Source organism: Delphinus delphis, chromosome 11, assembly GCF_949987515.2.
Source record: "Delphinus delphis chromosome 11, mDelDel1.2, whole genome shotgun sequence".
Classification (NCBI taxonomy): domain Eukaryota; kingdom Metazoa; phylum Chordata; class Mammalia; order Artiodactyla; family Delphinidae; genus Delphinus; species Delphinus delphis.
In genome coordinates this window covers 53229312-53373490 of record NC_082693.1, presented here as the reverse complement: position 1 = coordinate 53373490, position 144179 = coordinate 53229312, and the positions used below count along the sequence as shown (strand labels likewise).

The window sequence follows — 144179 nt, the reverse complement described above, 5'->3', positions numbered from 1 at the left end:
TTCCCCATCATGTAATTATTCAGTGTTTTTTTAAAAAGCTCTGTAGATTCTATAGAAAGATGATCCCAGAAAAAATAACTTGTAACTATGTGTGGTGATTGATGTTAACTAGACTTATTGTGGTGATCACTTCATAATATATACAGATATTGAATCATTATGTTGCACACCTGAAACAAGTGAAAAATGTCATTATATCTCAATTAAAAAGAAAATACTCCAATAAAATGGACAACCTGGAAGAAATGGACAAATTCTTAGAAATGCACAACCTGCCAAGACTGAACCAGGAAGAAATAGAAAATATGAACAGACCAATCACAAGCACTGAAATTGAAAATGTGATTAAAAATCTTCCAACAAACAAAAGCCCAGGACCAGATGGCTTCACAGGTGAATTCTATCAAACATTTAGAGAAGAGCTAACACATATCCTTCTCAAACTCTTCCAAAATATAGCAGAACACTCCCAAACTCATTCTACGAGGCCACCATCACTCTGATACTGAAACCAGACAAGGATGTCACAAAGAAAGCAAACTACAGGTCAATATCACTGATGAACATAGATGCAAAAATCCTCAACAAAATACTAGCAAACAGAATCCAACAGCACATTAAACGGCTCATACACCACAATCAAGTGGGGTTTATTCCAGGAATGCAAGGATTCTTCAATATACGCAAATCAATCAACGTGATACACCATATTAACAAATTGAAGGAGAAAAACCACATGATCATCTCAATAGATACAGAGAAAGCTTTCAACAAAATTCAATACCCATTTATGATAAAAACCCTGCAGAAAGTAGGCATAGAGCGAACTATCCTCAACATAATATAGACCATATATGACAAACCCACAGCCAACATTATCGTCAATGGTGAAAAACTGAAAGCATTTCCACTAAGATCAGGAAGAAGACAAGGTTGCCCACTCTCACCACTCTTATTCAACATAGTTTTGGAATTTTTAGCCACAGCAATCAGAGAAGAAAAGGAAATAAAAGGAATCCAAATCAGAAAAGAAGAAGTAAAGCTGTCACTGTTTGCAGATGACATGATACTATACATAGAGAATCCTAAAGATGCTACCAGAAAACTACTAGAGCTAATCAATGAATTTGGTAAAGTAGCAGGATACAAAATTAATGCACAGAAATCTCTGGCATTCCTATACACTAGTGATGAAAAATCTGAAAGTGAAATCAAGAAAACACTCCCATTTACCACTGCAACAAAAAGAATAAAATATCTAGGAATAAACCTACCTAAGGAGACAAAAGACCTGTATGCAGAAAATTATAAGACACTGATGAAAGAAATTAAAGATGATACAAATAGATGGAGAGATATACCATGTTCTTGGATTGGAAGAATCAACATTGTGAAAATGACTCTACTACCCAAAGCAATCTACAGATTCAATGTAATCCCTATCAAACTACCAGTGGCATTTTTCACAGAACTAGAACAAAAAATTTCACAATTTGTAGGGAAACACAAAAAAACCCCGAATAGCCAAAGCAATCTTGAGAACGAAAAACGGAGCTGGAGGAATCAGGCTCCCTGACTTCAGACTATACTACAAAGCTACAGTAATCAAGACAGTATGGTTCTGGCACAGAAACAGAAATATAGATCAATGGAACAGGATAGAAAGCCCAGAGATAAACTCATGCACATATGGTCACCTTATCTTTGATAAAGGAGGCAGGAATGTACAGTGGAGAAAGGACAGCCTCTTCAATAAGTGGTGCTGGGAAAACTGGACAGGTAGATGTAAAAGTATGAGATTAGAACACTCCCTAACACCATACACAAAAATAAGCTCAAAATGGATCAAAGACCTAAATGTAAGGCCAGAAACTATCAAACTCTTAGAGGAAAATATAGGCAGAACACTCTATGACATAAATCACAGCAAGACCCTTTTTGACCCACCTCCTAGAGAAATAGTAATAAAAACAAAAATAAACAAATGGGACCTAATGAAACTTCAAAGCTTTTGCACAGCAAAGGAAACCTTAAACAAGACCAAAAGACAACCCTCAGAATGGGAGAAAGTATTTGCAAATGAAGCAACTGACAAAGGATTAATCTCCAAAATTTATAAGCAGCTCATGCAGCTCAATAACAAAAAACAAACAACCCAATCCAAAAATGGGCAGAAGACCTAAACAGACATTTCTCCAAAGAAGATATACAGATTTCCAACAAACACATGAAAGAATGCTCAACGTCATTAATCATTAGATAAATGCAAATCAAAACTACAATGAGATATCATCTCACACCAGTCAGAATGGCCATCATCAAAAAATCTAGAAACAATAAATGCTGGAGAGAGTGTGGAGAAAAGAGAACACTCTTGCACTGCTGGTGGGAATGTGAATTGATACAGCCACTATGGAGAACAGTACTGAGGTTCCTTAAAAAGCTACAAATAGAACTACCATATGACCCAGCAATCCCACTACCGGGCATATACCCTGAGAAAAGCAAAATTCAAAAAGAGTCATGTACCAAAATGTTCATTGCAGCTCTATTTACAATAGCCAGGAGATGGAGACAACCTAAGTGTCCATCATCGGATGAATGGATAAAGAAGATGTGACACATATATACAATGGAATATTACTCAGCCATAAAAAGAAACGAAATTGAGTTATTTGTAGTAAGGTGGATGGACCTAGAGTCTGTCAAACAGAGTGAAGTAAGTCAGAAAGAGAAAGACAAATACCGTATGCTAACACATATATATGGAATATAAGAAAAAAAATGTCATGAAGAACCTAGGGGTAAGACAGAAATAAAGACACAGACCTACTAGAGAATGGACTTGAGGATATGGGGAGGGGGAAGCGTAAGCTGTGACAAAATGAGAGAGTAGCATGGACATATATACACTACCAAACGTAAAATAGATAGCTAGTGGGAAGCAGCCGCATAGCACAGGGAGATCAGCTCGGTGCTTTGTGACCACCTGGATGGGTGGGATAGGGAGGGTGGGAGGGAGGGAGACGCAAGAGGGAGGAGATATGGGGATATATGTATATGTATAGCTGATTCACTTTGTTATAAAGCAGAAACTAACACACCATTGTAAAGCAATTACACTCCAATAAAGATGTAAAAGAAAAAAAAAGAAAGAAAACAAAGCAAAAAAACAAAAAAAAGAAAGAAAATACTGACAGTACCATATATTTGCAAGGACATGGAGCAACTGGAACTCTCATACACTGCTGGTGGGAGTTGAAATTGGAATAATGGAAAACTATTTACTATGGAAAACTATTTGATAGTATATTTAATATAAATAGATATACATGCATGTTATACCAAGCAAAAAAAAGATGATCCCATTATGCCACAATATTAGCTCTCTTCTAGTACACAAACCAAATAAAAACTCAGAAATGTGGTATGTAGAAGTTCAAGGCTCATGGAGGACATGTAGAACTGGATTTGAATTCCAGCTCTGCCACTCCCACACTAGCGGCTATCCTTTCCTGGGTTTAGGTTCATCACCTGCACAATGGGTTGACGAGGAGATCAAGTGAAATAATGTAGGTAAAACTCATGTCACATGATAGGTGCTCATTAAATGCCAACATCGCCTTAATCAATATCCAGCCCATGATGGTGGTTTAATAAATATTCATTCAATTTATTGAAAATGGGACTCCCAAAGAAATTTTTACTGATTCTGCAAATGAGAAATATCCTTTCTGGAAGTCGAGGTTGAATCAGTGACAGACTGAGTTCTGGGCAAAATTTCCAGTAAGTCTTCCTAGCTATTCCACGCTGCTTGCATGTATCGTGGTACTCTTTCCCCCACTCCACAGAGGCTCCAGAAACGCTGTCCTTCATTGGTGTGCATTATAATCTCCAAGAAGCCTTAGATTCACTGGAAAGCAATCTAGTTAAATCAATTCTTATTTGTCAATGGTTACCATTTAACCTATCCAGAGACAGTTGTATTTTTTTGAAAAAGTCCAGGGTGATGGGAATTCCCTGGCAGTCCAGTGGTTAGGACTCTGTGCTTCTACTGCTGGAGGCCTAGGTTCATTCCCTGGTTGGGGAACTGAGATCCTGCAAGCTACATGGTGCCGCCAAAAGTAAACAGAAGAAATCCTTTTGTGTGGGAGAGGCATCTAGAGTCCAGGACAGACTTAGGACCCACACTCCTTAAATTATGACATTTAAGCTGCTCGAGGAGTCCTTATTTGCACAATGGACAAAGTGGTCACTCAGTGTGGCTTCCTTTGTGGGGAAAACACTTTTACACTTGGGAACCATTTCTTCTGGATACCCCCTTGGCTATGCTTTTTACTCCCTCAGTACCATCACTCTGACTCTAAGAAACATCAGTCAGAAATGCCAAAATTAAAGTTTTATCTTGCAGAAAAATCTAAATAACTTCAATAGCTTTTTTGGACCTAAGGTGGGAATTTGTAATAGAAGAATATTTTTTAGGTAAGAAATGACTGAATTATAAGCTGCAAAAGTAATTTAACTTCCAGAAACTAGGAATTGTTTACATCCTGATCATAGACACTTATAGATGATGGGAGAATAGGCCCAGAATGTTGAAATCCAGGAATAATACTTGAATTTTACTTTTGACCATCTTTTTCAACCTGCCCTACCTCAGTTATTTTATCAAAAACGTTAATAAGTAATAAAGCCAGCCAGTTTTACGGATACTAGAACATAATACACTCTTCCAAAGGCATTATTATGGCTCTAACACTGGTGGAGATTTTAAAGAGGAAAGATCTTAAAGTGTCAATAGAGAAAGGAGGAAATCCAATGGCCTAAATAATCTATTAAAATGAATGAGTTTTGAATAATCAATCACAATTTTTCCCTAAAATAAAATCTTCTACCTTGGCTTTTATGCTGCACAAGACAGTATTTTCACATCAGTGCTGTAGGAAGTTCTATTACCATTTATAAGACTATTGCTTCCTTTTGTTTCTCCTATCTGTAATGATTTTTTCTCATAATTCTTAGAGCTCAAAGCAGAAAATAAAATGATGGAAAAGTTTTCCCATTAAGTACCAGAAAACCTTCACTCAGACTCATCTTCCCTTTAGATGAAGTTAGGTGAGATATCAGGGGAAAGAAAAAAACATTTGTTGGACTCCAGCAATTCTTCTTGAAATATCACTCCCAGAAAATAAGCCCTAACTCCTCTGAAGCACAGTAAGAATTTTTTCTCAAAGCCTCTTCACACCCTACCTCAGTTAGGGCCTCATGGATACCCTCTGGGAAAAAGTGTGCTGGAATAAGAATTGCCAACATCGGGGTGGGGATGGTGGTGTGCTGAATTGGGTGATTGGGACCCGCAGTATAAAAAAATAAACAAAACAACTAATACTAAACTTTCATTGGGTTATTTGTATGGAAATATGTTAATATAAATGTTTCAGACGTTACATGAAATTTCTAAAAATCTCATATAATGTTATAAGTCATAATTCTAGTTATTTAAAATGTGTATCTCAGAAATAACTAAAAAAAAAATCCAGTAAAACACTATTTTCATAAATTGTGTGATAATTATATATATCCCAAAACTGTATTTCATGTAGTAGCCTTATAATCACAGTAAGAAATAATTTAAAATAATTTTAATTTCCTATTTGTTTCAGAAAAATGTGGTAGGTGATCAATAGAAGTCTTTGAAGCATAAAAATTATATTAAGCAGAAAATCTGTGAATAAAGTAAAATTGAAAACTAACTTTAAGGAGAAAAATAGAATGATGTCTAACTTCCTGTAAGAAGAGCTTGTTCATGTATTTTCTAAATAGATGATGATGGTTGACTCACCCTGGTATTTAGATTCCATTAGGTACTACTGTGATGTAACTATTTTGTTTTAAAATATCATTTTTTTATGTACACTGGAAAATTTTTGCTTTGTATCTTTTCCAATTTGATTAAAAGCTTTAGATGGCCATCTAAAAAAAAAAAAAAGAATTGCCAACATCTCAGCACCTCCAGAAATCCTGCTGCCAGACACCCTAGGTGGTTTAAAAGGCAAGAATAGCCTTGATCCCCCCAAGAATATGAATAAACACAGCTGGTCCTCTTTCACACCTGAGATAAGGGAGATAAGCCCAAGTCCTCAGCTGCCTGGGTTGGAGTAGCACCTCAGGCCGTGGGCCACCACGGACTAAGCAAGCTGAGGCCCAGCTGCAAGACCACACCCGCTCAGCCACTGTTCTCTGTGTTTCCACTGGCTGCTACCACCACCCTTGACTTAACAATTAGGTCAGACCTTGCATTGGCTCTCCCTTCTTTTTATTGAACTCCTTTATTCCTCCAATATCTCCATTTTCTTTGCCTTGCTACTTGCCCACCCAGGGCTTTAGAGGAATACTGAGTAGTTGGGTTAGACATCTTGTGAAACCCTAAGAGAGGTGGTGGCTCCTTGCCTTGGTTAATCTCAGGGTTACCTCACTTTCCCCCCTTTTTAAAACTCTTCTAATACCTCTCCAACCAGTGTCCTTAATAAATACCCCTTACTACCTGTCATGGGTTCTGGTCTCTTGACTGGGCCATGACCGATGCAAATACACCTCAATAATGGTTATCTGCATGCTCTCCAAGTTTTTGCTGGTGTTTGAAGAATAGATGGTTTTATATGATCCTCCACAATGTCCTCTGAGGTCCCTTGCATCCCTTCTGGCCTTAAGGGGCATTGAGGTGACATCTACTACTACAGTCTGTGATTCCAACCATTTGCCTTCAGTTGACAGGTCCTCAAATTCTGCACTTATTTCTTCTGCTGCCAAGCCTCTGCCTCTGATTCTCTGGCCTCTGAGCAGATCCAAGTCCCTTCATAAGGGCACACAGGGGCTCTGGAATCTCCTGCCAGCTGTGGTTCCCCATGGCCTCAGGACTCTCTCTCTCCTTCTCTCCCTCTCTCCCTCTCTCCACCCCATCACACCCATTCCTCTTTATTACACTTGCTTTATTTTGGATACGGTGCCAATTGTTGTTGTGTTTTTTTTTGAAAAATAGTTGATTTACAATGTTGTGTTAGTTTCTGGTGTAGAGCAAAGTGATTCAATTACATATTATATATATTCTTTTTCAGACTCTTTTCCATTATGGTTTATTACAAGATATTGAATATAGTTCCCTGTGCTATACAGTGGGACCTTGGTGGTTATCTATTTTACATATAGTAGTGTGTATCTATTAATCGCAAGCTCCTAATTTATCCCTCCCCTCTCCTTTCCTCTTTGGTAACCATAAGTTTGTTTTCTATGCCTGTGAGTCTATTTCTGTTTTGTAAATAAGTTCATTTATATCATTTCTTAGATTCCACATATAAGTGATATCATATTATATTTGTCTTTCTCTGACTTACTTCACTTAGTTTGATAATCTCTAGGTCCATCCATGTTGCTGCAAATGGCATTATTTCATTCTTTTTTATGGCTGAGTAATATTCCATTGTGTATATATACCACATACCACATCTTTATCCATTCATCTGTTGATGGACATTTAAGTTGCTTCCATGTCTTGGCTATTGTAAATAGTGTTGCTATGAATATTGGGGTGCATGTATCTTTTCGAATTAGAGTTTCCTCCAGATATGTGCCCAGGAGTGGGATTGCTGCATTGTACGGTAGCTCTATTTTTAGTTTTTTAAGGCGCCTCCATACTGTTTTCCAAAGCGGCTGCATATTGTGCCGATTTAACTACAGGATGTCTAGAAGCCTGCAGCCTTCTTTAGGCTATGCTCATGGAAGTGGATCGCTCATTTCACCATGTTCCCTCAGGCTTACACAGATGTTTCTATAGCTCAAGCCTCATCGTGGTTCACCCCTAAGAGAGTAGGATAAAGCAAGGACACTGGCCTCTCATTCTCCCCCCTCTCACTCTCCCTCCCTCCCATCTATCCACCTCCTCTTCAAATCAGAAAATTTTTCTTTTACTTCTTCGTCCTATTTGACAGGGACTTGCCCCCAGATTATTTCCTCCTCCCACAAAATGTTATTTATACTCATTCTCCTGGGAGTCATACTGACAGAAAGGTAGCAGGAAAACATGATTTCGAGTTGGGAGAAAGAAGAATGAAAAGTAATTCATTTCTATTTTAATATATTACTCCTACTACATGCTCCCTCTAGTACAAGTATGTGCCCCTCAAAGGACATTTATTCTCATCTCAGTCTATTCTATTTCTAAGAAAGTGAGAGCCTGACCTCTGTCCTTCATACATCCTCTAGGCCTGTGCTGTCCAACATGGCAGCCTCTACCACATGTGGCTGTTGAACATGTGAAATTTGGCTTCTCCACATTAAGATGTGCTGTAAGTGTATCAAATTACGTACCAAATCTTAAAGACTGAGTATTAACAAATAATGCAATATATTGCATTAATAATTTTTATGTTGCTTATATGTTGAAGTAACAGTTTGTAGGTATTGGGATAAGTAAAATATATTATTAAGGTTAATTTCACCGCTTTCTTTTTACTTTTTAATGTGACTATTAGAAAATTTTAAATTACATGTGTGCACACACCATATTTCTGTTAGCCAGATACCAGTCTCTTGAAACCCAGGACAGTTGCTGGTCATTGACTGTTGTACCCATGGCTGATATCCAGTGCATTGGCACCAACATGGCTGTACCACCTGTTTATAGATGCTGTTGGTTTGGGGCAGTGCTGCCATCACAGGTGGTTAAATATTTTTCATATCACCTGATTGTATGGCCATTGGCTAGCACAGTGCCAGCACATAGCATTGGATGGATGGATGGATGGATGGATGAATGAAAACTCAGATGACAATTTCTTCAGTCTCTAAAATTACCCTGCAACTCCAACATGATCGATGATTATATAAATCCATCACACTAACCAGACTTCCAATCTTTGCCCTGTGATTGAGAAGCCTAGGCTAGAGTGTGTGTCACATTAATGTCAAAGCACAAACAATAAAAAAGCCTCCCCCCATATCACTTGGGAGGGAGATTTAATTCCTGCTTTCAAACATGGTATCAGATGAGTGGCAAGACATGCAAACATAATCAGCGTGTGTCTTCCTGATTCCACTCCCAGCCTGAGCTGCAGTGACAGGGCTGAACAGCTGCTGTTCCATGGCATGATTGGAAAGTCCCAGCAGAACCTTCTACTCCTAAAACAGCTCCCTTTCTTTTCTTCCTCAGAGAGCTCTTCCCTGCTGACTCCCTGTTAGGGGTTGAATTGTGTGCCCCGAAAATTCATATGTTGAAGTCCTAACCCCTGGAACCTCAGAATGTGTCCTTATTTGACAATGGGGTTGTTGTAGATGTAATGAAGTTAACATGAAGTCATACTGGAGTAGGATGGGCCCCTAATCCAATATGACTGGTGTCCTTATAGAAAGGGAAATTTGGACATAGACAAGCACATAGGAAGAACACCAAGTGAAGAGAGATCAGGGTGATGCTTCTACAAGCCAAGGAATGCCAAAGACTGTCAGCAAACCACCAGAAGCTATGAGGGAGGCCTGGAACATATCTCCCTCACAGACCCCAGAGGGAACCAGCCCTGCCAACACCTTGATCTCAGACTTCTAGCCTCCAGAAGTGTGAGACAATAATTTTTTGTCATCTAAGCTACCCAGTCTGTGATAATTTGTTAGAGCAGCCCTAAAAAATTAACACCTTCCCTCAGTCTAAATCAGAGTCCCGGTTCTTTTTCATACCACTTCTTTCATGGTACTTATTAAATCTGTATATTTTTATTCCCATGTGTCTGTTTGGGTAATGTTCATGTCCCATTTTTCTCCAAGCTCAATGAGCTGTTTTGTCCACCACTGTATACCCAACATCCAGAAATGAAGAGTTACTCCATAAACATGTTTTAATGACTACATGGGCTGTCCTTCCATTGGAACCAGAAATGCAGCTCTTACAGGACCACACACATGACTCCTTAGGAAGAAAAGTCGGGATGCCTGAGGACACATGCTAACAGGTTGTCTCAGCAGCCCCCCTTAACCAAGGTAAAATGTGACGTTTACCATGACCTCTTCAGCACAGGCTAGTCTCAGATTAGTGGGATGGTGTCTGGCAGGGATCAGGAGCCTGAGATAAGTTCTAGAAATAGAGCCCCTGCCCTGGAGACAGCAGGCTAGAGGAAGCATCATAGCATGCATGCATTTTTGAAGAGGCTGAGGGGGGATGTTGCCCTAGGACCACAGCAACAAGTAAGCAAAGGCCACCAAGCCCTTGGCAGTGGGAGGGGAGCCAACTAAAGAGAGACAAGCTGCAATGATCACATTAAATAGATTCACCAGTTAGCCTTATTCCCATTTTACAGGACAAAACTGAAGTTGAGGGAGTTTAATAATTTGCCCAAGGTCACAAAGTTAATGAGTGATAAGCCAGCATTTAAAACCAGGGATTTGCTGTTAGTATACTTTCCCAGCAACCAGGTCTTGCATACAGCTGGCCTGGATGACTTTCTTTCAGTGCTGTGATCATGACAAGCTGAAAAATTCATGTATTTTAGAAAGCATTATTTACCAATTTTTGTTTTCTTGTCTGTCTCCATCTACTAGACAGTACACATCTTGAGAGAGCAGGACCGTCTGTCTCCTTTATATCTGCATACCCAAACTTAATTAGGTTTTGCATTCCTATTACCTAACACAGGGCGCAGCATCCAATAGGAACTCAAAAATGTTTGCATATGAATTAAATAAGCACTTGTTGATCACCTACACGTACTTTTTTATTGAAATATAGTTGACGTGCAAAATTATGTTAGTTTCAGGTGTACTACATAGGGATCTGACATTTGCATACATTATGAAATGATCACCATGGTAAGTCACCCATCCCTATATGAAATTATTACAATATTATTGCCCATGTTCCATATGCTGTGTATTATATCCCTGTGACTTATTATGTAACTCAATCCCCTTCACCTATTTCCAGCCCCACCCTAACTCCCTTCTGGCTACCACCCTTTGCTCTCTGTATCTATGAGTCTTGTTTCATTTTGTTATTTGTTTGCTTTGTTTCTTAGATTCCATGTGTGAGATCATGCGGTGTTTGTCTCTCTCTGTCCTTTTCTTTTTTTTTTTTTACAGCTGAGTAATAGCCCATTGTATGTATATATACCATATCTTCTTTATCCATTTATCTATCAATGGACACTTAGGTTTCTTTAATATCTTGGTTATTGTAAATAATGCTGCAATGAACATTGGGGTGCATATATCTTTCTGAATTAGTGTTTTCATATTCTTTGGGTAAATACCCAGAAGTGAAATTGCTGGATCATATGGCAGTTCTATTTTTAATTTTTTGAGGAAACTCCATACTGTTTTGCATAGTGACTGCACCAATTTACAATCCCGCCAACAGTACATGAGGGTTCTCTTTTCTGCACATCCTCACCAACACTTGTTATTCCTTGCTTTTTTGATAATAGGCATTTTAACAGGTGTGAGGTGGTAGTTCACTGTGGTTTTGATTTTTCGCTGATGATTAGTGATGTTGAGCATCTTTTCATGTGTCTGTGGGCCATGTGTATGTCTTTGGAAAACTGCCAAGGAAATGGAAAATTTTTTAATAAAATGGAAAAAAAATTTTAATCAGGTTTTTTTTGGTTTTGATGTTGAATCATATGAGTTCTTAGTATATTTTGAGTATCAACACTTATTGGATATATTGTTTGCAAATATCTTCCCCCATTCAATAGCACGCCTTTTCATTTTGTTGATAGTTTCCTTCACTGTGCAAAAGCTTTGTAGTTTGATATAGTTCCATTTGTTTATTTTTGCTTTTGGTTCCCTTGCCTGAGGAGACAGATCCAAAATACATTGCTAGACTGATGTCAAAAAGTATACTACCTATGTTTTCTTCTAGGAGTTTTATAGTTTCAGATCTTACATTCAAATCTTTGATCCATTTGAGTTTATTTTTTTGTATGGTGTGAGAAAGTAGTCCAGTTTGATTCTTTTACATGTAGCTGTCCAGTTTTTCCAACACCATTTATTTGTTTATTTTAATAAATTTATTTTATTTATTTATTTATTTTTGGCTGCATTTGGTCTTCATTGCTGTGCATGGGCTTTCTCTAGTTGCTGCAAGCGGGGGCTACTCTTCATTGTGGTGCACAGGCTTCTCATTGAGGTGGCTTCTCTTGTTGAAGAGTGCAGGATCTAGGTGCATGGGCTTCAGTAGTTGTGGCACATGGGCTCAGTAGTTGTGGCTTGCAGGCTTTGTTGCTCTGCAGCATGTGGGATCTTTCTGGACCAGGGCTTGAACCCATGTACCCTGTATTGGCAGGCAATTCTTAAGCACTGCACCACCAGGGAAGTCCCCAGCACCATTTATCGAAGAGGCTGGCTTTCAACATGGTATTTTTTTGCCTCCTGTGTCATAGATTAATTGACCATATGAGCATGGGTTTATTTCTGGGCTCTCTGTTCTGTTCCATTGATCTATGTGTTTGTTTTTGTGACAGCATCATACCGTTTTGATTTCTGTAGCTTTGCAGTACAGTCTGAAATCAGGGAGTGTGATACTTCTAGTTTTGTTCTTCTTTCTCAAGATGGATCTTGCTATTAGGGCTCTTTTTGTGTTTTCACACAAAGTTTAGAATTATGTCTTCTAGTTCTGTGAAAAATGCCATTGGTATTTTGATAAGGATTACACTGAATATGTAGGTTGCCCTGAGTAGTATGGTCATTTTTAACAGTATTAACTCTTCCATTCCCTGAGCAATGTATACCTTCCCATCTGTTTGTGTCATCTTCAGTGTCTTTCATCAGTGTCTTATAGTTTTCAGAGTACAAGTCATTTACCTCTTTGGTTAGATTTATTCCTAGGTATTTTATTCTTTTTGATGCAATTGTTAATGGGATTGTTTTCTTAATTTTACTTTATGATAGTTCATTGTTAGTATGTGAAAATGCAACACAATTTCTGTATGTTAAATTGGTATCATTACTGGAACATTACTGAATTCATTTGTTAGTTCTAATATTTTTGGTAGCATCTTTGGGTTTTTCTACTGTTGACTTTTAAAAAATGCACAATGTGAGAGTTGCCCCAAAGTTTTATTTGGGGCAAAGTGTGGACTGCAGCCTGGGAGACAGCGTTTCAGATAGCTCTGAGAAAACTGCTCTGAGGAAGCGAGGGGAGGAGCCGGGATATACAGGAGTTTTGCAACAAAGGGCAGGTAGTCAGGAAAGTCAAAAGATTATTGTTAATTAAAGAAAACCAGATATCTCAAGTTAAGGAAGTTAGTGCTTTTCTATGGATGGGAAGATGCAAGAGTCTGGGCTCACTGAAATCATTCCTTTGATATGCACCTCAGCTATCTGGGACCAGTATCCTGTGTTTTCACATCTTGAGTTTCCTCAGGGCTCACCGGCTCTTGTTGGAGGGCTGCAATTGTTGATGACTGCGACATCTTTGTTTACTGATAGGGCAGGAAATATTCCATTTATAAATATTCCATTCCAATTTATAAATATTCCATTCATCACTATGTATAATATGTCAACTGGAAACAGTGACGGTTTTACTTCTTCATTTCCTATTTGAATTCCTTTTATTTATTTATTTTTTCTTGTCTGATTGGTGTGTCTAGGACTTACAGTACTATGGTGAATAAAAGCAGTGAGTGGGGCATCCTTGTCTTATCCTTGATCTCTGATCTTAGAGGAAGTGCTTTCAACTTTTCACCATTGAGTATGATGTTGGCTGTGGGCTTGTCACATATGGCCTTTATTATTTTGAAGTATGTTCCCTCTATATCCACTTTGCTGAGAATTTTTAACATAACTGTTGAATTTTTTCAAAAGCCTTTTCTATATCTCTTGAGATCGTCATATAATTTTTACTCTTCAGTTTGTTAATGTGGTATATCACATTGATTGATTTGTGGATACTGACCCATCCTTGCATCCCTGGGATAAATCCCACATGATCATGGTATATGACCCTTTTAATGTATTGTTGAATTCTGTTTGCTATTATTTTGTTGAGGATTTTTTCATATATGTTCACTAGTGATTTTGGCCTGTAATTTTCTACTACTTTTACTGTATGTTTGCCTTTACCAGTGACATTTTTTCCTTTTATAATTTTCATATTTCTAGTTGTGACTTTTTCTTCTCTGCTTAGAGAAGTTTCTTTAGCATTTCTCATAAAGCTGGTTTGGTGGTGCTGAACTCTTTTAGTTTTTTCTTGTCTATAAAACTCTTTATCTTTTCTTCAAATATGAATGATAGCTTTGCTGAGCAGAGTATTCTTGGTTGTAGGTATTTTCCTTTCATCACTTTGAATATATCATGCCTCTCCCTTCTGGCCTGCAAAGTTTCTGCTGAGAAGTCAGTTGATAGTCTTATGGGAGTTCCTATAACTAGTTGCTTTTCTCTTTCTGCTTTTAAGATTCTCTCTGTATCTTTAATTTTTCCATTTTAATTATAATGTTTCTTGGTATGAACCTCTTTGGGTTGATCCTGTTTAGGACTCTCTTTGCTTCCTGGACCTGGATGTCTGTTTCTTTCCCCAGGTTAGGGAAGTTTTCAGCTATTATTTCTTCAGCTAAGTTTTCTGCCCCTTTTATCCTTCTGGGCCCTCTGTAATGCAAATATTTTTTGCTTGATGTTGTCCCATAGGTCCCTTAAGTTACCTTAAATTTTTAAAATTCCTTTTTCTTTTTGCTCCTCTGTTTGGGTGAGTTTCACTGCCCTGTCTTCCCAGTCATTGATTTGTTCTTCTACTCCATCCAGTCTGCTGTTGAGCCCTTCTACTGTATTTTTCAATTTCGTTATTGTATTCTTCAGCTCTGTTTGGTTTCTCTTTATATTTTCTTACTCTTTGTTAAAATTCTCACTGTGTTCATCCATTCTTCTCCTGAATTTGGTGAGCATCTTTATGATGATTACCTTGAACTCTTTATTGGGTAGATTGCTTATCTATTTTGAGGTTAACCTCAAAAAAGGAATATGTTCCTTCATTTGGCCTGATTCTCTGTGTTTATGTCTATTTGTTAGTTAGATCAGTTATGTTTCCTGCTCTTGGCCTTATGTAGGAGACGTCCTATGGGGCCCAGCAGCATGCTCCCTTGGTCACCAGAGCTGTATGCTCTAAGAGTACCCCCTATGTGGGCTCTTCTGTTGTGACAGGGCTGGCTACTGTGAGCATACTGTCAGGGAAGGCTGGTCCTCAGCCAAGTTGGCTAAGAGGTCATGACTCATGCAGTAACTGCAGGCCCACTGGAAGGTGGGGTAGGCTTCCCAAGTGGCTGTCTATATGGCCTGGAAGGGTATGGGGCTGGTGCCATCACACAAATGGGTGGGGCCAGGTCCCCAAGTAGCTGTCTATGCAGTTTGGGCAGGGTGTGCAGCTCAGGGCTGGTCCCAGCTCACTCTTGGTTGGGGCCAGGTCCTCAGTGCTTATAGGCTAGAGGGAGGGTTCCAAACTGGTGCTGCCAGTGCCAGTGTTATAGTGGTAGAGTAAGCTCTCCCAAATAGTTGATGCCAGTGTCTCCATCCCTAGAGGCGGTCCCAGTTGCTTCCTGCCTCTCTGGAAGGCTCTCCAAGATCAGCAAGTGGGTCTGACCCAGACTTCTTTCAAACTACTGCCTCCGTGCTGGGACTCAGAGCATAAGAGATTTTGCACATACCCTTTAAGAGCAGAGTCTCTGTTTCCTATAGTCCTTCAGATCTCCCAAAGATGAGCCCTACTGGTTTTCAAAGCCAAATGTTTTGGGGGCTCATCTGCCTGATGCAAGACCCCCAGGTGGGGTGCCCAATATGGGGCTCAGACCCTTGCTCCTTGGGGAGAATCTCTATGGTCATGATATTCCTCCCATTTATGGATCACCAACCCAGGGGTGTGGATCCTGACTATATCACATCTCCACCCCTTCTACCTGTCTTGTTGCAGTTCCTTCTTTATGTCTTTAGTTGTAGAAAATCTTTTCTGCTTGTCTTTAGTTTGTTCTCATAAATAGTTTCTCTGTAAGTAGTTGTAATTTTGGTGTGCCCATGGGTATTTTAAAAGAAATCAATATTAAAAATTTCATCAGTGTAAAAGTTTCGGTGAAAGAACATCTACAAAAGCACTGGCCTGGAGTTAAGCATTTCTCTTTTCCACTTTTCAATTGTGGAGTACTGGAGTATAGTTATATTGTTTGTGAATAAAAAAGCATTCAGTGCCACCCTATGGAAATTTCCCATTCTGGGCTGCCAAGCTGCCCTTCTCTAGATATGCATTCCCTCTCTTCTTCTAGCTCCTTATGCACAACTCTCCATTGAGTTCCCTTTTGCATACCAATTCTAATTTTGTTTGGAATCGTTTTTGCTAAATCAAGAACTTTTTATTGTAGCAAAATCTCCAAGGTAATCAAACAATGGATATTTTCAAATTAGATTACTGTGAAAGGTAGCTAATTTTAGACAGGCAGCTATTGGTGACAACTTAGGGATAACATCTTCTTTCTCCTTATAAGGATACCAGAAGTCAGCTGGTAGATAGACAAGCAGAATATGAAAATTTTCCATTATCCAACCAAGGTCATGTGAAATTGTTCCTTGGCAAACATCTTTTTGTTTCCTTTACTTGCCCTCAAATGGGGGAAGGAGGACTGCCAAATACCAACTTGAAGAACACTACCCAAAATGCTAAACATAAAGAGTGAGGAATACCAGGGAGTATTGTAAAAATTTGTTTCTAATACAGCCTGTTGTATCTTCATATTTCTATGCTGCCATTTCACTGCTGCCATATTGGTTTACTACAAAAGCAATCATTCTAGGTTCAAAAGCCCCACTCACAACAGAGCTAGTAAAACCCAGCACCTTTCAACTGGAGGCCATCCTATTTGTTTTCTCCACTCAAAAACACAAACTCTGAAAATGAGAAGATGTGGAAAAAGAAGTGAGCACCTGAGCTGAAAGTATTTCTGTCCTCTCTTTACATATGACATTGAAATTAAATATTGCAGTGAAATGGCTCACACACGACTCAAACCCTGAATAGTAATCCACACTGGTCATAGGCCAGACGATGGAAGACCTCAAGGGGCAAAACTCTTGCAGATTGTAATTTGATATTTATGGTGTTCTGTCGCCATCTCCTGGAAGAAAAGACCAAGAACACAAAAAGGGGTGCTAGGATTTCAGGTTTTAATGGAGATAATTTTCTTTAATTCTCAAGAAAGGTAAAGGCTCTGCAGTCATTGAAGATACATACTTGCATCCCCTTCCAAATGAATTAACGTAATGTTAAGGAACCGAGAAAGCTCAAAGGTAAATGTTCAGAACTCTAGTGTCAGTTACTTGAGAACAAGAGATAACATCAAACCAACGACTAATGAGCCTTCAGACTTGTCAGTCCCCAGAGAAGATCTGAATTCTCATTAGTAAAGAGACATGAGATCCAATTTTGCAAGAGTCAGTAGTACTGCAGGAACACAGAGAGACACTAAATGAATAATTTCCACACTCAGCTTTGAAAGTCATCATCCTTATTGCTTCTTAAGTCTTAGAATTTGACAAAAGAATTCTAAGGGTTTTAAAACATTATTAACGAGATTAAGCATTTTTTCCAGATTAACTCTTATTCCCCAGGCTAGCTTGTGTTGGAGTTATTTACACATATGGCACAAACACAACCAAATGAATTGGCATGATTGACTTTCTCTACACTGGGTCCCATCAGTATTTATTTCTCAAGGTTTGGTTTACATAACAACAAAGGATCATTGTGCAACATTTAAAAATATTATTTTAAAACACTTTTATTTTGATCATTATGTCTTCTCCATCAATATCCTCATGCAATGAGTGAAAAAAAAAAAAAAAACCCACAACACTTTAACATAGAAAGTATTTTAGTCCAACCACTTCACAGTCCCAAATCACAAGCTATATTCAAAGTGAGGGCAAAATCCTAAGGTCAACTCCCACTAATCATCATGAAGGACAATTTAAACCATCTGTTCTTTCTAAACATTTGGCCCCCATCCTGCCCCACTGTCCTGACTTTGCGGGAACTTTACAGCTTATACAACGTACCAGTGTCCTGAAGTAACCAGAGATTGCTGATTTCCTTTCTGAATACTGATTATGCTTATTCATAAAACACAGAAAATGGAACACAGATTTAGTATTTTAGAGCTGGAAGAGACTTTTTTTAAGTGATACCTGGTGGCCTATTTTGGAAGATGTCAGGTTTGAACTAAGCACTGAAATATGTCAGGCTTTTTTTTTTTTCTTCTTAATTCAGCTTCTCTTGAGGGCCTCTCCTGTAAAAAACACTGTGAGGAACATAGATATAACTTAGATATAACTTAGATAACTTAGTTATATCTAAGTTAGATATAACTTAGATATAACTTAGATATAACAGATATAACTTCTATTTCCAAAAAGCTGACTATGTTGTCTGCTTCTATGTTCCCAAGCTACCCATAAACTGAAAGGAAACTGAAAGGAAAAGTACCATGGTTCAATAGAAAAGTTGATGTCTTACAAAGAAGCGTCATCCTACCCTGCAGCTCCGCCTCTTTACAATGTATCTCATGTAACATGATACTTACTAGGGTTACTTGATAGAGTTAATCACCACATGGCAATTCTTTCCAAAACTGATGGCTAAGAGGAGAAATAACACTTGTTACTGCCAAACATCTTTGGGCAGGAACTCTGCCCACACAACATCAACAATCAAATTACAGCATCCCAACCTCCCAGTGAATCTACATTTGGGGTCAGAAGTCCAGTCTTCATAAATATCCAGAAATTGGAAATGCTTCATGGCCCACAACCAAATCTTGGGATCTTTTAAGTCCATCCTTTCCTCCCCTTCATTCCTCTTCCTCCCTCACTGTTGGAGTCTTTGTTGCTTTGATGCTCAAGCAGTTTGGGATACCTTCGTGTTTATCTTTCTGCTATTTTTCCAGCTGAACACTTGTATAGTTTGTGTTCAATGACAAATCCATAGAGCTCCAACACTTGATCAAGATATACAAGGTTTTGATTCTATCAGTTCAGCAGTTATCTTTCAATGTCCTGCGATCTCTCATCAAAATGAGATAGCCATGCTCTAACTTGTAAGATGATACCAAATGAAACTGAGAGGCTGGTCACCTTCATAAAATTCTTTTCAAAATTTCAAAAATACGTCTCAACTGCCACTGATCTTTTCCCTGTAGATTTTACCAGTCTCTAATGAGTTGATTTTAGGCAATTTCTCATCTCCCACTCTCCCACCACAAACTCAACTTTCAGAATGCAGAACTACTTGTAAGTTTCCCTAAATGCGCCAAGCTCCCTCGAGCGACCAGCCTTCATATATGCTTCTATTCCATATGCCTTCCCTTTGACAGTCTGGATAATACCTACTTATCCTTTAAACTTCAGCCTAGGAGTTGCCTTCTCTTATCTCCTCCAGGCAGTCTGGATTCCCTGACAATTCTGTGTTCCTCAAAGACCCTGTTTATACCTCCATCACAGCATCATCACATGTTAGTAAAATTATTTCCCCCTATACATTCATTCTGGGAAGTGATTAAGAGTTTGACACTGTACCCAGCACTCAGGGTTGAGTCTAACACATAGCAAGCACTCCACAAATGTTTGCCAGATGGATGGCCATTCCTGATGGTTGAGACACTAAGGAAGGGGCTGATTTCCAGTAGCACACAGCACTGCAGACAGACAGGAGAGTGGCTTCCTGGCCAGTTCAGACAGGCAGAAAGACATGAACACTTCCTTTCTTCCCTCCCCCTCTTGTCATCTGTCTCGTGTTCTAAACAGCTCCATTTCCCATTAGCCAAAATTTCAGATCCATCAAGAATAAACCTTTAGGTGAGCTGGGTACAAAAGTGGTCTAGGCTGCTGACATGTGGCTTGCGGTCAGTGCTTCACTCATGGTAAAAAAAATACCTCTCTAGTAAGGCGGCTACAAGAATTAAAAGGGTCATTTTGGTAAGCTTCAGCAAACACCTTGTTCTCCGAAACTGATATAGAAAGAAGAGAGAAGAGAAAAAACAAACAAACACTGGAACCTACCAAAACAAGATACCCTACATCCAAAGACAAAGGAGAAGCCACAGTGAGATGGCAGAAGGGGTACAATCACAATAAAATCAAATCCCATACCCACTGGGTGGGCAACCCACATACTGGAAAACAATTATACCACAGAAGTTCTCCCACTGGAGAGAAAGTTCTGAGCCCCACGTCAGGCTTCCTAGCCTGGGGGTCCAGCAATGGGAGGAAGAGTCCCCAGAGAGTCTGGCTTTGAGGGCCAGTGGGGTTTGATTGCAGGACTTCCAGAGGACTGGGGAAAACAGAAACTCCACTCTTGGAGGGCACACTCCACTCTTGTATGCACCAGGACCCAGAGGAAAAAAAGCAGTGAACCCATAAGCAAATGGGCCAGACCTAGATGCTAGTATTGGACGGTCTCCTGCAGAGGCAGGGGGCAGCTGTGGCTCACTAAAGGGACAAAGATACTAGCAGCAGCCATTCTGGGAAGTACTCATTGGTGTGAGCCCCCCCAGAGGCCACCATTAACCCCCAAACAGCCAGTTGGCTCCAGTGTTGGGTCACCTCAGGCCAAACAACCAACAGAGAGAGAACACAGCCCCACTCATCAGCAGACAAGCAGATTAAAGTTTTACTGAGAATGGTCCTACCTAACAGAAGGACAACACCCAGCTCTACCCAGCACCAGTCCCTCCCATCAGGAAGCTTGCACAAGGCCTCTTAGATGGCCTCATCCACCATCTGCCAGCAGAAGCAAGAAGAACTACAACCCTGCAGCCTACAGAATGAAAACCACAATCACAGAAAGTTAGACAAAATGAAATGGCAGAAGATTATGTCCCAGATGAAGGAACAAGATAAAACCCCAGAAAAACAACTAAGCGAAGTAGAGATAGGCAACCTTCCAGAAAAATAATTCAGAATAATGATAGTGAAGATGATCCAGGACCTCAGAAAAGGTATGGAAGCAAAGATCAAGAAGATGCAAGAAATGTTTAACAAACACCTGGAAGAACTAAAGAACAAACAAACAGAGAAGAATGATATAATAACGGAAATGAAAAATACACTAGAAGGAATCAATAGCAGAATAACTGAGGCAGAAGAATGGATAAGTGACCTGGGAGACAGAATGCTGGAAATCACTGCTGCAGAACAGAATAAAGAAAAAAAGAATGAAAAGAAATGAACACAGTCTAAGAGACCTCTGAGACAACATTAAATGCACTAACATTCACATTATAGGGGTCCCAGAAGGAGAAGAGAGAGAGAAAGGACCCTAGAAAATATGTGAAGAGATTATAGTCAAAAACGTCCCTAACATGGGAAAAGAAATAGCCACCTAAGTCCAGGAAGTGCAGAGAGTCCCAGGCAGGATAAACCCACGGAGAAACATGCCAAGACACATAGTAATGAAATTGGCAAAAATTAAAGACAAATAAAAATTATTCAAAGCAACATGGGAAAAATGACAAATAAAATACAAGAGAACTCCTATAAGGTTATCAGCTAATTTCTCAACAGAAACTCTGCAGGCCAGAAGAGAGTGGCACGATATACTTAAAGTGATGAAAGGGAGGAACCCACAACCAAGAATACTCTACCCAGCAAGGCTGTCATTCAGATTTGATGAAGGAATCAAAAGCTTTACAGGCAAGCAAAAGCTAAGAGAATTCAGCACCACCAGACCAGCTTTGCAACAAATGCGAAAGGAACTCCTCTGGGCAGGAAAGAGACCCACAACTTAAAACAATCTTGTACGTAAATAGAGTGCTATATCAAAACCTCATGGGAACAGCAAACCCAAAAACTACAATAGATACAAACACAAAAAAGAAAAAGTAACGAAAACACAACACTAAAGATTTTCATCAAACCACAAGAGAAGAGAACAAAAGAGGAAAGGAAGAAAAAAGACCTACAAAAACAAACCCAAAACAATTAGGAAAATGGCAATAGGAACATACATATCGATAATTACCTTAAATGTAAGTGGGTTAAATGCTCCAACCAAAAGACACAGACTGTCTGAATGGATACAAAAACAAGACCCCCATATACACTGTCTACAAGAGATCCACTTCAGACCTAGCAACACATACAGACTGAAGGTGAGGAGATGGAGGAAGGTATTCCATGCAAGTGGAAATCAAAAGAAAGCTGGAGTAGCAGTATTCATATCAGACAAAATAGACTTTAAAATAAAGACTGTTGTGAGAGACAAAGAAGGACACTACATAATGATCAAGGGATCAATCCAAGAAGAAGATATAACAACTGTAAATATATATGCACCCAACATAGGAGCACCTCAATATATAAGGCAAATACTAACAGCCATAAAAGGAGAAATTGACAGTAATACAATAATAGTGGGGACTTCAACACCCCACTTTTATCAATGAACAGATCATTCAGACAGAAAATCAATAAGGAAACACAGGCCTTAAATGACATTAGACCAGATGGACTGAATTGATATTTATAGAGCATTCCATCCAAAAGCAGCAGAATACACATTCTCTCAAGTGCACATGGAACATTCTCCAGGATTGACCACATGCTGGGCCACAAAGTGAGCCTTGGTAAACTTAAGAAAATTGAAATCATATCAAGCATCTTTTCCAACCACAATGCTAGGAGATTAGAAATAAACTACAAGACAAAAACAAACATGTAAAAAACACAAACACATGGAGGCTAAACAATATGCTACTGAACAACCAGTGGATCACTGAAGAAATCAAAGAGGAAATCAAAAAATACCTAGAGACAAATAAGAATGAAAGCACAGCAATCCAAAACCTATGGCATGCAGCAGAAGCAGTTCTAAGAGGGAAGTTTATAGCAATAAAATCTTACCTCAGGAAACAAGAAAAATCTCAAAATACCTAACCTTACACCTAAAGCAACTAGAGAAAGAAGAACAAACAAAATCTAAAGTTAGTAGAAGGAAAGAAATCATAAAGATCAGAGCAGAAATAAATGAAATAGAGACAAAGAAAACAATAGCAAAGATCAATGGAACTAAAAGCTGGTTCTTTGAAAACACAAACAAAATTGATAAAACTTTAGACAGATTCATCAAGAAAAAAAGGGAGAGGACTCAAATCAATAAAATTAGAAATGGAAAAGGAGAAGTTACAACTGACACCACAGAAATACAAAGGATCATAAGAGACTACTACAAGCAACTGTGTGACAATAACATGGACAACCTGGAAGAAATGGACAAATTCTAAGAAAGGTACAATCTCCCAAGACTGACCCCGGAAGAAATAGAAAATATGAACAGACCAATTACAAACACTGAAATTGAAACTGTGATTAAAATAATCCCAAGAAACAAAAGTCCAGGACCTGATGGGTTCACAGGCAAATTCTATCAAACATTTAGAGAAGAGCTAACACCTATCCTTGTGAAACTGTTCCAAAAAATTGCAGAGGAAGGAAAACTCCCAAACTCATTCTATAAGGCCACCATCACCCTGATACCCAAACCAGACAAATATACAACAAAAAAAGAAAATTACAGGCCAATATCACTAATGAACATAGACACAAAAATCCTCAACAAAATACTAGCAATCCAAATCCAACAATACATTAGAAGGATCATACACCATGATCAATTGGGATTTATCCCAGGGATGCAAACATTTTTCAATATTCACAAATCAATCAGTGTGATACACCGCATCAACAAGTTGAAAAATTAAAACCATATGATCATCCCAATAGATGCAGAAAAAGCTTTTGACAAAATTCAGCACCCATTTATGATAAAAACTCTCCAGAAAGTGGGCATAGAGGGAACATACCTCAACATAATAAAGGCCATATATGACAAACCTACAGCTAAAGTCATATTCAATGGTGAAAAGAGGAAAGCATTTCCTCTAAGATCAGGAACAAGACAAGGATGTCCACTCTCACCACTTTTTATTCAACATAGTTTTGGAAGTCCTAGCTATGACAATCAGAGAAGAAAAAGAAATAAAAGGAATCCAAATTGGAAAAGAAGAAGTTAAATTGTCACTGTTTGCAGATGACATGATACTATACATAGAAAATTCTAAAGATGCTACCAGAAAACTACTAGAGCTCATCAATGAATTTGGTAAAGTTGCAGGTTACATAATTAATACACAGAAATCTGTTGCATTTCTATACACTAACAACGAACGATCAGAAAGAGAAATTAAAGAAACAATCCCATTTACCATAACATCAAAAAGAATAAAATACCTAGGAATAAATCTACCTAAGGAGACAAAATACCTGTATGCAGAAAACTATAAAACACTGATGAAAGAAATCAAAGACAACACAAACAAATGGAAAGATATACCATGTTCTTGGATTGGAAGAATCAATATTGTCAAAATGACTATAGTACCCAAGACAATCTACAGATTCAGTACAATCCCTATCAAATTAACAAGGGCATTTTTCACAGAACTAGAACAAAAAAATCTTAAAATTGGTATGGAGACACAAAAGACCCCAAATAGCTAAAGCAATCTTGAGAAAGGAAAACAGAGCTGGAGGAGTCAGGCTCCCTGACTTCAGACTCTAGTACAAAGCTATAGTCATCAGAACAGTATGGTACTGGCACAAAAATAGAAATATAGATCAATGGAACAGGATAGGAAGCCCAGAAATAAACTCACACATCTATGGTCAATTAATCTACAACAAAGGAGCCAAAAATATACAATGGTGGGGTGGATATACAGTATCTTCAATAAATGGTGCTGGGAAAACTGGACAGCTACTTGTAAAAAAATGAAGTTAGAACATTCTTTAACACCATACAAAAAAACAAGCTCAAAATGGATTAAAGACCTAAATGTGAGACTGGACACTATAAAACTCTGAGAGGAAAACATAAGCAGAACACTCTCTGACATAAGTCGCAGCAATATCTTTTTCTATCTGTCTCCCAGAGTAATGGAAATAAAAACAAAAATAAACAAATGGGACCTCATTAAACTCAAAAGCTTTTGCACAGGAAAGGAAACCATAAACAAAATGAAAAGACAACCCACAGATTGGGAGAAAATATTTGCAAATAATGTGACCAACAAGGGATTAGTATCCAAAATTTGCTAACAGCCAATGTGGCTTAATATCATCAAAATAAACAACCCAATCAAAAAATAGGCAGAATACCTAAATAGACATTTCTCCAAAGAAGTCATACATATGGCCAAGAGACACATGAAAAGATGTTAAACATTGCTAATTATTAGAGAAATGCAAATCAAAACTACAATGAGATATCACTTCACACCGGTCAAAATGGCTATTGTCAAAAAATCCACAAGCAATAAATGCTGGAGAGGGTGTGGAGAGAAGGGAACCCTCATGCATTGTTGGTGGGAGCGTAAATTGGTACAGCCTCTATGGAAAACAGTATGGAGGTTCCTTAAAAAACTAAAAGTAGAGCTACTATATGATCCTACAATCCCACTCCTGGGCATAAATCTGGACAAAAATATGGTCTGAAAGGATACATGCATCCCAATGTTCATTGCAGCACTATTTACGATAACCAAGGCATGGAAACCACCTAAATGTCTAACAGAGGAATGGAGAAAGAAGATGTGGTACATATATACAATGGAATATTACTCAGCCATTAAAAAGAATGAAATAATGCCATTTGCAGCAACATGGATGGACCTAGAGATTGTCATACTGAGGGAAGTAAGTCAGACAGAGAAAGAGAAATATTGTATGATATCACTTATATGCGGAATCTAAAAGAAATGATACAAATGAACTTATTTACAAAACAGAAACAGAGTCACAGACTTAGAGAATGAACTTATGGTTACCGGGGGGGAGGGTGGTGGGGAAGGGATAGCCAGGGAGTTTGGGATTGATGTGTACACACTGCTATATTTAAAATGGATAACCAACAAGGACCTACTACACTGCACAGGGAACTCTGTTCAATATTATGTAACAACCTAAGTGGGAAAAGAATTTGAAAAAGAATAGATACATGTATATATGAAAAAATAAAATAAAATAGAAATTTTAAATAAAAATAAATAAACCTTTAATTGAAGCAGGTTACAACTCCTCAGCTTTCCCAGGCCTCCCTGGAGAACTCTATGAAGTCCAGCAACAAATGCGCCACCTGGACCCACATGACCAGTCTCCCCAAACATGTGGTCATGTAGCACTGTGCCAGGCGAACAATTGACACTTGGGTATTGTATGGGTCTGAATTTTTCAGTCATGGCCTCAGCATGGCTGTCAGAACTTGCCCTTTTCTCCAAATTCAACTTAAAAACCTTTAGTAAGCCTTTGTTATTTTTTCTCCTGAAGTCATCTTTGTTATAAAGGGAGTTCTGTTTGTTTCCAGGCTAGCAATTAATCAATCACTTGATATTTTAAATTTCTCGCTGATTCTATGAAGGCGCCATTATTTTGTCCAAGGAAAAAGAATACTCAGGCCGATCCCTTAACTTCTGAAGACCATGTAACAGAGAGCAACTCCATCTTCTAAATAAGGTGCTTTGGTATCAATGTCAGAAAGAATATTGGGCTGGTTAGAATAAGGACTTGATATATAGTTTCCAATATTACTTATGGTCTCAATATTCTATATTAGGAAGTATCCGCTTACTCCTTTGACCAATTTTGATGATCTGCAGAGACATGACATATATAAAGATCAGAAGGTGTACATGTATCGTACTTTAAAATGTTAATTTCTGTCTATTCATCACTAACACTTGGTTCAAATATCCCCTCTTTCAGAAAAGTCTTTTTTAAGTCCCCAACTAATTATTTTACTTTGTAGTCTCTTAATATTACACTTTTGCTGTATTATATAATTACTGAGTAATATTTTAATATCAAACTATATATTTTTTCATTTCCTCTCGTCCCCACCACTGCTCCCAATCTCACATGCCAACACTCAAGCAGCAGCTGGAGTTTTCTGTATGTACTGCCCTTAGTCGTAAAAACCATGCCTTCCAATTATAAAGGCCAGGAAATTGAGGAAGAATGGCTTTGTGTTTTGGTTTTCTGGAGGAGGGGAGTTGATTTTTTGGTCTTTTTTTTTTTTAGTTCTAAGAAACTGAGCCTTAAATATCACAAGCTGAATCCTGGCAGACCTAGGGCACAGACTTTACAGTAAACCCTACAGTGTGACGATAGGAGTTGCTATCTTGCTCTCCAAATAAAATAAGAGTTGACTAAAGAGTAGAAAAGGGAGAATCAGAGAGGCTGAGACAGCATAAATAAGCTGGAAGATCCCTGAGAATGGGTCTGGCCCTCGAGGTCACAGATCTGGGAGTCCTGGGAGCACAGGGGCAGCTAGACTATAGAACCTGCAATAGTGACCCCAGGAAAGCTGGAGGGGATCCCAGAGTAGAAGGGACAGTGCCCAGCTTCTCCGAGTATTGTCCAGAAATGTACCAATCTTACGGAGAGATTCACATTTAATCTGCAGCAATATATAGAGAAGATGTGTAGGCTGTTGGCCTGAGGGAAGTACCACAAAGTCTCATTCTCTGCATTCCCAAGCTTCCCGAGAAGTGTGCAGAGTGGCTGAGAACCAGCCAGCAGCTGCTGAGAGCCTGTGCAGAGTGAAGGGAGTGGTTGTGATGACCCGTTGCCTCAGCGGGATCACTGTTAAGGGAAGGAATGGCTGTTAAGAGCTGAAGTCCAAGGGCCAGGCAGAGAGTGCCACACTTCTATGAGTGCCACAGAAGGGACTGACTTCCAATGCCGGCAGGATGTATGATCCCTGCCATAATCTCTTCAGTCTGCTATAACAAAATGCCATAGACTAGGCAGCTTATAAACAACAGAAATTTATTGCTCACAGTTCTGGAGGTTGGGAAGTCCAAGGTCAAGGCTCCAGCAGATTTGGTGTCTGGTGAGAACTCACTTCCTGATGGATGGCTGTCTTCTCGCTATGTCCTTATGTGGCAGAATGGGTGAGAGAGCTTTCTGGGATCTCTTTTATAAGGAGACTAATCCCATTCCATGAGTGCTCCATCCTTATGACCTAATCGCTTCCCAAAGACCCCACCTCCTAACACCATGCATTGGAGATTAGGTTTCAACATATGATTTTTGTGGAGACACAAACACTCAATATATTGCAGGCCCCTAGGTACGTGGGCCCCCTGAGCTACCTCTGAGGAAATGGGTAGAGAATTCTGAATGAGACGGATACTTAAACCTGAACAGACTAAGTTACTTTGAATTGGAAGGACTGAGTTTACCATTACCCAGTGGACATGAAGGCTTACAAGCTGCATTAATTTTTTGTTTGTTTTGTTTTGTTTTTTGTTGCTTTCGGCCATGCTGCGGGGCATGTGGGATCTTAGTTCCCCAACCAGGGATCGAACCCATGCCCCCTGCAATGGAAACACGGAGTCCTGACCACTGGACCACCAGGGAAGTGCCTAAGCTACATTAATTTTAATGAAAGAAATTTATACTTTTTCAAGAACATATTTAAAAGTATATTTATAATTTTCTAAGTCCTTATTCTATAAAAATGAAAACCTAATGCATTAACATCATTTATTCATTCAAATAAAAATCGAATGTTTATTCCAAGCGCTACGCTGAAAGCTGGAGATACAAAGATAAATAAGCTGTCTGTAAGAAAGTTATGGTTTAGTGCAGGAGACCCTACGGTCACATGTGATAAGTACTATTGGAAAGATATATGTATTTGTTTTCTGAGGCTGCTGTAACAAATTACCATAAACTTTGTGACTTAAAACTACAGGAATTTATTCTCTCACAGCTCTGGAGACCAGAAGTCCAAAATCAAAATCGTAGTAAAAACAATATGTGTTAAATTAAGAAATCCATGGAGCACTCACATGTAATTCACATATAATATGTAAATCTGTCCAAAATACACTTCCATAATCTGCCAATGAAAATAGAGTGACTTTTACATACGCTATATAACTACAGTCATACCTCAGAGCTATTGTGGGTTCGGTTCCAGACCACTGCAATAAAGTGAATATCGCAGTAAGGCAGTCACACAAATTTTTTTATTTCCTTGTGAATATAAAAGTTATATTTACACTATACTGTAGCCTCTTAAGTGTGCAATAGCATTATATTTTAAAAAAACAATGTACATACCTTAATTTAAAAATACTTTATTGCTGAAAAATGCTAACCATCACCTGAGCCTTCAGTGAGTCATAATCTTTTTGCAATAGTAACATCGAAGACTACTGATCAGAGATCACCCTGACAAATATATTAATAATGAAAATGTTTGAAATATTGTGAAATCACCAAAATGTGACACAGAGACATAAAGTGAGCAAATGCTCTTAGAAAAATGGTGATGACACAGAGTTGCCACAAACCTTCAACTTGTAAAATATGCAGTATCTGCAAAGCACAATAAAGTGAAGCACAGTAGATGAGCTCTGCCTGTTTACGTAATTAAAAAACTGAACTAGAAAACTGTTGTGATGAAGCTGGTGTTGAATAAAAATAGTATTTCAGCGTGGCACTGTTTCTCTGTTTGCTGCTTGTTATCAGTTGAATTTTTTAAATGCTCTTCTCTTTACATAAGTCACTTTTTAAATCAACTTGAGCAGCCGACAATGGTATTAGATGTTTTTGTAAACAAATTCTCTACATTTTGGTGGCATTTTACTCTAAAATATTAGAATCAAGGCATTTGACAAATGGAGGGCCAAAAAAACTTCAGCTTGTGAAACGCTTTAGGGAATTCAAGTTTTTTAAAACAAACTCTATACACAGAGCAGCAATGATATGTGTCCCTACAAAAGCAAGGAAGTTAACAAATGTAGCAATAAGAATTTAAATGGTATACAGGATTTAATTTTAAAAGTCCATAATTGCAATTTGGAAAATCTCAATTTGGGGAAGATTTTTAATGGGGTCCCTACTTTTAATTGGATAAACTGGCATTCTGTTTCAGAATAGAATGGAATAGAGTTGAGAAGCCTACACTTTTGCAACATTTAAATTTGGTAAAACATTTCAAATAAAGACAACCTTTTTGACAAGTTTTGTCTTATAAAAATTCATGTCAAAAAAAGATACTCTAGGATTGGAGCAAAAATATCTGGGCCAAAATTTTTACTCATTTTAATATATAAAAAAAAGAATTAAGGACATCCTCCCTTTAGCAGAATTTGCTCAGACCTTACTACGTACTTCAACTCTGCAGAGAGAATAAATATATTCTCATTAAAAATAGGGTCTTCAGAGAAAAGTCAATTAAAGGTGTCAAAACTCTCCAATTTACACATCAGAAAATCCAATTTTGAATATAATAAGCAATTTTATTAAAAAATTTAGGACCATATTGGGAAAAATGCATTATTTATTCAAAGAAAAAGAAGGAGCGAGAGAGGAGGAGAAACAAAATGTCATAGAGTTAAGAACGGAGCCAAATAAGAAACTACAGTGGGCTCTCAATATCCAAGAGTTGTGTATCTGTGGATTCAACAAACTGAAATTTCAAAATTTTGAGCCAATGGTTCATTGAATCTACAGATGCAAAACCCATGGATAAGGAGGGCAGCCAGTACTATCACCATTCATCGGACTTGACTATCCCTGGATTTTGGTATCCACGGGGCCTCCTGGAACCAATCCCCCCGTGGATACCGAGGGAACAACTGTAATTAAAGTATAGTAATATGGTTCAAGAATAATTATCATGCTCATATTTTTTTAACATTCAGATAATCAATATATTTGCTTTAATATTTTTAGACTTTTAAAGTTTATTTTATTGAAGTATAGTTATTTACAATGTTGTGTTAATTTCTGCTGTACAGCAAAGTGATTCAGTTCTAAATATATATATATATACATTCTTTTTATATTCTTTTCCATTATGGTTTATCATAAGATATTGAATATAGTTCCCTGTGCTATACAGTAGGGCCTTGTTGTTTATCCGTTAGGGAGACTTTTAAAAACAATTTTTAATGGAATTGTTTTATGTCCAAAAATAACATAAACCAGTTTGTTCATTAACAAGTATATATTTAAAATTCATATGATTTTAGTTATTTTTAACAAGTCTTACTTCAAAAATAGTTTGGTTGATTAACTAGATTCTCATCTAAGTTCAGCCAAAGTGCAGACTGTGTGGCAACATACGAGGGTGGAACAGGGGCCTTTAAGGCCACACTGAGGGGTACTGATTCCATCCAGAGGGTTCAGAGGATGGGACAGCGTGTACGAGGAGAGAGGTGGGTGCAGCCAGGCAGGCAGGCTGTCGGGTTCCCACCCCCACTCCATCCAGAGCAGCTCAGCTTGTATCTGTCTTACCTATTGGTTTTCCATGTAAGCTCTAATTTGAAGGAATGGTTCTCTGGCTAAAAATAAGCTTGAAAACACTGCTGTAGGCAATGGAGTGTCAGGGATGAATTTTAAGCAGTGGAGTAACACGATCAGGTTTACGTTTTTAAAAGTCACTCTGGCAACGGAGAGGGAGGATGGACGCTTATGAAAAGTCAACACTGGGATTTATGCTAAATCCACATTTCCAATTGTGTATTTTTCATAAGTGTCCATTCTCCCTCTTACAAATGACTAGAAAATCATGTTTCCAAAGCCCCTCCTGTGAGGATCTGCACAATGAGTTATGATTATAATTCCATGAAAAGGTCTGTTCCTTTTACTTTCTTTTTTTGGAAAGAGGTCAAAGTAACTGTATTTTTAATAATATTTTGAAATGGTAAAACAATTTTACATTACAGTCCAAGGGTGGTAAGGTGAGGACGAGGGGCCATGGAACAGTCCAACAAATAAAAAGGGAAACTGAGAAACACATGGCGAAAAGTTCTGTTTCTTTCGACAACCTAATATGATTTAAATTACAAATCAACAAGAACTACATTACATAATTTTTTTTTTGATCTAGCTGCCTGGATGCTTAGAACTAAATTAAATGTTTGACTGTAGCAACTGATTCTAGCTACTTGCAGAACAAAATTTTCCTCTGCTTTATTTCCTTATTTTGTTTTGCTTTTTTCTAAATTGCTATTTCGAGTACCATTTGGAGGTACTGGATCTAAATCATAAATAATAACTGTAATGACTGCTAACATTATACAGGCCCACAATGTTCTAGAATCTTTATATATATTAACTCATTTAATCCTTGCTGAAACTGAATATGGAACTCTCTGGCTTTGGAATTAGTGAACTTATTTATAAAACATTGGTAACATCAAAGGACATCTGTCTCCTTTTGTCACTGGTGTAAGCTTACTCATCATTTCTGTGCTTAAAATCCATCAAAGCATTGAAATAGCCAATTTCAAAAAATAATTCTAATGCACTAAAAATCAAATCATTAGAAATCACCTCTCTGAGCCTCAACTCTCTCTTACATAAAACGAGTCTAAAAATAATGATACATAACAAGCTTGTAGGCAGTTCTAATGCAAAAATTCATGTAAAATCATGTAGAACGTTTTGATATGGTAAACAAATGTTAGTTATTGTTATTCTGAAAAAGAGACAAGGAGGAGTTCTTTGTTATCATCTTACACCTCTCGTGCATTCCACTGGCAAGTCACTCTTCACAATAAGGCCAGAATTTGACCACTTCTCAGCACCTCTGCCCTGGTGCAGGTCACCATCATCTCTCACTAGGACCATTGCCACAGCTTCCCAGTGGGTCTCCCACCTCACATTTTTTCCTCCTCCACACAGCAGGCAGAGTGACTCTTTTACAATACAATGCAGCTCATACCACTTCCCTGCTCCAAACCCTCTGAGGTAGGCAGAATACTGACCTTGCAAAAATATCTGTGAATATGTTCCCTCATGAATATGTTCCCTTACAGGGCCAAAGGGTCTTTGCAGATGTGATTAAGTAAAGGATCTTGAGGTGGAGGAAGATTATTCCTGATTTCCCAGATGTAATCACAAGGGTCCTTATAAGAAGGAGGCAGCAGTCAGAGATGTGACAACAGAAGGAGAGGTTGGAGGGGTGCCGTTGCTGGAAGGGGGCAATAAGCCAAGGAATGTGGGCAGCCTCTAGAAGGTGGAAAATTCAAGGAACGGACTCTCCCCTAAGGTCCCCAGAAGGAAAGCAGCCCTGCTCGCCATCACTTTGATTTTAGCCCCATGTTACAGATTGAATTGGGTCTCCCCGTCAAAATATTTTGGAGTTCTAACCCCCAGTACTCCAGAATGTGCCCTATTTAGACAAAGGGTCCTTACAGAGGTAATCAACTTAAACTGAGGTCATTAGGACAGGTCCTATTCCAGTATGACTTGTATGTCTATAAAAAGGAGAAATTCGGACACAGACGTGCACGCAAGGAGAACACCAGGTAAAGAAGAAGGCAGATATCAGGGTGGTGCTTCTACAAACCGAGGAATGCCAAAGATTGCCAGCAAACCACCAGAAGCTAGGGGAGAGGCTTGGAACAATTCTTCCTCGCAGCACTCAGAAGAAACAAGCCTGCTGACACCTTGATCTCAGACTTTTAGCCTCCAGAAGTGTAAGACAATACACTTCTATTGTTTAAGGCACCTCGTTGCGGTACTTTGTTTTGGCAGCCCCAGCGAGCTAGTTGACCCCGTAAGACCCACTTGGGATGTCTGACATCTAGAACTGTAAAATAATTAATTTGTATTGCTCTAATCCACTAAGTTTGTGGTAATGTGTCATAGCAGCAATAGGGAACTAATACATTCTCCAAAGTCTCCCCATCAGAAGTCCTAAAATCTGAAGTCCTCGCCATAGCTTAGCATCTTCCAACCTGACACTTCCTCTCTGACTTAATCTCCCACTATTCTTCCCTCGTTTCTTCTGTCCCACCCCCACTGGTTTCCTTGCTGTTCTTTGAACACCCTTGCTCACTCACCCCAGGGCCTTTGCATTTGCTGCTTCCTCTGACTGAAATGCTCTTTCTCCTCCCATGCCCTTACTTCTTTCAGGTCCCTGATCTTAAATCACCTTATCAGAGAAGCCTTCCCTCAATATCCTATGTAAAATAGCACTATCTCCCCTCTCTGCTTTATTTTTCTTTGCACTTATCACCCTTTACACTTGCTAATTTGTGATCATCATCTCCTCTTGCCCCCATTAAAACAGAAGCACCTTGAGGGCAGGGAGTTGTTTGGTTCATTCCTGTGTCCCCACTACCTATAGGGGCCAGGCAAATAGGAAACACTCAAGACATCTTTCTTGACTGAATTCAAAATTTCTGCTATATTCTGCCTCTAAATTTATTTCCACTCAAACTATTTTCAGTATCTTTGTCTTGGAGCATATAAACAATGAAACCATAGGCTCTGGGTTCATAAATCCAATATCCCATGTGACCCTCATCAAAAAAAAATGGGAAGGAGATGAGCTCACCAGGAAGGCAGCGGCACAGATTTCCTGCAGAACTTCAAAACCTTTCAAACCAGAGAGTCAAAAGCACAAGGTACACTGCTCCTGACCAGAGAAACCAGTCAAAATGTTATGACAGCTCTGGACTTCAATTAATCTCAAAAGGCTAGCTGGGCAATTTAGCCTGGGTTTGGAACCAGATATTAAAATATTTTTAATGCAGTAATAAAATGGACTAGGCTTTAGTTGTTTATAAGGAACTCAAAACTAATCCTAGTTTTCAAAATCTCTTCCATTTCCAACTTTAAACTTTAATAGGATGTGACTATGGGTGACAACATAGGCAGCCTCACAACAGAAGTTATGACGTGGGAAAACAGGCTAGAGAGTGCAGTTCGAAATGAAACTGTTTCTCAGTCCCTTGCTCTGATGATTATTCCCTTCAACTTAGAAGTCAGATCGTGCTCCATACCTGAATACAGGTAAGGCTATAAGGGCTTTCACTTTCACCTTTGTTTAAACCATCCAATCATTATCCTTTGTTTATTTGTATCACCCTGCCCATAGGCTTAGGACTTGTAAAGCCAAAGGTATGCAAAGGAAAGAATGATTGTGTCCATTCTTAAACAAGCTTAAACAAAGTGTCTTCAGCTAATTATCACTGCTGGACATACACTAATGTGATAAATAGTATAGAATAAATTCAACTCACATCTTGGAAGATGCTTCTAGACTCTTCAAATCCCCAAATCTGTAATTGCCATTGTCAGAGGAGGAATACTTAAATGCCCTTCCTAGATACTCTTAAGAGAGGAGGAAGGGTAATCCGATGAGTCAGAATCCAAGATACTCAGTGGGACATGTTTATTAACAGGTGTTAACTATCCACCTGCCCTGTACTAATCCTTAGCCCCTGTTCACTCTCTACAGCAGGAATCATTGAGTCAGGGCTGCCCCTGGAACCCAGCAGCCTCGTTCCTTCCCATCACACACCCCAACCTGTTGGTCACTGATGAAAGTTCCTCCACCAGGAGGCCAAGCACAAGTGGTAAAAGATTCCAGACTTTGGATGTACGTTTGAAGGCAGCTAGGCAGTTCCATTTAGGCCTCAAACTGAAGCCAAGAGCTCCCTCCATTCATAGATAGTCCCCCCTCTCCCCAGTCAGGAAATGATCTTTTGTTTCCCATCGGCTATTTGTCCTTATGTGTATCTCCCTCAGACTTTTCTGGGTCCCTCCTGCCAAATACTATTAAAACTCTGTCTTTTACTTCATTAATCATATAATTTCACCCTACAGTATAAAAGCAAACATATAAACTCTGAAACAATCCCTTATGAGCGTCAGAGCACACATTACCCGTGGCTGAGAACCACTTGGCCGTCAGCTGGGTACCCTTACCAATTACCCACTCTCCACATTTAAATGATATGAAACTACATTACGACAAAATCACGTGAACCTGCAGCACTGCTTGCGAGCAGTCAAAACTGCATATGGTTGTCCCTCAGTCTGTAGATTGGTTCTCCAATCCCCGAGGATACCATACCAAAGTCCAGGGATGCTCGAGTCCCTTACAGTCAGCCCTCCTATCCATGGGTTAAGCATCCTCAGACACAGAGGGCCGACTGTATGTCAACATGAGATGCTTAGGGTCCAGTGTTTTATTTTCAGTGATGTGACGTTCTGTAAATTCCTGCAGGCAGTATAACTTAGTCGTTAAATACACAGGCTGAGCAGTTAGGCAGCCTGGGATAGAATTCTGGATTGGCCATTCACAAGGTATGTGACCTTGAACAAATTTCTTAGGACTTTATTTCCTCAACTTTAAGAGGGGAATAATAACACAATTGACCCTTGAAAAACCCGCAGTAGGGGGCAGGGTGGTTAGGGGCGCTGACCCTTGTCCTAGTGGAAAGTCCACGTGCACTGTCCCTCCAAATTTGAGGTTCCTCCATATCTGTGGATTCAACCAGCTGCAGGCCATATAGTACTCTAGTATTTACCATTGAAAAAAATCTGCGTATAAGTGGCCTCCTGCCGGTCAAACCCATGTTATTCAAGATCAGGTACTTACCTGATCGGGTTTTTGTGAAGATTAAATAAAAAGCATTTTGCACAATGCTTGCATGTAGCATGCACTCAGCAAACGTTAGGAATGATTGATATTGTTGTTGCTGTTATTATTTCATTACCAAATGAATTAGTCTCAGCAAATACAGAAAGGATAAAGACTTGATAATGGTCTTTAAATTATTATCGTAATTTAGAAACATGTAAAAGGAAAGCAACCTAATAGTTTCACGTGCAGATATAGCATAGATGCTAAATAAAACAACCAACCCATCATCAGGGCTGTGCCCTACCAGACCCCACATCATATCCAAGTCTCAGAGAAAAAAAAGAAAAAAAAATTAAAATCCATTTAACTCAGTGCAAAAGAACACAAAGCATGGCCAACCTATTAGTTTTCTATTGCTGCACAATGAATTAACAAAAATTTAGTGGCTTAGCACAACACAGATTATTACATCACAGTTTTTATGGGTTAGGTGTCCAGGTACAGGTGAGTAGGGTACTCCCCTCAGGGTCTCACCAGCCTGAAACATCAGCCATGACTGCAGTCTCCTCTGAGGCCTGGGTCCCTCGACAAGCTCACCAGTTGGTGGTACAATCGGTTCCTTGTGATTGTAGTACTAAGTACCCATTTTTCTTGCTGACTGTTGGGTGGGAATTGCGCTCAGTTATCTGTCCAAAAGTGGTGAGGTAACTGTTTTGGGGAAGATAATGGGAAGGAAAGTGGGGGAAAAAGTGGCCTAAAAAAGCTCAATCCACATCTTCCCTAATAAGAAATTGGTGAAGAACTGGATAATCAGGCGGTTGCAGTTTAAGTGCATTAATGAGAAATCTGGAAGTAAATATTAAAAGAAAGAGAGAAGAGTACAGAAAGTTATTGCCCCTGAAGATTCAGATGCTGCCAAGGGTTGACATTTTTATTATAAGCTTTAAGTACTCTTTGCCTTTTTAAAACTATGTACATATTACTTTAATAAAAAATATAAATGATTTTTAAATATCTGAGACAAAAAGAGAAAACAGAATATGAGAGCACCGCCTCAGGTGCAAATATAGAGAAATCCACCTCTTGCATTGTATTATATTTGAGCATCTCAAAGAAAATTATAGCAGGGAAAGATGGGGTCTCCTTTTATTGCTAAAGTAATAGACATGTTATTATGTGTTCACCTGCCATGTGCCAGGCATCATGAATATGAAGATGAATGAGAAGCTGGCTTTGTCCTCAAAAGAACTTACAGTATAACTGGAGAAGTAAACACACAGAACTGCAGTTAATAGGCATAAAATTTTATATATTTGTTTAACTCCTAAGATATTCTCCTTACTTTTTTTTTTCCTGTTTATCATATAAAGCTGCTTAATTCTTTGCTATCTCAAACAGAATCCTCTGACATCTAATCTCTCTGTCCTTTCTTTTTTAAAAAGATTTTAATTGAGGTATAGTTGATGTACAATAGTATATAAGTTTCAGGTGTACAACATAGTGGTTTCTCCTCTTTTTAGGCCTAGTTTTGACTAGTTTTTATAGGGTAGTCTACACTTCCTATTTCCATTTTTGCTTTTATCACATTTACCTTTTACACCCATAACTAAAACTATTCACTGTATCACCAAAGCTCTGAGTGCTTTTCAGTCCCCTATTCTTTTTTTTTTTTTTTTTTGATAGTTCTGCCACCATTTGAAAAAGTCGAACAGTTATCTGTTCTTGAAACTCACTTCCCTTGTGGCTTCAATGTCCAAAGCTTTTGAAAGGTTTGCCTTTGAAATCTCTAGCCACTAAATCTTCTTCCACCAGTTCATGAAATGCTGGGTTTCCAACTCACTCTGTACCCCTCTCCGGTATCTCCATTGCAAGGCCACAACTTCAAATAACTCCATGGTGACATCTAATATTTTCTCTCCTAGTCCCTGCAAACACATCAAGTACAGTGTGTGTTTACTTATAAAGTCTGCTCCTCTTTGAATTATGGTTTTCTCAGGGTGTATGCCCAGTAGTGGGATTGTTGGGTCATATGGTAGTTCTATTTTTAATTTTTTAAGGAACCTCCATACTGTTCTCCATAGTGGCTGTACCAATTCACATTCCCACCAACAGTGCAAGCGTGTTCCCTTTTCTCCACACCCTCTCCAGCATTTATTGTTTCTAGATTTTTTGAGGATGGCCATTCTGAGTAGTGTGAGATGATATCTCATTGTAGTTTTGATTTGCGTTTCTCTAATGATTAGTGATGTTGAGCATTTTTTCATGTGTTTGTTGGCAATCTGTATATCTTCTTTGGAGAAATGTCTATTTAGGTCTTCTGCCCATTTTTGGATTGGGCTGTTTGTTTTTTTAATATTAAGCTGCATGAGCTGCTTGTAAATTTTGGAGATTAATCCTTTGTCAGTTGCTTAATTTGCAAATATTTTCCCCCATTCTGAGGGTTGTCTTTTGGTCTTGTTTATGGTTTCCTTGGCTGTGCAAAAGCTTTGAAGTTTCATTAGGTCCCATTTGTTTAGTTTTGTTTTTATTTCCATTTCTCTAGGAGGTGGGTCCAAAAGGATCTTGCTGTGATTTATGTCATAGAGTGTTCTGCCTACGTTATCCTCTAAGAGTTTTATAGTGTCTGGCGTTACATTTAGGTCTTTAATCCATTTTGAGTGTATGGAGTTAAGGAGTGTTCTAATTTCATACTTTTACATGTATCTGTCCAGTTTTCCCAGCACCACTTATTGAAGAGGCTGTCCTTTCTCCACTTTATATTCTTGCCTCCTTTATCAAAGATAAGGTGACCATATGTGCATGAGTTTATCTCTGGGCTTTCTATCCTGTTCCATTGATCTATATTTCTGTTTTTGTGCTAGTACCATATTGTCTTGATTACCGTAGCTTTGTAGTATAGTCTGAAGTCAGGCAGCCTGATTCCTCCAGCTCCAATTTTCGTTCACAATATTGCTTTGGCTATTCGGGGTCTTTTGTGTTTCCATACAAATTGTGAAACTTTTTGTTCTAGTTCTGTGAAAAATGCCAGTGGTAGTTTGATAGGGATTGCATTGAATCTGTAGATTGCTTTGGGTAGTAGAGTCATTTTCACAATGTTGATTCTTCCAATCCAAGAACATGGTATATCTCTCCATCTATTTGTATCATCTTTAATTTCTTTCATCAGTGTCTTATAATTTTCTGCATACAGGTCTTTTGTCTCCTTAGGTAGATTTATTCCTAGATATTTTATTCTTTTTGTTGCAATGGTAAATGGGAGTGTTTTCTTGATTTCACTTTCAGATTTTTCATCAATTGTGTATAGGAATGCCAGAGATTTCTGTGCATTAATTTTGTATCCTGCTACTTTGCCAAATTCATTGATTAGCTCTAGTAGTTTTCTGGTAGCATCTTTAGGATTCTCTATGTGTAGTATCATGTCATCTGCAAACAGTGACAACTTTACTTCTTCTTTTCCAATTTGGATTCCTTTTATTTCTTTTTCTTCTCTGATTGCTGTGGCTAAAAATTCCAAAACTATGTTGAATAATTCAAAAAGAGTCATGTATGAAAATGTTCATTGCAGTTCTATTTACAATAGCCAGGACATGGAAGCAACCTAAATGCCCATCAACAGATTAATGGATAAAGAAGATGTGGCACATATATACAATGGAGTATTACTCAGCCATAAAGAGAAACGAAATTGAGTTATTTGTAGTGAGATGGATGGACCTAGAGTCTGTCATACAGAGTGAAGCAAGTCAGAAAGAGAAAAACAAATACCGTATGCTAACACATATATATGGAATCTAAGAAGAAAAAAAAAAGGTCATGAAGAACCTAGGGGCAAGACGGGAATAAAGACACAGACCTACTAGAGAATGGACTTGAGGATATGGGGAGGGGGAAGGGTAAGCTGTGACAAAGTGAGAGAGTGGCATGGACATATATACACTACCAAATGTAAAATAAATAGCTAGTGGGAAGCAGCCGCATAGCACAGGGAGATCAGCTCGGTGCTTTGTGACCACCTAGGTGGTTGGGATAGGGAGGGTGGGAGGGAAGGAGATGCAAGAGGGAAGAGGCATGGGAACATATGTATATGTATAACTGATTCACTTTGTTATAAGGCAGAAACTAACACACCATTGTAAAGCAATTACACTCCAATAAAGATGTTAAAAAAAAAGTCTGCTCCTCCCCCTGCATTCTCCTCCAAGATACTACCGTCCCTCTATTCATTCCTGCTGAAAACCTGAGGATCAACCTCTAAAACAATTCTCACCCAATTTAAACTGGTGCAGCCACTATGGAGAACAGTATGGGAGTTCCTCATAAAACTAAAAATAGAATTACCATACGATCCGGCAATCCCACTGCTGGGTATGTATCTGGACAAAACTATAATTCAAAAAGATACACACATCCCTATGTTCATAGCAGCACTATTTACAATAGCCAAGACATGGAAACAATCTAAATGTCCATCGACAGATGAATGGATTAAGAAGATGTGGCATATATATACAGGGGAATATTACTCAGCCATAAGAAAGAATGAAATAGTGTCATTTGCAGCAACATGGATGGACCTAGAGATTACCATACTAAGTGAAATAAGTCAGAAAGAGCAAGACAAATACCATATAAAATCACTTATATGTAGAATCTAAAATATGACACAAATGAACTTATCTATGAAACAGAAACAGACTCACAGACATAGAGAACAGACTTGTAGTTGCCAAGGGGGTGGGGAGGGATGGACTGGGAGTTTGGGATTAGCAGATGCAAACTATTATACATCGAATGAATAAACAACAAGGTTCTACAGCATAGCACAGGGAACTATATTTAATATCGTGTGATAAACCATAATGGAAAAGGATGTATGTATATGTATAAATGAATCACTTTGCTGTACAGCAGAAATTAACACAACAAATTAAATCAACTATACTTCAATAAAATAAATTTAAAAATAAAAGAATTCTCACCTATTTCTCTATAGGGCACTAAGTTCCATAAGGTCCACCTCCTAAATATTTCTCACATATCTCCTTCCATCTCCATCCCTACTAACATAACTCTAGTTCAGGGCCGTATCTTTTTGTTTTTTAAGACTTTTTTAGATCAGTTTTGAGTTCATTGCAAAAGTGACAGGAAGGTATAGAGATTCCCCATATATACCCTGCCCCCAACACATGCAGAGCCTCCCATATTATCAACATCCACCAGTGTGATACATTTGTCTCAACTGATGAACCTACATTGACCATCATAATCACCCTAAGTTCATAGGTCACATTAGAGTTCACTCTTAGTGTTGTACATGCTATGAGTTTGGACAAATATATAATGACACGTATTCAACATTATGGTATCATAAAGAGTATTTTCACTGCCCTAAAAATCCTCTGTGCTCTGTCTATTCATCATTCCCCCACGACCCCTAGCAAACACTCATCTTTCTCCTGTCCAAATAATTTTGCCTTTCCCAGAATATCATAAAGTTGGAATCATACAGTTTATAGACTTTTCAGATTGACTCCTTTAACTTAGTAATATGCATTTAAGTTTCCTTTATGTCCCTTCATGGTTTGATAGCTCAGTCCTTTTTAGCACTGAATAATATTTCACTGTCTGGATGTTCCACAGTTTACTTATCCATTCACTGACTTAAGGACATCTTGGTTGCTTACAAATTTTGGTAATTATGAATAAAGTTGCTATAAGCATCCATGCGCAGGTTTTTGTGTGGACATAAGTTTTCAACATCTTCGGGTAAATACCAAAGAGCATGATTGCTAGATTGCATGGTAAGGTATGTTTAGTTTTTTAAGAAACCACCAAACTGTCTTCCAAAGTGGCTGTACCTTTTCCTCTGGAACCACAGACTCAAATATCCAAATTTCCACCATGTGAGCACCCAGCCTTGGTGACACCAGAGGAATCCTCATACACAGGGAATGTAAAAATGTATAATTTTTGGAGGTTAATTTGGCCATACTACCAAATCTAAAATTGTGCATAGTACTTGAACCTAACTTTCCACTTTTAAGTATCTTTTCTATAAAATATTCCATTAACATGAGACAACTAAAGTAATCAAACTGGGGGTGGGGGAGGGATAAATTAGGAGTTTAGGATTAGCACATACACATATATATCTATATATAAAATAGATAAACAACAAGGTCCTACTGTATAGTACAGGGAACTATATTCAATATCCTGTAATAAACCATAATGGAAAAGAATATGAAAAAGAATATATATATATATATATTTAACTGAATCACAATGCTGTACACCAGAAACTAACACAACATTGTAAATCAACTCTACTTCAATTAAAAAAAATAATCAGCTCAGTGTTTGTGACCACCTAGAGGGGTGGGATAGGGAGGGTGGGAGGGAGGGAGATGCAAGAGGGAAGAGGTATGGGAACATATGTATGTGTATAACTGATTCACTTTGTTATAAAGCAGAAACTAACACACCATTGTAAAGGAATTACACTCCAATATAGATGTTAAATAAATAAATAAATAAAAACAAAACAAAACAAAGTGGCGGTACCATTTTGTATTCCCACCAGCAGTGAATGAGAGTTCCTGTTGCTCCACATCCTCACCCGCATTTGGTGTTGTCAGTGTTCCGGATTTTGGCCATTCTAATAGATAGTAGTGGTATCTCATCATTGCTTTAATTTGCATTTCCCTGATGACATTTGATGTGGGGCATCTTTTTATGTGCAACTTTACTTACCATTTGTAGATCTTCTTTGGTCAGATGCCTGTTAGGTCTTTGCCAGTTTTTAAAATCACATTGTTTAATTTTGCAGGGTATAAATTCTAGGTCAGTGGTTTTCTCAATACTTAAATTATTTCACTCCACTCTCTTTTTGTTTGCAGGGTTTTTGAGCAGAAGTCAGATATAATTCTTATGTTTGTTCTTCTATATGTAAGATATTTTTTTCCTCTGGCATTCTTCAGGATTTTTTCTTTATCTTTGCTTTCTTTAGTTTGAAAATGATATGCCTAGATCCAGTGTTTTGTTTGTTTGTTTGTCTGAGGGGAGGGGAAAGGAGGGAGCATTTATCCTGCTTGATGTTTTCTGAGCTTCCTGGAGCTGTAACTTGGTGCCTCACATTAATTTGGGGAAATTCTTGGTTATTACTATTTCAAATATTTGTCCTGTTCCTTTCTCTCTTTCTTCTCCTTCTGCTCCCATTATGCCTATGTTACATTTTTTGTAGTTGTCCCACAGTCCTTGGATATTCTCCTCGGTTCTTTTCAGTCTTTGTTCTCTTAGCTTTTCAGTTTTGGAGGTTTCTGTGATCTATCCTCAAGCTCAGAGATTCTTTCCTCAGCTGTGTCCACTCTACTAATAAGCCCATCAGAGGCATTCTTCATTTCTGTTACAATGTTTTTGATCTCTAACATTTGTTTTGGGTTCTTTCTTAGTATTTCCATCTCTCTGCTTTCATTGACCCTCTGTTCTTGCATGCTGTCTACTTATCCATTAAGAGCTCCTAGCATATTAATCACAGCTGTTTTAAATTCTCTGATAATTCTAAGACCCATGCCATGTCTGGTTCTGAGGCTTGCTCTGTCTTAAAATTGTGTGTTTTGCCTTTTGATATGCCTTGTCACTTTTTTCTTCCTAGCTGGACATGATGGACCAGGAATATTGAACTGCTATAAATAGGCCTTTAGTAATGTGGTTGTGAGGTGAGGTGAAGTGGAGGGGGGGGAGCGTTCTACAGTCCTATGATTAGATCTCAGCCTTTTAGTGAGCCTATGTTTCTACGACTTCACACGCGTTTCTCAGTGTTTTCTCCCCCTCAGGTGGGACAGGATGGATAGAGTGGGCTGAAGTCAGGTATTTTTCTTCTCCCACCTGAAAGGCTAGAGACAGCTGGAGCTGAGTAGATCCCTTCCCCCAGGTCAGTTAGTCTCTGATAATAATACCCAGCAGATTAGGCTTTAGTTAATTAGTTTCCCCTGAGAACAGGCCTTATTAAGAAGAACAGAAGGCTCTGCCGTATTTCAAAATGGCTCCTTTCCCCCTCGCCTTGCTGGAAGCAGTAGGAGATTCTTCTCAAACATCTACTGTGAGAACCTGGTGGAGCTCCACAAAAGTGGGAGTCACCTCTGGGTTCTCCTGGAGATTTTAATTCTCAGGCTTGTCCACGCCGAGTCTCTGGCAATTCGTCAGTTACAGTTCCGGCTTTCCTCCCCGAGCGCTGGTTCCTGCAGGTGGTTTCCACTCGTCTCTGCTCCGGTAAGCCGTGACTCCCTGTATTCGCCTGTCACTACAGTCCTAGGGGCAGTGGCTTGCCCAGTGTCCTCACCTCTCTTACAGATCCCAGAAAAATTGTTGATTCTTCAGTCTGTTTAGCTTTTTACTTCCGGCCCTTGTCAATTTTCATTTAGTCCCTTTCCCCCATTTTGTCTCTTTCCTATGCTGCCTTGCGCATCCTGTAATTCAGCTTTCTCTTTTATTCCTCCATTGCCCCCGCATATGCTATTTTCATTTTACATCACTTTCGTTATCCACCTGAAAAATATTGTTGTATAAGTTAAGATTCTATTGATTACAAGCGGGAGAAAAGACCACTCAAGCTGGCTTACGTGTATAAAGAGCATGCGTTGGCTTATGGAGCTGAATTTCCAGGGTAAACTGGCTTCAGGAATAACTGGATTCATGGCTCCAAACCTGTCATTGGGACTCTGTTTTTCTCCGTCTCTCTGCTTATCTCTGCTTTTTGACATGTGTTGACTTAATTTTCAGTGTCATTGCACTGCCAAGTGGCTGTGATAATTCCAACCTCATATTTTTTTTTAAGAAGATGTTGGGGGTAGGAGTTAATTAGTTAATTAATTTTTGCTGTGTTGGGTCTTCGTTTCTGTGTGAGGGCTTTCTCTAGTTGTGGCAAGCGGGGGCCACTCTTCATCGCGGTAACCTCATATTCTTGAGGTTCAAGTCCAGCTAGGATGAGAGAATATCTCTTTCCAGGCCTCTAAGCAGTTCTGATTGACTTAAGTCACATGGCCACCCCTGACCCAGTTGCTGTGCCCAGAGAAACAGAAGGCATTTATTGGCTTAGATCTTGGTTACAACACTATTTGTCACCCATGGTCCTATCCCATTATTCTCCCAGACCACAAGGACCAAGAATGGCAGAGGGATGGATCCCCTGATGAAAACCAGGGACTATTACCCTAAGTAAGGCAAATGGCTACTGGATGACTAAAACACGTTTATCCACTATATTATTTTTTTAAGATTCAGTTTAAGCATCCTCACGAGACAGATCTTTGAGGTCAGGGGCCATATCTTTTTTATTTTAGTACCTTAATGCCTTAAACATATTGAGCACTCAATAGCATGTATTGGATGAAGAACACGCCTATAGGAAAACAGCAGAGGCAGCAACTAACTGCTTGGGGAAGTTGGGGGAGGTTTGTAGGAGGAGTAAGCTCTTCAGATAGTTCTGGCAATGAGTGTGAGCGCACCAGGAGCGGGGTAAATAGCAGGAAGGGCATCTGAAAGAAGTAATAGCCTATGAAAACACATAGGCCAGCATGGAACGTTTAAGCCTAAATCATCTAGATTAGGAGAAGCAGGAGATAATTAGCAGGAGATGGAACAGGACAAGGAGATTGCGGGCAGCTTGTTAAAGGCAAACAAACAAATAAATAAATAATGTAAACCTAAAGATTTGTATGTACCTCTAGGCAACAGAGAATCACTGCATGATTTTGAATGAGGGGTTCATATAATTGAGTATCTTACTTTAAAAGACAACACTGATTTCTTTCCTCTTCCAATCTATCCTCCCCACTGCTGTAAGTGTCAAGAAACCAATTAGGAGACTGATACCTAATCGGTTCAGAGAATATAAGGGAAATCAAGAAGTATTTCTAGGGCTTCCCTGGTGGCGCAGTGGTTGCGAGTCCTCCTGCCGATGCAGGGGACGCGGGTTCGTGCCCCAGTTTGGGAGGGTCCCGCGTGCCGCGGAGCGGCTGAGCCCGTGAGCCGTGGTCGCTGTGCCTGCGCGTCTGGAGCCTGTGCTCCGCAGCGGGAGAGGCAGCAGCGGTGAGAGGCCCGCAAAAAAAAAAAAAAAAAAAGTATTTCTAGGAAGTAAAATTAAGAACTGTTAGTGATCACATGCACTTAGAGATGGACACATGAGAGAATGTAGGAGAGTATCAGATTGTCTGACAAGGTAGATGGCAGTACCAGCAGCAAGGATAAGGAAGGCATTCTGAAATACGCCTCTTTTTCCTTCTTTTTGCTTTGCTTTTTCAAGTCAAGGAAACATTTAACACCTCCTATGTGCAACGTGGTTATGTAAGATCTCCCCCAAATTGATAACTATCTTGCCAAGGCTCCAAGGATAAATATGGAACGAGGTTTCTAGAAACCTGTAAAGAAGGGTTCTGGCATAAATTCACCTGTATAGAGGTATAATTTTCCCCAGGAGAGCACAATTGGAAATAGGAAGTTTGAGAAATCTAACCATAAGACCAAGTCATTGCAATGGAGGAGATGACAGCAGCCAGGATGAGTTATAATCCTGCATTAGCTGACAATAACTGACTTTTGTTCGAGTATTGTATTGTAGGATTCTCATCTGACAGGGCACTCTGGGTGCTCTATTGATGGGAGGGATTTTATTTTGCTTTTATTGAGGCATAGTTGATTTACAATTTATTCATTTCAGATGTACAATGTGGTGATTCAATGTTTTTATATTACACTCCATTTAAAGTTATAAAATACTGACTGTATTCCCCGTGTTGTACAATATATCCTTGTAGCTTATTTATTTTATACAAAGTAGTTTCTACCTCTTATTCCCCGCCCCCTATCTTACCCCTACCCTTTCCCTCCCTGCACTGGCAGCCACTAGGTTGTTCTCTGTATCTGTGAGTCTGTTTCTGCTTTGTTATATTCACTCACTTATTTTACTTTTTATCCTTTTTCTTTCTTTTTCTTTTCTTTTTTTTTTTTTTTTTTGCCACACCACACTGCTTGTGGTATCTTAGTTCCCCAACCAGGGATTGAACCCAGGCCACAGCAGTGAAAACACCAAGTCCTAACCACTGGACCACCAGGGAACTCCCTGTTTTACTTTTTAGATTCCACATACAAGTGATAACATACAGTATTTGTCTTACTCTATCTGACTCATTTCACTTAGCATAATGCCCTCCAGGTCCATCCATGTTGCTGCAAATAGTAAAATTTCATTCTTTTCTATGGCTGAGTAGTATTCCATTGTATGTATGTGTATATACACATATATATGTGTGTGTATATAAGTATATAATACCACATCTTTCTCCATTCATCTGTTGATGGACACTTAGGTTTCTTCCATATCTTGGCTATTGTAAACAATGCTGCTATGAATGTTGGGGTGCATGTATCTTTTCAATTAATGTTTTCATTTTTTTCAGATATATTGTATATCCAGGGGTGGAATTGCAGGATCATATGGTAGTTCTATTTTTACTTTTTTGAGGAACCTCCATACCATTTCTACAGTGGCTGAACTAATTTACATTCCCACCAACTGTGTATAAGGGTTCCCTTTTCTCCACATCCTCACCAACATTTGTTCTTTTTGTTCTTTTTGACAATAGCCATTCTGACAGGTGTGAGGTGATATCTCATTGTAGTTTTGATTTGCATTTCTCTGATTAGGGGTGTTGAGCATCTTTTCATGTGCCTCATGGCCATCTGTATACCTTATTTGGATAAATGTCCATTCAGGTCTTCTGCCCCTTTCTTTGACCGAGTTGTTTGTTTTTTTTGATATTGAGTTGTATAGGTTGTTTATATATTTTGAATATTAACCCCTTATCAGTCCTATCATTTGCAGATATTTTCTCCCATTCAGTAGGTTGTCTTTTCTTGATGGTTTCTTTTGCTGTGCAAATCAAATTTTTAAAAGTTTAATTAGGTCCCATTTGTTTGTTTTTGCTTTTATTTCCTTTGTCTTAGGAGACAGATTCAAAAAAATATTACTACAATTTGTGTCCAAAAGTGTTCTGCCTATGTTTTCTTCTAGGAGTTTTATGGTTTCTGGTTTTACATTTAGGTCTTTAATCCATTTTGAGTTTATTTTTGTATACGGTGTGAAAAAATGTTCTAATTTCATTTGCTTACATGTAGCTATTCAGTTTTCCCAGCACTACTGAAGAGACTTTCTCCCCATTGTATATTATTGCCTACTTTATCATAGATTAATTGGCCATAAGTGTGTGGATTTAGTTCCGGGCTCCCCATTCTGTCCATTGACCAATGTGTCTGTTTTTGTGCCAGTACCATACTGTTTTTTACTGTAAAAAATATAATATAGTCTGAAGTCGGGGAGTGTGATTCCTCCAGCTCTGTTCTTCTTTCTCAAGGTTGTTTTGGCTATTTGGGGTCTCTTGTGTTTCCATACAAATTTTAAAATTACTTTTTTTAGTTCTGTGAAAAATGCCATTGGTATACTGATAGGAATTGCATTGAATCTGTACATTGCTCTGGGTAGTATGGTCACTTTAACAATATTAGTTCTTCAATTCATGAACATGGTATATCTTTCCATCTGTGTCGTCTTCAATTTCTTTCATCAGTGTCTTATAGTTGTCCAAGTACAGATGTTTTACCTCCTTAGTTAGATTTATTCCTAGGTATTTTATTCTTTTTGATGCAGTTGTAAATGGGATTGTTTCCTTAATTTTTCTTTCTGATAATTCATTGTTAGGGTATAGAAATGCAACAGATTTCTGTATATTAACTTTGTATCCTGCAACTTCACGGAAATCATTGATGAGCTCTAGTTTTTTAGTGTCATCTTTAGGGTTTTCTATGTACAGTATCATGTCATCTACAAACACTGAGAGTTTTACTTCCTCCTTCCTCATCATACTACTGAGTACAGTAAGTCCCCTACATACGAATGAGTTCCATTCCAAGAGCGTGTTTGTAAGTCCAACAAAGTTAGCCTAGGTACCCAACTAACACAATTGGCTGTATAGTACTGTACTGTAATAGGTTTAAAATATTACTTTTCACACAAATAATACATAAAAAAAGAACACAAAATATAAAGAAAACATTTTTAAGCTTACATTATAGTACCTTGAAAAGTATGGTAGTACAGTACAACAGCAGGCATACAGGGGCCAGTAGCAGTACTAGCTACATCACCACTGCTTTTATGCTTGCTTCTGGACATCCTGAGCTTGAAATAAAGATACTGTACTCTATACAGTACTGTACAGTAAGGTACACAAAAGCATAACCACTTGTAGAGGATGCACTCACGTGACAATGTACACCAGACGTGAACTAACTTACGTGATTGGACATGTGAACACAGGTTTGCATCTTTGAAAGTTTGCAACCTGAAGGTTTGTATGTAGGGGACTTACTGTATGATGTTAGCTGTGGGTTTATCATATATGGCCTTTATTATACCCACTTTGTGGAGAGTTTTTATCATAAAATGATACTGAATTTTGTCAAAAATTTTTCTTCATCTATTGAGATCATCATATGATTTTTATTACTTAAGTGTTAATGTGGTATATCATATTGATTTGCAGATATTGAAACTTTGTATTTCTGTGGTGTCAGTTGTAAATTTTCATTTCTAATTTTATTGATGTGGGCCTTCTTTTTTTTCTTGATTAGTCTAGCTAAAGGTTTATCACTTCTGTTTTATCTTTTCAAAGAACTACCTCTTAGTTTCATCTTTTCTATTTTTTTTAGTCTCTATTTCATTTATGTTTGTTCTGATCTTTATGATTTCTTTCCTTCTACTAACTTTGGGTTTTATTTGTTCTTTCTCTAGTTTCTTTAGGTATAAGGCTAGATTGTTTATTTGAGATTTTTTTTTTTTTTTTTGGTTTCTGAGTTAGGTTTGTATCGTTATAAACTTCCCTCTTAGAACTGCTTTTGCTGCCTCCCATAGATTTTGGATGGCCATGTTTTTGTTTTCATTTGTCTCTAGGTACTTTTTAAATTTCCTTTTTAATTTCTTCAGTGATCCATTGGTTGTTTAGTAACATATTCTTTAGCCTTCACATGTTTGTGGTTTTTGCATGTTTTTTCCTTATACTTGATTTCTAGTCTCATAGCATTGTGGCTGGAAAAGATACTTGATATGATTTCAGTTTTCTTAAATTTACTGAGACTTGTTTTGTGGCCTCCTATGTGACCTGTCCTGGAGAATGTTCCTTGTGCTCTTTTTTTTTAAAGTTGAAGTATAGTTGATTTACAATGTTATGTTAATTTTAGGTGTACACCAAAGTGATTCAGTTATACATATATATGTATTCTTTTTCACATTCTTTTCCATTGTAGTTCATTAAAACGCATTGAATATAGTTGTAATTCCCTGTACTATACAGTAGGACCTTGTTGTTTATCCATTTTATATATAATAGTTTGCATCTGCTAACCCCAAACTCCTAATTTATCCCTTCCCCCACCCTTTTTCCCTTTGGTAACCATAAGTTTGTTTTCTGCGTCTGAATTTGTTTGTTTTGTAAATAAGTTCCTTTGTATCATTTTTTTAGATTCAGCATATAAGCGGTATCATATAATGTTTGTCTTTCTGTCTGATTTACTTCACTTAGTATGATAATCTCCAGGTTCATCCATGTTGCTGCAAATGGCATTCTTTCATTTTTGTTTTTTACAGCTGAGTAGTATTCCACTGTGTGTATATTGATTCCTTCTAGTGTATTTTTCATTTCATGTATTGTATTCTTCATCTCTGTTTGGTTCTTCTTTATATTTCTAACTCTTCGTTGAAAACTTCAACTTCTCACTCTGTACATCCATTCTGCTCCTGAATTCTTTGATCATCTTTACAATCATTACCTTGAACTCTGTATTGGGTAGATTGCCTATCTCCACTTCACTTAGTTCTTCTGGGGTTTTATCTTGTTCCTTCGTTTGGAACATGTTCCTCTGTCACCTAAATTTGCCTCATTTACTGCTTTTAGTTCTACATCTGGTAGGTTGGTTATATTCCCCAACCTTAGAGAAGTGGCCTTTTGTAGGAGATATCCTGTGTGTCCCAGTAGTGCACTCCCCTCTGGTCACCAGAGCTGTATGCTCTACAGGGGCCCCCTCTGTGGGTTGCATGGGTCCTTCTGTTGTTGTGGGCAGACTATGGTGCACCATCTGGAAGGCATGGCTGGCCCCCAGTTCAGTTGGTTGCCAGGCCCTGCCTTGTGCCAAGGCTGCCAATTACTGGTTGGCAGGCCTAGGTCACAAGGCAGTTGGCTGCAGACTGGTGGGTCCTGGGACTAGTTCTGGTTCTCTAGTGGGCAGAGCTGGGTTCTGGGGTGGGTCATTGCATGGCCAGGGTTCTCCAATCTAGTGCCAGCCTAGTGGTGGGTGTGGCTGGTTCCTGGTTTTGGTGTGTCCCAAAGCTGGTGCTGATGAGTGGGACTGTATTCCAGGGTCGTTGGCTGAGGAGTCCAAGGTATCTCAGAGCTGGTATTTGCCTGCTGGTGGGTAGGGCAGGCCTGGGGTGGGCGTGTTTTCTGGGTCCTGACAATGCAGGATGCAGGATTGCAATGGTCCTGGGGCTGATGTCCAACCCCTGGGGGTGAAGCCAGATCTTGGGGCTAGTGCCAGCCTACTCACAGGCAGAGCCAGGTCCTAGGGGGGGTCTCTGGCTGCAGGTCCCATGGGTCCCAGAGCTGGTGTCAAACTGCTTGTGGGTGGGGCTAGTTCCTGACACACCTGGTTGAAGGGCCCATGGTGTCTCAGAGCTGGTGTTGACCTGCTGTGGGTGGGCTGGGTCCTGCCAGGGTAGCTGCAGGGTTGCATTTGTCCTGGGGCTGATATCCATCTGAGGGTGGGTAGGACCAGGACCCAGAGTGTCCTGGGGCTGGTGCCTGTTCACTGGGGGGTGAGGCTGGTCCCAAGGCTAGAGATGGCTTGCTGGTGGGCAGAGTCATGGCCCAGGGGGTTCTGGGGCTGGTGCCTGCCCATGAGTTGGTAGAGCTGGGTCCTAGCATCTCTGGCTGCAGGGCCCTGGGGTTCCCAGGTCTAGTGCCTGCACACTGGTTTGTGAGACCAGGTCCTGGGCCTTCTGGTGGACAGGGCTATATCCAGGCATGCCTGAGGGCTTAGGGGGTCTTAAGACAACCTGCCTCTGGTGGGTAAGGCCATGTTCCACCCAGTTAGTTGCTTGGTCTGAGGCATTCTAGTACTGGTGTCTACAGGCTAGTGGGCAGGGACCGGGCTGGGTCCCAAGGCTTATAAGAGGACTCCAAAATGGCAGCACCAGTATCCACGTGGTAGAACTAGCTCCCCAAATGGCTGCCACCAGTGTCTGTGTCCCCAGGGTAAGCTCCAATTGCTCCTGCCTTTCTGGAAGAATCTTCAAGATCAGTAGGTAGGTCTGACCCAGGCTCTTATCAAATTACTGCTTCTGTCCTGGGTCCTAGATCATGTGAGATTTCGTGTGTGCCCTATAAGAGTGGAGTCTATTTCCCACAGCTCTCTAGATCTCCCAAGATTAAGCCCTGCTGGCCTTCAAAGCCAAATGTTCTGGGGGCTCCTCTTCCTGGGGCCAGACCCCCAGACTGGGGAGCTTGATGTGGGGCTCAGACTCCTCGGTTCTTGGGGAGAACCTCTGCGATTATAATTATCCTCCTGTTTGTGGATCACCCAGCCAGGGGTATGGGTCTTGACTATATGGTGACTCAGCCCCTTCTACCCATCTCATTGTGGTTCCTTCTTTATATCTTTGTAGAAGATCTTTTCTGGTAGTCTGGTCTTTCTCATCAGTAGCTGCTGTGCAAACAGTGGCAATTTTGGTGAGCCTGTGAGAGGAGGTGAGCTCAGGGTCTTTCTACTCTGCCATCTTGACCAACTGCTGATGGGAGGGATTTTAAAACACTTTTATTGGAAGGATTATCTTCCTCTTTGGAGTTGATGGAAACCAATCCCCTGTATATACGTGGGAATCACACTCCTGGTAGAACACTATTAAATGTTATCCTGGCATCAAGATTTGCCTTTTCAAGCAATTTACACCTAATAGCATCCTGTTATTCAGGAGTTATTCATGATAATACCCAATGTTAGTGGGAGTGGAGGGAAATGGATACTCTCCATATTACAGGTTCAAGTGCAAATTTGTTGAGCCTTTGTGGCCATTTTGACCATATGTGTTAGGAAGCCTTCATATGTACATACGCTTTTCTCTAGCAATTCCACTTTCAGGGACTGTGCAAATGCGCAAAGATTTATTACATGCACATCCAAGGGTATTTATCATAAAGGAATACTGGAAATAACCTAAATATCCAACAATAAAAACATGTAGATTATTTTCAGTGTAGTAGACTTCACTCAGATAACCAATTTCAATAAAGATATTACAGTGAAAATAGAGATGTATATGTGTTAATGACAAGGAATTTTTGACATTTTAGGAAACATACGACACATTAAGAACAGAGGTACTGGGCTTCCCTGGTGGCACAGTGGTTGAGCGTCCGCCTGCTGATGCAGGGGACACGGGTTCGTGCCCTGGTCTGGGAGGATCCCACATGCCATGGAGCGGCTGGGCCTGTGAGCCATGGCCGCTGGGCCTGCGCGTTCGAAGCCTGTGCTCCGCAGCGGGAGAGGCCACAGCAGTGAGAGGCCCGCATACCGCAAAAAAAAAAAAAAGAACAGAGGTACAGTCAAGTGCTATTTTCTTGAATAAAAAGTGAAGTAGAATACTGATTGGAAATATCAGTTACCCACCCCTGTGACCATCTCCCACTCAGTCTAAAATGCTGGGCCATCAATACACAAGAAGTTTTAGAAATAGACTAAGAAAGAAACCACCCCCCCAAATAAATTTAAAAAGACAAGAAAATGTTCTAAGCTCAAATAGGAAGGTTTTAGGAATGAGAAAGTGAAGATTTGGAAATGGATATGAGGTGGCCAAAGCAGCTTTTTTCCTGTCCCTTCAAGAAAAGCCTTCGGGCTGAAAGGAAGAAGAGAGGATTCAAGAAAGATGGAACGCGGATTCCACTGCCAGCTGCCCATCCTCCGTGGGCTGAATACTGCAGGGAGACTCTGTCTTACATCGGGGGATCTGAGAGTAGGGTGATGGGGCCCATCTTCCCATCTGAATTTTGGCAGTCCTCGGTGTCGCAGTTCTGCCCCACAAAGGCAAAGGAAGGACCATTTGCCACAAGAGGGAAAAAACCTCCTCCCACGTTTCCCTCATTACAAGAACACTCTGGGTGGCACTCAAGGACTGATGTGAGAGTATCGTTGTCAAGCCCCAGGAGAGAGGAGGGAAAGAATTAGTGGGTCTGCCCAGGGTCTTGCCCCCAGGATGAAGGAGCACTAAGCAGAGAGGTGTGGGGTGAGTGCACAGCTGGAACTTCTCAGATTTCTCATGGAAGATGGAGAAAGGGGCCAAGGGAAGGCATATCTGCCTCTTATAAAGCCAAAGAGGCCCAGAGGGCACAATCCACTCTGCTCACTTCCTCCTGGCAGGAACTCATCCACAGCCACACCTGGATGAAGACAGGACTGAAATGTAGTACATGGCAACTGCTTCCCAATGTCACTTCCACAATGTCGAAGGAGGAGCACAAATGTTTGGTCTCTGCTACAGGATTAGCTCTGGTCCCTTTGAAAAGCTTCCAAGATTTAGAAAGTATAAAATTTTCTAGAAACAATGAAAGTGATTTAGTGGGTAAAATATCAAAATCTCCCTTATTCATAAGAAAGCAATAATAGCAAACGAATACCAGGTTTTTTTTTGTAGGGTAACACAGTCATCTTTATTCTTTGCACTGAAATGAAGACAAATATTTGAAATTGATACATGGATCATAAAACTGAAGATACAGTCTTTGCTTATGAATTTGGTCTCTACAAGCCAAATTTAGAAGCATTTTGATCTATAGTCGGTATCATTGTGTGGTCGCTGGTGGTATAAACTATTAAACCATTTTGACCCAGTAATTTTATGGAAGTTTATTCTAACAGCAAAACCTGAAACATGCACATTATAAGCATAACTAGATAGAGTGATGACAGATTTTTTCATGTATACAAGAGTAAACTGAAACAATATAATTAACCAAACTAAGAGAATCAGTAAGTAAACAGTGGGACATCCATTCCATGATCTACTAAAATTAAATTAAAAAATAGGTTTTAATGAATGGGAAAATTATTACTATATAATGGTAAATGTAAAAAGTACAGTTTAAAATTGTTTACACTGTTGACAATTGTATAAGAAACCTATTCATAGAAAATTCTGGACAGATTCACCACAATAACTTATTTTAAGGGATCAAATTAAAATTATTTTTTTGTTTGTATTTTTAAAATTTCAGTGACATTAGTATATTTAGAATAAAAACATTATTTTAGACTACACTTGCCTCAAACCATTAAATAAAAGCTTCTGAGCATTGTGATAATGAAGCTGGTTTGTTATATTAAAACATTTAATAGTGTTATCAAATAGAAACAATGAACTTTCACAGCAACTTTTTTAAACTAAGGTATAGTTCATTTACAATATTAGTTTCAGGTGTACAACATAGTGATTCAACATTTTTATAGATTACACTCCATTTAAAGTTATTATAAAGTATTGGCTACATTCCCTGTGCTGTACAGTGTATTCTTATAGCTTATTTTATGCATAGTAGTTTGTGCTTCTTAATCCCCTACCCCTGTCTTGCCCATCCCCGCTTCTCTCTCCCCACTGGCAACCACTCGTTTGTTCTCTGTATCTGTGAGTCTGTTTCTGCTTTGTTATATTCATTCATTTGTTTTATTTCTTAGATTCCACATGTAAGTGATAACATAATGTATTTGCCTTTCTCTGTCTGACCTATTTCACTAAGCATAATGCCCTCCAGGTTAATGCGTGTTGTTGCAAATGGCAAGATTTTGCTCTTTTTTATGGTTGAGTAGTATTCTATCGTGTGTGTGTGTATATGTATGTGTTATTTATACCACATCTTTCTCCATGCCTCTGTTCATGGACACTTAGGTTGTTTCCATACCTTGGCTATTGTAAATAATGCTGCTATGAACATTGGGGTGCATGTATGTTTTTGAATTAGTGTTTTTGTTTCTTCGAATATATACCCAGGGGTGGAATTGCTGGGTCGTATGGTAGTTCTATTTTTAGTTTTTTGATGAACCTCCTTACTGTTTTCCACAATGGCTGTACCAACTTACATTCTCACCTACAGTGTACAAGGGTTCCCTTTTTTCCACATCATTTGTTATTTGTGCTCTTTTTGATGATAGTCATTCTGACAGGTGTGAGGTGATATCTCACTGTGGTTTTAACTTGCATTTCTCTGATTAGTGATGTTCAGTATCTTTTTAAGTGCCTGATGGCCATCTGTATGTCTTCTTTGGAAAAATGTCTGTTCAGTTTTCTGCCTTTTTTAAAAAAATAAATTTATTTATTTTGTTTGGGGTTTTTTTTGGCCGTGTTGGGTCTTCGTTGCTGTGCATGGGCTTTCTCTAGTTGAGGCAAGCAAGGGCTACTCTTTGTTGCGGTGCACGGGCTTATCACTGTCGTGGCTTCTCTTGTTGCAGAACACGGGCTCTAGAGCGCAGGCTCAGTAGTTGTGGCACACAGGCTTAGTTGCTCTGCAGCACGTGGGATCTTCCCTGGCCAGGGATCGAAATCGTGTCCCCCGCACTGGCAGGTGGATTCTTAACCACTGCACCACCAGGAAAGCCCTTCTGCCCATTTTTTAATTGGGTTGTTTGTTTTGGTTTTGGTTTTGGCTTTCTTTTTTGATATATAGTTGTATGAGCTGTTTATATATTTTGAATATTAATCCTTATCAGTCATTTGCAGATATTTTCTCCCATTCAGTAGGTTCTTTTTGTTTTGTTGACAGTTTCTTTTGTGCAAAAGCTTTAAGTCTAATTAGGTCCCATTTGTTTATTTTTGCTTTAATTTCCTTTGCCTTAGGAGACCCCAAAAATTATTGCTACGATTTGTGTCAAAGAGTGTTCTGCCTATGTTTTTTTCTAGGAGTCTTATGGTTTCTGGTCTTACATTGGTCTTTAACCCATTTTGAGTTTATTTTTGTATATGGGGTGAGAAAACGTTCTAATTTCATTCTTTTACATGTAGATGTTTATGGCAACTTCTAATCAAAAGTTGATAAATAATTTTCAAATGTCATTTAAATGGTTTAATGAAATAAATAACATAGGATATCATCCTCCTCGGCATACTTTCGTTTCAGTTAGATATTTTTAGCCCTACTTATCTTATGGAACTATAGAATTTTAAATATAAGCAACATTGTAAGTCATTTCTTTTCCTATAAGTATTTTAAAGCCTAATATTAAATATACATTTTCAGGGCTTCCCTGGTGGCACAGTGGTTAAGAATCTGCCTGCCAATGCAGGGGACAAGGGTTCGAGCCCTGGTCCGGGAAGATCCCACATGCCACGGAGCAACTAAGCCCGTGCACCACAACTACTGAGCCTGCACTCTAGAGCCCACGAGCCACAAGTATTGAGCCCATGTGCCACAACTAGAGAAAGCCCACTCGCAGCAACAAAGACCCAATGCAGCCCAAAATAAATAAATGTATAAAATATGCATATATATATTTATACATTTTCACTATCATTTCCTTAAAGGAGAAATTAACCTCAATAAGCAAAAACTTATTGTTAAATATCTCTAAAATAATTTTAAGAAGTCTGTAAGCATTCTGAAATAGCCTTAAGATTTTCCAGGTTTTGAAACATTATACCAATATCATATAATTATCATGTTCTAGAATTCCTTTAATCTAGAAAAATACTTCATTTTAACTTTTAAATATCACATAATAAACAATATTCTTTTTCCATTTTTCATTACTATGTTAAACATATGAATTCCAAGAGTTTAATATCTCATTGGGTGGCATAAACTATTTCTGATGTTTATTTCTAGAGACGACTCCTTTCTATCCCCATTAATCACTTCAGTTCCTCCATAGTTAATTAGAATTGTTTAGTTATTCTCATATCCCTACACCTAAAGCTGTTATTGCAGTCACCAAAATAAACTGCTGACAAACCAGTCCATTTTGCCACACCCGATTCAAAGTAGCCCCATCAAAAACATAAATCTCTGGGTTTTCAAAAATAATAATATGCAAAACAGGCATAGCTGACTTTTTACTGCATGTATTAACTCAACCCTGACTATAGGAGACTTTTATTTTCCTTCAGTCTCTATTGTCTGGATACTTTTTACAGTATGTGTCATTACCGTTATAAAGTATATATTATATTTTAGGTCTGTTAAAGCTGAGTTAGCCTCCAAGGATGTCACGGTTCTTTCCCATAACACAGTTTTAAAAGAGTTTGTGAATCTTAACTATAAAGCAGGTTTATAGCTTAGAGAAACAAGGCATCTCTTAGAAATCTGAGGATTGCCTGTGCCATCCAGACTTGAGAATAAGGGATCATATTGTGCTCCAGAGGTCCAGCCCCCAACTTCTCACCCTCAGGGTGTAAGAAGTTCAACAGTAATATAATCATGACTCCTAGAACCTAGAATCCAGCATCATGATTTTCAGATTATAAACAGAATGTTTCATTAAGCAGTGACGCATTAGTAAAAATGCACACTAGTTAGTTTAAAAGAGAACTAAGGTAATTTGCAAAAAGTTCAAGATAAAAGAATGTGCAGACAGTTTGCCTAGAATGGTGGATGACAGTGCAGTAACCACCTGGTTATACAGCTCGCCTGAAGGATAGCTCCCTGCTGAGGCAGAGTAGACCATTTGAGCACTGGGGGGCAGATGGACCATAGTAAGGAAGGAGTTTAAATAGTAACAGGGAAATCACAGAGACCATCTGACCCATACTGATCCTGATTCAAACCCTAGAGATGGTAGCTGACGAGGAGTTAAGGCTAAATATCTTGTACTTATCATGGGAACATTTTAATGTGGTCAAAACAAACCAAAAAGGAAAGAAAAGAACATCTCATTTACAAATTACAAAAAAAAAAAAAAAACAGTTCACCCATTTCTCCCACTCCCCAACCTCTGGCAACCACAAATCTGTTTTCTATATCTACGTGCCTGGTTTATTTTATCTTGTTCTGTTTTATTTTATTTTATATATCAGAGATAATATACAGCATTTGTCTTTCTCTCTCTGACTTATTGCACTTAGCATAATGCTCTTGAGGTCCATCCATGGTGTTACAAATGGCAAGATTTCATTCTTCTTATTTATGTACGTATGTATGTATGTATGTGTGTATGTATGTATGTTTGGCTGCATTAGGTCTTCATTGCTGCACGGGCTTTCTCTAGTTGCAGCGAGCAGGGGCTACTCTTCGTTGCGGTGCGCGGGCTTCTCATTGCAGTGCCTTCTCTTGTTGCAGAGCATGGGCTCTAGGCGTGAAGGCTTCAGTAGTTGTGGCATGTGGGCTCAGTAGTTGTGGCACACGGGCTTAGTTGCTCCGCAGCATATGGGATCTTCCCAGACCAGGACTTAAACCTGTGTCCCCTGCATTGGCAGGCAGATTCTTAACCACTGTGCTACCAGGGAAGTCCTTCATTCTTTTTAATGGCAGAATAATATTTCTCTCTGTGTGTGTATTTGTGTGTATATTTCATCCATCAGTGGACACTTAAGTTGTTCCATATCTTGACTGTTATAAATAATGCTGCATTCAACATGGGGGTACATATATTTTGTTTAGTGTTTTCATTTTCTTCTGAGAAATACCCAGAAATAGTATTGCTGGATCACATGGTAGTTCTATTTTTAATTTTTTGAGGAACCTCCATACTGCTTTCCATAGTGGCTGTACCAATTTACATTCCCACCAACAGTGCAGAGGGATTCCGTTTTCTCCACATCCTTGTCAACACTTATTTCTTATCTTTTTGATAATAGCCATTCTAACAGGTGTGAGGTGATATCTCATTGTGGTTTTGATTTGAATTTCCCTGATGATTAGTGACATTGAGCATCTCTTCATGTGCCTGTTGGCCATCTGTATGTCTTCTATGGAAAAATGTCTATTCACATCTTGTGCCTTTTATTTTTTTATTATTTTTTAAATTTTTGGCTGCGTTGGGCCTTCATTGCTGAACGCGGGCTTTTCTCTGGTTGTGGCGAGCAGGGGCTACTCTTCGCTGTGGTGCGCAGGTTTCTCATTGCAGAGGCTTCTCTTGTTGCAGAGCATGGGCTCTAGGCACACGGGCTTCAGTAGTTGTGGCTCACAGGCTCTAGAGTGCAGCCTCAGCAGTTGTGGCACACAGGCTTAGTTGCTCCGCGGCATGTGGGATCTTCCTAGACCAGGGCTTGAACCCGTCTCCTGCATTGGCAGGCAGATTCTTAACGTCTGCACCAGCAGGGAAGCCCTCTTCTGCCTATTTTTAATCAGATTTTTTTTTTACTGTTGATTTATATGAGTTCTTTATACATTTTGGATATTAACCCCTTGTTATATATGATTTGCAAATATTTTCTCCCATTCTGTGGGTTACTTTCTCATTTTGTTGATGGATTCTTGGCTGTGCAGAAGCCTTTTAATTTGATGTGGTACCACTTGTTCGTTTTTTGTTTTCTTTTGTTGCCTTTCCTTTGCTTTTTTAGGTTCAAAAAATCATCACAAAGACCTATGTCAAGGAGCTTACTGCCTATGGTTTTTTTTTTTTTTTTTTTTTGGCTGCATTGGATCTTTGCTGTTGTGCACAGGCTTTCTCTAGTTGCGGTGAGCGGGGGCTACTCTTCGTTGCTGTGCACAGGCTTCTCATTGCAGTGCCTTCTCTTGTTGCGGAGCACAGTAGAAGGCATGTGGGCTTCAGTAGTTGCAGCACATGGGCTCTCTAGAGCACAGGCTCAGTAGTTGTGCGCCCGGGCTTAGTTTCTCTGCAGCATGTGGGATCTTCCTGGAACAGGGCTTGAACCTGTGTTCCCTGCATTGGCAGGCAGATTCTTAACCACTGCACCACCAGGAAGTCCGCTGCCTATGTTTTGTTCTAGGAGTTTTATGGTTTCAGGTCTTGCATTCACGTCTTTAATCCATTTTGAGTTAATTTTTGTGTATGGTGTAAAATAGTGGTCCAGTTTCATTCTTTTGCATGTGGTTGTCTAATTTTCCCAGCATCATTTGTTGAAGAGACTGTCTTTTCTCCGTTATATATTCTTGGCTACTTTGTCAAATATTAATTGATATATATGTGTGGGTTTATTTCTGGGTTCTCTATTCTGTTTCAAGATCTATGTGCCTGTTTTTATGTCAGTACCTCACAGTTTTAAATGTTATAGGTTTGTAATATAGTTTGAAATCAGGGGGCGTAATGCCTCCAGTTTTATTCTTCTTTCTCAAGATTGTTTTGGCTATTCAGAATTTTGGCTATGGTTCCAGACAAATTTTAGGATTATTTGTTCCATTTATGTGAAAAATACCATTGGAATTTTGATAAGGATTACATTGAATCTATAGTTTGCTTTGGATATGATGGACATTTTAACAATATTAATTCTTCCAATCCATGAGCATAAAATATCTTCCCATTTATTTGTGTCTTCCTCAATTTCTTTCCTTAATGTCTTGTACTTTTCGATATATACAGGTCTTTCACCTCCTTGGTTAAATTCATTCCTAGGTATTTTATTGTTTTCGATGCAACTGTAAATGATATTGTTTTCTTAATTTGTCTTCCTGATAGTTTGTTATTAGTATATAAAAATGTAACTTATTTAAGTGTTGATTTTTATATTCTGCAATTTTATTGAATATGTTTATTCTAACAGTTTTTTGGTGGAGTCTTTATGGTTTCTACATATAATATCGTGTCATCTGCAAATAGTGCAGTTTTACTTTTTCCTTTCCAATTTGGATGCCTTTTATTTTTTGTGCCTAATTGCTCTGGCTAGGAATTCTAATACTGTGTTGAGTAGAAGTGGAGAGAGTGAGCATCCTTGTCTTGTTCCTGATCTTAGAGGAAAAGCTTTCAGCTTTTTGTTGCTGAATATGATGTTAGCTATGGGCTTGTTATATATGGCCTTTATTATGTTGAGGTACATTCCCTCTACACCCGTTTTGTTGAGAGTTTTTATCATAAATGGATGTTGAATTTTGTTAAATACGTTTTCTGCATCTATTGAGATGATCATCTGACTTTTATCTTTCATTTTGTTAATGTGGCATATCACATGGACTGATTTGCTGATGTAGAACCATTGTTATATCCCTGGGATAAATCTCAGTTGATCATGGTGTATGATCCTTTTAATGTACTGTCAAATTTGGTTTGCTAATATTTTGCTGAGAGTTTTTAAATCTATGTTCATCAGGAATATTGGCCTGTAATTTTCTTTCCTTGAGGCATCCTTGTCTGGTTTTGGATCCAGGGTAATTCTGGCCTCATAAAATGAGGTTGGAAGAGTTCCCTCTTCTTTTTTTGGTGGGGGGGAAGAGTTTGAGAAGAATTTGTATTAATTCTTTGAATGTTTTGTAGAATTTACCAGGGAAGCTATCTGGTCCTGGACTTGTGTTTACTGGTAGGTTTTTGATTGCTGATTCAGTCTCCTTACTATCAGTTGATTCAGATTTCCTATTTCATCATGATTTAGTCTTTAGACATTGTATGTTTCTGGGAATTTATTTCTCCTGGGTTGTCCAATTTATTGGCATATAATTGTTCATAGTAGTCTCTTATGGTTCTTTGTATTTCTGTGGTATCCATTGTTAACATCTCTTTCAATTCTGATTTTGAGTTCTTTTTTTCTTGGTTAGTCTAGCTAAAGGTTTGTCGGTTCTGTTTTTCTGTTTTCAAAGAAACAGCTCTTAGTTTCACTGAGCCTTTCTATTGTCTTTTTAGTCTCTATGTCATTTATTTCCACTCTAAGCTTTATTTCCTTCCTTCTACTAACTTTGGGCTTCATTGTTCTTCTTTTTCTAGTTTCTTGAGGTGTAAAACTATGTTGTTTGAGACTTGTTTCTTGAGGTAGACATTTATTGCTATGAACTTCCCTCTTAGAACTGCTTTTGCTGTATCCCATAAATTTTGGTATGTTTTAGTTCCATTTTCATTTGCCTTAAAGTATTTTTTAAATTTCTTATTTCTTCCTTGACCCATTGGTTGTTCAAGAGCATGTAGTTTAATCTCTACTTATTTGTTAATTTTTTAGTTTCCTTTGTGTAATTTCTACTTTCATACCATTGTGGTTGAAAAAGATGTCTGATATTATTTCAATATTCTTAAATTTATTTAGACTTTTTGTGGCTTAACATATAATCTATCTTGGAAAATATTCCATGTGCACTTGAGAAAAATGCGTATTCTGCTGCTTTGGGGTGGGATTTTCTATGTATGGCAAGAAAATACATACAAAGAAACCTGGTCTAACCTGGTCACTTGGTCTAATATGTCATTTCAGGCTGATGTTTCCTTATGATTTTATAGCTCGATGATCTATCCATTGATATAAATGGAATATTAAAGTTCCCTACCATTATTGTCTTTTTCTCTCTTTAGGTCTGTTAATATTTGCTTCATATATTTAGGTGCTCCTAGGTTGGGTGCATAAATATTCCAAATTTTATATCCTCTTGCTGGATTGACACTTTATCATTATGTAATGCCCTTCTTTGTCTCTTATTAGAGTCTTTGTTTTAAAGTCTATTTTGTCTGATAATTATAGCTACCTCAGCTTTGTTTTGGTTTCCGTTTGCATGGAACACCTTTTTCTATTCACTTTCAGTCTGTGCATGTTGTTAAATCTGAAGTGAATCTACTGGACGCAGCATGTAGACAGGTTTTTAAAAAATCTTTTGCGTATCTGCCATAGGTTTTTGCTTTGTGATTACATGAGGCTTACATATAACCTGTATTTAAAACAGTCTATTTTAAGTTTGAATGCATTCTAAAGCTCTACATTTTTATTCCCCCTCCACATTTTGTTTTCAATGTTACATTTTACATTATTTTATCTTGTGTATTCCTTATCTGACTTTGTAATTATAGTTATTTTACTACTTTTGTCTTTTAACCTTCCTGCTAGCTTTATATATTTATTTACCTTTATCAGTGAAATTTATACTGTCATATGTTTGCTTGTTACTAATTAGTGCTCTTCAGCTTAAAGTCCCTTTAACATTTATGATAAGGTTGGTTTAGTGGTGATGAATTCCTTTGCCCTTACTTGTCTGAAAAACTCTCTCCTTCACTTCTGAATTATAACTTTGTGGGATAGAGTATTCTTGCTTAGAAGGATTTTTTTTTCTTTAAGCACTTTGAGTATATCATGTCAATCCCTTATGGCCTACAAAGTTTCTGGTGAAAAATCTGCTCATTGTTATGAGGGGTCCCTTGTATGTAACAAGTAGTTTTTCCCTTGCAGTTTAATATTTTCTCCTTGTCTTTAACTCTTGACATTTTAATTATAATGTGTCTTGATGTGAGTTTCTTTGGGTTCATCTTGTTTGGAACTCTCTGGGCTTCCTGGATCTAGATGTCTCTTTCCTTCTCCAGGTCAGGGAAGCTTTCAGCATTATTTTTTCAAATAAGTTTTCTGTCCTTTTCTCTCTTCTCATTCTGGGGCCGTTATAATATGAATATTAGTCCATTTAATGTTGTCCCATAAGTTCCTTAAGCTATCTTCACTTTTTCATTCTTTTTTCCTTTTGCTACTCTGATTAGGTAAATTCCAATGCCCTGGTTTCAAATTGACTAATCCTTTCCTCTGCTTCAGCTAGCCTGTATTGGACCCCTCTAGCATATTTTTCAGTTCAGTTATTGTATTCTTCAGCTCTGTGACTTCTCTTTGATACTTATTTTCTGTCTTTTGCTGAATTTCTCACTGTGTTCATCCATTTTTCTCCCATGTTCAGTGAGCATATTTATGACCATTCTTTAAACTCTTTATCAGGTAAATTAGTTATCTCTGTTATCATAAGGGTTCCCCCCCACCCAGGTTTTATCTTGTTATTTCATTTAGAACATATTCCTCTATGTCCTCATTTTTCTTGAGTCTCTGTGTTGCTTTCTATGTATTAGATGAAACAGCCATCTCTCCCAATCTCGAAGGAGTGGTCATATGTATTAGTTGAACTTATTCAACCTCACCTTAGCTCTTGGTTGTCTCTAGAACCTTTGTGATTGTCCAAGCAGTCTATTTTATTTTTAGTCACTGCCACTTGTGGATGTGCTAAAAGGGTAGGGCTCTCAGTCAGCACCTAGATTCAGGCTGACTGGAAGCCAGACACTCAGGCAGCAGCTTTTAAAGTATGCAAATAAATACAGTCCTGTGAGACCACAAGTGTAAGGCCTCCTGGCCACAAGACCAGGCAATCTGGAAGTGTGCCCTGGGCTACAGTCGCCTAAATTGGGGCCCCAGGTGAGTAGATAAGCTTCTTTCTGAGAGATACAGGTGAGCTGTAGCAAGGCAGAGGGAGAGTGCAAAGATGGCATCCCCCCCACTACGTTCCCTGAGAGCACCTCTGTAGACCTCTAGATGTCTGTCAAACCTGAAGTCTGCCCCTCAGGTCAAAAGTCTAGGACAAGCCAATAGACGCCTTTCACAGAAAGCCTAGGGGTGTGTTTCAGTCTGCCATCTGTGCAGTGCTCTGACAAGCACTGTCTCTCTGCTTGTACAGTCCACATGAGACCCAGGAATACAAACCCCCTTGCCCACCAGATCCAGCTGTTCAAAGGGTGGCTCCTGGGCGGCAGCCACACGAACCAGGCCCCTGCCATAAAAACCAGGGCATCAGACACGTGTGAGAACTCCCCTCCAAGAGATGCTTGTGCTCTGGAGCCGGGCAGAGGGAGAGTACGAAGATAGCGTCACCTTCCAAAGTCTCAGGAAAGCTTTACAGTCAGCCCTTTGATTTGTGTTTAATTAGAAGCCTGCCCCTCGGGCCGCAGTCATGATGATTAGCTTATCGGCCTCCTTCACAGAAAGACTGAACCCCTGGATCCTTTGCTTCATGCTGTGCTGTGAGGATGGTAGCTTTTGAAGAATTCTCTTTGTTACCGTCCCATGGGACCTACGAGCATAAGCCCTGCTGGCCACCAGAGCCGGGCCATGCAGAGGTGTCCCAGGGCAGCAGCTGCAAAAATGAGGGCACCAGATAAGGGTCTAAGCTGAATTTTGGGAGCTGAAGCAAGACCAAGGTAAAGCACAAAGATTTGGTCTACCAGCCCCTGTTCCCTGAGAGCACCTCTTTGGCCTCTAGAAGTGTCAGCCCAGAAGCCTGCCCCTTGGGCCTCTTAGAAAGACAGGGTGTTTTTCAGTCTGCAGAGTGCCCTGGGGATGGTAGTTTTCCAAGAACTGTCTCTTCGATTGTCACAGTCTCATGGGACTCAGGAATGCAAGCCCCACCCTGACCTCCAGAGCCAGGTGATCAGGGGCATTCTCTGGGTTCCAGCCACAAAAACTGGGGCACCAGACATGTGTGAAGGCTCCCTTCTGGGAGATACTGGTGCCGTGGAGCAGGCCAGAGGGAGAAGGCGAGGGTGGCACCCACTGAGGAAAAAGAAAAAAAAAGGCACCTGCCAGGGCCTCTGTCCCTGGAAAAGTATCCCTGCAGGCCCCTGCCCCTCTGGTGGTTGCTTTAAGATTAGCTAATGATTCTCTTTCACATCAAGTTTAGGCACTTTCAAACAGCTGCTTTTTCGCTGGGCCCCGGGGCGAGTGATTCTGTTCACGACAGCCCTGTGTCTCTCGTGAAGCCCCTTTGGTTTTCAAAGCCAGGTGTTTTGGGGGCTTGTCTCAGGTGCAAGTCTTTAAAAGTTGGGGTGCCTGATGTGGGGTGGCCCAGGGAAGAGCTCCAGGTTTGAGTTCCCTCCGCACTGTAGGTCACCATACCAGGGTTAGGGTTGACAGCTCGACTACGTCTCAGCCTCTCCTACCCACCTCAACATGACTCTTTTCTCATTTGCCCATGTGAAGGAGCTGCTCTGCTAGTTTTCAGGTCTTTTTCAGAGGAAATCGTTCCACAGATAGCTGTAGACTTGGCTGTCAGTGGGAGGAGCTAAGTCCATGATCTTCTTGTGTTGTCATCTTGGACTGCCCTCCTGTACCGCTTCTAATTCATGTCATTCATTACCTTTTGTTTTGTTTTTTGAAAACTTCCAAGACATGGTATATAATAATGCTGGCAGTCTAGCATCTGGCTTTAAATCAAATTAGCTTAATGTTTCACCATTTAGGATACTATTTATTGGTTTTTGATAACCCTTCTTCATAGTTTTACTATTTTAGTTTACTAAGTTTATGCTGATAGTTTCTAACATTGAGTCATCCTAGCATTCTCAAAATATAGGGTAAAAAGTTTCTCTCAATGTACATTTCATAACATCCCTCTCTCCCCTCTAGAAAAAGCCAAATTAATCATCGAGAATAACATAAGAAAAATCTGAGTGGACTATTAAGCTCCTATAGTCAGTCATTCATGAATTAATATATTTTTCCAGATATATTTGAGTGCTTACTATGTACCATCCTCTTTATTGTGTGTATGTGTGTGTGTGTTAACCTTCTTAATTCTTTGAGGCTGGTACATATAACTGTATTTTACAGATGAGAGAACAGATCTAAAGTTATTAACAATTTGCCCAAAGTCCCACAACTGAGAAGTGGTAGGATTGAACCCAGGTTTAGAGCCTGAACTCTTAACAACCATATTATAATGTTTCTCATTAAAGCATTAGAGAAGATCAAAAAATAACAGAAGCTTCAAGATGGCAGACAAATTTAGTGTGCTATTTATTCAGTCTCCAAATTTTACTGAAATGACAGTAAACATCTATTAATGGAAATAAATCCAAAATAATATAGAGAGCAGAAGGGAAGGCCCACGTAGTTCAAAAATTCTGACAAATTCCTAGAAGACAAGAAGCAGGAGGCATTAGAGAAGTCACAAACCAGAAAAGCAGGGATGCTTTTAGTCCAGCCAAGCCACAGAAAGGACTCCAACCTGTGAGACATTAGGTACAGAGAGGGACAGGGTTGCTGGCAGTACTCAGTTTTCCTTAAAGGGCTGTCTGTGAACAGTTGGACCAGTCAGCTCTTCCCACCTACCCTCCCCCACTCAGCAATATCTGTACCATGTTAACAGAGAGGTGCTTTTTAAAGAAATTGGACTATATTACATGCATGAAAAGGGGACAGGCTTTAAAGATGGGAGTTGGCCCCTAGATTATGTCCTCCTTGTCACCTGGCATCATGGGAGGCTTTTGAAATCCTTGACTCAGCTTACAAAGTAGCAGCCAGCTACATAAAGGGAAGAAAAAGCAAGATATTCCAGATACAAGGTATAACCTGAGCAAAGGTGTAAAGGTTAGGAGCAGCATGGTGGCTGAGGGAAATATTTCACTCTCGCCTGAGGATAACGGTCAGTCTTAGGTGTGACAGATGCTGAGGCTAGAGGAGCAAACAGTAGCCAGATCTAGAGCTTGTACTTGCCCTATAAGGCAAAAAGGAGCGATTGAAGGATGTAGTGCAAGAATATGAAATGGTCAAGACCATCGTTTTGGCAGTTGAGAGGACCTGGGAATGCATGCTCTCTGGGTATCCTAAGGCAGCGGGTCCCAAAGTGTGGTCTGGGAAGGCATCAGGACCTGGGAACGTTAAAAACAAAAAAACAAAAAAACAAAAAAGCGATTATTGGGCCCTGCACACGCATTTGAAAACAACTCTTCTAAGGTAGAATACCTCTTATCTCAAGACATTTCACCTCTTCCAAGAACCTTTCCTGCCCCACCAATGTAGAATGGGTCATATACTCCACTGGCACCTACTCTGTCTCCTGAATACACTTCTCATACAGTAGAGCTCTATGGTGCTTCCTATGTCAGGTCTCTCCTGGTAACCAGCACACTTCTTTATGTCAGGTATGGCCTCTCACCTGGCTCTGCAGGTCTGGCAGGACCTAGCAAAGGACTTAATAAATTAGCTTCCTGGATGAATGAACCTAAATGCTAGTTAGAAGGCATTTGTAGTAGTCCAATCAGTAGGCAAGGAAATGAGGTCTTGAACCAGAAGAGTACTGGAGATGGACATGAGAAATATTTAGGAAATAAAATGGGCAGAATGTTAACAAGAGCTAACAATTATGTAGCACAAACTATGTACCAGGCAGTTTTAAGTGCTTTACAAGTGTTCCTATTTAATCCTCACAATTATCCTGAGGTAGCTACTATGTTTATCCCCATGTTTTAGATGAAGAAACTGAGGCTAAGTAATTTACCCAAGTCAAACAGCTAATATTGAGCCGAGATTCAAACCCAGACGATGTCTGGCAGCAGACGTGTCTATGTTGTTATTTACACTTTCCGCCTCCAAATTTGTGTTAAGATTTCCAGCTTGAGTGACTGGGTAAATGGGGGGCCATCAGCAAAGACATAGAGACAGGGAAAAGCCAGGGGAAGATGCTGAGTTCAGCTCTAGCTATGCTGTGTTTGGGATGTATTTATGGTGTGTCCAGCAAGTGGTTTGATATAATAGTCTGAAATACACGACTGAGCTGGGTATACAGATATAGAAATCAACATGTAAACCATGAGAAATGGATGAGATGATCCAGGAAGGATTATAAATGAGAAGACATGTGAACTGAAGGCCCTGGTGAACAATATTTAAGGGAAACTAAGATGCAGTGGTCTCACAGGTATAATGAAAGCCCTAGACGGTAACATCCCAGAAGCCAAGGGAACAGGTAGTCTCATGGAGGGAGTGATCAGCACTATTGATATCAATGAGTTCAAGTAAGAGAAAGACTGAAGGCCATTTTGGCATAAAGGACTTCACTGAAATTGGTTTGCTACGACCACCTACAGAGGGATGAAAGCCAGATTAGAACATGTTAAGAAGTGAAAAGAAGGCAAGAAATTGGGAAAGCATATCTAATTCTCTACAGAGAGATGACATCTTGTGGAAGATGCAATAAAAAAATTTTTTTTTTGTCTTTTTAGACAAGGCTTCAGTGTATTTCTGAGGGTCCAGCAGATGGAACTAGGGAAAGTGGTATTGAGGATAAAGGGAAGAGATGGAGGACCAATTTAACCGAAACCTGGGAGAGGCTAGTGGAAGCTGGGCTCTGGGAGAAAGGTTGGACTTGAGCAAAGAACAACCAACTCAGCCTCTGAGGATGGGAATGGATATGAGATTCTTAGGTGGAGAGACAAGAATAATGGCCTTTATTGACAAAATTATGTTAATGGTAGGTAGTCCATTGAGTATGGAGGCAGGGTTAAGCGTAACACTTAAAGGAAGATTTAGGGAGTGGGAGAGGGGGCATCCCTAGATGCAGTAAAAGGACAAGTAATTTTATGAATAAATCATTTACAAAAACCAGGATATCCAGATTAGATAATGACAGAAGGCTAAAAGAAACTGAGAGAAAATGGTGGGAAAAATCGATCACAGGACTCTGTGAGGTCAAAAATCAGTTTACAGCAAGTGAGGGCAGAGCTTGATGTTATAGTTAGAGTAGGATACTAGAATTTCAAACAGCTCTGGATGAAAATATCTTGGCTTGTAGCCTTCAGAGTTGTTGGTCGAAATAGAAGAGATAAAGATTGATAAAAGCAAGAATTATAGGGTTGGAATATTGAGTGATACCTACATAAGTACATTTCAGAAAACATCAAAATTGCTGGCACTTTTAGGAGACTGCTGTTTTTGTCTGGAAAAATACAGCTGAACTCTGGGTGGGGGGAAATGCCTGAGGTAGATGGGCCACTTCCCATGGCCCTGGGTGCCACAGCTTAAAAAGTCGCTAACAATTTGATTGCTACTGTGGAAGGTGTGAGGATGGTTGTAGGAGGGCATGGAAGAAAGAAGAGATGAAAGGAGAGGAGGCAGACAGTGAGTGGAGAAGGAGCTTAGGAGAAACTCAGTGGCAGGGTGGTTGAAAAGAACTTGTAAGAATCGGTGGGAACGTCTAATTTTGAGTTGTTTGCAGTGGGGTGTGCAATGTGACCTAACTCTTCTGCCCACATTTCGCCTCTTAAAAAAGGACCACTCCACAGCTCAACAGAGCTGACTGTTCTTACCAATGCCTGGTGAATGAGTGTTCAGCTGTTAGGTATGACCGTAAGACTTCTTGGTCACCAAAATGTGATCAGCAGTGGTGTGTGTCATTGTCAAGCGAAAGCACTGTGTGACAGATGTGACTCACTTCTCACTTTCCCTCTGCCACAGTAACTGACCACATTCCCAGTGGCAGCTTCGTTATCCAGGGTCCCAGTGAGGTGGGAAGCAGACCCCCATGCTATCCACCATAGCTATGCAGGATAATGTATTCTAAACCACCTGTTTGGGGGACTGTATGTATTGCAGCCTAACTGTCCATATTTCCAACATCCAATCAGTTGTTGTCCTGTCAGTTTTATCTCGAACACCCTGACTTCCCCTCCAAATCTACACTGGTTCAGCACAACATTCCCTTTCACATATATTATTCCATTAACATCCTAACTCACCAAGTGTCTTTCCTTCCTTCCAGTCCATTCTCTATACGGCAGCTAATCTTTCAAAATTACAAATCTGATCACATGACTGGCTTTTAAGTATTTCTAGGCTTGCCATCATCCCTGAAATTAAATCCAAAACGTTTACAAGGCCCTCTATAATCTGCCCTTCCTAGCTTCTTACTGTTCTCCCTCATATTCCAGACTACAGCCATCTCCAGCTTCTGAATACAGCAGGACCTCTTGTCTCTATGCTGTTGCTAATTCTATTCCCACTACATGGAGTACACGGCACCCTTGGCTTAGGCTTGTCCCGATCCCCAGACCAGGAATCTGTGCCACAGATCATACAGAGCCCTAACGGCATTTCCCCTGTTGAAACACTACTTAACAGTAACTATGTAGTGTTTCCCCCATACTGTCCCCAGGGTTAAGCACATAGTACTAAAGAGTAGAGAGGCACCAAAGGAAGGAGGGAGAAAGGTAATTAGCTTTGCCTTCGATCCGTTTACAAGGATGGAGGCGTGGCAGTAAGTTTTACGTAAAGCTTGACAGGTAGAGCACGGCGAGCAGGGGCTACAGCAATGCAGATCAGCAGTGGGGCCTCTCTTACACACATGGTCATCTGACAGTGCTTGACTCTGCTTCAGAGGGCAACTGATGCTGAAACAAATTTCAAAAGTCTTTTAAATGCAGGTTTTAAAGATTAGATTTTCCAAGGTTTCCAAACTCAGCATTCTGAACTTACTAAAACTGCTGACCAATCAGCCTCATTTAATACTTCAAAAAACATCATGTAAAAGGAAATTAACTTTTATTTTTGTTTATGCCAATTCTGCTAAGTGGGACTAAAATGGTTCAGAAGGTTGAAAGATGACTCATTCAATGGTCTTATTTCAAAGAGTAAGCAATTTGATTTGTGATAAGTTTTCCTGCCACTTGCCTACCACCATTCAGTCTTTAAAATCTCATGGGTGGTTATCAAGATTCATAAGAAGGATTTTCTTGTCTCTAAACATCAACTAATCCTAGAAAAATAGCAAAAATCTGCTAGAGTCACCTTTACTTTTACAATTTACTTTCAAAGCTCAAATATATAGTTTTGAAATAATACCTAATACCCCCCATCACTGTTTGGCATGTCTTTAAATATTACAGCTAAACAGGAAATTACCTGTACTGAAAGCAAGTCTTTAGTTCAAGAAAGTAGTGAACAAACTGTTCTCTTGAAGAGAATGTAAATGAGTAATTTTGAAAATCCACTTATTCTTTTTCAAGAATTCAAGTAAAATGTACTAGTTGCCTTTTTATACAGTACCCCAATTGCAAAGCACTCACATTGCCTCATATTCCCCTGCGTAGTAGAAGCCCCCTTTATACTCATATTTCTTTAAGTAAGAGAAAGCATTTTATAGCCAGAAAAAAAAAAAGTATGTTAAGGGATTTAATACATACCATCCATTTAAATCAGAGGAGGTAATATATAGAATAGAAACCTATTTTCACTAAATCATGATAGTTCTAATTAACTGGTGGAAGAAAATAGGTTAAAAACAGTACTTAAATTTAGTTAGGAAGATGAAGAACTGACACTAAGAATGTCTGAAAACTTCTGCATGTATAGAATCTCAGTTGGTTTTACCTACTAACAAGAAACAAAAGCTCTCTAGAGTAGTGGTTCTTAACTGGGGCAATTTTGCACTCTCTCCCTCTTCCCCTACTCCACTGGGGACATTTGGCAATATCTGGAGACAATTTTGGTTGTCACAACTGGGGGTGGTGATGGTACTACTGGTATCTAAGTGGGTAGAGGCGAGGGATGTTGTTATCTTACAATGCACAGGGCAGCTGCCATGACACAGAATTACTCAGTCCAAAATGTCATAGTGCTAGGTTGAGAAATCCTGATCTAAAAAGAACATGCATTTTTCTACTTAAGTATCAAGTCTGGAGGAAAGCATGGGTTTTATTTCTAGAACAAGAAACTAGGTGTTTATTTCCAGACCTTTTAGGAAAGCCTAATTTAGTTCATGGATGGTAAGGATTCCAAGTAAAGTACACATTTGGTGTCTTAAAAATACTACATTAGGATTACAGTAAAATACCACCACACACATTTAGCTGCTCTTACCTAAGTAAGCAGTTGGGTTTATATTAAAAGTGAAATGTCTATGAAACAAGTAAAATAGTTTTTCAAAGTAACAGGATTATTACGGGCTACTAAATCATGAGGTTATCGTGGTTATCATACATTAACCAGTTCTAAAATACAATTCTTCAGATTTTTCTTGTGAGAGAGCATTCTAGAATAAAATCACTCTGTGCATCAGCCATTATTTACTGATAATGGCTAAATACACTAATTCCAATACATCCTAATCTAGAAAGAATTTCAGTTCACAGATAGCTTTTTCTCATCTAAGACTTAAGTGAAACAATTCAATTTGCCAAAATCACTGACAATCACTTAACATCAGAACTAAAGTACAAAGCGGTCAGGGTATTAAGACTCCCTCTACTAAAAAAAAGCATACTGACACATTAACATTACAGAGTCTAACAAAGTAAAATTATCTGCAATACTCCCCTTAGTTTTAATTGAAGTTGGTTTTTATGAAAAGTGCTAACTTTCAAAGTTGTTACAAAGAGCCAAAAACATGTTGCTGGTAACTCTTGTCCTAAATTACAGTGTAGGTGTTCACAAAGTCCTATTTTTCTAGTATTAATAGGAAAATAAGCAACTTACTGTATTGTAAAGGGAAAATATGTAATTTCATTGTACATGTTTCTTAAGAAAATGGCCACATCTGGTGAGATTTTGGCAGCTTGCCACGTAATACTTCCAATGTGTTGCATTTTGCAGCCAAAGGCATCAGAGGAGTTTTACTTAATTAACTGGAAAAAAATCAGCTAAAACCAGAATATCCTTTTCCCAAACAGTAAAATGAACTGTTGTCGTTATTGTCCATTTTCCATTTCACAGAGAATTAATTAAGATTTCAAAAACAGATGTGAATCTGGGGTGGCAGTAGTTTGAAAATTGGGATTCAATATTTAAGATAGAGCTAGAATCAACATTTACTGAAATTTTTAAGCTCTTTAATATCAAAATATTTACTAAGCATAATATATCTAGAGATTGGCAGTTAATTTTAACAACTGAAATTTTTGGTAAAATTTTTGATTTGGGCAGGAAATGTTATTTCAACTTCTAAAAAATTGTCAAGTATTTGACATGTGGCTAAACACACCTTACAAGGTTTATTAGTTAACCAGTTAACTGAATTTTTCAGTGACTGAGGATTTTGTATATTTCATCATTTTAAACTTCAATCATGCCTATATAATCATATTCATATATCTGAGACTGAGCTAGATATAAAGATATCCCTTAAAACTGGTTAAATGAGATATGCCCATATGTTATTTCTTTACCATTTACCCAACAAAAGTGTAAAAAAACAAAAAACAAAAAAACATGATTTGGTTACTTATGGTTACATAAAAATTATATAAATATTCAAACATTTGTTGAAGTCTCCATACTCCAATATTTTAAGAATTCTAATTCCCAGGGGTTAAGCAGATTTAGATATCATTAATGAATACATGACCACATTTAAAAAATCATTCAGTGCTAATGATTTAAAATTTTTAGTTTAGTCTTTGCCATAGCAAATTTCCTTTCTGCCTTAGTTTCATAAAATAACCTAACCTAAAAACACAACCCCATACTGAGCTTTCTTTAAAAAGAAATTGGGGGGCTTCCCTGGTGGCGCAGTGGTTGAGAGTCCGCCTGCCGATGCAGGGGACACGGGTTTGTGCCCTGGTCCAGAAGGATCCCACATGCCGCGGAGCGGCCGAGCCCGTGGGCCATGGCCGCTGGGCCTGCTCGTCTGGAGCCTGTGCTCCGCGACGGGAGAGGCCACAGCAGTGAGAGGCCCGCGTACCACAAAAAAATAAAAAATAATTAAAAAAATAAAATAAAAAGAAATTGGGTAGATCTTAACAATTTAAACGTTCTCAAGAAAATCAGAGAGCAGCTGTTCTCTTACTATTGTAGATCTCCTGAGGAACCTACATATGCAGAATTGCTAAGCAGAACTTCCTAATATTTAAAAGACCAGTAAGCAGTATGAGTGGCAGATTATGACTGAACGCCACACCTTGCAACTTCCATTCCAGTATCAGGACATTACCACTAGAAGTATGAAGTTAATTAGTATGACTCAGCATTTAAAATCTGAGTATTCTACTTTTACTAATTTTGTTATATATGTGAGTATATATATATAATATATATTATATATATATAAACACTAAAACCATATCTACTACTAGAAAAGAGCAGAATCTTTCGTTAGAAGATAGAATTTCAGCTATATTAGAAAAGTTAGCCATTTTGCAAGACTCAAAAAAACAAAAAAAAAACTGTAAGCATTTTAGAAGTTAAAGAATGGAGAAATCCAATACATGAAAAGTATATGGATTTAACTTCAGACACTTAACTAAGACATTCACACAACATATGCATGTCAGTCTCCTATATGGTCCTAGAGCCTGCAGTATTGTAATTTATTGTGAAACCATGTAACCAAATACTTAAATATATCCACAACATCTATATCACGGTAATGCATAGTACATAATATACCAACAGCTCAAAATAAATTTCTATTACAGTTTTATGCAAATTATGGTATGATTATCACCTGCCACATTCTGAAATGGCACCAACTTCATGTAATGGTCCATGTCCTAATCAAAATCCTTACTGGTAATGATGTCTTATGCATTATCATCTGAATATCTCAAGTCAAGCTGTTAATCTAATAACCACAGTATGTTACCAATTAAAATCACCGCATATTTGGATGTTAAAGCAGGTTAAGTAATACAGCAGGAAAAATACTTCTAATTCACAGTTTCAAAAATAAAGGGTGCAGTTTTCAAATATCTGAATGCTTAAAATTGGTCACTCAATTTAACAACTGCCTCCTTCAATACATGTAAACTATGTTTGCACAGCATTAGGAGATGTCTTTTATTTCAGAAATTAGTTCTTACTGTTACAGGAGCACCACAAATTTGAAGGAAGAGGCTACAGTGTGAAATGAGCTCACTGAAGGATATGTTAAATAAAATCTTAACTACAATATAAGGTACTGTTTCCCCCAAGCACAGACCCTTTAATCAGGAAAAGTAGTCAACGCTTACCGAATACAATATGTAAATTAGCTCTCCAAGAAAGGGGGAAAATCTAACTCAACTAAAAGAAAATACTATTATTAGCTAACAAACCTGTGATAGCCAGCTTCAGAATTTTCCTAAAAGTAAAATTCAAAAGCATATAGTTATTTGACTCTTTCGATAAGGAATGTAGAGATACAAAGGAAATGAAAGAAAAATCTGGCTTTAAGAATTTCTAAGTGGAAACACACGCACACAAATGGGTAACTGAGAAAAACTGAGTACTTAAATATTCAAATTTTAAATGTATACGAAATTTATAATAGAAAAAGAAGTGGCGAATTGTTATCATGACCTGATTTGCTGAAAACATCTGCAAATTCACACTGGCATTAAGAAAACCAAAGTTTCAAAAATTTACTCCTCTCTCTTTCTCTCCAGATATGTTTTCTGTGCAAAAATAAATATCTGAAAATTGCACTAATACAATAATACTTATTTTTACTTTTGTATTATGAATAATCTGCACATGCTGCTTTACAGACAATACATATTTGTAAACTTGCTCATGCAAAATTAGTGTGCGCAACAGGGATACTGTTAATCCCCATACCTAAAAAAATGATATCATCTCTTTTAAACTGCCAACCCCTCCGAAATGTAACAAATCTTACACAGATATTCTTGTCTGCCACAGCTAAAAATCAATTTGTGTTGCTGAAACAAAAAGTTATACAAGAAAAAGAAACATGGTTTTTGTCTTGCAGAATTTTTGATTTTTAAATAAGAGAAAATTTATAAAAGAAAGAAAATTCATGGTCACAAAATTTTAACATTTTAATCCTAAACATTACAGGGTAAATAGATACTGGACCCTATCTCCATCAATCCTAACTTTTAGATGTCATTTTAAATGTTGCCCTAACCACTAAAACATTAGTGGTTTTACAACCTCTGGATTATGGAAATACGTATTTCTGAAATAAATGCTACAAAAACAACAATGGAAGAAAGTCAAACTGTCTCCACGAAGGAAAAAAAAAAAGTGGAACATTTTGAAGCTTTACTTCTCTTTCCATGTCTTATGATTAACCTGTCAATTCAGTGCATCATATGGTCAATGTAATGGTCCCCAGGTTGAACCAACATCTAACTAGTGTCCATTGATTCCAAGTTAGTGGATGATGAATCTTTTTGGATACTTTCAAAGATGGCTGCCAGCTCAGGGTTAGAACTGATCTGTGACTGGAATTCACTCATCAGTGGACTCTTCTCTGCTTCTGGAATGGTTAGCAGTGCTGCTACTGCTCTCATGGCAGATCGCTTTAGTTCATCTTGCTTTTCAAACTCCTGCTTTACTGAGTTTGCTTTTACCTGTAACAGTGAGTAAATTTATATTACATGCTATAAAAGGCAGTTCTTATACAAACAAAATTTAAGCACATATAAATAAAGCAAAGCTACTCTTTCATAGATCCAAAAGGCACATTATTCTTCAAGCAGAGTTGCTCTGAAACTTCTTTTTAGTAGTAGCTATGTATCTCCTTTTAAGGGAATATTCTATACAAGGCCCATTATAAAAACCAAGAGTGGGATCTGCTTATTAGCAAGTCCTACTTTGTCCTCTATCAAGCTACCTTGTTTATTCATTATTCTTCAAACATGTCATGTACTGACATCTCTGTGCCTTAATTCATATAATTATTTTTGTATGAAAAGTCCTGTTTCACCTTCTGGACCTAAAACAATCCTGACTTCTCAAGGTGCATTTTAAACGCTGTCACGTGCATATGAAGCCTTCTGTGACCCCCACCCCCTCCTCCACCAGAATTAAACATTTCCTCCTCTTTTGTGGCCCTATCACACTTTAACCCATATCAGTACTTTAAAAATATGTGTCAGATTGTTATAACAAGCTTTTAAGAATAGCATTTAACAGTGCTAAGCTTTCTAAAACATCCACATTTGAAGGAAGTGAGGAATAGGAATAATAAGTTAACTTTTGAAACAAACTGCTACATAAGGGTGCTAGCATAGTTAAATTTGGAAAACCACAGTATAGAATCAACTAGGGATCCTGAACATACTAAGTCTGGCCTAAATCAATGACATCAACATTACCTTAGTTGTACATGTAGCACGTAATGGCTCAACAAGTCGGTCCAACCTCTGCAGTACTGCACTTGGACAAAGGGTAGAGAGTCTCACCAACATTAAAAATGTTAGCATCTATTATGAATAAAAGAGACAAAATTTAGATTTTGCATTATTTTCTAAAGACAAATCCCAAATTCTGACAAAGCTTTTGAAAGGAAAATGACTAACCTGTACCATTAAGTTTCATTTTAATGTAATCTGCCATTGGAATCACACAGAATTGCCTCAAATCTTGTCTAAGGAATTTTACCTACGAGTACTAGAGTTACCTTATCTATCATGATCGATGGTCACGATCCTAAAAGAGTGGTTCTCAATCCTGACCACACATTACAGCTGGGGAGCTTAACAAATATACCTATTTTTACTTCAGTCATCGGGATAGGGCCACAGACTCAGTATTTTTTAAAAAGCTCATGTGCACCAGATGGAACAATCAGTGAATAAGAAAATAATTGAACCAGAAGAAAAGCTTTATAAGAAGTTTCTACTGTCTTTGCAAATTTCACTAAAAAACAGAACAAAAAGCCTGCTTATTCAGATTAATCCATATAAAGTCCAGTAACCCATAATCTTTTCTCTTAGACCATAAACTGTAGAAATAAAAGGATCCTATTCTTTCAGGGCTCTTTTCACTGAGTTCCGGAGGGGTCAGGTTATTCCATATTACATTATGGAAACGTGAAAGCTGGAGTTCTGATAGTATGGATGAGTTACTGCTCAACTACCACTTTTGCCCTGCTTGACCAAAGGTCCTGACTAGAAGAAAAAGATTTTTCAAATCACCCTTTTATAGTTCACATTTTAAACGGACTTAAGCAAACAGGAAAACAAAAAGCAGTTATGAGCAAAGTTCATGCTCTAAACCTAAGTAGCATGAAGTATAATTTCTCTATGGTTGCTTCTACAGATTGCTTTGTGTATCTGAAAACAGTTCTTCCTCTTATCCTTTAACAAACCTCTTGATATTGACTTCCTCTTCCAATGAAAAGGTTTCTGGATTTTTCCTGTATGTCAACTGATGTCACATTGCATCGCTATTTTGCATATTAGTTTATAACACACTAAAATCATGACAAGCAAACCAATCTTTCTCACTTAATAACGAGTAGATTACAAAGGTGAAAGTCACTAGCAAAGTCTTCTTCTAAAACATTCTATAAACAGGCACAAACATCTTACCTTAATATCATAATGGTCCTTCAAACCATCTTCAACATGATTTAGAAATTCAAAGATATCAAGTCTATCCAGACAACTGTCTAGAAGTGTGTACATACACTCAAAAGCTGCCTTTCTAATATCCAGGCCGTCATCAACTGTATGCTTAAATGGACCCATTTCTACCTGTTGAAATAAAACAGAATATGTAGATATACTAGAAAGTAAAAGACAAGCTTAGGTAAACAGTGCAATCTAACTTACCTCTCTTATAAGCTCCTTTCTAACTTTTGTTTCATTATAAAGATGTGGAAGAACAGTATCTAGAAGATCCCTTATTAATGATGGCTTATTATGTGCTGCTGAGTTGAATGTGACCAAGGCCACTCTTCTTACATTCAAATCTGGGTCTTCCAAAGTTTTTAGGAAATCACCTGAAAAATTGAAAGAGAAGCAACAGTTATGGTAAGCTTAAAATATGCATTATATTATTTTCCTAAATTGATAGTTTATTATTGTTACTTCTTCAATGTGGGTCATGGAATATGATGAAATCCTAAGTGAGCTATATAATTTCTTTTGACAACAGGTAAACTATTATGTCTGAATGTGAGTGGACTTAATTGATAAACCTATTCTCAGCACCTTTAAACGCAAAAGGTAAGGAGTGAGAGCCCCAAAAGCTCCCCATTACTTTTATAGATAGTTGATTTAACAGGTGGGTGACATAGAAGAGTGACGGAGCCAGCAACCACAAGGACTAGTAACTTGAATGAGTCTCCTTAAAATTCAAAATTAGTACTCGCACTAAAAAAGCACCATCAAAAATGGAATTTTTTTTTTCACTCATTCAAAAAACATTTATTGAGCATTTATGGCATGAAGCAGTGGGGATACAGCTGTGGACAAGTCAAATAAATTTATGCTCAGATGAAGTTTACATTATATTTACTTTAAATTTTAAATTCCAAAAGTGAAATTTAAAAACCTGAGTTCAAAAGATAAGCAAGGTGGGGACAGATCCACTGCTTGATAAAGATGGAATACTGTTAACAAGTATATAATTTATCAGATGACGGAGAAATGTGCCTCCCAAAGCCTATTTTTAACTTTAACAAGAAATAGATAAGAGGTCTAAGAATACAAAAAGGAAGAAACTGAAACCTACCACAGGACAAAGAGCTAAAGAAAGCACCTAGCCACTTTAAACACAGATATAAGTCTGGTTTTTCTTCCACACGGGGGACAGAAATTATAGTGCAAAGATCTTTGGAGTCATACAGACGGTGATCCACACTGCTTCACTTGTCAACTGTATGACCGACTTCTGGCAAGTTACTGTAGGCAAGAGCTTCAGTTTCCCAGTTTATAAAACGAGAATTTTATACGTACATTACTGAACACAGTGTCTGGTACACATGTGATATTCACACAGAGCTACTCATCATTATGTCATCTCAACCCTACCATAAGCAATCTTTTAGAATACACAGGGGAAAAAAGGTATGAGAAGACTTAAATGTATCACAACAGCAATTTGAAGAAATGGGAGGGGGAAAAAAATACTTCAGACACCATAGATTGGTAAACTCAAGGTTGACCACCCAGGAAAGTTCTGACTACAAAAAAGGTTAAGAGGTAGCTTGGGTTCAAAAAGAATTTAAATGTACCAGACTAAACCTCCTCACCTCTGTTTGCTTAGAATTACTATCATGGTGAATTGCTTTCAGTAAAGCACAAAAAGTATTGCTATTATGATAGACAAATGGTGACGTGGTCTAGGATCAGTGGTCCCCAACAACCTGGTCTAGGAATTTCAATTTTAAACAAACAGAATGATAATCATCTGACTGAATAACTATACCAATGATGCACACTGGTTGACTGTTGTCAACCTAGAAAGATGTCTCTAAAGATCTGGCACAGGTCTCTTCCTTTGCTGTATCTTGTACAATGACAAAAATGTGAGTAAATATATCAAAGCAAAAAGAGGCGAGGGGAACAAAGGCAAGAATCTTCTGATAGAGACTTTCTTTGAATTAATTCTAGGTCTCAGCGTTGGCACCCATTTAGCCCCCATGTCCCCCTTGCTCTGAATTGGTAATCCCTTTCGGTAGTTCTTTTCTTTTAGACTGTGTTTTTTAAATGGCATGAAACTGCAAAGCTTCTTTGCCATATCCCTCTATCCTCTCTGCTGGTATCCCCATTCTTGTCTTCAAGAAAACACCAGAGAGTTTAGTTACTAAAAGCTCTAGGAAAACTGATGATGAAAACAACACAGGGAAGTTATAAAATCATGAAAAATAACACTAAAAGCTAATTCTTGTCTTCATAGAAAGAGATGGCCCTTTTCTTTCTTGGATAGCTCCTCTTAGGTTGGTAGAACTAATTACCACAGAATTATCTTTTTTATTCTTAAGTTTCTACCTTAAATTTAAAAGCCTCCAAAGATCCCCTTGGGAGCTGGAGAGATACAAGTAATAACGAAGACCTGGGGCCATCACAAGCTCAAATGTGATTCATTTACAACTGGGAAGAACTTCAGATTAGTCAGAGAGATCATACATCTTTTTCCTTTACCCATTAGTTTACTTTAGGTCATTCCCAAAATATGATTATCAACTGTGTAGTTGACTTTAAAGACATCCTAGCATATTTACTACATTTCAGCTATTTGCAAAATTATTTTTTTTATGAAAGAATTACCAGACCCTTAAAAGCATTTTAGTTCCTTGGTGATATATTTAGCTATTGAAATGATTCGTTTTTTGACAGTTACCTATCAACTAGTTATTCAGTATATTCATCTTCATTTCCACTTACCTATGCAGTTCTTTAATAGTGGGTCAATAGGCTGTGGATGATCAGAAATAGTAAACTTCACAGCTGTAACCACTGAGCTTCGGGCATATGATGAGCCTAATTAAAAATAAATTTTAAGTCTATTGGTATTTAAGTCAACTAAAATCCATGGACACCTTTATCATTTTCAAACCACTTCAAATAACACCAGGGTCTTTAATTCCTTAAAACTCTCTTTGGTTGGGCTCCCCTAGTGGCGCAGTGCTTAAGAACCTGCCTGCCAACGCAGAGGACACGGGTTCGAGCCCTGGTCCGGGAAGATCCCACATGCCACAGAGCAACCAAGCCCGTGCGCCACAACTACTGAGCCTGTGCTCTAAAGCCCGTGAGCCACAGCTACTAAGCCCATGTGCCACAAGTACTGAAGCCCGCGCCTAGAGCCCGTGCTCCGCAACAAGACAAGCCGCCACAGTGAGAAGCCCGCACACCACAACGAAGACCCAACACAGCCAAAAATAATAAAAAACAAAAAAAACCTTTCTTTGGTCAAGAGGGGTATTTCTTATTACTTCCAGGATACTAATGAAGCAAAGTTTACTCATCTTATGAAACATAATTCCACTAGATTTCAAAAGGAACAATCTCTACCAGGAAGGAGGCAGCCTGCGTGACCAGCAGTGGAGGCTCTATCCCTCACGAAAGGGAACTGGTTAAACCACTATATGACTGTCAAGATTTTTATTAAAAATGAAAGCAATTTCTAAGAATGAATGGCCTTTATTATCTTCTCCTGGGACAACAGGGGTTGACACTGGTAATCTGAAAACTCTTCTAGAATCTTTCATTTGAACCAGGTTAGTTCACCAATTTCAGTACTGTAATTAATTCTAGCAAGCTCCTCTGGCTATATTAATTCAAGAGACATCTGTCCCACATTAAGACAAGAGTAACATTAAAATACATTAAACACTAGAAACTACAACAGATTTATTTAATCATTATCTAACTACACTCTCTTTATCCTTTTAAACAACAAGGTGTCATTTGAATATGGCTCCATATCAATAACATAAGGCAATAGGTTCTACATATAACAAGATACAGAAATGTTTTAACTTCGGCATTAGCCATCTTTCCAGGCAACAACTGCTAATAAACAAAAATTTTTTAGATAAGAAAATCTAGGTACCCACCTGATATTAAATACCCCTTAAGCCGTGGAAGGAGAGTTTCTGGATCAATTAGAGTGAGTTTGCCTAGACATTCAGCAACAACATTTCTGGTTCCTTCTTCTGCACACTCACAGTGCTTTAGCAATAAGGCCCAGATGTTTTCAACATATGGTTTAAGGCCCACCACTGATGCAGAGCTAATAATTTCCTTCAAGGAATGAAGCAGTAGATACTGCCTTTTGGGTTGACTGGTTATTTCTTGTAAGACAAATGGTAGATATTCAGGAAGGTTGCCCACACTAATGCTGCCTAATGCATAGGATGCAGCTGATTTGACTTCTTCACTAGGAGATGAGAAGGCTTCTAATATGACAGATTTTAGTTCCAGCTGCCCACTTAAGTCAATATGATGCCCAACTTCTCCAAGAGAAAGTAGAGCTAAGAGGCGAATAGAATCTGTAGACCTTGAGTTCTTGACATCTTGAATAAACTGACCCACTACAGCTGGTCCTTCTTTAGGGCATGCTCGAGTAAGAGCAGCTACACATTTGGCAATGGAATAATAAGACTGCTTATGAGTAAGAGCTGTGCTCTGAGAATAAACTGGACCAGTCAGCATGCGCAACAAATCCATGTATCCTAGGTTATTTGTTCCAGTGACAACCAGAGCTTGGAAAAAGTCTAGCATGGCGCTAAGAGCTCCCCCTTGCAATAAAGGTGATCTAACAAGTCCAATAAGTTCATTGAGAATGGATCCACTTATCTTTGAAAGGGAGGAGGGATACACTTTTGCCAGTGTGGTAAGAAAACTGATAGCCATCTGTGAAACATGCATATCACTTTCGCTGATAAGAGGTGGGAGCTCATCTAGAACTGCATCAATCATGGCAGCTGTCAGGCTATCACTATAGTTTTTAATTAGAATATCTAGAGCAGAAAGGGTACCCAGTTTCAAAGCTCTCTGGTTTTTCCTGAGAAATGAAGCAAGGATAGGAACCCCTTCTCCCAGGACGGGCCTCAAATCTATCTTCAAAGGCGACCCAGCAATCAGTGTCAACGCCTTCACTGTAGTTAACCGCGTAATCTCATTCTTCAGTCTCTCCAAGAAAATCTGAAGGGTATTAGGCAAGTCAGAGCCCAAATTGTCTCCGAGGTTGCAAATAATTTGTCCCATACAGGAAATAGCCCTTTCCTTGACTTCCTGATCAATGTCAGCTGCTTTTAACCTCTTAATGGTACAGGTAAATAGATCTTTGATGTAAGGAGTCGCATCAAACGAGGAAGGCTGATCTAAAGGACGAATTACTTTGACAAGCTGTTGAGTAACAAGAAGCGCTTCAGATGTAATCTTGTAAAATGGATCTCCAACACAAGCCACCACTGGAGGGACCAAAGCTTGAACATGAGGATGGAAGACTTGAGGAGAGTGGTTACAGAGGATTACATATAGACAGGACAAAGCATCAATCTTCAAATTTGATGAGCTTGATTTATCATTCAGTGAGAAAATGATTCCTAAAACCCAACCAAAAAAGAAAAATCCAGTATTTTTATCCATGCCACCTTTATGAATTTAAAGCTAGTTTTAAAATTTAAAACGAATCCCTAAAAGATTGCTAAAGTTCCCACTATATATTATCTCTAAAGCAGTCGAAATTCCACAAGCTATGATAAATATTAAAGTAAAAAATTTTAGGGTACGATTTTAAACTTTTAACTTTAGGTATTCAATGGTTCTGTAAAAAAGTTAGTTACATGTGCAAAGTTGTCACAAATTATCCTTTTCAAGGAAACAATTATTTAAGCTTATCTAAGTCTTAATAAAGTCTATAATAAGTCCCAAAAGTGATTTACTATTTCTTTCATACCTGGTACAAGTACAGGAATGTGTTGTGTTAGGGCCCCAGGTAATACATTTACCAGTTCAGTTAACATGTTAAAACAACACTGTCGGGTCTTCACACTTTTTTCTTTCATCTGTTTGTGCAGAGCTTTAACAATGTTGGGAACCTGTAATTATCAAGTGCTCATTAGCTGGTTCAGCTACTGGTACTTCCTCAATACACTTAACACAAATTACAGGGGCTGGGGACAAATGGAAGAATTTTTTTGGTCAAATTCCTAATTCCACTAACTGTCAACAATTTGTACAATACAAACTTTGTTGCATCTACTATATATGTTCTCTTGAAACTATATTTGCTTGATACTGATAAATAAGAGAGCAGAGCAAAGCTATCATTAGCTTTCTACAGAGCAACAAAAGTCTTCCTTGATTAATTTTACTTACGAAATGCACAAGACTAAATAGAGATCTAAACAATAAAATAATTTTCAACCAAAACTTTAGGAGCATAATTTATAAATGGTTTTTGAAACTGAAATAGCACATACAAGCAATTAAAGAAAAAAGACAAATTATAGAAAAGAAACCATTAAATGGGTCCTTGTGTTTGCTTTTCGTTGGCTGTTACAATGAAATCAACCTCACTTCAAATGTAGTTACAAGCGGCAGGAATAAGATTCAAAGACATCTGCTTCTAAACTTCCTAATGTCAGTCAGTAAATCCTAAACAGGGAATTTACCAATAAATCTTATGGATGCCAGGAAACAGACACATACCATATCGAACAATGATGTGAGAGAACTAGAGGCAAAAGAAAATATCTATCTAATTAATTCACCACAGCATCATCAAAATTTCCTGTGATTTTTATCTGCTTTCCATATACTTAGTCAATTGCTTATGTCCTCCATACACTTTATCTTTTCCTTCTACAATTAATCTTCAGTGTTCACCTTTAAGTTCACCACAAACTTTTAAAATTTTTACTACTTGAAAACAAGATAGATATGGCATGTACATCCCCTCCTCTGGTTTAGTTGTTCAGTCCCTCTCAACATCTGTTTTGTAATCTACAAAAATGGACAAATATGTACCCCATAGGGCTGCTGTAGAGACTGCATATAAGATAGGAAAATACCAAGCATGTACTAAATATTCAACAAATGGGGGCTATACAGAGCTAACATTTAGAATCTTAGAAAAGATGTCCTCAAGTGAAAAAAATATGTATTTTATCAATAACAATAGCTGGTATATATAAATACTATGTAGCAGGCTTCACTGTATGTTTACATAGATCATATCATCTCTACCTTGGGTAGACAGTTCTAAGTAAACCCTTACTACAAATGAGAAAAGTGAGGCTTAATAAAATGTCTAAATAACTTGTCCAAGATCACACAGCTAAATTAGGAGGGAAGGAAGCTATGAACACAAGTTGTCTAATTCCACCGCCCTAAGATTTCTCCATTGATCAAAGATAAAGACTACTTCACTGAATCTTAAAGCTAATATTGTTTAGCCAGGAAAAATCAAGAAAACTTCAATCAGAATAAATTATTTACAAGTAATGTAATATGAGCATCCATAAACTACTATACAAACACATCCCAGAACTGTTTCTCTAAAGCTATTCTGGAACTCATATTTCCATATAAAAACACCACTTTAAAAGATCACATTTATTAGCATGACTTTTAAAACACACTTTTAAACTGACCTGACTCTGAAGCATTGTTAAAGGTGTTTCTCCCTGTTCCATTGCATCAGGGTCACACAGCCAACTTTGCACAGGACGAGTTTGCTTCAAAAGAGAAAGGTATGCATGAAAAACATCTGCCTTTACATTCTCTTCACGCTCTTTAAATCTGGATATCAGTGCAGGAGAGACGGTCTTGTAGAATTCTGGAAGCATTTCATGCCTTGTGCTAACTACAGCATCCAAGCACTTAGCAGCTGCACGTCTCACTTTCCAACTCATGTCATCATCGTCACTGTATTCATCATCACTCCCTAAAGAGAAGTTTTAATGTTAACAGGCTATTAATCATAAGAAAAGTTTAATATAGAAAGTGAACTGATATTCATAACTAAGATAGTTTTCTAACTTTCCACTAAGATATACAGCAATAGATAGGTTTAAAAAGAACTAGTACTTAAATCGGAGGCAGAATTTACTTATAAAAATTTACACATAAACAAACCTCTAAAGAAAAATTATCTGATTGTGTTTTTAATTTGTTAAACATTTTCTCATTTATGGGTAATGAGCTGCTTATTAACTCTTTAAAATCATTTATTAATACATTAAACTTTTTCAGATTATAAATATTTGTAAAATCATAAATGTCCCAGCCTTTTAAAATAATGTGAATGGAAGTTCAATTCAAAAGATTCACTTGACACTACAGGAAAATCAAACAAACAACTGGGGAGTTTATAAGATAAACTATAAAATAGATTTGTGATATAGATGATGTGATAAAAAGAATGATCACCAATCCCAGGTCATGCTGTGAAACTAATTTTTCAGGGGAGAAAAAGAATCCTGACAGCAGCTTTCTTTGTGACTACAAGGCTTTTCATTAAATTTGTTGATGGGCTATTAGGAACGAATATGCATATTCTCAACCTTTCAAGATATTATCTTAATACAGCTTAAATAAACTATACTTTCTCAATTATAACAAGAAAATTCTGCCCACATAACAGAGCACCAGCTTCTCCAAACTCCTGTTAAACATTAAAGCAATATTCCAAGCATAAGCATTAACAATTCTCTCTCACTTACTATTCTTGCTAACTTTTGTGTGTGTGAAATCTCTGAAAATTATTTCCTTCTAACAACATCAAGCCGAATCAGTTGGGTAACGTGAAGTCAGGAGGATGGCCTACATATTAGCAGTTCTCAGGACAGTCTAAAATTACTAACAATAATTTCGTTATTCTTAGATATAAGAACTATAGTCCTGAAATGATTCCTCAGTGGGAGAAAAAAGATACCATCACTTCTTTGGCTTATATTCCAATTAGCTTAGTGACAGCTAAATGTAGCCAACTATGCCTTGGAAAATTTTCCAATCTCCAGAAGGCTTACTTAATTTCGTCTTAGCAGTTTATAGTAAAACCCAACCAAATACTGCTAAACTAAGGCATTTGATTTATTCACCAATACCTATTTGAAGAAAAATTATAGGGTACTACCAAATAGATTACTTTAAAGCACATAAATAAATGAAAAATTTCCAATGGTAACCCAACTATAGGAATTACTTTACAGAAATATACTTAAAGGTTATAAAAAATTAAACAGCTTAATCACGAAAATTATGTTGGTTTTATAAGTTACAATAACACTATGATAAAAAGATATTTATTAGGTATAATCCATGTACCTGATAAAGCAGCCGAAGGACCTGGTTTGTTATTCAGCATCAGTACTTACCACACTAAAAAAGCCAACAATCAAAAAATCTGGAACATAAAATGCTACTCCTTTTTTCAAAGGATATTCCTATTATAAGCTAAGGTTTCCCTTCGTTAATATAACACATTTACTGAGTGTCTAATGTGTGTCAAGCACTGTCCTAGGCACTGGGATAAAGCAATTGATAAAGAAAGACTAAAATAAAATCTCTTCCTTCATGAAGCTTACATCCTGGTACGGTAGAAAATAATTTCAGTGTATCAGAAAATGATTAGGTGTAATGAAGAAAATAAAAATGCTGCAAAGGGAGATAGATATGAGTATGAAGTAAGGGGAAAGCCCTGAGATGGGAGACTGGACGAGGAGGGTGTGTAAAAGAAGCGATCAGGTATAACCCCAAAGTTTTTGGCCTGAAAAACTAAGAAGAATGGAGGTGCCATTCTGAGATGGAGAAGTCTAAAGAAGAAACAGGGTCGGGCAGGCAGTGGGGGAAGGGTGGAGAGAAGATATTTTAGACATCTAAGCAGTAAATCAGTTAAGCAGTTGCATATATGAACCTGGAATTCACAGGAAAGGTCTGGTATAAAGGTAAAATTTGGCTTTTCAGCATATTGATATTAAAGCTAAGAGACTAGATGAAATCAACAAGATCATAAGAACATAACAGAGAAGTCAAGGACTAAGCCCGGAAATACTCCAAAGTATAGTGGTCAGGGTGATGAAGAGGAACCAGCACAGAGACTGAAAAGGAGTAATCACAAAGATAGGAGGGTGTGGTATCCTGGAAGTTAAATACAGAAGTGCTGCTGAGAACTGAGGAATAGGCAGACTCAAACATCTGAGGTCACTGGCAATCACCAGAAGACTGGATTTAAGAGAAAAGAGGAAAAAAGGAGTTGGAGAGCATTCATTCTTTTGAAGAGTTCTGTTGTAGGGTAGAGAAACTGGGCAGTATCTGCTTGACTCTAAAATGGGATTAAGAGAGGTTTTTTCCACCCTTTTTTTAAAAAAAAAGATGGATGAAATTACAGACTTTAGAGCAAAGTCATTACCTAAATTCATTCAAAGAATCAAACTTAAAAGTATAACTAACAGGAAATCCACCGATGCATATACCCAATAACTTAAACATTTCTATTATGATTCTTTTAATACTAGCAGAAACAACTAAACATGAGCAACCCTGTGTCCTTGAAGTGCTACTCCTTTCCAGAGTAAATACCACAAATCACAGCACAATGACATCAATCATACGAGCCTCAGAAATGCTTAAATTATTCATGAAAGTTAAATGGAGCCTCAAACAATATTTAGGATTTCTCATTAAAGTAACTATGTATGAAACCAACCAAACTGCTATGAATGTTATCTATAGGTACAATTTTTAAAATAACATTCATTTCCCTCCTTACAAAAACACTTTGTAGAAAATTTGAAAAATAAAGAACAAAAGTCACTTATAATTGCTTGCCAAGAGAAAAACACTAGTAACATTTTTTTCACCATATTTAAAAAAATAAAACTGGAACAGTAATTTTTGCTACCCACTTTTCATTCAACTTATTAACTGCTTTAACAAGAACATGATTTTGAACATGTTGCATAGCAGTTCAATACATGGATGCCCCATAATTTTTTTTATCAATTTGCTCTTGTTGAATATTGTGGTTATTTCCGCTTTCACTATCATAAGCAAACAAACAAACACAGTACAATCTGGGTAAGAATCACCTCCATCTATAACACTGGGTCTTTCATGAAAATGTAACAAATTCCTTCTATTTAATTTGAAATACCTTGGTCATCATCATCACCACCATCTGCATCCATGGCATTTTCATCTTCATCTTCATCATCATAATTATAATTTGGATCATAAGTAAGATACTTAAGACATATATTTATAATGGTAGAAACATGAGGATATACTTCCTTAGGACATCTGAAGAAAAAAACAAAAGCTGCCTTGAATAATTATACTTTTTTCCTTGATTCAGTATCTGCCAATTTTGCTTTATTACCAGATATTTTTCCCTTCCCTTTACCATAGTATAGGAAAGTGGTTTCCAGCCCTCAACACCAATGATCCTTCATCTTTCCCTCCCACTGACTTCATGTTTTAAAAAAGATTTACTTTTCAAATTACTCTTATTAAATCAATTTTAAGATGAACTCCACACCCCCACACACACTTTAACATCTCTGAAGTCAGATGATTCTTATAATAAATGGTATGACGTAGTTAGTGTGGGGTCATACAGAGAAATCTGTATACGCTCTATCTTCTCAACACACGGCTAGAACACCAAGCCCAGATAAATGTATCTTCAGTAACTAGGATTATTGGTGAAAATGCCAGTGTACATTCATCTAGGCTTGGTCTTCTAACTTTATGTTGAGAAAAGACAGAACATATAATAAATGCCCAACAATAAAGAAATAATTTGTATTTCTCAATTAAAAGGACAGAAATGCATCCCACAATTTCTGATTTTAACAATTTGATATGACTATAAAAGCTCCTTATCAAAAACCATGAGTGGCAAATAACTACTTATAATTACTGCAAATAACAACAGTGAAGTCTCAAGACACTGTGCTACTACACTGTCAATTCTAGCCAAAAGCAAAAAAAAAACACCCCAAATCTCACTACTTAGCCAGTATGGCCTTCTTGTACATAAATACAGTTTTTATTATTAGAACCAAGGTTCCAAAACTGAGAATCACTGCCCTAGCAAAATGGCTGTAACACATCTCAAAAACTGTTGAAGAGAGATGAAATTCACTAGTATACATTTCTGACCAGATAATTAATTTATCCTGGTACTCTCTCAGGATAAAGACTACATCATTAAAGTAAACTGAAAGACAATTATAAATACCTTTCCCAAGTTCTTTAAGGAAAGTCCTAACAATAAGAAGGAAACATTTCAAAATAAATGTAAGGATTGTATTTTAAAATAAAGATGATATTCACTTCAAATACTGTATTGGTTATCAGTTATTATTTAATAAAAACTTAATTAAAACACATTTGAAATCCAAAACTCAATCCCAGCTGTCATTAAAACCCATTTCTCCTCACCCACCTAATCTACATCTTAATTATTACTCTATTCTTAAGAAAAATTTTTATTTGAAAAATATAGATCTTAAAAACTTGCCTTCTCACAAATGATTCAAAGGCTTGAATGCAGTACTCTCTTAATTCATCGTCATCTACATTACAAAATTTTACCACCAAAGGAATTATCTTCTCAAGGTATTCACCTAAGAAAAGCATATTAGTTCTTATAAACATTCGTTAATATTTTTTAAAGAAAACTTTTCAATACATAAATATTTCTTACCTATTCTATGACCAGCTTGCCTACTAATAGCAGCAATACATTGTATGTAGGTTCTTGTTGTTGACATGGAATCATTTTTGGACAACTCTGACAAAAGATGTTCAATAAGATCAACAAAAACTATATTTCCACAGCTCATAACCAGATGGCCAAGAGCAATAATGGTTCTTTTCCTCACTGCAAGTCTAGGGCTGGTCAACTGGGGGAGCAGACAGGTCAGAATTGAAGGATGGAAATTAACAAGAAGTCCTCCTTGCCTTAAAATAAAATAAAAAGAAAACAAATAAATACAAAATGTCCAAGTACTACTGAAATGTCTGCCCTCTGACCATCTCTTGATTACCCCTTCTCCCTATTGTCTTTCCTCTACAAATCTACACACTAAGTTTCAACGATCTTGTTGGTCCAACCCTCTCTTTCAAATCATTTCACATGTGCAGTTCAATGACTCAATAGCAGTCAAACGTCTGTGTCCTGCCAGGACAGTGCTAGTGATCAAGTCACACGCAGGACAAAAGGTCTAACTGAGGGGCTTCCCTGGTGACGCAGTGGTTGAGGGTCTGCCTGCCAAGGCAGGGGACACGGGTTCGTGCCCCGGTCCAGGAAGATCCCACATGCCGCGAAGCGGCTGGGCCCGTGAGCCATGGCCGCTGAGCCTGCGCGTCCGGAGCCTGTGCTCCGCAATGGGAGAGGCCACAACGGTGAGAGGCCCATGTATCGCAAAAAAAAAAAAAAAGGTCTAACTGAATTTTCAGTACTTATCAAATTAAGCATAAATTCCTCACCCTCCTCAACAAGACTCCAATGTATCAAAATGATCTCCTACCACTTTTCTATTCATTCTATATTCTGGAAAATTAGAATACAATGTTTCCCAACTCAAGACTACTTACATATTCTGATATATTCTATGTTTAAGCATAGACACCTGTGCCCTACCCACTTTTCAAAACTAAATTCAAATGCCACTGTTTCCATAACAAACTTTCTTGGATCCTTCCATTTTAAACCCCCAAATACACTATACTCTCCGTTAATATTTAGTCCAATTCTGCCTTACATTATAGCCATTTGTGTTCTTACCTCCTATCGCAAAGTATAAGCTCTTTGTGGGCTAGGATGATAGCTCTTCACTTTTACTATATATTTGTACCACATGAAGGCACTTGATTATTTTCAAGTTCAAGTGAATTAGCCACAAATAACAGACAAATAATGATGACGTATAATGATTGTAAGAATCAGGGACAAACTGAAACTGACAGGTCTTTTAAGGTTACTTCCCCGTTGGAGTTGCTTAGATCTCTTTCTATATTCCCAAGTTTGACTTCCAGAGGAAAAGTAGAAAAGCAACAAATATATAAAGCCAAGTTCCTTCCACCCTCACAACACATGCTCTAAAAAAACATGGCTGCTGAAGAATACCAGCATTATTTTAACTGGAAAACTTGCCACTCCTACCAGCACATTTCCTTATCCAAGTAGATCATTGTATTCAAGAACATCAAAGAGTAAAACAAAATATAAAAACTCTGCTGAAATGTTTAAGTCACAAATTTTATTATTTTTCAAAACTACAAGAAATATGCTTGCTATGCAGTATTACATAATATAATTAGCTTTTTTCTTCCCTCACTCCTAACCACACACATTTATAAAACAGACACAATTTAAACATGAATAATTTTAGACCAAGTTTTATTATATTTATCCGAAAGGGTTCTTAATAAATGCACAAATATTTGTATTATAAGTAATACAAACAAGTCATGTTTACCTGCTCAACATATCAGCCATAATATCCAAGGCTTCTAGCTGAACAGAGACATCTTCCTGCTTTGCTATTGCACTGGTAAGACGCCCAGTAATCTTTTTACATACATTAGCAGCTAATGCAGAGCCTGCATGAATAAGAAACCGATTATGATTTCAAGGCAAGTATGTTGAATTCCACCTTATATTCATGCTAGTTAGCAAATACTCAGCAACTCTAAACTTGATTTTAAAACTGACTCAAGAGATCCATGTCAGAAAAATATGTTTCAAGGGACTTCCCTGGCGGTCCAGTGGTTAAGACTTCGCCTTCCAACACAGGTGGCGCGGGTTCGATTCCTGGTTGGAGGGCTAAGATCCCACATGCCTCGAGGCCAAAAAACCAAAACATAAAACAGAAGCAATATTGTAAAAAATTCAATAAAAACTTTAAAAATGGTCCACATCAAAAAAAATCTTAAAGAAGAAAAATATGTTTCAAAACAGGTTTTTCAATCAAATAATTTATTAGACATAAGTAAGAATTAGACCCCACTGCAGGAGTACACAAAACAGGGAAAACAGTATCGATTCAGTAGAGTCTACTGGACAACTATTTCTGTGCACTGGCATGAATGCCAGCTATGGAGCTAACAGTAACTGTAGTGCTTACACCTCTAGATTGGAAAGCAGTGATGACATTTTTCTCTATTTAAGTCCTCTTTACTAGTAACCTAATAAGATCCTTTCCAATCCAAACAAAGTAGAAATGTTGTTCCAGGAGACTCATCAATAAAGATTATGACTATTTTAAAGTAGATCTGTGTTGTTACTGACCAGGGAGAAAAAAAAAGGAAACAAAAAACTGTGAAAGTAAAAATCTGAATGGTTAATAGAATTCTTGTTAGAGCCAGAAATCAGCTAAAAACAAACATGTTTCAATGAGAGGGAAAAAAATAAGGAAAATATCAATGTAGCTAATACAACTATAAATAACATACTTCAGAGTTGGTGAAATAAAGTAACATTGGCATGATACAGTGAAAAAAAACCATCACCTTTGGATTAAAAGATAATGGGTATGAATCTTCGTCCAACCAGGTAATCAAAACTTTGGATGAATTAACTTAATCTCTGAATTTCAGTTCCCTTATCAACAATCTACATTTAAGACCTCCCATATGACTGACATTTTTAGACAGTGAAATAATATACACGCACTATCTAGCATGATACCTAGCATAGAGAATAATATTTATTAAGTAAATGAGTGAAAACTACATACTAAGACTACATTATTACCAATATACCTCTTTCCATGAAAGAGAGTAATTTCACCCCATTTGCAGATGAGACAGTAACTTTAGCCTGAAATTTTAGCCTGTAGCTTAGCAGTCAAGACAAATTCTAAAACTTACATTACATGAACATCTGTCAGAGGTCAAAAGCTAATTACTTGACAAATTCGTTAATTGTAGTTTTAAATTTTAAAAAAATTGTAAGTAGCTATAAAAGGCTCAGCCTTAATTAAAGATACTAGTAAACTGAACTCTTTCACAGCTGTCTTAATGGTGCTAAGTTTTACATCATAAATTCTACAGCAAAGCAAAATTAACATTGAAAATAGAAAGCTAATCAGAAATAACTCATGATTTTGGTTATCTTTTCTCTCATTGCATAGGCTGGCTTAACTCTATTCTGCAAGCCACATTTAATACAATATAAAATCTTATTCCAACATAAAAATCCTTCAGAACTGGTATTCCAAAGAGATACTTAAATTCAATCAAAATAATATTTTTAAGCAAAAATAAGACTCCGGACTTTTTTTTACAAAGATCTTTTAGGGATAGATACCTCTCTCCCTCCCTGGTCAGGAGGGAAAAAAAAAAAAAAAACGGTGGAGGAGAAATACCTCCATTTATAAAAGGGAAATAGGAGAAAAAAGCATTCTTGCTTACCACTGGAAGCTGGAGGGAGTTCTCCAATTACTGTTTTAAGACCAATACTCGAAATATCTCGAAGTTGCTCCTTATCAGAAAGCATGTTAGTGCAGAGGGTATCTACAATTGTCTCTACTTGGTATTCTTTCACTTTACTCACTAAAGGGCCAAGACTGTAACATAAGGAAGAAAAAACATTTTTTAAATCTAGATAAACAAAAACAGAAAAACAGATGAGTGAAAACATTAACTTTTCTGCCTAGCAACTGTCAACACGAAATAAATGCTATGCCTGTAACATAGATAGTATATGAATAAGAGTGTTAAAAAATTCTTAATAAGCTCTTTGCAGTTTCCAATTTTTTCCCACTTATTTTCATCACAGTATCATGAAACTCGAAGATGCTTTCACCTTCTCCCAACAAACCCTTCAAATACACACAACATCCTTTAATAATAAGAAGGCTAATTAGGAGTCTGCTCCTAACAAGGATCCTATGATTTACCTGCAATAGAAATTCCATCCAGTGTATCACATTTTCCCAACTGTGACCCTTCCTTCCTACCATCTATCATCAACTCCAACTCATGAACCAAAAAATTTATATTCTTTTTATTTTCTTGTTTAAATTTTTAAAGTATCAAGTAACTGGGAAAAGCTCTTCCACCGTGTCCTTGCCACAGAATTTAGCACATCGGAGATAATGTTTATTGCATGACTATTCATTGAGGAGCCATTGTATTCAAGACTGTATTGAATAACAAAAGTATGGCCCCTATCTTCAAAACTTTACCATCTGGTTGGTGAGGTAAGGAACTCACATAACTACTTTAGAAATGATGCAGGCATTCACTACTCTGCACGATTAAAAAAAAGAAAACAACTTTTAATTTCAATGTTAGTATTTATTTACAGACAGGAGACTGCACCTTGGAGACAGATTTTTAGGTACTTGTATTTATGGAGTATAGTTAGAAAAAAGAGCACTTCAAATGAGAGACTAGAATGAATAGAATACATGCTGAAAGAAATGAGAAGTCAAAAGAATTGCTTGATGCAAAAGGCAGATGAAACACAAAATAGGAAAGGCAAACACCTGGGATATTAAGGAGAATCTTTAAAGTTAGGCCAATGAATTTAAATGTGATGTGGTAAAGTTGGGAGCCAATGCATTTTCTCAAGCATTAGTGACATGATGAAAATAATTTAATTTGATAAATGCTCAGATCATTGTTTCACATACAGATTCTCAATAAATAACAGCTGACTGACTGCCTGACTAGAAAAGTAGTAGGCAGTATGATCTGGGGAATTAGAGGGAACTTTCCTCAACATAATAAAGGCCATATATGACAAACCCACAGCCAACATCGTCCTCAATGGTGAAAAACTGAAACCATTTCCACTAAGATCAGGAACAAGACAAGGTTGCCCACTCTCACCACTCTTATTCAATAAAGTTTTGGAAGTTTTAGCCACAGCAATCAGAGAAGAAAAGGAAATAAAAGGAATCCAAATCGGAAAAGAAGAAGTAAAGGTGTCACTGTTTGCAGATGACATGATACTATACATAGAGAATCCTAAAGATGCTACCAGAAAACTACTAGAGCTAATCAATGAATCTGGGAAAGTAGCAGGATACAAAATTAATGCACAGAAATCTCTGGCATTCCTATACACTAAGGATGAAAAATCTGAAAGTGAAATCAAGAAAACACTCCCATTTACCATTGCAACAAAAAGAATAAAATATCTAGGAATAAACCTACCTAAGGAGACAAAAGACCTGTATGCAGAAAAGACACTGATGAAAGAAATTAAAGATGATACAAATAGATGGAGAGATATACCATGTTCTTGGATTGGAAGAATCAACATTGTGAAAATGACTCAACTACCCAAAGCAATCTACAGATTCAATGCAATCCCTATCAAACTACCAGTGGCATTTTTCACAGAACTAGAACAAAAAATTTCACAATTTGTAGGGAAACACGAAAGACCCCGAATAGCCAAAGCAATCTTGAGAACGAAAAACGGAGCTGGAGGAATCAGGCTCCCTGACTTCAGCCTCTACTACAAAGCTACAGTAATCAAGACAGTATGCTACTAGCACAAAAACAGAAAGACAGATCAATGGAACAGGATAGAAAGCCCAGAGATAAACCCACGCACATATGGTCACCTTATCTTTGATAAAGGAGGCAGGAATGTACAGTGGAGAAAGGACAGCCTCTTCAATAAGTGGTGCTGGGAAAACTGGACAGGTACACGTAAAAGTATGAGATTTGATCACTCCCTAACACCATACACAAAAATAAGCTCAAAATGGAGTAAAGACCTAAATGTAAGGCCAGAAACTATCAAACTCTTAGAGGAAAACACAGGCAGAACACTCTATGAAAATCACAGCAAGACCCTTTTTGACCCACCTCCTAGAGAAATGGTAATAAAAACAAAACTAAACAAATGGGACCTAATGAATCTTCAAAGCTTTCGCACAGCAAAGGAAACCATAAACAAGACCAAAAGACAACCCTCAGAATGGGAGAAAATATTTGCAAATGAAGCAACTGACGAAGGATTAATTTCCAAAATTTATAAGCAGCTCATGCAGCTCAGTAACGAAAAAACAAACAACCCAATCCAAAAATGGGCAGAAGACCTAAACAGACATTTCTCCAAAGAAGACATACAGATTGCCAACAAACACATGAAAGAATGCTCAACATCATTAATCGTTAGAGAAATGCAAATCAAAACTACAATGAGATATCATCTCACACCAGTCAGAATGGCCATCATCAAAAAATCTAGAAACAATAAATGCTGGAGAGGGTGTGGAGAAAAGGGAACCCTCTTGCTGGTGGGAATGTGAATTGGTACAGCCACTATGGAGAACAGTATGGAGGTTCCTTAAAAAGCTACAAATAGAACTACCATATGACCCAGCAATCCCACTACTGGGCATATACCCTGAGAAAACCATAATTCAAAAAGAGTCATGTACCAAAATGGTCATTGCAGCTCTATTTACAATAGCCCAGAGATGGAAACAACCTAAGTGTCCATCATCGGATGAATGGATAAAGATGTGGCACATATATACAATGGAATATTACTCAGCCATAAAAAGAAACAAAATCGAGCTATTTGTAATGAGGTGGATAGACCTAGAGTCTGTCATACAGAGTGAAGTAAGTCTGTAAGAGAAAGACAAATACCGTATGCTAACACATATATATGGAATTTAAGAAAAAAAAATGTCATGAAGAACCTAGGGTTAACACAGGAATGAAGACACAGACCTACTACAGAATGGACTTGAGGATATGGGGAGGGGGAAGGGTAAGCTGTGACAAAGTGAGAGAGAGGCATGGACATATATACACTACCAAATGTAAGGTAGATAGCTAGTGGGAAGCAGCCGCATACCACAGGGAGATCAGCTCGGTGCTTTGTGACCGCCTAGAGGGGTGGGATAGGGAGGGTGGGAGGGAGGGCGACGCAAGAGGGAAGCGATATGGGAACATATGTATATGTATAACTGATTCACTTTGTTATGAAGCAGAAACTAACACACGATTGTAAAGCAATTATACTCTAATAAAGATGTAAATAAAGATGTAAATAAATAAAAAATAAATTTAAAAAAAAGAAAGAAGAAAAATAAACAGAAATGTTGGAGAAATCCAAGAACAGCGCAATCCAAATGGATGGAAATGATGATAAGAGACATGGCATATATGCAGAGACCTAATGTGAAACAATACAAATTGGGATTTGAAATAAAAGGAATTCCAAAAATGAATTTAAAGACTTGTAGCTTCTAAAATGGCAAAATAGCTTTGTTGGACTAAACCTCCTGCAGATAACAATTACAAAATCTCTAAAACTCTATTTTAGAAAACAATTTGAATGCATAATGATGGAACTAAAAACAGATGGGAAAAAGTGTCTACCTAGAATTCCATATTCCATGAAATCACCCTTTAAAAATGTAGAATAATAAAAATTTATATTAAAAACAACTTCAGATAAAAGCTGAGACTACATGGCAACCAGACCTATACTACAGAAATTGCCAAGGGAAGTTCTTTAGGCTAAAGGTAAATTAAACCAAATGATAACTCAGATTTACAGAAAGGAATAAAGATCACCAGAAATGGTAAATGTGTGTATACCTAAAAGGCTACATTTAAGAGACTATATATTTTTTCTCACAACTATCAATAATACTGTATTATGGACACACACACACAAATTTAAAAAATAATAGTAGCAGATAGCCAGGAGGAAGGTAAATGGAAAAATGTTATTTCAAGGTTTATATAATTTATATCAAGTGGTACAATATTAACTTTTAAGACTGTGGTAAATTTAAGATGCAATTTATAATCCATAGCCTAGAGTGACAATTTTTAAAATAACACAAAGATGATGTATCTGAAAAGTCAACAGACGAAATCAAAATTAAATATTATAAAACAAGACACTTCCCAACTTTTGGTTTCAGGAACCCTTTTAACAGTTTGAAAATCAATGAAGACCCCAAAGAATTTTTCTTTATGTGGGCTGTATGTATCTGTCAATGCTTACCACATTAAAAATTAAAAGTAACAATAATAAAGGCACATGTTAACATAAATTTAACATTTTAAAGGAAAAACTATATTTTCCAAAAAACAAAAAATGAGAAAAACAGCTGTTTCACATTTTTGCAAATTAATGTTTGGGCTTAAAATAACTGGATTCTCACATCTGCTTTTGCATTCAATTTTTTGTGATATAATGTGTCATGTAGCCTGTGGAAATTATACCGTATACTTATGGGAAAATGAGCAAATTATACCGTATACTTATGGGAAAATGAGCATCAAAGGGTGAATAACACCTTAGTATCATTCATATTACAGTTTTGAACTTTCGTGGTCACAGATGTCCCAGGGACCCCCAAATCAAACTTTGAGAACTGCTGCTATAAAATATTTGATTAACCCAAAAGAAGGCATGAAAAAAAACAATTAAAAACAAACTCCCCCCAAAAAAACACACAACAAAAGAAACAAATGGAAAAAAAAAAAGTAAAATGGCACACCTAAATCTAACTATATCAATACTTAACAATAAACAACAATGGACTAAAACACTCATATCAAAGGGAAGAAATTATGAAACTGAATAGAAGAAAAAAAAGCAAGACCTAACCATCTGCTGTCTACAAGACGCATAATTTTAAAACACAGGACTTCCCTGGTGGCACAAAGGTTAAGAATCCTCCTGCCAATGCAGGGGACACGGGTTCGATCCCTGGTCCGGGAAGATCCCACATGCCACGGAGCAACTAAACCCGTGCGCCACAACCACCGAGCCTGCGCTCTACAGCCCGTGAGCCACAGCTACTGAGCCCGCGTGCCACAACTACTGAAGCCCGCACACCTAGAGCCGGTGCTCCACAACAAGGGAAGCCACCACAATAAGAAGCCGGTGCACAACAATGAAGAGTAGCCCCCACTCGCCTCAACTAGAGAAAGCCCACGCGAGCAGCAACAAAGACCCAATGCAGCCAAAAAATAAACAAATACAAATAAAAACAGATTAAAAACTGAAATAGAGAAAGATACACTAATCTTAAAAAAAACTGGAGCAGCTATATGAACATAAGAAAAAATATATTCCAAGAAAAAATATATTCCAAATGTATTTACAAAGAAACATTTTATACTCATAAAAACATCAAACATTAGGAAGACATAATTATAAATGCGTATGCCCCTAATCATACTTTAAAATACATGAAGCAAAAATTGGCATTAAAGAGAAAAACAGATAAACTGACAATTATAGTTGGAAATTTTAACACTCCTTTCTCAGTATTTAATATTAAGAAAAGAAAAAACAATCACAAAGGATATAAATCTGAACAACACTATCAGCTACCCTGACCTAACATTTATAATATACCATACCCAACTACTGTAGAATACGCTTTCAAGTGGACAGGGAACATCCTCATCCACGAAGACCTATCATATGCTGAACCATAAAACCAATCTCAATGAGGAGACAAAAGAAACCAAAACAAATAAACCTCCCTGAAACCTTAAAGAGTATGGTTCTCTGACCATATGCAATTAAATTAGAAACCATTAAAGATAAAAATAAAGATCTAGATAGTCTCCAAATATTTGAAAATTGCTTCTAATCACAATGGAGATTAAAAATATTTCAAACCGAATAATAAAAATACCACAATTTACTTAGAGAATATATACCTTTAAATGTTTAAGAATTAGAAAGGAAAAAAATGAGTGGAAAGAAAGGAATAATAAAAGAGAAGCAATCAGTTAAATAAGGCAACAGACAATAGGGAAAATAACAAACCCTAAAGTCAGTTCTTTGATAAGATTAGTAAAGTTGGTAAATCCCTGATTAAATGAATTGAGGGGGGAAAAAAAGAGAAATCACAAATTACCAAAATCAGGATCGAAAGAGGGGGATATTCACTGATGACGATTGTTTAGACAGACTATCCCCAGGAATCAACAAAAACTACTGTAATAATTAAGAGATAGTACGGTTTGCAGTTACGAGATTCAGTATTGTTAATTGTTGATTCTCTCCAAATATTTCTATAGCTTCAACACAATCTCAATCAAAATTTGAGCAAGCTTACTTTTAAAACAGAAACTAACATTCTAAAGTTTACATGGAAATACAGAGAACTTAAAAAATCAAAATACTCTTGAGAAAAGAATGAAGCTAGAGAACTTACACTACCTTACTTCAGACTTCTATAGATCTACACCAGTGTTTCTCAACCAGGGGTGACTTCTGCCCTTCCACAGACATTTGGCAAAGTCTGGAGACATTTTTGGTTGTTCCTACTGGAGGATGAAGGAATGCTACTGGCAAAAATAGTGGGTAAATGCTCAGATACTGCTAAACATCCAACAACACACGCAATACACAAGATACCTCGCCATAACAAAGAATTATCTGGCCCCAAAACTCAACAGTGCCAAGCCTGAAAAAGCCTGAGCTATGCTAATAAAACTGTATGGTACTGGCATTAGAACAGACAAATAGATCGGTGGAACAGAATAGTCTAGAAATAGACTTACACTTTTATAGTCAACTGACTTTGACAGAGATGTCAAAGCAATTCAGTACCGAAACGAAGATGTTTTCAATAAATTGGTACTTCAACAACTGTATTTCCATATAGAAAAAAAAACAGCTCAATTCCTACTTCACAAAAATTAATTCTAGATCACAGGACTAAAAATAAAAGCTGAAACTACAAAGCTTTTAGATGAAAACACAAGAGAAAAATCTTTGCAACATAAAAGATTTCTTCAGCACAGAAAGCAATAACCATGAAGGTTGAAATTAATTTATAAATTAAATCAAACTAAACTAAATTTTAAAATAAATTAAAAACTTAAGATCATCAAATTGGGAGAAAATACTATAAGACATATATGTGCCAAAGGACCTATATCCAGAATATATGAACTCCTATAATTCAATAGTAAAAAGACAGCCTCAATTTTAAAAACAGGGAAAAGTCCACAAAAAAATAAATAAATGGCCAATAGACAAAATGACATTAGACATCATTAGTCATCAGGGTAATGTAAATTAAAACTACACCTATACACCAACTGGAATAGCTAAAATTAAGGAGTGACACAACCGGGATTTTCTTGGTGGTCCAGTGGTTAAGACTACAGGCTTCCACGCCTGGTAGGGGAACTAAGATCCCGCATGCCGCGGCCCAAAAAAAAAAAGAAGAGTGACACAACCAACTGCTGATGATAATGTGGAACAACTGGTACTTTCACGTAAAATGGTAAAAATACTTTGGCAAACAATTCCACAGTTTCTTAAAAATCTAAATGGACAAAAGCAATTTCATTCTTCCTAAGAAATAAAGACACATGTCCTGAAAAGGACTCACACAAGAATGTTCACTGTCTCTTTATTCACAATAGCCTAATACATCCAACATAAAACCAATTAAAGGTGAACAATGTTGACCTTAAGTAGGGAAGTTGTGAGGTAAGGACACAATTTTCTTTTTCAAATGGTTATCCAGTGTTTTGAAAAAAGGTCCAGCTTTTCTCATGATGCCACCAACTGCATCATGTAACGAGTATTTTCCATTCTGTTTTACACTACTGGTCTATTAATGCCTCACTACCTCACTGCTTTCATTTTAGATAAACGTAATAGTATGTTTTCGTATCTAGTAGGGCTAGCCAACACACCTCCAACTCCAGAAATTTTCAGGGAATTTTTTGTCTATCTTGAGCAAATACCCTGTCCCTCTTCTCCCTTCCACGAAAATATACTTTAGAATCAACTTGTCTAGCTTGTGGGAAAAACTTACTGATTTTTAGAATTAAGTTAGCATTAAAATAACCCGGAGAGAACTGACAACCCTGTTGAGTTATCCTATCCAAGGACCTGAGATGTCTTTCCATTGGTTCCAAGTACATTTTTCTGAGAGTATGTTTTTGTTATTGGTCAAGAGTAAAGTTTTTCTTCTATAAAAGAAAGTTTTTAAAAAGAAAATTGTAACCTTACCTTAAACCATGCAACACCCCCACCCAAGGTCACCACTGTAACATTTCTTGTCACATTTATTGCTAGGCATTTTGTCTTTCTGTTACTATAATAAATGGACATTTGTTTCCATATCTTCTAACTGGTTATTTGCTTATGTGAAGGCTACTTATTTTTGTTCATTAATTTTACATCCAGTTCCTTCATTGAATTCTTACTGTTTACATTATTCTTTTCTTCCTCTGATCTATTAACATGATAGAATAAAAATATTAATAAAGCACATAATATTAAACTGTCCTTATACTCTTGGGATGAATGAACCTCACTTGGTCAAAGTATATTATACTTAATGTATTGTTGGATTTTATTTTGAACATTTAAATGAAACTGGTGTGTAGTTTTCTTTTTTAGTGTTGTATTTAGTCAGAATTTATCATCAGTATTTGGTTTAAAAATAAGACTGGAAAGTTTTCATACTTTATGTTCTGAAATAGTTCAAAAACTATCTATACTGGAATTATCTGCTCTTCGAGGTTTCAAAGAGTTGTGTGAAAGATTTCTGGGCATGAGTTTCTTTTGGGTGATGAGTTCTTTGATAAATTTTCCAATTTCTATCTATTAGGATTTTCCCTCCTCCAAGAATCAGTTCTTGGGTTTTATCACCTAATATATTACTTTTGTTAATATCTTAATTCCTTTCTTATTTTCCTGAATATACATCATTTTCCCCCCAACCTGTTAAATTTTAAGTATAAAAGATCATCAAAAGCTCAAACGATCAGGTTTCTAACAAGATTCATACTCAAGTGAATAAAGACCTGTGTACCTCTCACCTCTCAATCTGGGACAAAGCCTACATTTTATTATCATTTTTAAAGGCTGCTTATTGCTCAGCACATAATTTGAACCAAACAATTTTGTTTATTAATAAGCACATGGCAAAAGAAACAAAAGATGAAAAATAATTATTTAAGTAAAACTAGACTCATTCGCATTATTCTGCAATTTACCATTTTTTGAAGACCCATTTGATTTTAAACTTGCTAATGTTCCAAGTTAAAGAAAGTTGTACTACATGTCTAGAAATTCTATGCTGACCAATGATTTCTCATACTTTTGCCTCTTTTTACAGAGGATATGTAAAAGCTTAGCCTAAAATAAATGTAAAACCTTTATAAGAAAATCCAACAAAGGTAATGAGACAATACTTTATTTAAATTGATACCAGATATTATATGCCATACAAAATGACATAAAATTCTATAATTTAATTTTTATATGAAACCAGAAGTTATACTTACTAATAACTTACTTATAAATTTTTAAGGGTTTCTAATGTTTGGTATGCATAAATTAAATAGATGCACTAATACAATTTACCAAGAACTCAAATTCTGTATCTTTAACTAAGAATAAGAGTCCAGTGGTCAATATCACACCTAACAAGATGCTGTCAATGCACCATACACACAAAGGTAACTGGAATTCTCAATTTTTAGGAGATTCTTTGTAACTACTGTATCATCAGTGTCAATTAAACTATGGTTTTAACTGTTGTTATCCTTTATCAAGTCTTATTTTTTACTTCCTTGTCATTGGTTCTTAAAACCACCCCTCCTCCCCGGAATACAGAGATGGATAGGCCTTTTAACCTAGCTAAAAAACCTGGCCAAACAAGTAAGAGAATTACTCTTTCTGGAGTTTCCTACATGTATTTCATAAAAATTAAAATAACATGTCCAGCCAATACAGAAACTACATATAAGGAAATGTGTCTCATGTACCAAGTACAAATACTAAACCAAATCACCTACAAATTCTAAAGAAAAACTCCAGAAAGACATAGTACAAGACTAAGATAATCTACCAGTTATTACACTGAATTTTTTAAAGGAAAGTGAAGGCGGTAGGAAGCAAGTAAAAAACAACTTACCATTTGACAGCTAAATTCTGTACCTCTCCATTTTTATCTTCCAGTAACTTCAAAATCATTTTCACTACCTTCCTTTCACTATCATCATCCAACTTGATGGAATCTTTCTGCAGTTCTGTCATCAAATCATTTGTAGCCATAAACCTGTCAAAAAATTAAAATTTGTTGGTAATTAAAAATTTTTAAGCACTAATTAAAAAAATCACAGTTTTCAAATCCAATGCTATCATTCATATCTAAGTCCTGATCTAGTCTTCTAAACAAGGTATCATTGGCTAAAATTATTTTCCCCGGGTTAGTGTTGATTTCAAATTTACTGACCGGACCTTCAATGAATGCTCTTTCATTCTAATAAAGTTGACCACTGAACAACGTGGCGGTCAAGGGGGTCACCCTCCCCCCACCTCGCTAAAAATCCATGTATAACTTTACAGTCACCGTCCACATCTGCACTTCTGCATCTGCAGATTCAACTGACCACAGATCGTGTAGTACATGTAGTACATATTTATTGAAAAAATTTCCCATATAAGTGAACCCGTGCAGATCAAACCCATTGTTCAGGGGTCAGCTGTAATTGCATCACTGCTTTTAGGGGAAGAAAAGCTCCTCTTTACTTTTTCGTTGCATGTGATTTGAATTTTATCTAGGAAGTCTTTAACTAACATTAAGAATACCTTCCCGTGTAATACTGTTGTGTTGTTGGATTGGGAGTTACATATTACAAATCACTGGGAAAATTCCAAAATGCAAATTCTCACCTCCACCCCAACTCCCACAACCAGGATCAAATGTATTTTCAAAACGATGAAGAGGTGATTCCAAAAGTTATTCCAACAGACATACAGCCCCCTTTCCTTAAGAACCACTACCAAAGGACAAAGTTTTAAACTATGCGCAAGCACAATTCTTATCAAGTCTTATTAAACTGCTTATAAAGAAAAGCATATGTTCAAATTGGGATAATACAAGGTAAATTAAGCATGGGCCTTTTAAAAATTAACATCGTTCTTCTAATTGGAAGCCCCTCCCCATTTTATATGATGACAAAATGAAATTAAAACCACACAATATTCTAGAAAGTTAAAAGAACAACTGAATAGAACACTAATGCAGGCACTTCTACACACAAAGCATGAAAAGCACCTTAAGTATTTTACTTAGATAAAATCCATTAAACAACCATACCAGTTAGGACCTCTAAGAACCCCTGAAATGTTAATCATCTGGTTGAAGAGAAAACATAGTGATCATCAATTTAAGTAAAAAAGCATGTAATCCCAATAAAAAAAAAAGTTACTTTATAGTTCTGAAGAAACTATACTGGTACACAGATTCCTTCCTTTATTTACCATTTATTTATTCACTGCCTGTTATGATGCTACAAAGGCTGGACTATGAGCAAAGAACAGATAAGACGTAAGTCTTGACTCCTAGCCTCAGAGAGCTTATACTCTAATAAACAAGTCTACTGATTTTCAAAAATCAATAATTAACAGTTAAACATTTTTTGAAAGTTGAAATGAGCACCGGCAAAATTAGCAATAGCTAATATTTTTTAAACTCAGAAAACCTGGATTGAGATAGTATGAGGTTATAAGAAGAACTACTTTTTAATTGTGACCCTGAAACCAGAAAGTTCCTTCTGTTCATGTGTTAAAAGGTTTGCACTATAAATTTTATAAGGAAATTGACCAGTTTGAAAGCTGTCTATGGAAGATTCAAAAGTCAATTTGTAAAACGTCTCTTAGGCATTTACTGCTTTAGGTATGGGTCTAAGGGCTGAGATGATAAATTTATACTCAGTCCCCTCTTAACTTATTCATCTAACACAGCAGACAGGTAAATGGAATAATCTCACACAAATTTTCTAAAACACTCAAGGGTGTTTGGCAAGGATCACACCAAAGAACCGATAGTTAGTTTGGATCTCAAAGGATTACCAAGGCTTGCATGAGGAAAGCTGGTTCGGGATTTTAAATGTATTTGTGTGCATGGTGGTGGTGGTGGTGAGGAGCATAATACCTCAGAGTGAAGCAATTCAGTGTGTCTGAGGCACAGGGAAATAGAAACCTAACAGGAAGATGGAAATGTAGGCTGAGGTCAAGATGGGAAAGGTTGTATATACTCATTCACTATGTACTGAGAACCTTTTATTTGTCAGTTACTGTGCTAGGTACTATGGATACAAGGGCTGGCAAAAGCAAACACAGTTGTTTCCTGCTATCTTGGAACTTACATAACAGCTGAATAGAGGCATACTGATTTTTTAAAACTACATACATGAGTACTTACATATGTAGTTATGAACTGAGATAAATGCTATGAGGGAAAGGAATATGGCATAAAGAAAAGATAATGGGATAACAAAGTAACATGACCTAGACTGGAATGAAAGTTGTGTATCAGGGAAGACTGAGATCCTAAGCATGAGAAGGAAACTGTGTGTGGGGGGTGGGGAGGTTATGGCCAAGTAGGCAGGGGCCAAAAGATTAAAGACATTTGAAGATCTTACTAGGATTCTAGTCTTTATTCTAAAAGTGATGGGAGGATGGTTCTGAAGAACCTAGGGACAGGACAAGAATAAAGACGCAGCCGCAGAGAATGGACTTGAGGACACAGGGAGGGGGAAGGGTAAGCTGGGACGAAGTGAGAGAGTAGCATTGACATATATACACTACCAAATGCAAAACAGCTAGTGGGAAGCAGCCACATAGCACAGGGAGATCAGCTTGGTGCTTTGTGACCACCTAGAGGGGTGGGATAGGAAGGGCGGGAGGGAGACGCAAGAGGAAGGGGATATGGGGATATATGTATATGTATAGCTGATTTACTTTGTTATAAAGCAGAAACTAACACATCACTGTAAAGCAATTATACTCCAATAAAGATGTTTTAAAATAAATAAATAAATAAAAGTGATGGGAGGAACCTCCCTGGCAGTCCAGTGGTTAACACTCCATGCTTCCAATGCAGAGGGAGCAGGTTCGATCCCTGGTCTGGGATCTAAGATCTCACACGCTGCACAGCGTGGCCAGACAATTTTTTAAAATTAAAAAATAATAATGATAAAATAAAAGTGATGGAAAGCTACTCATCTGAGGTAGAGATGGGGAGTAAATGGAATGATCAGATTTACATTTCAGAAGTATTACTCCATCTACACTGTGGAAAACAGTTTGAGAGAACCAAACTTCATTTAGCAGACTGGATAGAGAACAGTTACGAGAGCTATGCAGCAGTCTAAGTGAGAAATGATGGTAGCCAGAATTAGGGTTATGACAATAAATGGAGACGGAAAAAATGTACACACAGTCAGTTCTCATTATTAGCAGAGTAAAATTTGTTGTAACCCCCAAATCAATTCTCCAGCGCTTTCAAGACATTTGCAGACATGCGAAGAACCAGGAAATATTTGAATCACCCAAAGCACACATTCTGCACACACTCCCAGCTGACACTGCACCAGGTGACACTCTGCCTATTTCAGCTCTCATACTGTAAACAAGCATCCTCTTCTCAGTCTATCTGGAGCCATGTGTTTTTTTTCGTTTTTTTTTTTTTTTTGCATGTTTGTGCTTTCTGTTGGTAATTTTGCTGTTTAAAATGACCCCCAAGCATGGTGTTGAAGTGCTATCTAGTGTTCCTAAATACAAGAAGGCCATGATGTGTCTTCCAGAAAAAGTACATGTTAGATAAGTAACTACCGTGAATAATATAATGAGAACAAACCCTATTTGAGATTTACAAGGTTAAAGTTTGTAGGTCTTTGAAATGGATTAGATATGGGGATGGTAAAGGATGAGTTAGGAAAAGGACAAAGAAGTAGAAGGGAAACCACAGGACTTGGGTGTTATAGTCAGTATACATTCTGTCCAGTCTTAGTGTTATTGAATAACCACTGTCACACATTAGACGGTTCAACCATTCATCTTACAACACAGGAAGAGAGATTTAACAAGCCTGGTTCAACTACAGACTATACTGAATGGCCACTCCTCTGATCCTAATCAGCAAAATCCCAACCAAATTGAAGACATCAACAACATATGCACCCAACACAGGAGTACCTCAATACATAAGGCAACTGCTAACAGCTATAAACAGCTAACTAATATAACTAACAGCTAACTAATATAACTGCTAACAGCTATAAAAGAGGAAATTGACAGTAACACAATAATAGTGGGAGACTTTAACACCTCACTTGGCCAAAAGTAAGGACTGCCGGGGGCGGGGGGCGGGGGTGACCCAGCAGCCCCTACAGTCCAGGAACTGTTCTAAGGCTCATACCTAAACTTCAATGATAACATCCAAATGAATAACCCAAACAGATCTGATGCTTTCAGGGAAAGCATATGTTTTTCCTGGGCATAAACACACAGAACATCCATTTCAGGTAAGTTCACTTAGCAACATAAAATACCAAACATCCTCCTAACTAAATGAGTGACTGCTACTTCTTTACCAATTATAGCTTTCCCTCTGCTTTACTATGCCCTCCTTATAACATTTATTAAGATGTCAAATGACAGAATTACCCCTTTCTGACATTCACAAAAAGATAGACAAGATGAAAAGGCAGAGGGCTATGTACCAGATGAAGGAACAAGATAAAAACCCCAGAAAAACAACTAAATGAAGTGGAGATAGAAAGAAAGAGAATTCAGAATGATAGTGAAGATGATCCAGGACTTTGGAAAAACAATGGAGGCAAAGATCGAGAAGATGCAAGAAATATTTAACAAAGACCTAGAAGAATTAAACGAACAAACAGAGATGAACAACACAATAACTGAAGTGAAAACTACACTAGAAGGAATCAATAGCAGAATAACTGAGGCAGAAGAACGGATAAGTGACCTGGAAGACAGAATGGTGGAATCCACTGCTGCAGAACAGAATAAAGAAAAAAGAATGAAAAGAAATGAAGACAGCCTAAGAGACCTCTGGGACAACATTAAATGCAACAACATTCACATTATAGGGGTCCCAGAAGGAGAAAAGAGAGAGAAAGGACCTGAGAAAATATTTAAAGAGATTACAGTCGAAAACTTCCCTAACATGGGAAAGGAAATAGCCACCCAAGTCCAGGAAGCAACACTGAGTCCCATACAGGAGAAACACGCAGAGACACATAGTAATCAAACTGGCAAAAATTAAAGACAAAGAAAAATTACTTAAAGCAGCAAGGGGAAAACGACAAACATACAAGGGAACTCCCATAAGGTTAACAGCTGATTTCTCAGCAGAAACTCTACAAGCCAGAGGGAGTGGCATGATATACTTAAAGTGATGAAAGGGAAGAACCTACAACCAAGATTACTCAACGAAGCAAGGATTTCATTCAGATTTGATGAAGAAATCAAAAGCTTTACAGACACGCAAAAGCTAAGAGAATTCAGCACCACCAAACCAGCTCTACAACAAATACTAAAGGAACGTCTCTAAGTGGGAAATACAAGAGAAGAAAAGGACCTACAAAAACAAACCCAAAACAATTAGGAAAATGGTCATAGGAACATACATATTGATAATTACCTTAAGTGTGAATGGATTAAATGCTCCAACCAAAATACACAGGCTTGCTGAATGGATACAAAAACAAGACCCATATATATGCTGTCTAAAAGAGACCCACTTCAGACCTAGGGACACACACAGACTGAAAGTGAGGGGATGGAAAAAGACATTCCATGCAAATGGAAATCAAAAGAAAGCTGGAGTAGCTATACTCACATCAGAAAAAATAGACTTTAAAATAAAGGATGTTACAAGAGACAAAGAAGGACACTACATAATGATCAAGGGATCAATCCAAGAAGAAGACATAACAATTATAAATATATATGCACCCAACACAGGAGTACCTCAATACATAAGGCAACTGCTAACAGCTATAAAAGAGGAAATTGACAGTAACACAATAATAGTGGGAGACTTTAACACCTCACTTACACCAATGGACAGATCATCCAAAATGAAAATAAATAAGCAAATACAAGCTTTAAATAACACGTTGAACAAGATGGATTTAATTGATATTTATAGGTCATTCCCTCCAAAAACAGCAGATTACACTTTCTTCTCAAGTGCACACGGAACATTCTCCAGGATAGATCACATCTTGGGTCACAAAACAAGCCTCAGTAAATTTAAGAATATTGAAATCATATCAAGCATCTTTTCTGACCACAACACTATGAGATTAGAAATGAACTACAGGGAAAAAAACATTAAAAACACAAACACATGGAGGCTAAACAATACATTACTAAATAACCAAGAGATCACTGAAGAAATCAAAGAGGAAGTCAAAAAATACCTAGAGACAAATGACGATGAAAACACGACGATCCAACTGGGATGCAGCAAAAGGAGTTCTAAGAGGGAAGTTTATAGCTATACAAGCCTACCTCAAGAAACAAGAAATATCTCAAATAAAAAATCTAACCTTACACCTAAAGGAACTAGAGAAAGAAGAACAAACAAACCCAAAAGTTAGCAGAAGGAAAGAAATCATAAAGATCAGAGCAGAAATAAATGAAATACAAAGAAAACAATAGCAAAGATCAAAAAAACTAAAAGCTGGTTCTTTGAGAATATAAACAAAATTGATAAACCATTAGCTAGACTCATCAAGAAAATAAGGGAGAAGACTCAAATCAATAAAATTAGAAATGAAAAAGGAGAAGTTACAACAGACACCGCAGAAATACAAAGCATCCTAAGAGACTACTACAAGCAGCTCCATGCCAATAAAATGGACAACCTGGAAGAAATGGACAAATTCTTAGAAAGGTATAACATTCCAAGACTGAACCAGGAAGAAATAGAGAATATGAACAGACCAATCACAGGTAATGAAATTGAAACTGTGATTAAAAGTCTTCCAACAAACAAAAGTCCAGGACCAGATGGCTTCACAGGGGAATTCTATCAAACATTTAGAGAAGAGCTAACACCTATCCTTCTCAAACTCCTCCAAAAAATTGCCGAGAAAGGAATACTCCCAAACTCATTCTATGAGGCCACCATCACCCTAACACCAAAACCAGACAAAGATACCACAAAAAAAGAAAATTACAGACCAATATCACTGATGAATATAGATGCAAAAATCCTCAACAAGGGCTTCTCTAGTGGCGCAGTGGTTGAGAGTCCGCTTGCCGATACAAGGGACACGGGTTGTGCCCCGGTCTGGGAAGATCCCACATGCCGCAGAGTGGCTGAGCCCGTGAGCCATGGCCGCTGAGCCTGCGCATCCGGAGGCTGTGCTCCGCAACAGGAGAGGCCACGACAGTGAGAGGCCCGCGCATTGCAAAAACAAAACGAAACAAAAAAGCCAAAATCCTCAACAAAACACTAGCAAACAGAATCCAACAACACATTAAAAGGATCATATACCATGATCAAGTGGGATTTATACCAGGGATGCAAGGATTCTTCAATATACACAAATCAATCAATGTGATACATCATATTAACATTTTGAAGAATAAAAACCATATGATCATCTCAAAAGATGCAGAAAAAGCTTTTAACAAAATTCAACACCCATTTATGATAAAAACTCTCCAGAAAGTGGGCATAGAGGGAACGTACCTCAACATAGCAAAAGCCATATACAACAAACCCACAGGAAACATTCTCAATGGAGAAAAACTGAAAGCATTTCCTCTAAGATCAGGAACAAGACAAGGATGTCCACTCTCACCACTATTATTCAACATAGTCTTGGAAGTCCTAGCCACGGCAATCAAAGAAGAAAAAGAAATAAAAGGAATACAAATTGGAAAAGAAAAAGTAAAACTGTCACTGTTTGCAGATGACATGATACTATAAATAGAGAATCCTAAAACTGCCACCAGAAAACTACTACAGCTAATCAATGAATTTGGTAAAGTTGCAGGATACAAAATTAATGCACAGAAATCTCTGGCATTCCTATACACTAAGGATGAAAAATCTGAAAGAGAAATTAAGCAAACACTCCCATTTACCATTGCAACAAAAAGAATAAAATACCTAGGAATAAACGTACCTAGGAGACAAAAGACCTGTATGCAGAAAACTATAAGACAGCGATGAAAGAAATTAAAGATGATACAAATAGATGGAGAGATATACCATGTTCTTGGATTGGAAGAATCAACATTGTGAAAATGACTCTACTACCCAAAGCAATCTACAGATTCAATGCAATCCCTATCAAACAAACTACCACTGGCATTTTTCACAGAACTAGAACAAAAAATTTCACAATTTGTATGGAAACACAAAAGACCCCAAATAGCCAAAGCAGTCTTGAGGGAATAAAACGGACCTGGAGGAATCAGACTCCCTGACTTCAGACTATATTACAAAGCTACAGTAATCAAGACAATATGATACTGGCACAAAAAGAGAAACATAGATCAGTGGAACAAGATAGAAAGCCCAGATATAAACCCACACACCTATGGTCAACTAATGTATGACAAAGGAGGCAAGGATATACAATGGAGAAAAGACAGTCTCTTCAATAAGTAGTGCTGGGAAAACTGGACAGCTACATGTAAATGAATGAAATTAGAACACTCCCTAACACCATACACAAAATAAACTCAAAATGGATTCCAGACCTCAATGTAAGACCAAACACTATAAAACCCGTAGAGGAAAACATAGGAAGAACACTCTGACATAAATCACAGCAAGATCTTTTTTGATCCACCTCCTAAAGTAATGGAAATGAAAACAAAAATAAACAAATGGGACCTAAATGAAACTTCAAAGCTTTTGCACAGCAAAGAAAACCATAAACAAGACAAAAAGACAACCCTTAGAATGGGAGAAAATATTTGCAAATGAAGCAACTGACAAAGGATTAATCTCCAAAATTTATAAGCAGCTCATGCAGCTCAATATTAAAGAAACAAACAACCCAATCCAAAAATGGGCAGAAGACCTAAATAGACATTTCTCCAAAGAAGACATACAGATGGCCAAGAAGCACATGGAAAGCTAGCTGCTCAACATCACTAATTATTAGAGAAATGCAAATCAAAACTACAATGAGGTATCACCTCACACCAGTAAGAATGGCCATCATTTCAAAATCTATAAACAATAAATGCTGGAGAGGGTGTGGAGAAAAGGGAACCCTCTTGCACTGTTGGTGGGAATGTAAATTGATACAGCCACTATGGAGAACAGTATGGAGGTTCTTTAAAAAACTAAAAATAGAATTACCATATGATCCAGCAATCTCACTAGTGGGCATATACCCAGAGAAAACCATAATTCAAAAAGACACTCGCACCCCAATGTTCACTGCAGCGCTATTTACAATAGCCAGGTCATGGAAGCAACCTAAATGCCCATCGACAGATGAATGGATAAAAAAGATGTGGTACATATATACAATGGAATATTACTCAGCCATAAAAAGGAACGAAATTGAGTCATTTGTTGTGAAATGGATGGACCTAGAGACTGTCATACAGAGTGAAGTAAGTCAGAAAGAGAAAAACAAATATCATATATTAACGCATGTACCTGGAACCTAGAAAAATGGTACAGATGAACCGGTTTGCAGGGCAGAAGTTGAGACACAGATGTAGAGCACAAACATATGGACACCAAGGGGGGGAAACCCCGGCGGGGTGGGGATGGTGGTGTACTAAACTGGGCGATTGGGATTGACATGTATACACTGATGTGTATAAAACTGATGACTAATAAGAATCTGCTGTATAAAAAGTAATAATAAAAAAAAATAAAAAGAATTGCCCCTTTCTGACAACATCCTATCTAAAGCAAACCTCTGCTTCCTTCCAAAAATTACCCAAATAGGTCCTAACACCCTCTTACTGAGATATCCCATAGTATGTGTTCTCCCTCACTACATGGTAAGAAACCAAACCTGTGAGGGACATCTATACATATAAGAGAATATCAAGAAGAAAATGTGATAAACAGTGCTTACATTACATATCAAATAGAAGAGCAAAGAAAACACCCACTAAATTAGTTACCTGGAGATTGTGAGGGATTTGCGGGAGAGTAATTTCAGTAAGCCTAGGAGGGCAACCTCTAAGTTTAGAGTTTATCTCGTAGTCTATGGGAATTAGTGCAAAAGGCAACGATCAGCTGTGATATTTACAAAGAAAATTCTAATGGAAGAATTACCAAAAGATTGGATTAAAAAGAGGCCTGAGAGAGACTAATTTGAGAAATACTCACCAGGGAACTAAGGTAAAGCGGAAAGGGTGACATCAAGCTTTCCAACTGGGACATTTGGTGGATGGTAATATAACACAACAAAATAAGAATAAAAAAGGTTTAAGGTGGGAGAGGAGGAAGTTAAGATGTTAACTTTCAGACTTTTATGGGAGTCCCAGGTGGATTAACCTACAGGCAGTGCCATCTCATTGATTTATTCAAGTATTTGGGGGGTACCATCATTAGAAACTGTGCCAGGCTCTGCAAAAACTTATGAGCAAGACAGTCAGACTGCAACACACACACTTGGCGACTGAAAGTTCACTGAGGACAGAACTTATTCATCTTTAGTAAATCCAATTAGAGAAGCAAAAATAATGGTAAAATGAGCGAAGATGGCGGAAGAGTAAGTCGCGGAGATCACATTCCTCCCCACAGATACACCAGAAATACATCTACACATGGAACAACTCCTACAGAACACCTACTGAACACTGGCAGAAGACCTCAGACTTCCCAAAAGGCAAGAAACCCCCCACATACCTGGGTAGGGCAAAAGAAAAAAGAATAAACAGAGACAAAAGGATAGGGACAGGACCTGCACCAGTGGGAGGGAGCTGTGAAGGAGGAAAGGTTTCCACACACTAGGAAGCCCCTTCACGGGCAGGGACTGCGGGTGGCACAGTGGGAAAGCTTCGGAGCCGCGGAGGAGAGCACAGCAACAGGGGTGCGGGGGACAAAGCGGAGAGATTCCCGCACAGAGGATCGGTGCCGACCGGCACTCACCAGCCCGAGAGGCTTGTCTGCTCCCCCGCCGGGGCGGGCGGGGCTGCGAGCTAAGACTCGGGCTTCGGTCGGAGCGCAGGAGACGGCTGGGGTTGGCGGCGTGAACACATCCTGCAGGGGGTTAGTGCGCCACGGCTGGCCGGGAGGGAGTCCGGGGAAAAGTCTGTACCTGCCAAAGAGGCAAGAGACTTTTTCTTACCTCTTTGTTTCCTGGTGCACGAGGAGAGGGGATTAAGAGCGCTGCTTAAAGGAGCTCCAGAGACGGCGCGAGCCGCGGCTAAAAGCATGGACCCCAGAGACGGGCATGAGACGCTAAGGCTGCTGCTGCCGCCACCAAAAAGCCTGTGTGCGAGCACAGGTCACTATCCACACCCCCTTCCAGGGAGCCTGTGCAGCCCGCCTGTGCAGGGTCCCGGGATTCAGGGACACTCCCCCGGGAGAACGCACGGCACGCCTCAGGCTGGTGCAACGTCACGCTGGCCTCTGCTGCCGCAGGCTCCCCCCACACTCCATGCCCCCCGCCCCCCCGCCTGAGTAGCCAGAGCCCTGGAATCAGCTGCTCCTTTAACCCCATCCTCTCTGAGCGGAAAAACAGAGGCCCTCCGGCGACCTACACACAGAGGCGGGGCCAAATCCAAAGCTGAGCCCCTGGGAGCTGTGAGAACAAAGAAGAGAAAGGGAAATCTCTCCTAGCAGCCTCAGAAGCAGCGGATTAAACCTCCACAATCAATTTGATGTACCCTGCATCTGTGGAATACATGAATAGACAACGAATCATACCAAATTAAGGAGGTGGACTTTGAGAGCAAGATTTATGATTTTTTTCCCCTTTCCCTCTTTTTGTGAGTGTGTATGTGTATGCTTCTATGTGAGATTTTGTCTGTATAGCTTTGCTTCCACCATTTGTCCTAGGGCTCTATCCGTCCTTTTTTGTTTTGTTTTTTCATTTTAATAACTTCATATTTTATCTTACTTTATTTTATATTACTTTATCTTCCTTCTTTCTTTTTTTCCTTCCTTCCCTCCTCCCTCCCTCCCTCCCTCCCTCCTTTCTTTCTTTCTTTCTTCTAATTCTTTCTTTCTACTTTTTCTCCCTTTTATTCTGAGCCGTGTGGATGAAAGGTTCTTGGTGCTGCAGTCAGGAGTCAATGCTGTGCCTCTGAGGTGGGAGAGCCAACTTCAGGACACTGGTCCACAAGAGACCTCCCAGCTCCACATAATATCAAACGGCAAAAATCGCCCAGAGATCTCCATCTCAAAACCAGCACGCAGCTTCACTCAACGACCAGCAAGCTACAGTGCTGGACATCCTATGCCAAACAACTAGCAAGACAGGAACACAACCCCACCCATTAGCAGAGAGGCTGGCTAAAATCACAATAAGTGCACAGACACCCCAAAACACACCACCAGAGGTGGACCTGCCCACCAGAAGGACAAGATCCAGCTTCATCCACCAGAACACAGGCACTAACTCCTGCACCAGGAAGCCTACACAACCCACTGAACCAACCTTAGCCACTGGGGACAGACACCAAAAACAACGGGAACTACGAACCTGCAGCCTGCAAAAAGGAGACCCCAAACACAGTAAGATAAGCAAAATGAGAACACAGAAAAACACACAGCAGATGAAGGAGCAAGATAAAAACCCGCCAGACCTAACAAATGAAGAGGAAATAGGCAGTCTACCTGAAAAAGAATTCAGAATAATGATAGTAAAGATGATCCAAAATCTTGGAAATAGAATAGACAAAATGCAAAAAACATTTAATAAGGACCTAGAAGAACTAAAGATGAAACAAACAACGATGAACAACACAATAAATGAAATGAAAAATACTCTAGATGGGATCAATAGCAGAATAACTGAAGCAGAAGAATGGATAAGTGACCTGGAAGATAAAATAGTGGAAATAACTACTGCAGAGCAGAATAAAGAAAAAAGAATGAAAAGAACTGAGGACAGTCTCAGAGACCTCTGGGACAACATTAAACGCACCATCATTCGAATTATAGGGGTTCCAGAAGAAGAAAAGAAAAAGAAAGGGACTGAGAAAATATTTGAAGAGATTATAGTTGAAAACTTCCCTAATATGGGAAAGGAAATAGTTAATCAAGTCCAGGAAGCACAGAAAGTCCCATACAGGATAAATCCAAGGAGAAATAAGCCAAGACACATATTAATCAAACTGTCAAAAATTAAATACAAAGAAAACATATTAAAAGCAGCAAGGGAAAAATACACACAAAGGAATCCCCATAAGGTTAACAGCTGATCTTTCAGCAGAAACTCTGCAAGCCAGAAGGGACTGGCAGGACATATTTAAAGTGATGAAGGAGAAAAACCTGCAACTAAAATTATTCTACGCAGCAAGGATCTCATTCAGATTTGATGGAGAAATTAAAACCTTTACAGACAAGCAAAAGCTGAGAGAGTTCAGCACCACCAAACCAGCTCTACAACAACTGCTAAAGGAACTTCTCTAGACAAGAAACACAAGAGAAGGAAAAGACCTACAATAACGAGCCCAAAACAATTAAGAAAATGGGAATAGGAACATACATATCAATAATTACCTTAAATGTAAATGGACTAAATGCTCCCACCAAAAGACACAGATTGGCTGAATGGATACAAAAACAAGACCCATATATTTGCTGTCTACAAGAGACCCACTTCAGACCTAGAGACACATACAGACTGAAAGTAAGGGGATGGAAAAAGATATTTCATGCAAATGGAAACCAAAAGAAAGCTGGAGTAGCAATTCTCATATCAGACAAAATAGAATTTAAAATAAAGACTATTAGAAGAGACAAAGAAGGACACTACATAATGATCAAGGGATCGATCCAGGAAGAAGATATAACAATTATAAATATTTATGCACCCAACATAGGAGCACCTCAATACATAAGGCAAATACTAACAGCCATAAAAGGGGAAATGGACAGTAACACATTCATAGTAGGGGACTTTAACACCCCACTTTCACCAATAGACAGATCATCCAAAATGAAAATAAATAAGGAAACACAAGCTTTAAATAATACATTGAACAAGATGAACTTAATTGATATTTATAGGACATTCCATCCAAAAACAACAGAATACACATTTTTCTCTAGTGCTCATGGAACATTCTCCAGGAGAGATAATATCTTGGGTCACAAATCAAGCCTTGGTATATTTAAGAAAACTGAAATTGTATCAAGTATCTTTTCCGACCACAACGCCATGAGACTAGATATCAATTACAAGAAAAGATCTGTAAAAAATACAAACACACGGAGGCTAAACAATACACTACTTAATAACAAAGTGATCACTGAAGAAATCAAAGAGCAAATAAAAAAATACCTAGAAACAAATGACAATGGAGACACAACGACCCAAAATCTATGGGATGCAGCAAAAGCAGTTCTAAGAGGGAAGTTTATAGCAATACAATCCTACCTTAAGAAACAGGAAACATCTCAAATAAACAACCTAACCTTGCACCTAAAGCAATTGGAGAAAGAAGAACAAAAAAACCCCAAAGTTAGCAGAAGGAAAGAAATCATAAAAGTCAGATCAGAAATAAATGAAAAAGAAATGAAGAAAACGATAGCAAAGATCAATAAAACTAAAAGCTGGTTCTTTGAGAAGATAAACAAAATTGATAAACCATTAGCCAGACTCATCAAGAAAATAAGGGAGAAGACTCAAATCAACAGAATTAGAAATGAAAAAGGAGAAGTAACAACAGAAATACAAAAGATCATGAGAGATTATTACAAGCAGCTCTATGCCAATAAAATGGACAACCTGGAAGAAATGGACAAATTCTTAGATATGCACAACCTGCTAAGACTGAACCAGGAAGAAATAGAAAATATGAACAGACCAATCACAAGCACTGAAATTGAAACTGTGATTAAAAATGTTCCAACAAACAAAAGCCCAGGACCAGACGGCTTCACAGGGGAATTCTTTCAAACATTTAGAGAAGAGCTAACACCTATCCTTCTCAAACTCCTCCAAAATATAGCAGAGGGAGGAACACTCCCAAACTCATTCTACATGGCCACCATCACCCTGATACCAAAACCAGACAAGGATGTCACAAAGAAAGAAAACTACAGGCCAATATCACCGATGAACACAGATGCAAAAATCCTCAACAAAATACTAGCAAACAGAATCCAACATCACATTAAACGGATCATACACCATGATCAAATGGGGTTTATTCCAGGAATGCAAGGATTCTTCAATATACGCAAATCAATCAACGTGATACACCATATTAACAAACTGAAGGAGAAAAACCATATGATCATCTCAACAGATGCAGAGAAAGCTTTCGACAAAATTCAACACCGATTTATGATTAAAAACCCTACAGAAAGTAGGCATAGAGGGAACTTTCCTCAACATAATAAAGGCCATATATGACAAACCCACAGCCAACATCATCCTCAATGGTGAAAAACTGAAACCATTTCCACTAAGATCAGGAACAAGACAAGATTGCCCACTCTCACCACTCTTATTCAACATAGTCTTGGAAGTTTTAGCCACAGCAATCAAAGAAGAAAAGGAAATAAAAGGAATCCAAATCAGAAAAGAAGTAAAGGTGTCACTGTTTGCAGATGACATGACACTATACATAGAGAATCCTAAAGATGCTACCAGAAAACTACTAGAACTAATCAATGAATTTGGCAAAGTAGCAGGATACAAAATTAATACACAGAAATCTCTGGCATTCCTATACACTAAGGATGAAAACTCTGAAAGTGAAATCAAGAAAACACTCCCATTTACCACTGCAATAAAAAGAATAAAATATCTAGGAATAAACCTACCTAAGGAGACAAAAGACCTGTATGCAGAAAATTATAAGACACTGATGAAAGAAATTAAAGATGATACAAATAGATGGAGAGATATACCATGTTCTTGGATTGGAAGAATCAACATTGTGAAAATGACTCTACTACCCAAAGCCATCTACAGATTCAATGCAATCCCTATCAAACTACCAGTGGCATTTTTCACAGAACTAGAACAAAAAATTTCACAATTTGTATGGAAACACAAAAGACCCCGAATAGCCAAAGCAATCTTGAGAATGAAAAACGGAGCTGGAGGAATCAGGCTCTCTGACTTCAGACTATACTACAAAGCTACAGTAACCAAGACAGTATGGTTCTGGCACAAAAACAGAAATACAGATCAATGGAACAGGATAGAAAGCCCAGATATAAACCCACGCACATATGGTCACCTTATCTTTGATAAAGGAGGCAGGAATGTACAGTGGAGAAAGGACAGCCTCTTCAATAAGTGGTGCTGGGAAAACTGGACAGGTACACATAAAAGTATGAGATTTGATCACTCCCTAACACCATACACAAAAATAAGCTCAAAATGGAGTAAAGACCTAAATGTAAGGCCAGAAACTATCAAACTCTTATAGGAAAATATAGTCAGGACACTCTATGACATAAATCACAGCAAGATCCTTTTTGACCCATCTCCTAGAGAAATGGAAATAAAAACAAAAATAAACAAATGGGACCTAATGAAACTTCAAAGCTTTTGCACAGCCAAGGAAACCATAAACAAGACCAAAAGACAACCCTCAGAATGGGAGAAAATATTTGCAAATGAAGCAACTGACAAAGGATTAATCTCCAAAATTTATAAGCAGCTCATGCAGCTTAATAACAAAAAAACAAACAACCCAATCCAAAAATGGGCAGACCTAAATAGACATTTCTCCAAAGAAGATATACAGACTGCCAACAAACACATGAAAGAATGTTCAACATCACTAATCATTAGAGAAATGTAAATCAAAACTACAATGAGATATCATCTCACACCAGTCAGAATGGCCATCATCAAAAAATCTAGAAACAATAAATGCTGGAGAGGGTGTGGAGAAAAGGGAACCCTCTTGCACTGTTGGTGGGAATGTAAATTGATACAGTCACTGTGGAGAACAGTATGGAGGTTCCTTAAAAAACTACAAATAGAACTCCCATATGACCCAGCAATCCCACTCCTGGGCATATACCCTGAGAAAAACATAATTCAAAAAGAGTCATGTACCAAAATGTTCACTGCAGCTCTATTTACAATAGCCCGGAGATGGAAACAACCTAAGTGTCCATCATCAGATGAACAGATAAAGAAGATGTGGCACATATATACAATGGAATATTACTCAGCCATAAAAAGAAACGAAACTGAACTATTTGTAATGAGGTGGATAGACCTAGAGTCTGTCATACAGAGCGAAGTAAGTCAGAAAGAGAGAGACACACAAATACCGTATGCTAACACATATATATGGAATTTAAGAAAAAAAAATGTCATGAAGAACCTAGGGGTAGGACAGGAATAAAGACACAGACTTACTAAAGAATGGACTTGAGGATATGGGGAGGGCAAAGGGTAAGCTGTGACAAAGCGAGGGAGAGGCATGGACATATATACACTACCAAATGTAAGGTAGATAGCTAGTGGGAAGCAGCCGCATAGCACAGGGAGATCAGCTGCGTGCTTTGTGACCACCTGGAGGGGTGGGATAGGGAGGGTGGGAGGGAGGGAGACGCAAGAGGGAAGAGATATGGGAACTTATGTATATATATAACTGATTCATTTTGTTGTAAAGCAGAAACTAACACACCATTGTAAAGCAATCATACTCCAATCAAGATGTTAAAAAAAAAATAATGGTAGAAATAGATCCTTTGTACTGCACAATGAGTGGTTTCCAAAACCCTTCCCTTATTATATAAACACTATTTTACCCTTGTTTCCAACAAATCTAAATGCTATGGGCCAACTGCATCACCCAGTGAACCAATTATCTTTCATATATCTTGTACACACCACACTGCTGTTCTCATTTTTTCTCATTTATTCTCTTAGAGTTATGAATTAACTTGGGACAGTCTTAATATCGTTCTCGTAAATAAAACTAATTATTAGTCATCTTTCTTCTTCAGTTTCCTCAATGAGGTCCCTTTCTCCTCTTTTTCAGTAGTGAGCCCTAATCATTGCTGATAATAAGCGTTAGCAGTACTATACCTGTATCCCTCCCCACCAAATCACAAGTGAAATCGTGTAACTTAATGCCATCAATGTACAAAGAACTTAGAAAATGCTCAGAAATCACCTTCTTAATCTCTGCAAATCTATTTCTTCGGATTAAACTTACTTTTCTTCAAGCACAAGCAGTCCAGATAATGTAGTCTTTCCTGTTACATTATTGTAAATGCCCACACAGTACTTTCAGCTATGTTATGGGATCTCTAAGCTCCCTTCCAACTCTGAAAACTGATGATTCTGTAACAGGCCCGAGATTTTTATTAGCATTTTAAACAGTTTCCAAGGGCATATGCCTTCCAATAGGCAAAACACATAAATATATTTGGTGACATAAACCATAATCAAGCTAGGAAATTCTACAATGCAGTGAATTATTTTAAGATTGTATCAAATGGTATTTAAAAATAATAGATTGGTAGATTTTACAATGACTTCTTAAACTTCCCCAATCCTTACATGCTTTTTTTACTCTGGAATTAAAATCAAATTCAACTAAAACAAGTTATCTATTGAGAACTCACATGGCCAAGGCACTAAATAAAGTGGAGAATCCAGTTCAGTAAGACAAGGTCCCTACCCGTTCCTATCCCCACCCCAAGAGTGCTGTTTGTATTGTGTGCTTTCACACCTACCTAGAACTTCAAGACCTAGCTCAGATCACTCCTTGAACATGAATGAATCTCCTTGCTTTCATCTTCTCTGCCACTTAAGCCTGAACACTATATACTGCCCTGGGTTATTTATGTTTTTACAAATGCCTTAACCACTCAACAAGCATGCAGAGAATACTGAAGGCAAGCACTGTCTTCAACTTTTTGTCGTCCCTCTCAGGGAATTATTTAATCTTCTAGCACAAAATACTCCCTAAGCCTAACTTAGAGGGAACTGAAATTTAAGGTCTTACTCTTAATGTCCCCTAGTCAAAATCTTGCAGAAGTAGAATATGGTAATTTAGAGTTCATGCTCTGGGGGTATCTGGAAATCCCTGATCTACTACTGTTTAACTGGCCTTGGGCAAGCACTCAGCATCACCAGATTGAAGTTTCCTCAGCTGAAACAGAGATTGCTACTAGTATCCACTTTACTAAAGTTGTAAGGATCAAGTGTATAAAGTCCACAGTAAGCATTAACAATTATGTACAGAGAAATAAAAGAACGGTAAAAAAATTTTTTTAGCTCTTGATTCCTTGGAATACTGGAATTCAGCTGGTAATGAAGCATATGAAAATAAAAGCTGGTGATGAAGCATATGAAAATAAAAGCAGAACCTTATTAGTTACCTCAACCTACTGAATATTCAGTATTAATATTTATAGGTGCAGCATTCACTTTGTTTATACACATTAAAATTTTCATTCTGTTATCTACAGAATCACTACTTACTGCCACTAAACCATAGTATCCTACCTTCGAAGAACACTAAAACATGAAAGAAAAAAGGACACTAGGGTTTTTCCCCCCAATAAATTGCACCTATAATTTAAGTCCTACCAAAAATAAAAATCTTTAAAAACGTTGACATTCCAAAATTTTGAAGTCTGCATCCATTTCTTTACCTTCTTTACATTAAAAAAACTATTTATTCAGAGACCTGAAAATTTGGGCCTATAAGGGACCTTTTGTAATTACCCATGTACAAGTCTCTCAAAAGTGAATTTAATCCCAAACTAAGTAGCCTGGCCAAGATATCAGATAGTACACAGCAAAGAATCCTACAGGACTAGAACCCATATTTGTAACTGGTAGGTCATATTCCCTTTGGATTCCACCATGAGAAAAATGGTTTTTTCTTCCTTTTGGATGTAATATCTTCTTCTCCCCTTAGCACAAGGTAGAGTGGTCTGCACATGTTAGATTTTCTATAATGTTAATCTTGTCCTCAAGATCCTTCTAGCACTAGGTATTTTAAAACATGTAACAATACTATGATATTTACAGCAAAATAAACAAGTAAATAAATTTCTAGTGAGAAATTAGAAAGCATCATTTAAAAATAGAACACATGTACTCAAATACGGAAAAATCTTCAAAACACTTGACCGCAAACGTTATTTTAATTAATCTCTTAAGTGTCAGTAATCTAATATATATAGTGCTTTGGTTCCCAAGACTTGTCTATTACTGAATGGTCTGAGCGTATTAAGTCTTAAAAACTTAGTTGTTAAAAATATCTTAATGACAAATTACTGGAACTCATTTACTGTTCTTAGGCATATCTTCTATAATATTCACCAACTATTAAAAATATTATCAGTATCACATTTTTAGGAGTAATCCTCCAAGCAATGTTTTAACTTATTCAAGCCCAAATTGGTAGATAATCCTTATCAAGTTCAACACTAGTATATCTTAACATCAGAGCATTACTCTTCCATATAATTAGAAAAAACAAAAACAAAAAACTCCTCAGGCATGTACGTATTACCTTTCCTTTAGAGGAAATGTAAGAAAGAAAGCTTCAGTCAATAATCACATATGCAGTATTATCACATGACTTGACTTCTTTATTCTAAACATATTATCCACACACAAGTCTGACTAGTGGAACAAAACTGTACTATTATAGGGAAAGTCCTATCTTTAGACTAAAACTGAACACAATCAGAATGAAAGTCAGTACTTTTACAGAATGAGCCAAACTGACAGAAATGGGAGGGGGTAAAAATCACACCACACATTCTACCTACTTAAAGTTTTTTATGTATGTTCCATTCAAATGTTTATTTAAATTTTAATGGCTTGCATTGGGAGCAAGCAAAGCTCCAAAGGGAAGTAAACAGCATTCTAATCCTTTAAAAAACAAACAAAACCTTTTATTTATTTTAATCCTGATTTTGACCCTAGAACTCACAAATCTAAAAATATTAATGCCCAAAATAAACACGTCTCTTCCAAAAACGAACACTCGAACCTTTATTATTAGCAAACTAATTTTAAAACTTTTGAATACAATACTTAAAAACTCCCTAGATAGCAAAACTTTTTGAGAATCATTTCTGGCTATGAAGTCACAGAACCAAAATGTCATTGGCTATTTTAATATGCCAGCATATTAACTTAATTAGGAACAGATTATTACATTTTTCTTGGTTCTCCTTTCACAAATCAAAAATTATTTCCCCAGTACATAAGGTTTGGGCGTGTTTTCAGGTGTTAAAACGTACCGTTCATACAAAAAAAACAAATAAGCCCGTCAGCCACAATTTAAATTGAAGACTATTTTTTCTTCCCTTTAAAATGCACAGAAAATAAAACCACTAGAGAACAAAACAAGTATCCAAGCTATAAAAAGCTAATTAGATCGGGAGTTGATTGATTTTGTGATGGGATAGAAGGCGGGAAGGAAAGAATGTAACAATTTCTGTAGTGCAAAAAAAAAAGAGGGAGAGAAACCAAGATTACCCGTGAAAATATAACAATTCTTCAATATGCATGTGACCAAGGTTTGGAACCAACCGTACAAGTCTCCTGGAACAGAACTTTATAACAAACCTTCACATTCACCATCCCCATATTAGAAAACTCCTTTCAATAAGACCCATTTGCTTGTTGCACCTTTTTGTTTCAGGTTTCACCTTTCTGGCAGTAATTTTGGATCTAAGGAAATGAGACTGAAACCCCGAGATCCTGCTTGGGTTTTTGCCTGACGAGGGAAAATGACAAGAAATGCTGGCGGGAAAACCCTACGAGTCAAGTTTCCACCCTCCTGGCTCCCCCTCCACCTTCTTCCCACCTTGACGAAAGGGATAATCCAAAGAAAGTTTATAGCCCAATCCCCGAAGGGCTGGAAAAGAAAGCAAATCGTTCGAGCTGAATGCACCTAGGCCCGCTCACATCTGCGAGAAAGGAGGCGGCAGCTGGGACCCCGAGTGGGCAGCAGCAGCAGCTCTGGCCCCGGGAGCAGGGCGGCCTAGCGCCTCGGGCAGGCCGGCGGGTAGGCCTGGCCTCCGGGTCTCCAAGCGTAGAGCGACTCCCTTGCTCACAATGGTGCGTGATCTCGCTCCTTCACGCTACCTGGGACGCGAAAGTCACGTCCTGGGAGGGCAGAGCATGCGGTGGGGGACGCAGAAGAGGCCTAGGACCAGAGACGGGCAACGGCCTAGAGGAAAGAATGGGGGAAGGGGGTTAGAAGGTGGGCGAGGAAAGGGACCTGCCGGGATCGGGGAGCGGAGGGTGGCCTGGAGACCTCCGCAAAGCCGAGCAACCAGTTAAGGCCAAAGGGGTGGGGCAAGGCCTGTGTGAGGGCCAGGGCCGCGGATGGGGGACCCCGAGGGGAGCTGAGGGTCGGATTTCGGCCTCACCTGAAGTCCTTGTCGCTGGATGTCATTTTTTCCAGCAAATTGGAAATGTGGTACGAGGCGCTCGCCATGTTGCCGGCCTCGATCCCGCCCGCCGGCGCTGCTCGTGCTGCTGCCCGCCGCCGCCGCCGCTGGGGCTCCTCCTCTCGCTCGCCGCGGCTCCCGCTTCCAGGGTCGCAGCGCGACGCAGACGCTGACAAGGGAGGCGCCTGGACGGGCTGCCCCCTCCCCGGCGAGGCGTGGGCCTGTCCCGGGGGAAGCAGAGGCTACGGGGCCGGCCTAACGACGGCGCTGCTCGCCGGAAAACGAGTTCATGAGCAGCGAGGAGTACAGCAGGCTCTCTCCGGAGAGGCAGCCACTTCCACTCGGGGCAGTCCCACTCCCACTCCCCTCCGCACTCGCTCCCTAAGGCAAGAGGCCAAAACCCGCCTCCTTCGCTCCGGGGGAGGGCGCGGCAGACGCGGGACGCTACGGAAAGCTGAGGTCAGGGTTCAAGGAAGTCTCCCCACGCACGCTGTGGAGACGCTAGGTAAAGGACAATCCTGTTGGCTGAAGCCTGTGTCAATCTTCGCGTACCCGCCCTTCAGGAGGCATGACAACGGCCAAAAGGGGCTGTTCTCGCGAGACTTGAAAGCGGCGGTTAAAGGATTGGGGGCCAGTGGGAGGAGGAGACCTTCATCCGAAAATAACTTGTTTTTCCTGTACGACAGTAAGAGAAAAAGCTTACGATTTTTAAGGCGCATAAGGCCTAGGAGTAAAGTTAATTAACAGGTTAGGCTCGGGGCGAACAGAAGAGTTATTAGAAGGAGCTTTCGTTCTGAATCGGACGCGTGGCCTGCATTGCCTTAACCACGATGGTGCAAGTTGCCACGTGAAAACCACAAATCCCAGAATTCAGTCCGCATGTTACACTGGGTCAAGATATGATTGGCTGAAGGAACTTGTAGCTTCCTCATTGGCTCCATGGGAGGCCTGAATGCTGGGATTTGTAGTCTGGCGAGGCAGCTGTGTTGAGTAAATCCTTCGGAGTACGGTGGATTAGATTTCTGCAGCAGATTCGAATTTTCACTTACAGTTGTTTTTGGCTGTTGTGGGGTGTCTGCAGAGCTAGGCTGCTGCGGTCTGGGCAGGCGCATTGCGGATGAGTTGATGTTCTTGGCAGAGGCCTAGTAGCGGCTTCCTAGCACTAATCCATGACAGTGACGGTCGCCTCATCCTCTGAAGGCAGCTGAGCCTCTTCTGGGCACTCCCAACGTGCATTGAAGAGCCAGCCCCCTAAAGCAATAAGGACCATAGTAAGACCAAGGGCCGATGACCGATGATTGTATTCAGGGCTTATTCCTTTTATCTGGAATAGCTAAATGATTACTCTCTGTATTCAGCATTTGTGGAATTAATAATCCTGCAGCTATTTTATTGTTCCCTAAAACATACACAGACAGCAATCGGAGATACTGAATCATGTGTTTCAGTATCCATGTTTTTATCTCCTTCATTCGAATTGGAGCTGGCCTTCCTAAAAATAAAATTTAAAAAAAGAGAGAGAGAGAGAGAAAGCCCAGTTAAGAGACGAGGAAAATTCGGTCTAAATCTGTTATTGCTCTAGTTGGGGGAAAAAAGAATTTAAATAGCTCCTTTCTTCCAGGTATTAAATCTCAACATTTCTTTACCGTTCTTTCCTATATTCACCAAATGTTATTTAGTGTCTTAGAAAAGACAGGCATAGTTATAGGCAATAACAAAATAGATGAAACACTTTCTGACCTAATAATTCATATTTAAATTTCCCCTCATTACTCGTTTACCCACATGTATGCTGTACTTTACCCAAGTTAGCTATTATTAGGTTCCATGAGTGCTTCAGCCACAATTCCATTCTGCTCTGAACAACCTTTTCACAGTATTTAATATAAACTATACACACACACACCCCAGACACATCACACACAAACAAGCCAGTCATTTATCTTGTGTGAACCCCAAGGCCTAAAATCTCAATCATCTAGTGATAACCTTTTTTTTAGCCTGAATCTAATGAGAACCAAGTCATGTTTTTTCCTTTTGTATGTACAAATCTTTCATTTATCAATTTCCAACTGAACTATAATATTTGTAGTTAGCTTAAATATAAATCCTGTTTACTGCCACTTATTAGCTGTCGTAGGCAATTCATTTTAAGCTCTCTGAACCTCTCTTTCTTCATGGGTAACACAATGATCATCAGAGTATTTCCCCATAGAGCTGTTTTAAGAGTCAAATTAGCTATTGTCTTAGTCCACCAGGGTTGCCATAACAAAATACCACGGATTGGGTGGCTTAAACAACAGAAATTTATTTTCTCACTTGAGGCTGGTGGTCCAAGGTCAGTGAGCTAGCAAGGTGGGTTTCTCCTGAGGCCTTGGCTTGCAGACAGCCACCTTTTCCTTTGTTCTCACAAAGCCTTTTCTCTATGCACTCACAGCCTGGTATCTCTTTCTCTTCTTATAAGGACACCAATCATACTGGATTAGGACCCCACCTTTTTAACCTCATTTAGCCTTTATTGTGTCCTCATGTAACCTTAATTACCTCTTTAAAGGACCTATCTCCAAATAGTGTCATACTGGAGGTTAGGGCTTCAATATATGAATGGGGGGGCGGGAATGACACAATTCAGTCCGTAACAGATATCCCATATAAAGTGCTCAGCACATTGTCCAGAACATAATAATAATATTTATAACTAATTTTTTTGCATACTTACAAAGGTCATGGAACACATCTAATAAAAGTTGGCTATTGTTATTATTACTACATTCTCAGTCTTGTCCCTATCCCAAACCATCCTACATAGCCAGTTTAGAGTTTCCCAAAACATTGTTTTTATAGGGCTACTCACCAGTTTTAAAAGTTCAGCAGGTTTCTGCTACTAAATAAAGTCCAAATGTTTGCAATCAGTGACCTCCTTCATCTGTCCCTAACCCTTTCTGATCTTTCTCCCACTATTCTAATACAGTATAGGAATTGCTCAGGTCAATTTTTTTGAGTACCTCAAAGACCCAGCTCCAAGTTTTTGTACATCATTATGGTCATCATAATAATGAGCACTTACTTATAGGTGAGGTGCTGCATTAACTAATTTAATCTGCTTTTTAAGTATGAGAGGCGCAGACTGGTTATGTAACTTGCCAAAGATCAGCAATAAAGAGCAGTCAGGATGAAAACCCAGGCAGTGTTGCTTCAGAGCCCATACTCCAAACCTCTGTACTGGAATGCCTCTCCCTACCTGGAAGGCCTCTCACCTCCCCTATCTCACTTTCTAAGATCTTGACCAGTCATAGTGTTTATATGCTAGCCTCCAACTACAGTGTAAGTTCCTTAAGAGCTTATACCAACTTGAAATCACTTCTGCTTCTTTCAAGTACTTAGCCCTTGCCAAATTCGTAATAGGCACTCAATAGTACTTAATTTTATTTTGTATTCTTGACCACTTAGAAATTTGATTTGTGTATCACTGAATATAGCTTGTTGCTAAACAGTGGGAAAATGTTTTCCTTTAAGGATCTGTAAATGCTAAATTAATGTTAAGTGCAAAAGGAAATAAGTCTAGATAAGGTTATCCTCTAAGAATTTTCTTTCTGTTTAGTGGTTATAATGCAAAACTGAGATAAGAAATTTGATAAAAGTAAAAAAAATAAAAATGGAGTCTTTCAAGCTGTTGGGAGGTTCTTCAAATATCAACCAGTAGTTTAACTTGTTTCTCATTTATTGAGTGTCTACACTGTGCCAAGCACACCCTCCTGTCTATATCAGGACCACCATGGGAAGAGAGGATTCTAAGAGAAATATACTTATTAGTTGGCAGAGTGCTGGGTGCTGGGTCTTTCCTTTCCTTCCCACTCAAAAAAAAAAAAAAAAAAAAAACCAAAACAAACAAAAAACCCCACCACTCAGAGGAAATGAGAATCCCTATAGGAAGAGAAGGACCTGGAAAGCTTTGAGGTTTGCCCAAGATGTTATTCTGGGTGAAGGAAAATATTTGACTGAGTGTGTTAGAAAGCAGTAATTGGAAAACAAAACAACAAAGAAATATTTCACGTTGGTACCCTCAAAACTTCAGATTATTCATCCCTTGGCTGGCCACCTACTGATTTGTGCCCATTTGAGGAGGGAAGAAGAGAAATGGAGGATAGAGAGGGGTACTGCATTGTAGCAGCTGCACTCCCTCCTACTTATAAAGACACACACCAAGGGGGGTGCCAATCACCCCATTTAGAAATGACTTGTTACCGTCGTACTACCAACTCCCTCCATTTAGTGTGGCAAGGATGCATGAGTCTCCAGCAGGCAAAGTAGACAACTCCCTCCAAAGTAAGTTCGGTTTGAGTGTCCCCCCCACTCCCCCTTCCCTCTGCCATATGAAGACACAGAAAGAAGGCAACCATCTGAAAGCCAGGAAGAGAACTCTATGGTATTTTGTTATGGCAGCCCAAGCTGACTAATACAAGTGTGCAGCTACCTGACATATTCAAGTGTAGAATTTTTTAAGGTCCTACCTATTACCATCTCAAGGGATGAGAGTACCATAAAACATAATTTGGAAATCACTGTTCCATTGGTAATATTTTTTTTTTCTGAACTGAATGATGAATGGGTGGTGTGGAGGAGGAGAGTCTTGGTAGAAAATAAGTTTATTTGACGTTCATTTTAGCACAACCTTATGCCAAGTAAATGTGGACTGTGCTTACTTCATACATTTGCTATAAATTGAGTTAAAGGAAATAAAGAAAATAGAGCTATTTATTCAACTAGTTATTAGTTTCTGAAACAGTTCTTTGTTGAATGTCAAAGCTGATATGTTATCGAGAGAGGAAAAGGGCAGCTCTGATTTGCATTTCAGTGTAGACAGCTTTGCACACAAATAAACAGACACAAAATGCTTCCTGTTACAGACCATTTGTCAACACTGAATTCAACTTAGATGCAAAAGGAAGTAAATGCTATATAACACTAATCTTAAGAAGATTTCCATTTGATTGAAAACAGCCCAGCAACTAGAATTTTTCTATGATTTACTCTCTTCTAAACAACTGCTAGAAGCTCTTGGTTAATTTTTAGTGGCACTCTAAATCAAATTTAATTGTTACTCTATGAAGGAATTATTTTTTTAGAGTTAGAAATACATTTGCATCATATTAGTGAAAATTACAAAGACTAAGTCACAAAGTTGCTTCATTTAGAATATCTTCCATTTCATTCTCACTTTTGACTTTTATAGTAGTATTAACCATCATCTGGCATTTTAAAATCGTAACATTTTCCAATATGAATTTATAAAAGCACTGTCCAGGATTTCCAAACAACTAAAAATATAACTTTACATATGTAAAGCTCGTTATCAGTTTTGGCAGAAGGAGGCAGAAGAAAAGGCTAGAATTCAGCAAATGCTGCATTTTGCTTTAAACACAGATGTTTGCTGATGACTTGAAGCACTGCTTAAAAAGGTATTCTGCTTACCACCAAGATGAAAGTTTTGATTTGGGGGAAAAAAAGGTGTGAAAGACTAATTAAAGAGAAATTATTAGCCCACAGGATCATGGATTGGAAAAAATTGAAAAAAAATGAGGCGGGGGAAAAATACTAACTTTAGTGAAAAGAAATTAAATGAAGTGGTACTGAGATTCCCTCAGCAATGAATATTTATACAATGAAATAAGTCCATCATTATTATTTATACTATTAGATAAAGTGGTAAAAGTATCACATTCTAGAAAAAAGTTGCCAATTATGTAAAATGTGTTCTTGCTCTATTTATATCATTTTGGAAAATACAGAATTTTCTATATGATCAGGTAAACTCTTTTTACTTCATGGAGAATGCAATAATATTTTTCCATCAATTTCTAAATGTGAGAGTTTTGTTATAATGGATGTAGTTATTAACGCTTAAGATATGTTGCAGCCTAGAATTGGTTTAGAAGAAAATGTTTATTGATAGGGGCAAACTATTTCTTTTAACAGTACAACCAAGGCTTAACACAGGAAAAATATATTTGTAGAACATATATTTGACAAAGGACTTTTATTCAGAACTTATATAACTCTGTAATAAGAAGACAGAAATCCCTGCTTAAAATGAGCAAGATTTGACCAGACCCTTCACAGAAGAAGCTACAGGATGACAAATGAAAAGGTACTCAATATCATTAGTATCAGGGAAAGATAATTTAGAGCTACATGAGACACTACTACATCAGAATAGTTAAAATCAAAAAGGGTGATCATACCAAGTGTTGGTATACATGCACCCCTGTGTTCATAGCAGCACTATTCACGATAGGCAAGACATGGCAACAACTTAAATGTCCATCAACAGATGAATGAATAAAGAAGATGTGGTACATATATACAATGGAATACTACTCAGCCATAAAAAATGAAATAATGCCATTTTCAGCAAAATGAATGGACCTAGAGATTATCATACTAAGTGAAGTTTGCCTACCACCACATTAAGTCAGAAAGAGAAAGACAAACACCATATGGTATCACTTGTATGTGGAATCTAAAATATGACACAAATGAACCTTTATGAAACAGAAACAGACTCATAGACATAGAGAACAGGCTTGTGGTTGCCAAGGGGGAGGGGGTGGGGGAGGGATGGATTGGGAGGCTGGGGTTAGTAGATGTAAGCTATTATATATGAAATGGATAAACAACAAGGTCCTACTGTATAGCACAGGGAACTGTATTCAATGCCCTGTGATAAACCATAATGCAAAAGAATACAAAAAAGAAGGTATATATATGTATAACTGAATCACTTTGCTGTACAGCAGAAATTAACACAACATTGTAAATCAGCTATACTTCAATTAAATAAGTAAATAAATAAATAAAAGGACTTAGTAGATATATTTATAAACTATTAGTTACCTGAACATATAATCCAATCATTTTGCCTGTGTTCTACTCCCATATTTCCAACTGTTCTGGCATTTTTCTGCTTAGATATTACAAAGTCACCTTACACTCACTGTGTGATACTGTATAGCCAGGTGATTCAGAGTGCAGGCTCTAACTCACAAAGACCTAGGTTCAGATCCTGGCTATACCACTTATTCCATCTGGACAACTTCTCTAAAATAGAATAATGTTAATAGAACCTAGGATTGTATGAGGTTTCAATGAGATGAATGTAAAATGCTTGGCATATGTACTTTATAAATAATACCTATTATTAAAAACCAAAATTATTTTTCTACAAATACTGAGCCCTCTTGCCTACCACCACATTTCTCTTCATAGGTCCTACAAATCTCCTAGACTGAAAATCTTGGGAAATATTTGAATTTTGTATTTATCTACATTCTATATTCATTATCTATATTCACTTTAATACAAATTCTTCCTTAAAATGACACTTAGGTTTTCCCTTTCTAATAAATGCCCAGTGCAATTAGTCTCTTCAGGCCATCAATTCATTACTATATAGTAATTCAGTAAACTCTAGCCACACTAGATGCTAGCTGGGTGATTTAGGCAAGTTAGTTAACCTTATTAAACTTTAGTTTTCTCCACTGTAAATTGGGGATGACTGTATAATGCACTAAAAGTCCTTTTTACTGTGCCTGATACAAGAGTAATTGCCTGACAAGTGGGTGCTACTTTTACGATTTCCTAATTCTGTTCAATATTTATAACTTACAGTCATTTTAGCTTTTTTTTTTTTTTTTTTGCGGTACGCGGGCCTCTCACTGCTGTGGCCTCTCCCGTTGCGGAGCACAGGCTCCAGACGCGCAGGCCCAGCGGCCATGGCTCACGGGCCCAGCCGCTCCGCGGCATGTGGGATCCTCCCGGACCGGGGCACGAACCCGTGTCCCCTGCATCGGCAGGCGGACTCTCAACCCCTGCGCCACCAGGGAAGCCCCATTTTAGCTTTTTAAGTTGCCGCATCTTGCCATTGCTTCATTGATTTTATGGTCCACAGAATCCTCTAAAGATTTCCATACTTGCACTGGACTGTGGTTATTCCACTTACCACGCCCTCCTCATCTTTCATAGTTAGTGTATTCCAAGTGATTCTTAGCTCTGGCTGAACTTAGAATCAACTGGAATGCCTCTGAAAATTATTGCTGCTCAGGCTGCACCCAAGACCAATTAAATAATAATCTCTAATTCTAATGTGCAACTGGCATTGAGAAACACAATTTTGTTTTGCTTGTTTGCTTTTAGTTTTGTTTGTTCATGTTTTGCTTAGTTTTGTTTGGGATCTAATTGTAGGATTTGCGTCAGGTTCTGAAGATCTTATTTGGATCTTGATTTTACTATGAGACATGCTAGGTACCCCTTGCTGCTACTGAGTTTCTGCAACTTTAGGTATTGTGCAGCAATATCCTTAACCGAATCATTTGTGTGTGTGTGTGTGTGAGAGAGAGAGAGAGAGAGAGAGAGAGGGAAATAGTAACATACTCCTGGAGAATTCTCCATAGCTTGGCATTAATTTATTAGTCAGCACTTTGGAGAATATCGTTAATCAAGTACTTTAATTACAAATCCACATAACTGCACTGATGATACTTCCTAATCTGCAAACATCATCCCTTCTAAATCTTCTACAAAGGATATTTTGAGAGAACCTATCAAAGGATTTTCTAAAATCAAGATATATATTATAATGCTATCTAAAACTGATATGAGGTTTTATCTGGTATGATTTTCTTAATAAACCTATTCTCTTCCTGATCGCAAGTTTCCTTCCTCAGTTCTTAAAGACTCAACAATTTATTGTACAGTTTTACTGGGAGTCATAGCAAACTCTCAGTCCCATAGTTTGCAGCTCTTTTTTTTTTTTAATGAGACTTTCAATCTAACGCTATATTTTAAGCACGTTTTCAGTTCTCTCCAAATTCCTGAAGATTACCAATAGCTTTTTGGTAGATTGAGATGATGATATCTTTTTGGAATCTTGAGATATTGTTCACCCAAGCCCGAGGTAAACTAGAGTAGATGGGTATTTTTCACTACTTTACTCTGTTAATCTCCATTTCTTATTACTATTAATTTTGTTCTTCTCAGATGATTATAAATCTTCATATAAAAGATAGAAACATACTTAGGGAGGTAGTAGAGTTAGAGAGTTGAGTAATCAGCTTAATTTTCTCTATTCAGTAGCATTGTGCCGTTCACCCCAAGTGGTAGCCTTATACACCATTCTTGTTTCCTTAACTTATAAACAAGAGTCATTTTTCTTGCTGTTTATAGTTGTCACAAGCTTCAGAATCTTCTGAGCTTTTAGCCTCACTGACATTTCCATACACTTCCTGCTACTTCTCCAAATTATTTCTTCCTCTCCTTCTCCTTATGAACCTTTCCCTCATATTTCTTTTCACATTTTTCCAAGTCTTAAATATGAATTCATGAACTCACTGGAGAATTCTCTATGCATTCCTATTCATCACTTTATATTCCTCCCCTTTTCTTCTTCATCACTGTCAATCAGAGATTGGCAAACCTTTTCTGTAAAGACACAGTAAATATTTTAGGCTTTGTGGGCCTGCAGTCTCTTGCATTAACTCTGTCATGGCAGAACAAAAGCAGCCACAGAAAATACACAAATAAATGAGTGACTGTTCCAATAGAACAGTATTTGTGGGCACCTATCTTGGGATTTTATATTCATTTCACATGTTATAAAATATTCTTCTTTTGATTTGTTTAAAATCATTTAAAAATCTATTTCTTTTGCCTGCATTGGGTCTTCGTTGCTCTGCACGGGCTTTCTCTAGTTGCGGTGCACAGGGGCTACTCTTCATTGCGGTGCACGGGCTTCTCATTGCGGTGGTTTCTCTTGTTGCAGAGTACAGGCTCTAGGGCGTGCGGGCTTCAATAGTTGTGGCACATGGGCTCAGTAGTTGTGGCTCACGGGCTCTAGAGCACAGGCTCAGTAGTTGCAGCGCACGGGCTTAGTTGCTCTGCAGCATGGGATCTTCCCAGACCAGAGATCAAACCCGTGTCCCCTGCATTGGCAGGCAGTTTCTTAACCACTGTGCCACCAGGGACACCCTTTTTAGTTTTTTAAGGGAAAGAATGTGGAAAGGAATATGGGGAGAAAATCAGTGGATTACAATAATGTACTATTCTAAAGGAAAAGATCAGGAAACAAGGGAATACAATTTAGATGGGGAGATACTGAAAAGAAAATAAATTCATCACTTGAGAGAATGGGCTCATTTTACAATCTATGTCTAAAATTTTTGTTCTTCTTTGACTCTTCCCAATTCACAGTAGATGGTTAATGATACATTAGTGGTTAGATGGTCAGATGCTGCAATACTACCATGCCAGGCCTTTGAGGATCCCAGTATAGTCGCTATACTTCATAAGATGCTGTATGCAGAGGGGTTTGGCCTCTGCAGTCACATAGACTTGAGCTCTTCTTAGATCTGTCATTTACAAACTATGATCTTGAGCAAAATAGCTGATATTATTCAGGCTGATGATGAAAAGCACCACAATATGCAACATGTGGACTAGAGGGAAGTGACTAGTTCTGACTATAGGAGTGATTTCGAAGTACTTGATAAAGAAATAAAATTAGAGGGGAGCTTTGAAACATGGCTACGACTACAGAAGGTGGAACTGCAGCAGGGCCAGGAGAAAAACAATATTTTTTGGTTTATGAATAAAACACTCAAAGTTTAAAAATATTTATGCCTTATTATTTGACTTAAACATTTAAATAATATAAATGTTATTTTATGACTACATATATATATATAAATCTGCTTTTTTACTGTTTATATTTTGTGAAATATCCGAATGAATATGCTGTGAAAAAGTTATGATCTGATATAACCCAAAATACATACATTTTAAACTCACTATAATATATAATTAGCCAAAAATTACTTTTAAAGTAAAAACTGAGGATTTCCACACATTAGTCCCATCTCTATCCAGTAGATTCTTTTTACTAAACTTGTATTAAAATCTTATATAGCCCTGAATGTGTTTTACTGGCTGCCCTCAAACTGGCTTTAACTCTGTTTTGAGCAGAATGTTTCACAATGTGACCAATAGCTTAGATACCAGGAAAATTCTTTTTCACCATGGCACACAGTCTCTAGAAATGTTGTTCCTGAATAAATAAGTGTGGTAATTTTTTCAAATGTTGCTTCATATTGTTCTTAACAATTAAAGCCATCAAGATAGTTGCTAATCGGGGAACTCGTAGATTTGAAAGAAAGGACAGACCAGCCTGTACTTGTCCCATCCAGGTCAGCGGTGCACACAGTGGGAGGAGGGTGGGTGTGTGCACTCCAGGGATTGCTGAAAACAACCCGTTGAGATACAGCCGGAAAATAGGAGAAATTTGGTTTACGTATTTTTATTAAAAAATTATATTTGTATAAGTTTTATTATGTGCATCATTTATTAGTATAGTAATGTATGTATACAATTTGTAAATAAATACATCTACCTATATTGGGGGGATGTGCTCAATCATTTTTACATGTTAGGGATATGCAATTAAAAACACTGGATGGGGGGTGAAATGGAGAAACATCACACCCCCTTCTTCCCATTTTGCAGATGCAGCATCAGGTCCAAGAGAGCCTGGATTGCCTCATTCTGTGGGCTGTGGGCACCACCCCTGTGCTCCTGTCAGAAGCTGCTGCGGTCCTGAAACACTGCACAAGGAGAATTAGTGCCTTTTGAATCTTGTGCTCTGGGGACTATGCCAGGGTTGGTTACACAGCAGGAAGAAGCCAGACCCACGATGTCATTCAACATATCTTCTGTCAGAGACTAGATACACTTGTGAGATTTGGACTTTTGTACTTGCTTCACGGGTGTAGGTGTTTTGCTGTTTTGTTTTGCTTTGTTTTGTTTTAAACCACAAAAGTACTCTATATCCCATGGCCTTGGTTTTAGTAAATATCTTTGTACTCTTTTGATTATCAGCTTGAGATTGTCAATAACAAGTAATTAATAGTAGCTTCATAATGAAACAAAGTACACTGTTGTTGCTTATTGAATAATTTTGGATCTCATGGAAAATATAATGGATCACAGTGATAGGCTTCTTTTACCTGCCTTGGCTCCAGAAGAGGAGGACTTTAATCTCGAATGTAGAAACCATTTGTTAACTCTTCCTGTGGGAAGCCCCAGACCACCAACACCACCCCTCCCCCACCCACCACCCTTGCCCCGACACCCACCCCCCCCAAGAAAAAAAGAAGGCTGTTAATGAGAGATCCTCTCAATTGGGGGAATGAAGGATGCTCTGGTTGATTTTTTTCCCAGCACAAATTTTGGTTAATCTAAAAAAAATGCTTTTTAACCAATGCTTGTATTAAAAATAACTTCAATAAACCTGACCAAGGAGGTGAAAGATTTATGCACTGAGAACTATAAAACATTAATAAAGGAAGTTGAAGATGATTTAAAGAAATGGAAAAATATCCCATGCTCTTGGATTGGAAGAATATTGTTAAAATGGCCATACTACCCAAAGCAATCTACAGATTTAATGCAATCCCTATCAAATTACCCATGACATTTTTTCACAGAACTAGAACAAATAATTCTAAAATTTGTATGGAACCGTAAAAGACCCAGAATTGCCAAAGCAATCCTGAGGAAAAAAGACAAAGCAGGAGGCATAACCCTCCCAGACTTCAGACAATACTACAAAGCTACAGTAATCAAAACAGCATGTTATTGGCATAAAAACAGACATATGGATCAATGGAATAGAATAGAGAGCCCAGAAATAAACCCACACACCTGTGGACTTCAACAAAAGAGTCAAGAATGTACAATGAGAAAAAGTCTCTTCAGCAAGTTGTGTTGGGAAAGCTGGATAGCCACATGTAAATCAATGAGGTGAGAACACACCCTCACACCACACACAAAAATAAACTCAAAATGGCTTAAAGACTTAAATATAAGACATGACACCATAAAACTCTTAGAAGAGAACATAGGCAAAACATTCTCTGACATAAATTGTACCAATGTGTTCTTAGGTCAGTCTCCCAAGGCAATAGAAATAAAAGCAAAAATAAATGGGACCTAGTCAAACTTATAAGTTTTTGTAAAGCAACAGAAACCACAAACCAAAAAGACAACCTGTGGACTGGGAGAAAATATTTGCAAATGATGCAACCAATAAGGGCTTAATTTCCAAAATATACAAACAGCTTATACAACTCAATAACACAAAAAAATAACCCAATCAAAAAATGTACATTAGACCTAAATAGACATTTCTCCAAAGAAGATACACAGATGGCCAATAGGCCCATGAAAAGATGCTCAGCATCACTAATTATTAGAGAAATGCAAGTCAGAATTACAATGAGGTACCACCTCACACTGGTCAGAATGGCCATAATTAAAAAGTCTACAAATAACAAATGCTAGAGAGGGTGTGGAGAAAAGGGAACCCTCCTACACTGTTGGTGGGAATGTAAGTTGGTGAAGTCATTATGGAAAACAGTATGGAGGTTCCTCAAAAAACTAAAACAGAGTTGCCATGTGATCCAGCAATCCCACTCCTGGGCATATATCTGAACAAAACTACAATTCAGAGAGTTACATGCACCCCTATGTCCATAGCAGCACTGTTTACAATAGCCAAGACATGGAAACAACCTAAATGTCCATTGACAGATGAATGGATAAAGAAGATATGTGTGTGTACACATACACACACACACACACACACACACACACACACACACACGGAATATTACTCAGCCATTAAAAGGAATGAAATAATGTAATTTGCAGGAACATGATTAGACCTGGAGATTATCATACTAAGTAAGCCAGAAAGAGAAAGACAAATACCATATGATATCACTAATATTTGGAATACAAAATATGACTTAAATGAACCTATCTAGGAAACAGAAACAGACTTACAGACACAGAGAACAGACTCGTGGTTGCCAGCCCAGAAGGGGGGTGGAAGAGGGATGGATTGGGAGCTTGGGGTTAGCAGATGCAAGCTATTATATATAGATAATATATAAACAACAAGGTCCTACAGGGAACTATATTCAATATCCTGTGATAAACCATAATGGAAAAGAATATGTAAAAGACTATATATACATATAACTGAATCACTTTGCTGTACAGCAGAACGAACACAACATTGTAAATCAACTATACTTCAATAAAAAAATGATTTCAAGATGTTATAGCATACTTCATAACAGTAAAGATGACTAAATCTCTCTCTCTCTCTTTTTTCCTGATAAAGTATTTTGTAAGGATTCAGGATTACCATTCTTGATACCAAGTTTCAATCCCTAGAAGTATAGCAGTAGGAGAATAAACAGTGTGTACTGACCTCAAGGAAACACCTGACATTTAGGGCTTTTTTTCACAAAATACTTAAATTGACATCCTGTTCTTATCATCTACCCCTTTCTCTGAAAATATGTCACTGTCAGACTGTTACGGTTAAATTGAGACTCTGGTCAATTGGGGTGGGGATCTGTTACGTCTAGTTTTACTTTAAGCAT

General features: G+C 38.1%; 1 protein-coding gene across 1 annotated transcript; it reads right to left on the bottom strand.

Annotated features, from left to right (window-relative positions):
- Nucleotides 1-77950: 77950 nt before the first annotated feature.
- Nucleotides 77951-130123, bottom strand: CAND1 (cullin associated and neddylation dissociated 1). The gene is made up of 15 exons (XM_060025179.1): nt 129658-130123; nt 107254-107397; nt 96764-96918; nt 94828-94951; nt 93051-93307; nt 92865-92970; nt 91494-91639; nt 87991-88283; nt 86292-86433; nt 84445-85938; nt 83273-83368; nt 80714-80883; nt 80471-80635; nt 79253-79360; nt 77951-78505 (listed from the first exon to the last, which is right to left on the bottom strand). Exons 1-15 carry the CDS (start codon nt 129723-129725, stop codon nt 78281-78283), a joined length of 3693 nt encoding a protein of 1230 aa, XP_059881162.1. The 5' UTR covers nt 129726-130123; the 3' UTR covers nt 77951-78280.
- Between the last annotated feature and the right edge of the window lie 14056 nt (nt 130124-144179).

Coding starts and splice junctions, on each gene's coding strand:
- CAND1 (XM_060025179.1), bottom strand. CDS start 129,725: ATGGCGAGCGCCTCGTACCACATTTCCAATTTGCTGGAAAAAATGACA. Junction 94,952..96,763: donor ACTCCCTCCAGCTTCCAGTG/GTAAGCAAGAAT, acceptor TTATTCATGCAG/GCTCTGCATTAGCTGCTAAT. Junction 91,640..92,864: donor TTTGAATCATTTGTGAGAAG/GCAAGTTTTTAA, acceptor TTTTTTCTTCAG/ATGTCCTAAGGAAGTATATC.